This window comes from Oncorhynchus keta, chromosome 1 (assembly GCF_023373465.1).
Source record: "Oncorhynchus keta strain PuntledgeMale-10-30-2019 chromosome 1, Oket_V2, whole genome shotgun sequence".
Classification (NCBI taxonomy): domain Eukaryota; kingdom Metazoa; phylum Chordata; class Actinopteri; order Salmoniformes; family Salmonidae; genus Oncorhynchus; species Oncorhynchus keta.
The window spans coordinates 77,566,427-77,710,605 of record NC_068421.1 but is presented as its reverse complement, the minus strand read 5'-3'; the positions used below and the strand labels follow the sequence as shown (position 1 = coordinate 77,710,605).

General features: G+C 43.9%; 3 protein-coding genes across 13 annotated transcripts in view; 1 reads left to right on the top strand and 2 right to left on the bottom strand.

The window, feature by feature from the left end:
* gmds (GDP-mannose 4,6-dehydratase) overlaps positions 1–24,800 on the bottom strand; it is a 273,238-nt gene extending 248,438 nt beyond the window's left edge. Inside the window, exons 1-3 of one of the 4 annotated variants that reach the window (XM_052461433.1) lie at positions 24,582–24,800; positions 13,040–13,117; positions 1,599–1,643 (exon numbers count right to left, since the gene is read on the bottom strand). In XM_052461433.1, the coding sequence (XP_052317393.1) occupies positions 1,599–1,643; positions 13,040–13,117; positions 24,582–24,677 (219 nt within the window). In that variant the 5' untranslated portion in view covers positions 24,678–24,800. The remainder of the gene's footprint in view (positions 1–1,598; positions 1,644–13,039; positions 13,118–24,581) is intronic. The other 3 variants (XM_052461429.1, XM_052461437.1, XM_052461436.1) reach the window with 3 other exon arrangements.
* Positions 24,801–46,654: 21,854 nt separating this feature from the next.
* On the bottom strand, positions 46,655–123,145 carry LOC118384520 (myosin light chain kinase family member 4-like). 3 transcript variants are annotated; one of them, XM_052461422.1, is made up of 15 exons: positions 122,849–123,145; positions 102,052–102,235; positions 101,603–101,671; positions 74,543–74,639; positions 71,855–72,185; positions 71,483–71,706; positions 70,913–71,018; positions 67,422–67,515; positions 66,736–66,845; positions 66,443–66,584; positions 65,959–66,029; positions 65,590–65,718; positions 52,226–52,378; positions 51,509–51,587; positions 46,655–48,816 (listed from the first exon to the last, which is right to left on the bottom strand). In XM_052461422.1, exons 1-15 carry the CDS (start codon positions 122,911–122,913, stop codon positions 48,754–48,756), a joined length of 1,917 nt encoding a protein of 638 aa, XP_052317382.1. In that variant the 5' UTR covers positions 122,914–123,145; the 3' UTR covers positions 46,655–48,753. The 3 variants fall into 3 exon arrangements, with proteins under 3 accessions (XP_052317382.1, XP_052317380.1, XP_052317386.1); XM_052461420.1 differs by lacking the exon at positions 46,655–48,816 and adding an exon at positions 48,830–50,825; XM_052461426.1 differs by lacking the exons at positions 46,655–48,816; positions 101,603–101,671; positions 102,052–102,235; positions 122,849–123,145 and adding exons at positions 48,830–50,825; positions 95,116–95,777.
* Positions 123,146–138,206: 15,061 nt separating this feature from the next.
* Positions 138,207–143,549, top strand: serpinb1 (serpin peptidase inhibitor, clade B (ovalbumin), member 1). 6 transcript variants are annotated; one of them, XM_035785896.2, is made up of 8 exons: positions 138,207–138,375; positions 139,759–139,937; positions 140,622–140,759; positions 141,473–141,590; positions 141,915–142,057; positions 142,360–142,527; positions 142,642–142,680; positions 142,970–143,549. In XM_035785896.2, the coding sequence occupies exons 2-8, from the start codon at positions 139,773–139,775 to the stop codon at positions 143,375–143,377; spliced, it is 1,179 nt and encodes a 392-aa protein (XP_035641789.1). In that variant the 5' UTR covers positions 138,207–138,375; positions 139,759–139,772; the 3' UTR covers positions 143,378–143,549. The 6 variants fall into 6 exon arrangements, with proteins under 6 accessions (XP_035641789.1, XP_035641806.1, XP_035641798.1 ...); XM_035785913.2 differs by having other exon boundaries at positions 138,238–138,372; XM_035785905.1 differs by lacking the exon at positions 138,207–138,375 and adding an exon at positions 138,382–138,544.
* Positions 143,550–144,179: the final 630 nt, after the last annotated feature.

The window sequence follows — 144,179 nt, the reverse complement described above, 5'->3', positions numbered from 1 at the left end:
TTATTTTGCTGGTCAGAAAAGTGGAACGAAAAAAAAAAGAAAAAAAAAGTTCTGTTCAGAACGAAACCATTGAAAAATAATTTTGGTTCCAACCCCTGACTCTAGGAGATAGATTGGATTCATTCCAATCTCCAAACATTCTCCTTCCCCATCTCCCAATCTACATGTGAGGGAGTAGGGAGGTGGTTTTGGGGGAGTTCTGGGGATGCATAGGAAGCTCTGTTGTGAAGAGATAGTAATGTGCTCCCCAGTTCCCCAGCTAAGACGACATTGTGCCCTGACTACACTTCCTTTATTCACTCTCCACTTCCTGCCTGCCTGTCCGTCTCTCTATCATCCCCCCTCGCAACGAGTCCCCAGTCTGGAGCCTGGAGCAGAGCCACTTCCTGTGGTGCCTGAAGACACTTCCTGTCCACTCTGGGCTGGTTCCACAAGAGCAGGGCAGGTATGACTGGGAGCACATTACTGAGAAGACATCGTGCCCGGACCTCACTTCCTTTATTCACTCTCCACTTCCTGCCTGCGCCTCGATCATCCCCCGATTGTGAAGATATCGGCTATTTTGAAGAAGGCTTTACGTGCAATGATGGTGATACGTGGTTGTTTTACCGACCTTTGTTAAATGTACTAATTCAATTTCACTCTGGATAAAAGCATCTGCTAAATAAAATATGTAAAAGTGTGGGGCGGGGGGATGCTGCTCACCATCCAGGGGAAATCATTCAGCTACTGCAGAGAAAACAGATCCAGAGCTAGCACAGAGAGTGTGGGTATGTTTGTGTCTGATGTAAATTACTTTTAACAAGTCACAGAAGTCACATAGCAAGAGTTTTAGCTACGTACTCCTATTCAGTCAGCAGCCCCCTGTAAAACTGTGTGACCAAAAGGCCATGTTGACGTTGATGGAGCTATGCTCCTGAGAACAGTGTGTAACAGCAGCAGGTGAAAGTGATGAATGACCTCGCTCCTGGCCATATAATAACAGCCATTTCCTGGTTAGTGGTCTGACCCCGAGGTTAAAGGTCAGAGGTTAACAGAGCCAGTGTCACACAGAGGTTACAAAGGTTACAAGCAGGTCCAAAATGATTGGCACCCTCGATAAAGATGAGCAAAAAATACTGTATAAAATAAATCATACAAATACTGAGCTATATTATTGCATGCTCCAAAAAAATATACTAAGACAATTGCTCAGAGAAAGCAATGTTGTTTAACAAGTTAATAAAACAAAATCGAATAAAAAAATAGGTGTCACAATTACTGGCACCTCCGTTTTCAATAGTCCGGCACCCTCCCTAGTGAAGATAACGGCACTGAGCCTACTTTCACAAATGTTTTTGAGATTGGAGAGAATAGTGCTTCATTTAAATGAACACGTGTGCCTTGTTAAAAGTTCAAATTAACTTGCCTCGTTAAATAAAGGTTCAATTTAAAAAATATATATATCTGATGTGACTGAGGTGTGAGTCTGCCTGTCAGTCTTCTCTCGGCAGCTCGGATAGAGCTTATCTAGGGAATGTGTGTGTATATGAGGCACAGAAGAGAGAGGCAGGGTGTGTATCCCATTCTGGGAGCCTCTCCCTGGGAGTCTCTCTCACCTCATAGCCCTTCTCCAGCAGGAACTCAGCCAGGTAGGAGCCATCCTGAAACACAGACAAAACACACAGGTCTGTTAGAGAGCAACACATGCATGGACTGTGTGTGTTGGAGTGTTTTCACCCATTCAATAAGGTCTTGTACCCATGTAGCCTAACTTCTCTTCTCCCCCTCAGACTGCACATTCTGGAACATTCCAAACCAGTCATGGCATTCCCTCTCCCTAACCTCCATCCCAGTCTCCTCCACCTACCCACACACAACCGTACCCACACACAACCCCACCCCCCAACACTTCCTCTCCAGGTCTGGGGGTGATTTGGCCACAGACCTCTGGCCATCCAGACCAGAGGGGAACATGTGAGGAAGAAAGTTGGAAGAGAAGTAGATTTCAGTCTACCAACCAAGGCTAAGCAATGTTGGAGTAAACTGGTCCCAGATCAGTTTGTGCTGTCTTTCCAACTACTAATGACAACAACCATCACGAGGCCCCAGTCTCGGTATAGACTCCATGGGAGCTGTGAGCTAAGGATATAAACATAGCACACCAACCAAATATAATTCAAATTAATTTATCAGCCAAAATTGCCAAGGTCAGAGGTTTCAAGACCATTTTATTCATTCTATTTCTATGGTCCACCACTCAAGTCAGAGGGATGTGTAGCTCATTGTGTATCATGGTTAGGTTAGTGCAGCTAAGCACTGTCAGAAGAGATCAGTATGAAACCTCACTCATTATGGGCCGTCTACCACAGTTCAGAATAGACCAGTATCATAGGATGGAGTTCAGTGTAGTTCAGGTGGAATCAGTGGTCACCACAGTATGAAGGATCAGCTCTATTAGGCCCCTGCTTTGGCAAGGTGAGTTCACTGTGGTTCAGGTGGGTTCACTGTGGTCCAGGTGGGTTCACAGTGGTTCACTGTGGTCCAGGTGGGTTCACTGTGGTCCAGGTGGGTTCACTGTGGTCCAGGTGGGTTCACTGTGGTTCAGGTGGGTTCACTGTGGTTCAGGTGGGTTCACTGTGGTACACTGTGGTTCAGGTGGGTTCACTGTGGTACACTGTGGTTCAGGTGGGTTCAGGTGTATTCACTGTGGTTCAGGTGTATTCACTGTGGTTCAGGAGGGGGCTCTGGCTCTTTGGTTCTGGGTCTAGCTCTATGGAAGGTGGCACTGAAGCCTGACTAAGCACAGCCTGACTTGGTAGTTGGTACCCAGAGATAGGTTGGGTGCCATTTGGGCACCCTATTCCATAACCCTGCGCCATTCAATGCCCTGTCCCCCGGGTCCTATCATGTTTTCCTGACCCTGTGCCATTCAATGCCCTGTCCCCCAGGTCCTGTCATGTTTTCCTGACCCTGTGCCATTCAATGCCCTGTCCCCCGGGTCCTGTCATGTTTCACCTGACCCTGTGCCATTCAATGCCCTGTCCCCCGGGTCCTGTCATGTTTCCCTGACCCTGTGCCATTCAATGCCCTGTCCCCCGGGTCCTGTCATGTTTCCCTGACCCTGTGCCATTCAATGCCCTGTCCCCCAGGTCCTGTCATGTTTTCCTGACCCTGTGCCATTCAATGCCCTGTCCCCCGGGTCCTGTCATGTTTTCCTGACCCTGTGCCATTCAATGCCCTGTCCCCCGGGTCCTGTCATGTTTTCCTGACCCCGTGCCATTCAATGCCCTGTCATGTTTTCCTGACCCTGTGCCAGTGTCAAACATCAACGTGCCAAATGAATTACGGGAAAAAAAACATGAAGAGTTGGTTTAATGTTTGAAAACAAGAGGCTCTTTTGAGGCCGTTTTAGTCCATAAACCCTGGCCTCACCGCTCGGTTTCCTGTTATGGGGAGCCAGGGGAGGTGGGCAGATGCATGCACACACTATCTGAACAGCACACCCAGTGCTCCCAGTGAGGCCCTCTCTAGACCAAAAAAAGCCCCCCCCCCCCCGATCTCATTTTGGGCCAAAACACCATAATCAGACAGCTCTTCAGCAACTAGATCAAACACAAATTCCATTGGTCAGAGAGGTGACAGTTGGGTCAGGGGTCAAGGGATTGGAGGATCTGACTGATCTATCTGTCACTGAGTATGTTTACATGCACACTAATAATTCGATATTAAACTAATTATGGCAATAGTCATGTAAAAACAACTCTGCTTGTCTATACACGCCGATTAAAACATCTGGTTTTCTGAGCAATCTTTAGAATTATTAGGACATGTAAACAGCGTAATCTGTGTTCCAGCAGCGTCTGTGATATGGCCATGTGCCGTGCACCAGTAGCGCGAGCCTCCCTCTTATGTTATTTTGATTGGCCATTTTCTGCATTTATCTAAATCTCAACAGGTAGCCTGATTTATAATATATAATAATAATAATAATATATGCCATTTAGCAGACGCTTTTATCCAAAGCGACTTACAGTCATGTGTGCATACATTCTACGTATGGGTGGTCCCGGGGATCGAACCCACTACCCTGGCGTTACAAGCGCCATGCTCTACCAACTGAGCTACAGAAGGACCAGATGTGTCCATGTAAACAGGATTATTAGAGAAATCGTGCTTCTTGCAAAGCATGTTTTTAAACAAGCTATTATATTAAATCGGACTATCCACAATAATCGTATTATTGTGTGCAGTAACCATACTTACTGCTATCTTTCCCTCTGGATGGGAAACTAAGTGAACAACATATGCATCTGTGGGAGTCTGATTAGTGAATAACGAACGATACATTCTGTTCTCAGGGTGCAGTGTGTGAGATACACCTGAAGGGGGCGTGAGTCATGTACAGCAAACCTGTATCATAATATAATAATAATATATGCCATTTAGCAGACACTTTTATCCAAAGCGACTTACAGTCATGTGTGCATACATTCTACGTATGGGTGGTCCCGGGAATCGAACCCACTACCCTGGCGTTACAAGCGCCATGCTCTACCAACTGAGCTACAGAAGGACCGTATCAGACAGGTCCAGTGACATACTGTATACCCCAAACCAGCCAGCCAATCACAAGCCCCAGGTGTATGCCACGCCACACATAGTGACAAGGAGACAATACAAGTGAATGCTGAGCAGAGTCTAGCCCAGGGGGAGAGCAGTGCTGCCAGATGTACTTCCCACGGTCCTCTGGCAGGGTTGCGTCAGAAATGACAACCTATTCCCTACATACATACCTTTGACCAGAGCCATATGGACCCTGGTCAAAAGCAGTGCAATATATATGGACTAGGGTGTAATTTAGGAGGAATCCTCCTGTTCCAGTCCAGGACCACAGTTACATAGTACAGACCTGAACCTGATGAGGTGTTATACACTATACTGTCCAATAGTGGGATACAGAGGAAATTGAATAAGAGTTTCCCTTTACACACACACACACACACACACCAAATGTTCCTTGTTTTACTATCCTTGTGAGGACTTCTGGAAAGGATAGTGCAGTTAGACAACACACGCCCACAATCCAGATAGACTTTGTGTGTGTGTTCCAACTAAAGATTCAACACACTACCTAACTAGCCAAATGACCAATGCAGAGGCTTGCCAAACCAATCCATGTGTATGAAGTATGTTTGCTATGTTAACTCATCAGCAACACCTTTAAGTCCACCATTAGATCCAAAGCATTGACTTGGCATCGATGGTCAAAGTGAAGGCATAGTGCGTGAATTTGAATTAGTGCAGACCATTAGTGAAAGCATGGACAAAACATTCTACATTATTTTATCAAGCTTCTCTTACATTGGTAAGCAATTCCAACTCCCGTGATTCCTTCCAGTACAGTATTATCCATTGCCCACATCCCACTACCGATTACCAACAACAATGATAGCATCTCAGTCTAGTTATACAGTTGTACTATCGGAGAATGTGATGCATTAGCAAGACCCAGTGATTGTGTTTGTTATGACTATATAAACATGGCCATGCCTCAGTAGAGAAAGAGAGAGAGAGAAGAGATGGAGGGGGAGAGAGAGAGAGAGCGAGAAGAGATGGAGGGGGGAGAGAGAGAGAAAAACATGACAGAGCAGAAATAGAAAGATGGAGAGACATAAGCCAGCTCCCGATTGGCACAGCATTCTAAGGCACTGCATCTCAGTGAAAGAGGCGTCACTACAGTCCCTGGTTCAAATCCAGGCTAAAATACATCTGGCCGTGATTGGGAGTCCCATAGGGAGGCGAACAATTGGCTCAACGTCGTCTCAGTTTGCCTGGGGTAGGCCGTCATTCTAAATAAGAATTTGTTCTGAACTGACTTGCCTAGTTAAATAAAGGTTAAATGAAAAAAATAAGTGATGCTCCATAGAAAACGAGTATGGCTCCCCCTGCTGGCTTAAGATTGAAATAACAAGGCTTTATTGCAGGCTCTTTGTGACTGGACTCTTTTCCAAGTAGAGGCTATTTTACATTTATCTAAGTTATGCATGAGTGTCAAATATATTGGGGATGTAGAATAATAGATGTACAATATGTCTGTACAGAGACAGCTGTAATGAGGTTTGTTTTAGGGTTAAGGGTTAGGGAAAATAGGATTTTGAATGTGAATAAATGTTTTGGTCTCACCCTGGATAGTGTGTGTGTGTGTGTGTGTGTGTGTGTGTGTGTGTGTGTGTGTGTGTGTGTGTGTGTGTGTGTGTGTGTGTGTGTGTGTGTGTGTGTGTGTGTGTGTGTGTGTGTGTGTATATATATATTAGGCATGCGATGCGTGCGTGTGTGTACAGAGCGTGCTTATTTGTCAGTGTGTATAAATAACTCATTTTAATGTGCTTTCTTTAGACCAAAGAGAGAGACTGCCAGACACACCACTGGGCTGCAATTAGAGCTGATAGACTTACATGAACCTGCAATCACAGACCACAGGACACGTAGTGTAGAGTGCACAAGCTCACACACATAGACTAGGTCCAGGACAATACCAGTATCAGATACTCGTTAGTATCGAAAACAAAGCTGATTTAACTTGTTTAGGAAAGCAGCCCTAATGTTTGAAACATTATGTTGTCATCCAGTCACATGTATTTATTTTCCCAGCTAAGGCACACAGTATTTCACATATAGCAGGTTTTTAAAGGACCAAAGAGTTCAGTCTTCATCTGCTTTCATTTTTGCCATGGAAAACATACTGCGATACCGGTATCATCACAGCCATAACAGACACACACAAACACACTCAAACAGAGAGTAAATGAGCACGATATGCATACAGTATTCTCTTGGAGTGAACACTATCCCGATCCTTTAGCCCAAACCAGGCATTTCACTGTAACAAACGACTGACTGAGCGCGTGCAGAACTACTTGACATACTCCAATGTGTTTCTGTAATCAGTGAGGGAGCTCTGATGGCACTTCCTGTCCTCACAGGAAATCCATCACTTTATGACTTCTCAACGTGGGGCGTGACAGACATGGCCCTGCTGGCCCCACACACACACAGCTACTGTTCACACACACACCCTCTCTTATTAATACCTTGACTTCTATTTCATATTCATGGCAGCAGGATATAGAAGTGAACACCTATAAGGACATAAGCTCATACTTGGTTAGCTTAGCCCGAGACTCGCTACCATAAAAGTCTCACAAGGCAGATATATGTCTGGAAGAGACTGATGCCAGATTCACACTATAGTGATGGGTGTAATATTAGATGTTTTACATGAACCTTTAACCAGCTTGGCTTGGCTATATAGCACCAATATGATGTGAAGATTTAGACCTTAGGATCTGCTCCCACATATAACCTTTTTTTCTTTCTTTATTGAATCCTGTCAGATCCCCAGATAAATCTGATTCTGAGGCAGAATCAGCCTTGGAGGGGCGATCAGGAGCGATTACGAGCAACGGAGTAGGGATCACAGAGGAGATGTGCACGGATTCTTCGCTTTATGATTATTATTCCTGGCATTCCGACAACCTCTCAGTCCCCCTTGTGTGGCTATTACTGAACGCTGTCTTTGGAACGAGGGGGGGGGGGGCAGTGTATCAAATGCCCACAAAAAAATAAGAAGGAGAGTTTGTAGGATGTGAGTGTGTATCAAAACACGGTGTTGTTTTCCTAGACAAGTTTTTTTTTAAGCAGAGTAATACCCCAAAACAAAGAAAAGGCCCATTTTATTGCTGACCAGAGAGAGAGGGGGACGGAACCCGGCCTCTCAAGTCCTCACCTTCCTCCCCCTCCCTGTCCTGTACTCATACTAAGCCATCCAGCGGAGAACACAGCACAGAATGGACCCCTTGCTTTGGCACTGAGGTGGTCATCTATAACTCACACCCCAGAACATTCTCTGACCCCTGCAGCTCAACCAATCACAGTAGCCTGAGGTCCTAAGGCCATCACAAGACAAATAGCAAAATGTTTCGGCCCTCGGCCAGTCACAATTTATGAACAGTAGTTAGCCTGGAGATTTATGGTATCGTAGCAACCTTACGACCCCACCAGTGTTAGGGAACCCCCCTCTGAGTGTGAGATGGTATATCCAGATGGTATATTCCTGTATGGAGATTCCACATCAGGGACAAGGGCCTCAGTATTCTACTGCCCTGTTAGGGGGGATATATATCACAGAGACTGAAGGGCAGAATAAAAATGAAATAACACTGTTATTCTTTGTTTTCTGTTGGAGGGGGAAAAGTAGGAGAGGGCCAGGGAGTCTAGGGACAGAGAGCGATAGGGAGAGAGAGAAACAGAGAGAGAAAAAGAGGGAGAGAGAGCAAAAAAGGAGCAATAGAAAAAGAGTGAGAGAATTAGAGAAAGGGGAAAAAGGGAGAAAGAGGATGAAAGGAGAGAGTGCAGAGGGAGAATGCCATAGGAGCGATAGGTGGAGAGAGGAATGTGAGAGGTCGGAAATTACTTTCCAAGATCTGGGAATGGGATGGCTCAGGATTCAGGAAGGAATATCTAGGTCAAGTGACATCTCAACTATTCCTAAACTTACTACCAGCTCACTAATGCGGGCATACACTACACAATTTTGTCTTCCCAGACAAATTCTAATGATCAGGGTGAAATTGAATAAACTTGCACTAGGATCAGTACGTCGGGACTCGGGTAGTTTGAGCTGGTCAAGGACTCACCGATGATGACTGTTCCGTTCTCCAGACCTCTGTCGGATGACCCGATCATTTGGTCGTGCATCTTGTAGTATGAGCAGTGCCACGACATGATTGGGCAAGGACTTCTGCCAATAGCCAATGAGCACCAATACAATGATGCCAAAGAGGAGAGTAACAACAGAAAGCACTGTGTGGACCGAGGTGATGAAGACAGATTGGTGGAGCTGTAGAGAGAACACAGCTGCCTTGTCAATATTAAAAAGGTTTATATACAGTGCCTTGCGAAAGTATTCGGCCCCCTTGAACGTTGCGACCTTTTGCCACATTTCAGGCTTCAAACAAAGATATAAAACTGTATTTTTTGTGAAGAATCAACAACAAGTGGGACACAATCATGAAGTGGAACGACATTTATTGGATATTTCAAACTTTTTTAACAAATCAAAAACTGAAAAATTGGGCGTGCAAAATTATTCAGCCCCCTTAAGTTAATACTTTGTAGCGCCACCTTTTGCTGCGATTACAGCTGTAAGTCGCTTGGGGTATGTCTCTATCAGTTTTGCACATCGAGAGACTGAATTTTTTTCCCATTCCTCCCTGCAAAACAGCTCGAGCTCAGTGAGGTTGGATGGAGAGCATTTGTGAACAGCAGTTTTCAGTTCTTTCCACAGATTCTCGATTGGATTCAGGTCTGGACTTTGACTTGGCCATTCTAACACCTGGATATGTTTATTTTTTAACCATTCCATTGTAGATTTTGCTTTATGTTTTGGATCATTGTCTTGTTGGAAGACAAATCTCCGTCCCAGTCTCAGGTCTTTTGCAGACTCCATCAGGTTTTCTTCCAGAATGGTCCTGTATTTGGCTCCATCCATCCATCTTCCCATCAATTTTAACCATCTTCCCTGTCCCTGCTGAAGAAAAGCAGGCCCAAACCATGATGCTGCCACCACCATGTTTGACAGTGGGGATGGTGTGTTCAGGGTGATGAGCTGTGTTGCTTTTACGCCAAACATAACGTTTTGCATTGTTGCCAAAAAGTTCAATTTTGGTTTAATCTGACCAGAGCACCTTCTTCCACATGTTTGGTGTGTCTCCCAGGTGGCTTGTGGCAAACTTTAAACAACACTTTTTATGGATATCTTTAAGAAATGGCTTTCTTCTTGCCACTCTTCCATAAAGACCAGATTTGTGCAATATACGACTGATTGGTGTCCTATGGACAGTCTCCCACCTCAGCTGTAGATCTCTGCAGTTCATCCAGAGTGATCATGGGCCTCTTGGCTGCATCTCTGATCAGTCTTCTCCTTGTATGAGCTGAAAGTTTAGAGGGGCGGCCAGGTCTTGGTAGATTTGCAGTGATCTGATACTCCTTCCATTTCAATATTATCGCTTGCACAGTGCTCCTTGGGATGTTTAAAGCTTGGGAAATCTTTTTGTATCCAAATCCGGCTTTAAACTTCTTCACAACAGTATCTCGGACCTGCCTGGTGTGTTCCTTGTTCTTCATGATGGTCTCTGCGCTTTTAGCGGACCTCTGAGACTATCACAGTGCAGGTGCATTTATACGGAGACTTGATTACACACAGGTGGATTGTATTTATCATCATTAGTCATTTAGGTCAACATTTGATCCTTCAGAGATCCTCACTGAACTTCTGGAGAGAGTTTGCTGCACTGAAAGTAAAGGGGCTGAATAATTTTACACGCCCAATTTTTCAGTTTTTGATTTGTTAAAAAAGTTTGAAATATCCAATAAATGTCGTTCCACTTCATGATTGTGTCCCACTTGTTGTTGATTCTTCACAAAAAATACAGTTTTATATCTTTATGTTTGAAGCCTGAAATGTGGCAAAAGGTCGCAAAGTTCAAGGGGGCCGAATACTTTCGCAAGGCACTGTAAACCTCCAATTTCCTCTGTAGAATAGAAAGTCCATATTATCCACATCTGTCCAACCATTTGCAGGTCCACATTCCACACCAGTCTCTTCTTTTATGTTTCTGCACACAATAATGTGCACACTAATAAAGCAGCTCGCGGTTTGCATCAAACATGTTTGCCTACGGTAACCGAGAAAAGCATGGCGGGATCAACCAGGGAATCACTGTGTAATGTCCTGGGGTTGAGGATGGACGAAATGAAAGATTTGGAACAAGGAAAATCAGGAAATGTGAGCATGTTCAAGATCTTAGAAATTGTGTAGTGAATGCCCAGCATAAATGCCCACACAGACTGGATGAGTCTAGTCTTATACCACGATTTTGCTGCCCCAGACAATTTCTACTTCGTGCAGAATTTCTTAGGTTGTAAACAATTGTTGGACGTCTTGGCTCATTCAGTTTGACAAGGTCTCGGTCTGCTGATTCAGTACCATTACGTCTTGGCTCGTTCAGTGTGACAGGGTCTAGGTCTGCTGATTCAGTACCACTACGTCTTGGCTCGTTCAGTGTGACAGGGTCTAGGTCTGCTGATTCAGTACCACTACGTCTTGGCTCGTTCAGTGTGACAGGGTCTAGGTCTGCTGATTCAGTACCACTACGTCTTGGCTCGTTCAGTGTGACAGGGTCTAGGTCTGCTGATTCAGTACCACTACGTCTTGGCTCATTCAGTGTGACAGGGTCTAGGTCTGCTGATTCAGTACCACTACGTCTTGGCTCGTTCAGTGTGACAGGGTCTAGGTCTGCTGATTCAGTACCACTACGTCTTGGCTCGTTCAGCGTGACAGGGTCTAGGTCTGCTGATTCAGTACCATTACGTCTTGGCTCGTTCAGTGTGACAGGGTCTAGGTCTGCTGATTCAGTACCACGTCTTGGCTCATTCAGTGTGACAGGGTCTAGGTCTGCTGATTCAGTACCACTACGTCTTGGCTCATTCAGTGTGACAGGGTCTAGGTCTGCTGATTCAGTACCACTACGTCTTGGCTCGTTCAGTGTGACAGGGTCTAGGTCTGCTGATTCAGTACCACTACGTCTTGGCTCGTTCAGTTTGACAAGGTCTAGGTCTGCTGATTCAGTACCACTACGTCTTGGCTCGTTCAGTGTGACAGGGTCTAGGTCTGCTGATTCAGTACCACGTCTTGGCTCATTCAGTGTGACAGGGTCTAGGTCTGCTGATTCAGTACCACTACGTCTTGGCTCATTCAGTGTGACAGGGTCTAGGTCTGCTGATTCAGTACCACTACGTCTTGGCTCGTTCAGTGTGACAGGGTCTAGGTCTGCTGATTCAGTACCACTACGTCTTGGCTCGTTCAGTTTGACAAGGTCTAGGTCTGCTGATTCAGTACCACTACGTCTTGGCTCGTTCAGTGTGACAGGGTCTAGGTCTGCTGATTCAGTACCACTACGTCTTGGCTCGTTCAGTTTGACAAGGTCTAGGTCTGCTGATTCAGTACCACTACGTCTTGGCTCGTTCAGTGTGACAGGGTCTAGGTCTGCTGATTCAGTACCACTACGTCTTGGCTCGTTCAGCGTGACAGGGTCTAGGTCTGCTGATTCAGTACCATTACGTCTTGGCTCGTTCAGTGTGACAGGGTCTAGGTCTGCTGATTCAGTACCACTACGTCTTGGCTCGTTCAGTGTGACAGGGTCTAGGTCTGCTGATTCAGTACCACTACGTCTTGGCTCGTTCAGTTTGACATGGTCTAGGTCTGCTGATTCAGTACCACTACGGGCGGTCGTAGTCTGCAACAAAGATCTGCCAGTGTCAGAAGTGTAGCCTTTATCGTGAAGTATGGCTGGTGTTACAAGCCGATCCCAGTGACTAGCCAATAGGAACATGGCCAGCACTGAGTATGTCCACAATAATGTTTGTTGTGAATAGTCAGATGAATACAAGTTAGATTTAAACAGTTAGAGTATATGCTTTGCAAGAATAATTTCCTTAATAATCTTGTTTATTTGATTCTGATTTCAGAAATATAAAGTTTGAAGGCTATGTGAAAACTACTAAGATTCATACTTTCAGTTTTTCTGAACTCACTTCACTTGTGCATAAGAGATTTGCACTGGTGATGCGGGCGCAGGTCAAATACACCACAGCAGGTGACGTAGCCTACATCGGCTGACGAATCCTCGTGAGCCGATCGCAGAACCTGACGCCAAAATTGAAGCAAATCGTACAATCTGGCCAGGTTGATATCTATATTTGTATTTGGTAACATGTGATGTAATAATGGTAAAAGACTGAATCTGACATAGTGTGGGAAGGCATGAGACATAATATCTTACTATACTATATAGTCAAACACATACACACACCTGACAAACACAGCTTGAACCATATTAAACATTATAGGCATAGGCTCGCTGTACATTTCCAGTCTGGAAAAGCTGGGTAACAGGAGCTGTTCAGTTTGACTTCTACAAGGTCTGACTGGGCTTACCAAGCTGAGCTTGGTCAGGTGAGGTCTGAGCCTGTGGGTCAGGGTGGTGATAGGTAGAGTCCTGTTGTACTGTAGAACCTGTGTGGACAGGAGCAACAGAAGAGCCAGTTACAGCTCTGCTTTGTTAGCAGCCTTGTTCCCATCTGCATCACCTCACCCAGCTAAACTCCAGACCATCCCTAACACACCACCCCTTCACTCCTCTCTCTAACCCACATACATCCACCACCCCTTCACTCCTCTCTCTAACCCACATACATCCACCACCCCTTCACTCCTCTCTCTAACCCACATACATCCACCACCCCTTCACTCCTCTCTCTAACCCACATACATCCACCACCCCTTCACTCCTCTCTCTAACCCACATACATCCACCACCCCTTCACTCCTCTCTCTAACCCATATACATCCACCACCCCTTCACTCCTCTCTCTAACCCACATACATCCACCACCCCTTCACTCCTCTCTCTAACCCACATACATCCACCACCCCTTCACTCCTCTCTCTAACCCACATACATCCACCACCCCTTCACTCCTCTCTCTAACCCATATACATCCACCACCCCTTCACTCCTCTCTCTAACCCATATACATCCACCACCCCTTCACTCCTCTCTCTAACCCATATACATCCACCACCCCTTCACTCCTCTCTCTAACCCACATACATCCACCATCCCTTCACTCCTCTCTCTAAACCACATACATCCACCACCCCTTCACTCCACATCCACCACTCCACTCACTAAGCCACATCCACACCCCTTCACTCCACTCACTAAGCCACATCCACCACCCCTTCACTCCACATCCACCACTCCACTCACTAAGCCACATCCACACCCCTTCACTCCACTCACTAAGCCACATCCACCACCCCTTCACTCCACATCCACCACTCCACTCACTAAGCCACATCCACACCCCTTCACTCCACATCCACCACTCCACTCACTAAGCCACATCCACACCCCTTCACTCCACTCACCCACATCCACACCCCTTCACTCCACATCCACCACTCCACTCACTAAGCCACATCCACACCCCTTCACTCCACTCACTAAGCCACATCCACCACCCCTTCACTCCACATCCACCACTCCACTCACTAAGCCACATCCACACTCCTTCACTCCACTCACTAAGCCACCACCCCTTCACTCCACTCTCTAAGCCACATCCACCACCCCTTCACTCCACTCTCTAAGCCACATCCACCACCCCTTCACTCCACTCACTAAGCCACATCCACACTCCTTCACTCCACTCACTAAGCCACATCCACCACCCCTTCACTCCACTCTAAGCCACATCCACCACCCCTTCACTCCACTCTAAGCCACATCCACCACCCCTTCACTCCACTCTAAGCCACATCCACACTCCTTCACTCCACTCACTAAGCCACATCCACCACCCATTCACTCCACTCTCTAAGCCACATCCACCACCCCTTCACTCCACTCTAAGCCACATCCACCACCCCTTCACTCCACTCTAAGCCACATCCACCACCCCTTCACTCCACTCTAAGCCACATCCACCACTCCTTCACTCCACTCACTAAGCCACATCCACACTCCTTCACTCCACTCACTAAGCCACATCCACCACCCATTCACTCCACTCTCTAAGCCACATCCACCACCCCTTCACTCCACTCTCTAAGCCACATCCACCCCCCTTCACTCCACTCTAAGCCACATCCACCACTCCTTCACTCCACTCTAAGCCACACACAGAAGACCAGTGTGGTGTAGGGTAGAATGGCTACACTGGGCAGTGCCCCCAGTCCAACACCCTGGCACTATGGAATGGGTTGGCATCTAAGGTCTACCTTTTGAGGGAGATGGGGGAAGGAGAGATAGAGGGGAAAAGGGGAATGTTCAGGTGCATGTTCAGAAAACAAGCAGCGACTCAGTTAGCTCAAAACTGAGCCCACCTCTTCCACTCTCTACCTCACACAGGCTCCACTGTGTCCTGACTGGGCACATAAAAAACAAGTGAGAGAGAGAAAAAAAAGAGGTGATGAAAAAAATAGATGTTGACATTTTAGTAGTGAATAACAGGATGTGGGTCTAGGTCATAAATGGAACTGTTTTTTTTTCTGGAGTCCACACACACACACACACACACACACACACACACACACACACACACACACACACACACACACACACGGTTTATTCAGACATAGGCTAGTCATTCATAGGGAGGAAGAAAAAACACTTTGGACACCTCTACTAACGTCTGTCTGCAGCAAAGGTCAGTAGCAGTTGGGATTCCACTGCAAGTCAAGTGCATGCATAACTCCTCCTTAATGGTGTTCTTTCATAATTGCAGTTATGAAGTCCACACACACACACTGCAATTGGAATATTTAGGATTAATAAACAAAGTCACTGGACAGTTTATTAGATACACCACCCCGTTCACAAAAATGGATCATTCCTACGGACAGTGTGTCCGGTGGCCATGGCTTGTTATACACCGAGACTACAAAACATTAGCAACACCTTCCTAACATTGAGTTGCACCCCCCTTTTCCCCTCAGAACAGCCTCAATTCGTCAGGGCATGGACTACAAGGTGTCGAAAGCGTTCCACAGGGATGCTGACCCATGTTGATTAGAATGCTTCCCACGGTTGTGTCAAGTTGGCTGATGGACCATTCTTGATATAAAAACTGGAAAAAAAACTGTTGAGCGTGAAAAACTCAGCAGTGTTGTTGTTCTTGACACACTCAAACCGGTGCACCTGACATCACTACCATATCCTGTTCAAAGGCACTTAAATCTTTTGTCTTGCCCATTCACCCTCTGAATGGCACATACACAATACATGTCTCAATGGTCTCAAGGCATAAAATCCTTCTTTAAGCCGTCTCCTCACCTGCATCTACACTGATTTAAGTGGATTTAACAAGTGACGTCAATATGGGATCATAGCTGTCACCTGGTCAATCTGTCATGGAAAGTGTTCCTAATGTTTTACACTTAGACAGACAGGCATCCAATTACTGTTCGATTGAATGTTAGAATGGGCAAAACGAGTGACCTAAGTGACTGTGCGTGGTATGATCGTCAGTGCGATCCAGTATCTCAGCAACAGCTGCCCTTCTGGGCTTTTCACACATGACAGTGTCTAGGGTTTACTGAGAATGGTGCTACAAACAACATCCAGTCCTGTTGAAGGAAAATGGCAAGAATCGTGCAAGCTAACAGGCAGGCCACATACAGACAAATAAATGAACAGTACAACAGTGGTGTGTAGAAGGGCATTTCGGAACACACAACTCGTCAATCCTTGTCATGGATGGGCTACTGCAGCAGACGACCACACCGGGTTCCACTCCTATCAGCTAAACAACAAGTGGCTCCAGTGGGCAAGTGATCACCAACACTAGACAATTGAGGAGTGGAAAAACATCACCTGGAACATGAGTTCAATTTAGTCGAGAGGCTTGGTCAGACCCCAGACCTCAACCCTATGGAGCATCTTAAGGATGAGAAGGAACGGGCTGGTCAGTCCCCAGACCTCAACCCTATAGAGCATCTTAAGGATGAGAAGGAACGGGCTGGTCAGACCCCAGACCTCAACCCTATGGAGCATCTTAAGGATGAGAAGGAACGGGCTGGTCAGACCCCAGACCTCAACCCTATAGAGCATCTTAAGGATGAGAAGGAACGGGCTGGTCAGTCCCCAGACCTCAACCCTATAGAGCATCTTAAGGATGAGAAGGAACGGGCTGGTCAGTCCCCAGACCTCAACCCTATAGAGCATCTTAAGGATGAGAAGGAACGGGCTGGTCAGTCCCCAGACCTCAACCCTATAGAGCATCTTAAGGATGAGAAGGAACGGGCTGGTCAGTCCCCAGACCTCAACCCTATAGAGCATCTTAAGGATGAGAAGGAACGGGCTGGTCAGTCCCCAGACCTCAACCCTATAGAGCATCTTAAGGATGAGAAGGAACGGGCTGGTCAGACCCCAGACCTCAACCCTATAGAGCATCTTAAGGATGAGAAGGAACGGGCTGGTCAGTCCCCAGACCTCAACCCTATAGAGCATCTTAAGGATGAGAAGGAACGGGCTGGTCACAGCCTGAATGTACCGCCGTCCAATCTCCAGTAGCTGCGTGATGCCATCACGTCAGCATGGACCAACATCCCTGTGGAACGTTTGAACCCTTTTCGAATTCCCAGAATCCGTAATGTTCTGGAGGCAAAGGAGGGTTCAACCCGGTACTAGATGGGTGTAACTAGTAAACGGGCTTATTTATTTGACCTAGGCGTATTTGGTTGAGATTAGTAGACCTGCTCTCCCAGTCCCTTCAGACTAACCAGGTGTGGAGTATGTGTGCGGTAGGTAGGTATCCTCCCCTTGTTAAAATGGAGTGATGAGAATCCGTAGCCATACTGGATGACTCCAGCCAAAAACAACAAACACAAAGGAGTGCTGACCTAGGAGGACTGGCATAGAGCACTGTGGAGCACCACACATTACAAGACAGACTATATTGCTGTGTGCTGGCTGACAAACTACACTCTCCCTGCAGAAAGATGACTGGCGCCTGTACAATACTAATAAACTAGGGATGGGGAAGAAGAAAACAATACAGTTACACATCGGGATGGCTGAATATAAACAGTGTAGTTATTCGCTCCGCTACGCAATCAAACAAGCGAAATGGAGATACAGGGACAAGGTGGAGTCGCAATTCAATGGCTCAGACACAAGACTTGTGTGGCAGGGTCTACAGGACATCATGGACTACAAAAACGTCACAGATAGAGACGTCACGCTTCCAGACAAACGAAACACCTTCTTTGCCCTCTTTGAGGATAATACAGTGCCACTGTCGTGGATCGCTAACAAAGACTGACCCCCTCTCCTTCTTAGTGGCCGACGTGAGTAAAACATTTAAACATGTTAACCCTCGCAAGGCTGTTGGCCCAGACTGCATCCCAAGCCGCGTCCTCAGGGCATGCACAGACCAGCTGGCTGGTGTGTTTACAGACATATTTAAAATCACTCCCTATCCCAGTCTGTTGTCCCCACATGCTTCAAGATGGCTACCATTGTTCCTGTACCCAAGAAGGCAAAGATAACTGAACTAAATGACTACTGCCCCGAAGCACTCACTTCTGGCATCATGAAGTGCTTTAAGAGACTAGTCAAGGATCATATCACTGCCACCTTACCGGCCACCCTAGACCCACTTCAGTTTGCATACCGCCCCAACAGGTCCACAGAAGTCCGCAATCGCCATCACACTGCCCTAACCCATCTGGACAAAAATAATCCCTATAGAAGAATGCTGATCATTGACTACAGCTCAGCATTCAACACCATAGTACCCTCCAAGCTCATCATCAAGCTGGAGGCCCTGGGCCTCAACTAGAGGTCAACCGATTATGATTTTTCACCGCCGATACCGGTTATTGGAGGACCAAAAAAGCAGATACCGATTAATCTGACAATTTTTAAAATTTGTAATAATGACAATTACAACAATACTGAATTAACACTTATTTTAACTTAATATAATACATCAATCAAATCAATTTAGCCTCAAATAAATAATGAAACATGTTCAATTTGGTTTAAATAATGCAAAAACAAAGTGTTGGAGAAGAAAGTAATATGTGCCAATATGCAATATGTGCCATCTATGTGCCATGTAAATATGTGTGCCATGTAAAAAAGCTAACATTTAAGTTCCTTGCTTAGAATATGAGAACATATGAAAGTTGGTGGTTCCTTTCAACATGAGACTTCAATATTCCAAGGTAAGAGGTTTTTAGGTTGTAGTTAATATAGTATTTATAGGACTATTTCTCTCTATACCATTTGTATTTAATATACCTTTGACTATTGGATGTTCTTATAGGCACTATGGTATTGCCAGTGTAACAGTATAGCTTCCGTCCCCCTCCTCGCCCCTACCTGGGCTCGAACCAGGAACACATCGACAACAGCCACACTCGAAGCATCGTTACCCATCGCTCCACAAAAGCCGCGGCGGCCCTTGCAGCGCAAGGGGAATAACTACTCCAAATCTAAAAGCGAGTGACGTTTGAAACAGTATCAGCGCACACCCAGCTAACTAGCTAGCCATTTCACATTGGTTACACCAGCCATTAGGCTGATAGGCTTGAAGTCATAAACAGCTCTGTGCTTGAGAAGAGCTGCTGGCAAAACGCACGAAAGTGCTGTTTGAATGAATGATTAAAGGCCTGCTGGTGCCTACCATCGCTCAGTCAGACTGCTCTATCAAATCAGACTTAATTATAACATAATAACACACAGAAATACGAGCCTTTGGTCATTAATATGAACGAATACGGAAACTATCATTCCGAAAACAAAACGTTTATTATTTCAGTGAAATACAGAACCGTTCTGTATTTTATCTAACGGGTGGCATCCCTAAGTCTAAATATTCTTGTTACATTGCACAAACTTCAATGCATGTCATAATTACATAAAATTCTGGCAAATTAGTTCGCAATGAGCCAGGCAGCCCAAACTGTTGCATATACCCTGACTCTGCGTGCAATGAACGCAAGAGAAATGATACAATTTCACCTGGTTAATATTGCCTGCTAAACTGGATTAGTAGTTATAACTAGTGATTATGATTGATTGTTTATTATAAGATAAGTTTAATGCTAGCTAGCAATTTACCTTGGCTTCTACTGCATACGCGTTACAGGCAGGCTACTCGTGGATTGCAATGGTTAGAGCGTTGGACTAGTTAACTGTGCAGTTGCAAGATTGGAACCCCTGAGCTGACAAGGTTGTCACGAACCGGCTCAAAGCCCGTAACAAAGGGAGACAACGTGGAGACAAGGAGTAGCAAAATATATATTTATTAACTAAAGCAACTAAGTATAATATACAATGGTGTGTGTAATCAGTAATCAGTAGTGTAAGTGAGTGTTTTGCATGCATGAATGTTATAATGCAGGGTGATGAAAGGTGCCAAAGCAAACAAACAAAAGGCCACCAAGAACCACAACACAATCTATAAAGGTGTCTGCATGGAGAGAGTCTCTTCCATGAATGTGGAAGAGGTCTATTTATCCTGGGAGACACCTGGCCCAGGTGTTTACCATGTAGCTGACGACCCTCCCAACTCCGCCCACCGGCATCCTAATAAGGAAACAAGAACAAAGAGAGAATACGGCAGACAGAGTGGGAGGGTCGTCACAAGGTGAACATCTGTCGTTCTGCCCCTGAACAAGGCAGTTAACCCACAGTTCCTAGGCAGTCATTGAAAATAAGAATGTGTTCTTAACTGACTTGCCTAGTTAAATAAAAAGGTATTTAAAAAAAAAATTATAATAATTAATCATCGGAAATCGCGCCCAAAAATACCGATTTCCGATTGTTATGAAAACTTGAAATCGGCCCTAATTAATCGGCCATTCCGATTAATCGGTCGACCTCTAGTCTCAACCCCTCCCTGTGCAACTGGGCCCTGGACTTTCTGAGGGGCCGCCCCCCAGGTGGTGAAGGTAGGAGACAACATCTCCACTTCACTGACCTTAAACACTGGGGCCCCACAGTGTTGATTGGTGGAAAAGGGGGAGGCCTGCAAGCCGAAGAACACCATCCCGACCGTGAAGCAGGGGGGTGGCAGTTTCATGTTGTGGGGGTGCTTTGCTGCAGGAGGGACTGGTGCACTTGACAAAATAGATGGCATCACGAGACAGGAAAATTATGTGGATATATTGAAGCAACATCTCAAGATATCAGTCAGGAAGTTTAAGCTTGGTCGCAAATGGGTCTTCCAAATGGACAATGACCCCAAGCATACTTCCAAAGTTGTGGCAAAATGTCTTAAGGACAACAAAGTCAAGGTATTGGAGTGGCCATCACAAAGCCCTGACCTCAATCCTCTAGATGCCTCCTTGCTCGCACACGTTTTTTCAGTTCTGCCCACAAATCTTCTATAGGATTGAGGTCAGGGCATTTTATTCATCTTGATGATGACATCTATTTTGTGAAGTGCACCAGTCCCTCCTGCAGCAAAGCACCCCCACAAAATGATGCTGCCACCCCTGTGCTTCACGGTTGGGATGGTGTTCTTCGGCTTGCAAGCCTCTCCCTTTTTCCTCCAGATATAACAATGGTCATGACGATGGTCATTTACTTTTAGTACCAAAGTAAATTAATCTCTAGGAGACTGAATGCATATCCCTCCTGAGTGGTATGACGGCTGCGTGGTCCCATGGTGTTTATTCTTGCGTACTATTGTTTCTACAGATGAACATGGTACCTTCTGGCGTTTGGAAATTGCTCCCAAGGAGGTCTACACATTTTTTCTGAGGTCTTGGTTAAGTTCTTTTGATTTTCCCATGATGTCAAGCAAAGAGGCACCGAGTTTGAAATTAGGCCTTGAAATACATCCACAGGTACACCTCCAATTGACTCAAATTATGTCAATTCGCCTATCAGAAGCTTCTAAAGCCATGACATCATTTTAAGGAATGTTCCAAGCTGTTTAAAGGCACAGTCAACTTAGTGTATGTAGTCTTCTGACCCACTGGAATTGTGATACAGTGAATTATAAGTGAAATAATCTGTCTTTAAACAATTGTTGGAAAAATGACTTGTGTCGTGCACAAAGTAGATGTCCTAACCGACTTGCCAAAACTATAGTTTGTTAACAAGAAATTTGTGGAGTGGTTGAAAAACGAGTTTTAATGACTCCAACCTAAGCGTATGTAAACTTCCGACTTCAACTGTATGTATGTATGTATGTATGTATGTATGTATGTATGTATGTATGTATGTATGTATGTATGTATGTATGTATGTATGTATGTATGTATGTTTATTTATTATCCCAGCCCCAATCCCCGCAGGAGGCCTTTTGGTAGGTCGTCATTGTAAATAAGAATTTGTTCTTAACTGACTTGCCTAGTTAAATAAAGTCTAAATTAACATTTAAAAATATTATCTCATCTTTTAACTAAATGCAATATTTTAGCTTCCAAAATGTAAGCAGGTATATCTAGCTTCCCAATAAGATGATCTGACGGAATGGCTTGTCCTGCACTTTGTAAAAACCCAGAGTCCATTGAGTGAATATTGGAAAAAGATCTTGGTTTCTTTCTAAACAGAGCAATGTGAATGCTAAGAGGATTCTAACCATAAAATAGGTGAAGTGAACTGGCAAAATATTCTTCATTCAAAGGCAAGGGCAATGTGAATACAAAGACAACCGAGTTCTTTTGCTTTGTTTTTACCCCAGAGCTCCCTTTAAAGAGGACAGAGATCGGTTATTTTAAAAGAGGACTATGTGAAAACACCCTAACAGACCAGTGGTACCAGTCAAACCAGTTTGTAATAATGCACTACACTGGCCCTCCCAGCCCTTAGTTTCATTCATGTGTGAGCCACATCCAACCACCATCGCAAAGACAAAGGAGAGTAAACAAAGCAAACAGGACGTTGCGTGTCTGGTAGATATTTCTCAATCAACCAGGACTTGACTGACTGGCTTGTAATTATATAGGCCAGTGGGTCTCAAACCTCTCATTGGGGACACCCAGCCATTCCATGTATAGTATTTGATCTATTCCAGAGCTAGCACAACTGATTAAACTTGTCAATCAATCATCAAGCCCTTGACTAGGTGACTCGGGTGAGCTAGTTCAGGGCTACAACAAAATGGTGAAATGTGTGGAGGTCCCAGAGGAGAGGTTTAAGAGCCACTGGCCATGTTAAACCTAGATCAGGGGACCACAATACATTATTTGTTGTAGCCCTAAACTGGCACACCTAACTCAGTTATGGGCTTGATGATAAGCCTAGTTGACTTTTTGAATCAGGGGTGCCAGTTTAGGGTTACAACAAACAGGCTATGTGAAATGTCTGGTGTCATTGCCATAGCCTGTCATTAACCTCTAATGTCACAGCATACCAGACCTGTCAAACTGTTACCTATCCCAGGTATAGACCTTGATAAAGGAGGCACGTGCTGCTAAACAAGTACAGTCAGTTCAGCGTGAATGAACTTCAATTCATGTACAATGGTATAGGCCTACCCTGAGACGGTAATCCTCTACACAGTATGTGTACAGTATGCCGTCGAACTTTGTGGGGCAAACTGCTACCATTTATGAAGTTAGACTCGTCTTGAATCCAGCCTGGCTGGCTCCCTACAAGGGTGTGACACCACTGTTCAGTGACGTGTATAGAATTAGGCCTATAGAAGACAGGCAGGTACACCCGTCATACACATACACTCTTCTTCAGTGTACTTAGTCCTCTGATAGAAGAGAGGGTGGGGTTTTTGCTCCCCTGCTCTGGGGACACTCTGGACTTTGGACACACATCGGGCAGGGCAAGAAGGAGTGACATCAGAGGCAGCAGAGCTGATATTTCCCTATCACTCCCTCCCTCCCTCCCTCTCTTTCCTCAGAACTAACAGGATCTCGATGTGTCACTTCATCTTATCCGCTGGCTAAGTCAGGGGACACTAGATCTTTGGGTTGACACTCAGCCCAGCAGTATCCTATTTGATAGCAAACACAGACTGATTTAGTTCCTGCTGTGATGTGGCAAACAAATCAGATCCTTCACCATTTTGTAGTGGATCCTTCTCCCAGCCAGTCAACATGGTGCCTCCAGCTCATGTGAGGCGGTTATAGGCATACTGTCTAAAAAAATACAAATAAACATTCTACAACTACACTTCAGAATGACTAAAAACATGTAGCCAGTGTCTTATCAAGTCATGTGGGCTGAGCATCTGAGATGCAAGAAAAATTGATAACAAATGCATAAATTGAGTAATCATTACCTGCATCATTATCATCACCATAGATTATATTCATGAACCTTTCAGTAAATTCAAACTAACACCGGTGGTACTGGTAGCTTATATTATAACATCCTTGAAACATGCAGGGCTAAGGAGGCTGTTAGCCCTGGGCTAAGTCAAGTGCAGAGTATGAAAGCAGCTAAGTGCTAGCCTATATCACACTAGATTCTCTATTCGTAGGGCATGTGTATCAGTGTCAATTATGAAAGTAAAATTAGACCAGCAATGAACAGTCATGGATCCGGGTGAAGCGTGTCTGTCCGGGGGAATATTCTCTTTCGACTTCCTGGTTTGACGCCCTGCTTTACCTCTGTATCATGACTGTGCATAATGTATCAGGTGCACTGGCGCACCACAGCTGGTAACTAAAATAATTATATTTATTCATAAGAATACATTGTTCGTGTGGGAAACTTATGTAACCAGCTGTGGTGCGCCAGTGCACCTGACACATATGAATGTAAAGTTAGACGAGTGAGATAACTATGCTCCATCCATCGCTCTCCTCACAAAACCACTGTCTATTAGTCAAATCATACCAATGTCTATCGAACAGTACGCAGGCTACTGCAAAACAAACATAATAGCTACAGCTGGTATTTATTATTTTTTATCTAACGTTATAGGTGTTCATATAAGCACCCTGTCCCTGTCCATACATCCTCTTTCCATTCATATCCGGAGACTGCGTTTACCTGTCCGGTGATGCCCGTGATAACAGCGACCTTCCTTGGCTTTTTCAGCTCTCCGTTCGCCCCGGTGCTGGTAGACGGTTCCGTGCATTGGGCCATTTTTGCGCGTAGTGTTTCAAAGTATCAAACCTACTGACTTGCTGTTCTGATGAGCAGTTGTACGGTAGACACTACAAGCACAGGAACGTCTGTAACTACAACATGTGACGTACCAGGAAGTGCCTGCAGGACAGCCAATCGACAGATGGCAAGTAGATCCGGAGCAGAGGAATCTTCAGGCTGAAGAGAAGATATTATTCGGTCTGGGGTTTCCCGTGCTTACTTTGGACAGCGCCGACTAGCTACAGTAGTCCAACATGAACACTGACGATTGCATAAAGCAGAGATCAGTCGCGGGCCGATTTTTTTCTTGGGTAGATGGTCAGGGGCCCAGAAGATAATTACAAATAATTTGTAGACTAAAAATTTACTGAAGGGAAGCCCAAACAGATATATTTGATTAAAACATAATCATTTCAAACCTTGCTTACATTTGTTTATGATCACAGTACATGGTCTAAAGTATGTGGACACCTGCTGGTCCAACATCTCATTCCAAAATAATGGGCATTAATATGGAGTTGGTCCCCCATTGGCTGCTATAACAGCCTCCACTCTTCTTTCCACTACTAGATGTTGGAACATTGCTGCGGGGACCTGCTTCCACTTCTGATGTTGGGCGATTAGGCTGGCTCGCAGCCTGCGCTCTAATTCATCACAAATGTTTTCTATGGGGTTAAGATAAGGGATTTGTGCAGGTCAGTCAAGTTTTTCCACACCAATCTCAACAAACCATTTCTGTAGGGACCTAGCTTTGTGCATGCTGAAACAGGAAAGGGCCTTCCCCGAAATGTTGCCACAAAGTTGGAAATACAGAATTGCCTAGAATGTCATTGTATGCTGTAGTGTTACGTTTTCCCTTCACTGGAACTAAGGGGCCTAGCCCAAACCATGAAAAACAGCCCAGACCATTATTCCTCCTCCACCAAACTGTACAGTTGGCACTATGCATTGGGGCATGTAGCATTCTCCTGGCATGCACCAAACCCAGATTTGTCTGTTGGACTGCCAGATGGTGAAGCGTGATTCATCAGTCCAGAGAACTTGTTTCCACTTCTTCAGAGTCCAATGGCATTACACCACTCCAGCCAATGCTTGGAATTGCACATGGTGATTTTAGGCTTGTGTGTGGCTGCTTAGCCATGGAAAACAATTTCATGAAGCTCCCAACTAACAGTTATTGTGCTGATGTTTCTTCCAGAGGCAGTTTGGAACTCGGTAGTTCGATGCACTTATTGATGAAGCAGATAACTGAGGTGGTGTACTCCTCAATGCCATTGGATGAATCCCGGAACATATTCCAGTCTGTGCTGCAAAACAGTCCTGTAGTGTAGCGCCAGTGTCATCTGACCACTTCCGCATTGAGCGAGTCACTGGTACTTCCTTCTTGAGTGTTTGCTTTTAAGCAGGAATCAGGAGGATATAATTATGGTCAGATTTGCCAAAATGGAGGCCAAGGGAGAGCTTTGTATGTGTCTCTGTGTGTGGAGTAAAGGTGGTCTAGATTTTTTTCCCCCTCTGGTTGCACATGTGACATGCTGGTAAAAGTGAGATAAAACTGATTTAAATTTGCCTGCATTAAAGTCCCCGGCCACTAGGAGCACTGCTTCTGGATGAGCATTTTCTTGTTTGCTTATGGCCTTATAGAGTTGGTTGAGTGCGGTCTGAGTGCCAGCATTGGTCTGTGGTGGTGAATAGATAGCTACAAATAATATAGCTGAGAACTCTCTTGGTAGATAGTGTGGTCTACAACTTATCATAAGGTACTCTACCTTAAGCGAGCAATACCTCGAGACTTATTTAAAATTAGACATCGCGCACCAGCTGTTATTGACAAATAGACACACAACCCACCCCTCGTCTTACTAGACGTAGCTTCTTCTCTGTCCTGCCGATACATGGAAAATCCAGCCAGCTCAATATTATCTGTGTCGTCGGTCAGCCACAACTCAGTGAATCATAAGATATTACAGTTTTTAATGTCTCTTTGGTAGGATAATTGTAATCGTAGGTCATCAATTTTATTTTCCAATGATTGCATGTTAGCCAGTAGAACGGGTGGCAGTGGTAGTTTACTCATAAGGCAGCCCGACCTGCGCCCCCTTTTTCTCTGTCCTTTCTTCACGCAAATGACGGGGATTTGGGCCTGTTCCCAAGAAAGCATTATATCCTTCTCCTCAGACTCGTTAAAGGAAAATCCTTCTTCCAGTTTGTGGTGAGTAATCGCTGTTCTGATGTCTAGAAGTTATTTTCTGCCATAAGAGACGGTAATAAGTTACAAGATAAGTTGCAAACTACGCAAAACAAACTAGCAAAATAGCACAGTTGGTTAGGAGCATGTAAAATGTCAGCCATCCTCTTCGGCGTCATCTTACTGTACTTACTGTACTCTACTATGTTTTGTGAATTTACATGCATTACAATATGAAATTTACTGTAAATGTAATGGTAATGCATAGCGCAGACTTACCAGTTTTCTTGGTGAAATGTTCTCATGATTGAATTGACAGTTGATCTTTCTAGACTGAGGTGAACTAGTCTGGCAGCCTCTGCCATGGTACGGCCTCTGTTTACCACATGGTCAACGATGATGGCCCGAACTTCATTAGACACAACAGTTCTCTGCCATCTGCCGCCATCTCTCTAATGTCCAACTCTTTGACGGGGCCCATGCCCACCTCTTTGACGGGGCCCCTTGTCTACAAGACCTTTGATTTCTTCCTCTCCCTTGCTGCCTGTCCTGCTTCATGTTGAAAGATATTGCAAGTGTTCACACACACACACCCTTTTATATGGTGACCAATTGTGGATACTACTATGTAATATCAATTAGCAATAATGAGTAGTCATTATGTATGGTTATCATGTATAATACATCTCATTTAGGTGTTTAGTCTCTTGCTTTAAGCAAGCACACTAAATATTAAACATGATCATATACGCTGAGTGTACAAGAACTGCAACACTACTGGGGTTTTCCCGCTAAACAGTTTCCCGTGTGTATCAAGAATGGTCCACCACCCAAACGACATCAAGCCAACTTGACATAACTGTGGAAAGCATTGGCGTGAACATGGGCCAGCATTCCTGTGGAATGCTTTTGACACCTTGTAGAGTCCATGCCGCACGAATTGAGGCTGTTTTGAAGGCAAAAGGGGCAACTCAATATTATGGAGGTGTTCCTAATTTATTGTACACTCAGCGTAGTTGTAACTTTGAATGGAAAGCTCCATAGATCATGTGGAGCTGTGAACACAAGTTTTGGGTTGTCACAAGTTACCAGAGCCACAAAGTCATAAACCCTGCCTATTTCTCAAATGTCTCTTAAAATGTATTTTTTAACCTTAAAATGTAACCTTAACCACACTGCTGACCTTATGCTTAGCCCTAACCTTAAATGAAGAACAAACAGCATTTTGATGATATAGACAGTTTTTACTTTGTGGCTGTGGTAATTAGTGGAAACCCCACGGTTTGGTGCAAAATGGAGAGAAAAAAAACACACAAAAAACAAATGAATGAATCGGCGTGCCTCAAATATATATATTTTTTTTGACAAAACACATTGTAAACAAGTAATCTTGGCCTATCGTGTGGTACCAACTTTGCTGTATGTTACGACACACAATTCGTTACTTTTCCTTACTATTTGAGTGACCGATTTGGAGGGATGTTGGGTTGGAAATCAAGAATGTTCATGTTATTGGGGCTGAATGAAACCAAGTAGGCCTGGGCCAAGTTCTGGAACAATTTCATATTTTTTTTTCTCATTTTGTCTGTCATAGTTGAAGTATATCTATGATGAAAATTACAGGCCTCTCTCATATTTTTAAGTGGGAGAACTTGCACAATTGGTGGCTGACTAAATACTTGTTTGCCCAACTGTATATTGCATCATCTGAAATTATTCTAAAAGACAGATCTGAGATCTGACTTTCCCGGGATGCTTTCCCAAAAATAATGTCAGGACAGAAAGACTCTTAGTCCATCATGGAGAGAGTAGAACATTTGGACAACAATTATTGACGCTATCCCAATACCAGACACTCACCACCCCCTTCCTCTCCTCTCCTCTCCTCCCTTCCCCTCCTCTCCTACCTTCCTCTCCCCTATTTTCCCCCCTCTCCTTCCCTCCTTTCCGCCCTTCCTCCATCATCTCCCCCTGCCCTCTACACACAACTATGATCCTATCAGTTTGACAGACATGGGATTCTAGTTAGAAAAACAGTCCAAAAATAATTTAATGTATTTCAAAGCATTTAAATCCCCACCCCCGTCACAGCCAACACAGACACTGAGACAAAACCAGGAAGACTAATAAAGACCCAATCTGTGTGTGTATGCACGCTTGTATGCGTGCACGAGTGTGTGTATGTGTGTGTGGCAGAAGGATGTACACAGGATGTATACCATTACATTTCTCTGAGAGAGGGTGTGCTAGTGTGAAGGGTCATTTATGAATGAATCATTGTAGTGACAGCCGAGTATCCGGTTCACCCTGTTAGGGAATTATATGCTGGAAAACACACATGCATATGTGTAATTTATTTACAGTTTGAATACTATTTCATTGTGTATACACATAGCCAAACATGCATGCAGACATAGATAACTGTGTACACGTATAGCATACATGTACTGTACATTCAACTGCACATAAAGTTATACAGCTCTCATGCTGTGAGTAAATGTACATGTACAAGCATAGTTGAAGTTCAGTGTCACAGGGAAATTTCAATATATTTATAATTCATTGTTCCATTTTTTTTACAGCAAAGTGTGTTATTTTTCCATGAGCTGTAGACTGAAGACTAGAGAGAGAGAGGGATAGAGAGGGAAAGAAGGAGAGAGAGGGAGAGAGGGAGAGAGAGAGAGGGAAAGAAGGGAGAGAGGGAGAGAGGGGGAGAGAAGGAGAGGGGGAGAGAGAGGGAGAGAGGAAGGGAGAGGGAGAGAGGAAATGTACTGAGCAAATGTCAAATTGGCTTTTTACCAAATTACCGTACAACAGACCACGTATTCACCCTGCACACCCTAATTGACAACCAAACAAACCCAAACAAAGGCAGAGTCTTCTCATGCTTTGTTGATTTCAAAAAATCCTTCGACTCAATTTGGCATGAGGGTCTGCTATACAAATTGATGGAAAGTGATGTTGGGGGTAAAACATACAACATTATAAAATCCATGTGCACAAACAACATACATTTCTTCCCACAGGGCTGTGGGGTGAGACAGGGGTGCAGCTTAAGCCCCACCCTCTTCAACATATATATCAACGAATTGGCGCGGGCACTAGAAAAGTCTGCAGCACCCGGCCTCACCCTACTAGAATCTGAAGTCAAATGTCTACTGTTTGCTGATGATCTGGTGCTTCTGTCACCAACCAAGGAGGGCCTACAGCAGCACCTAGATATTCTGCACAGATTCTGCCAGACCTGGGCCCTGACAGTAAATCTCAGTAAGACCAAAATAATGGTGTTCCAAAAAAGGTCCAGTCGCCAGGACCACAAATACAAATTCCATCTAGACACCATTGCCCTAGAGCACACAAAAAACGATACATACCTTGGCCTAAACATCAGCGCCACAGGTAACTTCCACAAAGCTGTGAACGATCTGATAGACAAGGCAAGAAGGGCATTCTATGCCATCAAAAGGAACATAAAATTCAACATACCAATTCGGATCTGGCTAAAAATACTTGAATCAGTCATAGAGCCCATTGCCCCTTATGGTTGTGAGGTCTGGGGTCCGCTCACCAACCAAGTTTTCACAAAATGGGACATACACCAAATTGAGACTCTGCATGCAGAATTCTGCAAAAAATATCCGCCATGTACAACGTAGAACACCAGATAATGCATGCAGAGCAGAATTAGGCCGATACTCACTAATGATCAAATCCAGAAAAGAGCAGTTCACTTCTACAACCACCTAAAAGGAAGGGATTCCCAAACCTTCCATAACAAAGCCATCACCAACAGAGAGAGGAACCTGGAGAAGAGTCCCCTAAGCAAGCTGGTCCTGGGGCTCTGTTCACAAACACAAACACACCCCACAGAGCCCCAGGACAGCAGCACAATTAGACCCAATCAAATCATGAGAAAACAAACAGATAATTACTTGACACATTGGAAAGAATTAACAAAAAAAACAGAGCACACTATAATTATATTTGGCCCTAAACAGAGAGCACACAGTGGCAGAATACCTGACCACTGTGACTGACCCAAACTTAAGGAAAGCTTTGACTATGTACAGACTCAGTGAGCATAGCCTTGCTATTGAGAAAGGCCGCCATAGGCAGACATGGCTCTCAAGAGAAGACAGGCTATGTGCACACTGCCCACAAAATGAGGTGGAAACTGAGCTGCACTTCCTAACCTCCTGCCCAATGTATGACCATATTAGAGAAACACATTTCCCTCAGATTACACAGATCCACAAAGAATTAGAAAACAAACCCAATTTTGATAAACTCCCATATCTACTGGGTGAAATTCCACAGTGTGCCATCACAGCAGCAAGATTTGTGACCTGTCCCACAAGAAAAGGCCAACCAGTGAAGAACAAACACCATTGTAAATACAACCCATATTTATGCTTATTTATTTTTCCTTGTGTAACCTTAACCATTTGTACATCGTTACAACACTGTATATATATAATATGACATTTGTAATGTCTTTATTGTTTTGAAACTTCTGTATGTGTAATGTTTACTGTTAATTTGTATTGTTCATTTCACTTTTTAATATTATCTACCTCGCTTGCTTTGGCAATGTTAACACATGTTTCCCATGCCAATAAAGCCCCTTGAATTGAATTGAATTGAGAGAGGGAGAGAGAGAAGGACAGAGGGAGAGAGAGGGAGGGAGAGGGGGAGAGAGAGAGAGAGAGAGAGAGAGAGAGAGGACAGAGGGAGAGAGAGGGAGAGGGAAGAACAGAGGGAGAGAGAGGGAGAGGGAGAGAGAGAGAGAGAAGGACAAAGCGAGAGACAGAGAGAGAGAGAATGGGTTTCTCTAAGCAGAAGCAGATGTTTTAGATTGATCTCCACTGATCTCTTCTTTCAGAGGCCTGTGGTGAGAATGAAAACTGCTGGTGAACACACACACAATGTAATGGGAATATTTAAGATGAATAAAGTTAAACACAACTAACACATTGTTATACCCTCTGTGACACACAAGACTTCCAGGGCTCTGTTTGTGCACAGTTTTGTGACTGACACCAGACTGTAAGTACAAGGACACTGATGATTATTGTATTATCTGAAACACTATGTGATTCTGTAGCTGTGACAATGTCACTGAGTTTTTCTTTCATTTAACTAGGCAAGTCAGTTCAGACCAAATTCTTATTTACAATGACGGCCTACCCTGGCCAAACCCGAACAACACTGGGCTAATTGTGCACCGCCCTACAGGACTCCCAATCATGGCCTGATGTGATACAGACTGGATTTGAACCAGGGGCTGTAGTGACACCTTTTGCACTGAGATGCGGTGCCTTAGACCGCTGCGCCACTTGGGAGACTTCTGAGTATTCTGATTAGTGACAATTCTCTGAAGGACAGCCAAGTGTGTAGCTATGGCCAGTAATCTCACAGGAGATAGCAGCATGTGTGTGCAGCTAAAGTTAGCTCTCAGACACTGTGTATGGATGCAGGCCTACTCTACATGGGCCAAATAAAACCAATAGCGTATAACATTACAGCCCCCCCTTCTAAGAAGAAGAGTAATGCACTGAAAATAATGCAAGTGAGTAAACGTCTTTGTGTGCGTGTGCATTTGTGTGTGTGGTGTGTCTGGTGATAAAATCCTGTCAGTGTGTGGTACCAGATGCAGCCGCAGATTCATAAACCTCCGCAATAGGCCTAGTAAATCCGGCTGACGTACCTCTTCTCGGCAAACCCTCTGACTTACCAATCGTTCCCGGCAGCCTTGAGCATGGGCAAATGTCCCGTCAGTGACGTACACTAGCCAGTTAGGATCAGGCAAGGCAATATTGACACAGTGCTTTGTCGATCTAGATCAACACATTCATAACACATCTGAAGGACAGCAGATGACTGCGTCAACATTGCCTTAACATCGTTCAGATAAGCTTTTTTAGCCCAGTGTTTAACCTGTCAATTCTCATTCTATTCAGAAAATCCAAGGTCTTCAATTCAGGCTTCTTATCAAGCACTGTGAATGTGAAATGTACTGTTTTAAGGTACATGTATAGTCCGCTCAGGTGAAAAGTAGTAGCTTGCATTAAGTTTGTTGACAGTTCAAGACTACTGTTGTTACATTAACTCGGTTCATCGTTATCCTCCCTGTAGGGATATTTATTTTGCAGCACAGACAAATCACATGAGACCATTTCTGCCTCCAAAATGGCACCCTATTACCTATAAAGTGCACCACATTTAAGTAGTGCGCACTATATAGGGAATCGGGTGCCATTGGTTCGGTCAAAGGTACTGCACTTTACAGGGAATAGGCTACAGTAATAGGACTTTCCAGGTGAATAAAAAGGAGAGCAGTGGTTGGTTGATAAAGTCAATCAAAAATCTGTCCAGTTTATTACAAGTTGTAACAGGGAGACACCACCCAGCACAGAAGCAATGTCTAACTGGCCTCTCAGAGACAGGCCCTTTCAACCCATCAGTGGAGGCTGCTGAGGTAAGAACAGCTCATAATAATGGCCGGAACGGAGCAAATGGAATGGCATCAAATACCTGGACACCATGTGGTTGGTGTATTTGATCCCATTCCACTGATACCACTCCAGTCATTATCACGAGCCAATTCTCCCCAATTATTTATTGGATTTTTTGTGTGTAGGCTAAACCACACGATATTGTATACAGTGCATTTCAATCACAGATAAAGACATTAGGCCACTTAAGACAGAAACGATGAGAAGGAGATTGGTTGTGTAATACACACGAGAAATACTTTTTTGTTTGCCTTTATAAACACATTTCTAAAAAGTCATTTCTGTCTATTTCACAATAAGCCATGATAGTGTGTTGACCCTTAATATCCTTATCAGACAACACCAACATCTGTAAACACCAGCCCAAGAGGCTCGTAGGAAGTCAAAATAAGAAGACAGACAACTGCTGCTGAAAAACACAGTGTTCCTAGAATGTCATCAATACAATACAACAGGGAGTAATCAGTGTGTCCTCGGTCCTTTTACTTCCTGTCTGGAGTCAAACACTATCAACAGATATGAGAATAAGCCATGACATTCTGCAGGTTGATCATCAAACCGCACCTTGGCTGTTGCAAATGAAACTCTGGAAAGTATGTGTATTACAGAAACTGTAAATATGCTAAACATTGTGCTGATCACTCTTAATAGAATGTGAACTATAGTCATCTTCAATGTTCCCATACATTGCCATTTGGGAGGCAGGCATAACCATTTGGTTTGAACGTTTGGAGTGACTTAAAATACCCTTTGAGGCAATCAAATACACTGAGCAAATACCATAATGCGACCTCGCATAAAAACATCAGTTTTTATGTCTCAGTTTGTGTCTCAGTCTATGTCCCAAATGGTAACCTATTCCTTATTTAGTGCACTGCTCTGGTCAAAAGTAGTGCATTATGTAGGGAATAGGGTTCTTTTTAGGACACTCTCTCAGCCTGTCTGTAACATTATGAAAGGGCTCACTCAATGCCTGGCCTAAATGTAAACACCATCTCATTGGCCTTCCAAATAAAAACCACCTGCCTAGGGGTCCTGAGAATCACAGAGGCTGTCCGTTCACCCTGCCCAATCAAAAGAGAAAAGCTTAGAGACATCCCAATGGGCACACACTGGTTGAATCAATGTTGGTTCTACGTAATTTCAGTGAAATTACATTGAATCAACGTGGAATAGATGTTGAATTGACATCTGTGCCAAGTGGGATTCCTTTTCCTCTGGTTTGGTCTTTTCATCTGACTTCCTGCCTGTGTGTGTCTTGTTGTGTGTTTCTTGGTATGTGAGTCTCACTGTGTGTGTGTGTGTGTGTGTGTGTGTGTGTGTGTGTGTGTGTGTGTGTGTGTGTGTGTGTGTGTGTGTGTGTGTGTGTGTGTGTGTGTGTGTGTGTGTGTGTGTGTGTGTGTGTGTGTGTGTGTCTTGCTGTGTTGAAGCAGAGTAGAGAAGCCCTTCACACCGTTACGTCTGTATATGTGTGTGAGGGCCACCCACATCTTCATGTTCTCCCCCTTAACCTCCCCTTGCTGCTGTAAACACAATACCTCCGAGGCGACTCCCATCTCAAATCAGACACATGATACACAAATACACCAACCTTCAGCTCAAATCAATTCATTATAACCCAATACTACAGATCTTAATTTGAAATGCAGGGAATTTTAAACTTGTAGTATATTTGAGGTTTAAAAATGCTTCTGAAGTTTGTCATTTCCACTTTGAAATTTCAGACTTGATTTTTCCTCATGAAAAATTTACAAAAATGTCCATTAATTATAATCTACATAATAATTCACATGTTCTATTGCTGCAGGATTATGGCTCAAATGAAGATCCTACATACTGTGTGTAAGAGTAATAATACAACACCACCACACCACTGTCAATATCAGTAGTTTTACTACTAATACTGCTACACTAGAGATGGTACTACTGTTAGTAATGACATGTGACAGACGTACGGACGTCCATGTTCTGTGGTGGTCTCTGTCTCTTTACTGAGGGAATCACCTGCTCTCTGTTTGTCCAGCTGGTCTTGATTCCGCTGTCTTAGATTGCAGTGCACGCCTGCGTGTGCGAGATAGGATCAAGGTATCTGTATTTTATTCTCTGGTCTTAAATTTAGTTTCTCACCATTTTGGCGTGAGAAAAGGGGAGGAGAGGAGAGAGGAGGGAGAGGAGAGCAGAGGGGGGAGAGGAGAGAGGAGGGAGAGGAGAGAGGAGGGAGAGGAGAGCAGATGAGGGAGAGGAGAGCAGAGGAGGGAGAGGAGAGAGGGAGGAGAGGAGAGAGGGAGGAGAGGAGAGAGGAGGGAGAGGAGAGAGGAGGGAGAGGAGAGCAGAGGAGGGAGAGGAGAGAGGAGGGAGAGGGGAGAGGAGGGAGAGGAGAGAGGAGGGAGAGGAGAGCAGAGGAGGGAGAGGAGAGAGGAGGGAGAGGAGAGAGGAGGGAGAGGGGAGAGGAGGGAGAGGAGAGAGGAGGGAGAGGAGAGGAGAGCAGAGGAGGGAGAGGAGAGGAGAGAGGAGGGAGAGGAGAGAGGGGGGAGAGGAGAGCAGAGGAGGGTAGTGCTGGACGGATCAATAACTTTCAACTGCTTGGCTCAATGTGTGCATATTAAGAGTAATACAACGTATTAGCTGGATTTCATTCAAACCGTATATATGTTCCCACATGACCTCACCCTGACCTCTGGCCGTTCATACTGACACATTTCTGTCTCTCTGTCACAGGGATGTATTGACCAAAGGCAGGGCATGGAGTCGAATGAAAAAGGTCTTATTCATTAGAATTTTAAAGTGTCCGTTTTTAAATAATTTTAGAGACAATATTCTAAAAGAGGTGTTGGTACTTAAACAGCACAGAATTAAAGGTGTCAGCCCATTTCAAGCACTGACCAGAGGCTGCCAATCTTCAATCAGAAAGTCTAATGAAGACGACACAACGGTGGTAGGCCTGATCACAGACGACGACAAGAAAGCCTAATAAAATAGCCTCTCCCTCAATGTCAGCTAAATCAAGAAGGTAATTGTGGTGGTAGTGGGGGGGAGGGTGGGATGCAGTGAAGAGGGTAGAGAGCTTCAAGTTTTTTGGTGTACATATCACAGAGGATCTGACATTGACCAACCATACAGGTACAGTTGTGAAAATAGCGCATTTAGCGCCCCTTCTACCTCAGGTTGGCTGAAGAGGTTTGGCATGGTCCCTCAATTCCTCAAGAAGAGGGTGGTGCCCAGTCCATCACAAGCTGGGTGCAAGCTCCCAGCCCTGCAGAACATCTACACCGGGCGGTATCTGAGGAAGGCCTGGAAGATTGCCAAGGACTCCAGCCACCCCAGCCGTGGATTGCTCTCTCCGTTACCTTCTGGCAGGCAGTACCGGAGCATCAGGTCTCGGACCAACAGGTTCTGAGACAGCTTCTACTTCCAGACCATAAGACTGCTGAACAGCGAACCCCAAGCTGTCTACCTGCACAATTGTTTGCTTGCCAAGGATTGCAGGCTTGAAGTGGCTTCCTTGATCACGCAGGTCACCAGCCTATGTAAGATACTGGGGAAAACGCAGGGTGGAATGTTTACCTTTTCTACACCTGTGGCTGAACGGCAGTCACGCGTGTTGGATGCATCTTCATCTGATAGTGGAGTTGAAGGAGTACAGCAAGAGGAGCATGGCAATCAACGATGGTCACATGTCACGAGCCGTGGAAGTTGAAGACAGCGGCCTCCAGCAGAGCAGTCTACACTCCCAACGAGAGGCCCGGATTGGATACAAACAATTAATAGTATTGCCATCCTGAAGCCTGATCTTCCTGCACCTTCTTCGCTGGGGGTACCTGCGGATTTCCTCATCCTTCTCACCAGCAGTGATTTTGGGCAGCTCTATGGTAAGAAATGTGACCGTTCCTGGTGCAAAAACAATGTCCTATCCTGAAGCTTGAGTAAATGACATTGCTAAGCTGCTCCAGAATGTGCTACGTCAAGACATGGATATCATGGAATTGGACGCTTTAGCAGGATTCTTTCTCTTCACAACTGGATATGTGATTATTGCAGCTCAATGGGTGTAACTTTTATTGAACATTTCGAAACCTTTTGGAAACAAAACACGTTCTATAAGGAGGGTTGGATCCTTTCACAGCATTATAAGGTGTGGTTGAGACAATGACTTATTAATGATCCAAGCCCAGCTCAGTTAATCCCTGTGACGCTGAGTTGTCATAATGCTTCAGCATTATACCAGGGGCGTTGGTAGACACAATGTAAGTAACCTCATTTATGACTAGCTTCAATCAAGCTGCCCACTCAAGAAAAGTTTTGAAGTTTCAAACAGTGCTTGCAACCTGGTTCAGGTTATCAGTCAACCTACCAGGGTAGCTACAAACAGCACAGGAATGAAATCATCAACATGTATGGATCACATCTTTACAAATGCTGCAGAAATTTGCTTGGAAGCAGTTTCCAAATCCATCGGATGTAGTGATCACAATATAGTAGCCATATCAAGGACAACCAAAGTTCCAAAGGCTGCGCCAAGTATAGTGTATAAGAGGTCATACAATATGTTTTGTTGTGATTCCTATGTTGGTGATGAACAGAATATTTGTTGGTCCGTGGTGTGTAATGAGGAGCAACCAGATGCTGCACTTGACATATTTCGGAAATTGCTTATTCCAGTTACTAATAAGCATGCACCCATTAAGAAAATTACTGTAAAACTGTTAAAATGAGATGAATGAGGCAAAGGAATTATCACGTTTCAGGTAAGACCCAAATGCAGACTGTGTTGAAGTAACAATGTTTATTACAGCAACAAGGGCAGGCAAACGACAGGTCAAGACAGGCAGGGGTCGATAATCCAGAGTAGGGGCTTAAGGCACAGGATGGTAGGCAGACTCAGGGTCAGTTACAGTGGTCAGGACAGGCAAGGGTCAAGAGGACGAGAAATGTACAATGCCGACCTCTGACGTACAATGCTATTTTACAGTAAACAAATTGACAACAGACTTTCAGCATGCTTATAGGGAAGGACATTCAACAAGCACAGCACTTAAAATTTATGATAAAAATATTGTGGGCGCTGTTTTGTTAGACTTCAGCTCGGCTTTTGACATTATCGATCATAGACTGCTGCTAGAAAAATGTATGTGTTATGGCTTTATACCCCGTGCTACACGTATATTGTGGATAAAGAGTTACCTGTCTAACAGAACATAAGAGGGTGTTCTTTAATGGAAGCCTCTCCAACAGAATCCAGGTAGAATCAGGAATTCCTCCGGGCAGCTGTTTAGGCCCCCTACTTTTTTCAATCTTTACTAATGACATGCCACTGGCTTTGAGTAAAACCAGTGTGTCTATGTATGCGGATGACTCAACACTATACACGTCAGCTACTACAGTGACTGAAATGCCTGCAACACTTAACAAATAGCTGCAGTTAGTTTCAGAGCGGGTGGCAGAGAATAAGTTAGTCCTAAATATAAAAAAACTAAAAGCATTGTATTTGGGACAAATCATTGACTAAATGCTAAATCTCAACTAAATCTTGTAATAAATAATGTGGAAATTGAGCAAGTTGAGGTGACTAAACTGCTTGGAGTAACCCTGGATTGTAAACTGTCATGGTCTGTCCATAATAAAGTTCTGCTCTACCTTCTTAACAACACTATCAACAAGGCAGGTCCTGCAGGCCCTAGTTTTGTCACACCTTGACTACTGGTCAGTCGTGTGGTTAGGTGCCACAAAAAGGGACTTAGGAAAATTGCAATTGGCTCAGAACAGGGCAGCATGGCTGGACCTTGGATGTACACAGAGAGCTAGTATTAATAATATGCATGTCAATCTCTCCATGACTACATGGAACTCTATTCCACATTTAGTAACTGATGCAAGCAGTACAATTTTATTAACAAAACAGATGAAAAACAAACACCTTATGGAACAGCAGGAACTGTGAAGCAACACAAACATAGACACAGACGCATGCATACACACACACACACACATACACACACACACACACATACACACACACATAACACTATACACTATACACACATGTACACATGGATTTTGTGTTGTAGATATGTGGTAGTGGTGGAGAATTGGCCTGAAGGTACACAGTGTGTTGTGAAATCTGTGAATGTATTGTAACATTTTTAAAATTGTATAACTGCCTTCATTGGACCCCAGGAAGTGTAGCTGCTGTCTTGGCAGCAGCTAATGGGGATCCATAATAAATACAAATACAAATACACATACACACACACACACAGCACACACACACACACACACACACATACACACACAGTCACCGTTGCTGCTACAATTTAAGATGTTCAACCATGCCACTACTCACTTTTGTACATTTCATTCATTCTTACTGTCTACATATTCCAAACATGACTGATTTCTTACTTTTTGTTACTTCTTAGTTTATTCGTTTTTTAGAAATGTGAATTGCACTGTTGAGAAGAGCATTTCACTGTTCCATTTATAACGTGTATTCTGTGCACATGACCAATACACTTTGATTTGATTTGAGAAAAGGGTGTCAATAAGACCTATCATAACATATATATATATTGATATATATATTGCCCTTCACTCATCATCTGCTGAACCCTTGCATGTACATGTGTTTTACTGAAGATCCACTGCTCATAAAACCAGAGTGTCTCGTTGAGCTGGTTTGCCCAAACTCTTTTCAACATGATAGCATGCTAGCCGTTAGTTAAAGGTGTGTTATCTGTGTAATCAAATGCCAAGGCAACGATATGACAACGTTATACCTACATTCTTGGGTTGACAGTAATGCATCATTTGTAACTGCCATTTCCAGTTACCTGTCATACCAGTTTGTATAAATGTCTGTATCATCTCTCTCCCTCTGTCATCTATCTTCCTCTGACAGGACTGACTCCTACCTGGCTTACAGGACTGACTCCTACCTGACTGACAGGACTGACTCCTACCTGGCTGACAGGACTGACTCCTACCTGGCTTACAGGACTGTCTCCTACCTGGTTGACAGGACTGATTCCTACCTGGCTGACAGGACTGATTCCTACCTGACTGACAGGACTGACTCCAACCTGACTTACAGGACTGACTCCTACCTGACTGACAGGACTGACTCCTACCTGGCTGACAGGACTGACTCCTACCTGGCTTACAGGACTGTCTCCTACCTGGTTGACAGGACTGATTCCTACCTGACTGACAGGACTGACTCCAACCTGACTGACAGGACTGACCCCTACCTGACTGACAGGACTGACCCCTACCTGACTGACAGGACTGACTCCTACCTGACTGACAGGACTGACTCCTACCTGGCTGACAGGACTGACTCCTACCTGACTGACAGGACTGACCCCTACCTGACTGACAGGACTGACCCCTACCTGACTGACAGGACTGACCCCTACCTGACTGACAGGACTGACTCCTCCTGGTTGACAGGACTGACTCCTACCTGACTGACAGGACTGACTCCTACCTGACTGACAGGACTGACTCCTACCTGGCTGACAGGACTGACTCCTACCTGACTGACAGGACTGACCCCTATCTGACTGACAGGACTGACTCCTACCTGACTGACAGGACTGACTCCTACCTGACTGACAGGACTGACTCCTACCTGGCTGATAGGACTGACCCCTATCTGACTGACAGGACTGACTCCTACCTGACTTACAGGACTGACTCCTACCTGGTAGACAGGATTTACTCCAACCTGACTGACAGGACTGACTCCTACCTGACTGACAGGACTGACTCCTACCTGGCTGACAGGACTGACTCCTACCTGGCTGACAGGACTGACTCCTACCTGACTTACAGGACTGACTCCTACCTGACTGACAGGACTGACCCCTACCTGACTTACAGGACTGACTCCTACCTGACTTACAGGACTGACTCCTACCTGGTAGACAGGATTTACTCCAACCTGGCTGACAGGACTGACTCCTACCTGGCTGACAGGACTGACCCCTACCTGACTTACAGGGCTGACTCCTACCTGACTTACAGGACTGACTCCTACCTTGCTGATAGGACTGACCCCTATCTGACTGACAGGACTGACTCCTACCTGACTGACAGGACTGACTCCTACCTGGCTGACAGGACTGACTCCTACCTGGCTGATAGGACTGACCCCTATCTGACTTACAGGGCTGACTCCTACCTGACTTACAGGACTGACTCCTACCTGGTAGACAGGATTTACTCCAACCTGACTGACAGGACTGACTCCTACCTGACTGACAGGACTGACTCCTACCTGACTGACAGGACTGACTCCTACCTGGCTGACAGGACTGACTCCTACCTGGCTGACAGGACTGACTCCTACCTGGCTGACAGGACTGACTCCTACCTGACTTACAGGACTGACTCCTACCTGACTGACAGGACTGACCCCTACCTGACTTACAGGACTGACTCCTACCTGACTTACAGGACTGACTCCTACCTGGTAGACAGGATTTACTCCAACCTGGCTGACAGGACTGACCCCTACCTGACTTACAGGGCTGACTCCTACCTGACTTACAGGACTGACTCCTACCTGGTAGACAGGATTTACTCCAACCTGGCTGACGGGACTGACCCCTACCTGACTTACAGGACTGACTCCTACCTGGTAGACAGGATTTACTCCAACCTGGCTGACAGGACTGACTCCTACCTGGCTGACAGGACTGACTCCTACCTGACTTACAGGACTGACTCCTCCCTGACTTACAGGACTGACTCCTACCTGACTTACAGGACTGACTCCTACCTGACTTACAGGACTGACTCCTACCTGGCTGACAGGACTGACTCCTACCTGACTGACAGGACTGACCCCTACCTGACTGACAGGACTGACTCCTACCTGGCTGACAGGACTGACTCCTACCTGACTGACAGGACTGACCCCTACCTGACTGACAGGACTGACTCCTACCTGACTGACAGGACTGACTCCTACCTGACTTACAGGACTGACTCCTCCCTGACTTACAGGACTGACTCCTACCTGACTTACAGGACTGACTCCTACCTGACTTACAGGACTGACTCCTACCTGACTTACAGGACTGACTCCTACCTGGCTGACAGGACTGACTCCTACCTGACTGACAGGACTGACCCCTACCTGACTGACAGGACTGACTCCTACCTGACTGACAGGCCTGACCCCTACCTGACTGACAGGACTGACCCCTACCTGACTGACAGGACTGACTCCTCCTGGTTGACAGGACTGACTCCTACCTGACTGACAGGACTGACTCCTACCTGACTGACAGGACTGACTCCTACCTGGCTGACAGGACTGACTCCTACCTGGCTGATAGGACTGACCCCTATCTGACTGACAGGACTGACTCCTACCTGACTTACAGGACTGACTCCTACCTGGTAGACAGGATTTACTCCAACCTGACTGACAGGACTGACTCCTACCTGACTGACAGGACTGACTCCTACCTGACTGACAGGACTGACTCCTACCTGGCTGACAGGACTGACTCCTACCTGGCTGACAGGACTGACTCCTACCTGGCTGACAGGACTGACTCCTACCTGACTGACAGGACTGACCCCTACCTGACTTACAGGACTGACTCCTACCTGACTTACAGGACTGACTCCTACCTGGTAGACAGGATTTACTCCAACCTGGCTGACAGGACTGACTCCTACCTGGCTGACAGGACTGACCCCTACCTGACTTACAGGACTGACTCCTACCTGACTTACAGGACTGACTCCTACCTGGTAGACAGGATTTACTCCAACCTGGCTGACGGGACTGACCCCTACCTGACTTACAGGACTGACCCCTATCTGACTGACAGGACTGACTCCTACCTGACTTACAGGACTGACTCCTACCTGGTAGACAGGATTTACTCCAACCTGACTGACAGGACTGACTCCTACCTGACTGACAGGACTGACTCCTACCTGGCTGACAGGACTGACTCCTACCTGGCTGACAGGACTGACTCCTACCTGGCTGACAGGACTGACTCCTACCTGGCTGACAGGACTGACTCCTACCTGACTTACAGGACTGACTCCTACCTGACTGACAGGACTGACTCCTACCTGACTTACAGGACTGACTCCTACCTGGCTGACAGGACTGGCTCCTTCCTGGTTGACAGGACTGACTCCAACCTGGCTGACAGGACTGACTCCTACCTGACTTACAAGACTGACTCCTACCTGGTAGACAGGATTTACTCCAACCTGGCTGACAGGACTGACTCCTACCTGGCTTACAAGACTGACTCCTACCTGACTTACAAGACTGACTCCTACCTGACTTACAGGACTGACCTCACTGAAGGTAATGCACAACAGGTGAGAGGCAGTGAGAAAGAAGGAGGGAGGAAGAAAAAGAAGGAAGGAGGACAAACAAAGGAGTGGGGATCCGTCTGTCCTCTAGACACTGTAAGAGGAGTGGGGATCCTTCTGTCCTCTAGACACTGTAAGAGGAGTGGGGATCCTTCTGTCCTCTAGACACTGTAAGAGGAGTGGGGATCCTTCCGTCCTCTAGACACTGTAAGAGGAGTGGGGATCCTTCTGTCCTCTAGACACTGTAAGAGGAGTGGGGATCCTTCTGTCCTCTAGACACTGTAAGAGGAGTGGGGATGTCTTTGGTTCTGCAGTCCTCTTCTCACCCTGAAGCAGTGTGTGTGTAGATCCCCGGTAGACCAGGCTGGATTTAGCCATGGTGTGCTGACTTGTAATGTCAGTGAGCCAGATGAGTGTGTCTCAATTATTGCATATACTACAAACCTCCTACCAACTTTTTGTGAAGTCTGGCATGTGAGATGATCATCTGACCGGAAAGGACTGACAGGAGAGTGGAATCCCGCACCACACACACACACACACACACACACACACACACACACACACACACACACACACACACACACACACACACACACACACATACACACACACACACACACACACACACACACACACACACACACACACACACACACACACACACACACACACACACACACACACACACACACACACACACACACACACACACACACACACACACACACACACACACACACACACACACACACACACACACACACACACACACACACACACACACACACACACACACACACACACACACCATGCTGCCCCCCTATACTAATCCAGCCTCAGGGGTGGTGAGGTCATGTTAATTGACAGGCCCAAGGCTCATGCCATGTTCACGTGCTAGTCGGAACTAGGAAAGTCAGAAATGTTCAGTGTGCTAACTGGTTGAATGTGGCACATGTATAACTACAACCAGTTAGCAAGTCAGAAATATCCGGGTTTCCAACTTCCGACTAGCACGTCAACGCGGCATCAGACCTGTCTAGGCAGGTAGTCTAGCAGTTAGAGCATGGTAGTGTTCCACTTTTATTTGCAATTCAAATCAACAAATGCACACGCAAAAAAGCACACATATACATTGTATCCGGTGTGTATGCACACACTCTCATCCATTTGTGTGCTTACTGCTTGATATAATGATATGTGTCGATTTATTTAAACATGAACTTAGCTACCTGACCTGTGTGGGTTATGTCATCTGTGTACTGTAGGCTTACCAGAATGAGTTGATGATGGCAGGTAATAGAGAGAGATATGTTCCTATGGCATGAATCCCACACAGTCTGTTTTAGATCAATTGTGTTCTGTTCTCAATGGTGAGAACCTTTTCATAGGATTGACTATGCTCCACTTATCTCATTACTGGTAGAATAGAAAGCATGTGTCTGCCTGTCTATTTTACTGAAGCCCAGTTCAGACAGTCACTTAATAAACACATCAGATAGATTTCATTAAAATCAATTATAGGGAAGTTGTTTATGTTTAAAGGGTGATTGACTGAGTTCTGGATGTCTGTAGAAATAGATCAGATTCCTCCTCCAACCAGTCCCCCCCTTCCTATGTTGTAGGCCTATTGTATTGAGTTTGAGTTGAGAATTCGGTGAGTCAGTGTGTGTGGGGTCCAAGTTTGAGAACTCATGAAGACTTCACACATTCTGAAAAACATTCCTTCTTGGCTACACCCCCCCCCACCTCTCTCTATGGTCAAAATGCCCCCATCCCTCCATCCCTTCAAGGTTTATTTGTTCAGGTGAGCGTAGTGAAGTGAATATACTGGCTTCTCAGTTGGAGGGCCTAATTACGTCTAGAACCTGTTGCTTTGATCGTGCTCTGCGTGACGCGACGTATCCCGCCGCCGCTACGCTCAGGTCCTAGTTTTTAGGTAAATACCTGGAGGCAAGGCTCAAGGAGCACTAGCAGCACACCCATGGTGAGAAGTCAGGTCCTGTGGTCTCATCATGCAGCCCACCACAGACTTCAAACAGAGGGTAGACCTGTAGGTTTGTCATATAGGATCACGTACTGTAGGCCTGATAGAACATGCTCTCTGTTATTAAAAAAGTCAGACGGTTAACTATCTGACCAGCCAAGAAATCCCCCTCCTAGGCTACTTTATGTCTCACAATGATCGGGGTGGGTAAAAATGAAAAGGTTTAAAATAAACATTAAAGAAGTAGTGTTAACATGCTTTTGTTCGAGCCTACTTTAGAGGGTCCATTTGTTCTCTCCATGTTTAGGCAACAACTCTAACTGTAGTCTGTATCTTGTATTCCAAAGTACTTAATATAAAATACCAGAAATATGTTGATTTAGCAGGGACTATCCAAGCAACATGATATGCACTTTAAACAAATCAGACCCGGGCTTCAGTACAGTGTAGGGACTAGGGCAGGATCTTCCAAACTCGTTCCTCGGGACCCCAAGAGGAGCACATTTTGTTTTTTCGCCCTAGCGCTGCACAGCTGATTCAAATAATCATCATCAAGCTTTGAATCAGCTGTGTAGTGTTAGAGAAAAAAAAAAACGTGCACCCCTTGGGGTCCTGAGGACAGAGTTTGGGAACTCTGGACTAGGGCTTTGGCCTGCATGAATTATGAGTCTCTCGGCTGCTGGTGGTCAGTGTGAGGCTTGACTGACTGTTCTTGTCCGATACTGCTCCCTAGTGGCCATTATTAGACATAACCTGGATACAGTCTCCAAATGATATGGCCTTATCCAAATGATGATCAAATATCAACAATTGATCATCTCTGTAGAAAAGGTTATTATTCTATCCACCCTTCCTATTTTTTCTATGAATTATCTCTACTGTCAAACAAAGTATTGTGTGCATTACGTAGTAGAGTAAAACTAGGACAACATAAGTTATTTAAGTTTTTATTTCTGTCTATATTTATTTTTATACATTTCAAACTAGAATTATGTTTCATAATGACACAAAAATGACACAAAATCACAACGGTATAAGGAGAACAATTGATTCCAGGGAGGGCAAATCTGACAATCAATTATTCAATCATTCAATCAATAACTCAATATCTGACCAAGTAATAATCAACTCATTGTGCACAGTTTGAAAATAGTGAATCTATTACACAGACAAACCTTTTTTTCTTTAGATCTACAATACAATTAATCATACACTTCAAATTCAGACAATGAAACACAATTAATTAAATAAACAATTTTGAATGTGTTTTTTTCTCTCCTGGATAAAAAATAATATTATGCACCCTTCCTATGGAGGCTAAGCCTTGCATTTCAAGTAAGGAACCAAGATAATTCATGAACATAAGAACTACAGTGGGGCAAAAAAGTATTTAGTCAGCCACCAATTGTGCAAGTTCTCCCACTTAAAAAGAAGAGAGAGGCCTGTAATTTGAGTCCCTGGCGGCGTAGTGTGTTACTGATGGTAGGCTTTGTTACTTTGTTACTTTGGACTGGTTGAGGTTGTGGACAGGTGTCTTTTATACTGATAACAAGTTCAAACAGGTGCCATTAATACAGGTAACGAGTGGAGGACAGAGGAGCCTCTTAAAGAAGAAGTTACAGGTCTGTGAGAGCCAGAAATCTTGCTTGTTTGTAGGTGACCAAATACTTATTTTCCACCGTAATTTGCAAATAAGTCCATTAAAAATCCTACAATGTGATTTTCTGGATTTTTTTTCTCATTTTGTCTGTCATCGTTGAAGTGTACCTGTGATGAAAATGACAGGCCTCTCTTATCTTTTTAAGTGGGAGAACTTGCACAATTGGTGGCTGACTAAATACTTTTTTGCCCCACTGTAACTCCATAGACTGGTCTCAGATCTGTTGTAGCTCATGCGAACTCCATTGCTCATTGTCAAGCCAAACAGTCTGGCCTCCCAGCAATCAGATATCAGGATCAAATCTTCTGGATTTGACCCTAATTCAATAACCCTCACAGCTACCCTCCAATCACAACCCACTGGGCACAGACGTAAATTCAACGTCTATTCCACGTTGGGTCAACATAATTTCATTGTGTGCCCAGTCGGAAGGGTAGTACAAATATATGTCATGACAAGGAGTGACAAGGAGTTGTCATGACAACACAAACAGACTGGCACTTAGGCTACTAACTTCAGCGATAAACATGAATTATGAAATCATATAGGTAGTGTTTTGTTGATCAGTAATATGCCTTCATGGAAGGTGAGGGGGTTAATCCAAAGGGCGAAAGCAAAGAAAGGTAAAAGGTTGAGGTCAAGCCAACAGCATGCAGGCACAGAAGAGGCAGTTTTACAGTATATTCACAGCAGTGGCTCCAGGAGAAATTAAAGTCAGTAGCAACGGGCAGAGCAGCAGGGGTTAATAGTGAGGATTTATGTCTAATATCGACAAGATTATGTTGACCTGGATTGATAATGATTGATTTCTTTTCATGAATGTGATCTATTAAAAGTTTGATGGGGCAAACCAAGGAGAAAGGTGTGTAAAAATGAATTCCTAACTGTATAGAAACTAAACTTTTACAATACCAAGAAAATAAATAGCACCCAAAGCTTTATTTTAAATCAAAACCCAACAAACAAATACAATGCAATGGTATGATAAGACTTGGTAAACTAGGCCTGTGTTGAGTTATTTGAAATCTACAGTAAGCTGAAAATGTAAGAAATATGATCGTTCAAAAAAGTGGTTATGTTTGCATTTGATAGTGATACATTAAAGTGCATTTTATAGTGACCTCTTTCCTTGACAACGTACAAACCGTTTGAGCTATCTAACTCGATAGCTCTATCAGCAACATTTCAAGCTAGCTGTGGAGTGAGTTTACGGTCCATTTTTAAATCAGTTGCACAAGCTGCAGAGCTAAGCTAACAGATGCGAGGCAGAGTAGAGAGCAGTAATACAGTAGCCATAGAGGTACGGCAGTGTTGGTCCAGTGTTGAGCCCTGTCCCTGGCCTCAGTGTCATCAAAAGGCACCGACCCGTGTCATCATAAGGTGCCCACAGGGTCTGGGGAGTCATTTTGGAGGGGACACTCGTTTTGGATGGGAGACTAAACCAACACAAAAGAGGGACAATAAGACTCCAATGTTTGGCATCTACATTGTATTTGTGAATATATCCTGAACAAAAAATACAGTTGAAGTCGGAAGTTTACATACACTTAGGCTGGAGTCATCAAAACTCGTTTTCAACCACTCCACAAATTTCTTGTTAACAAACTATAGTTTTGGCAAGTCGGTTAGGACATATACTTTGTGTATGACACAAGTCATTTTCCCAACAATTGTTTACAGACAGATTATTTCACTTATAATACACTGTATCACAATTCCAGTGGGTCAGAAGACTACATACACTAAGTTGACTGTGCCTTTAAACAGCTTGGAAAATTGTAGAAAAGGATGTCATGGCTTTAGAAGCTTCTGATAAGCTAATTGACATCATTTGAGTCAATTGGAGGTGTACCTGTGGACCTGTGTACCAAGGCCTACCTTCAAACTCAGTGCCTCTTTGCCTGACAACATGGGAAAATCAAAAGAAATCAGTCAAGACTTCAGACATTTATTTGTAGACCTCCACAAGTCTGGTTCATTCTTGGGCGTAATTTCCAAATGCCTGAAGGTACCACGTTCATCTGTACAACATAAAGTACGCAAGTATAAACACCATGGGACCACGCTGCAGTCATACCACTCAGGAAGGAGATGCGTTCTGTCTCCTAGAGATGAACATACGTTGGTGCAAAAAATCAATCCCAGAACAACAGCAAAGGACCTTGTGTAGGTGGTGAAGGAAACAGGTACAAAGGTATCTATATCCACAGTAAAACAAGTCCTTTATCGACATAACCTGAAAGGCCGCTCAGCGAGGAAGAAGCCACTGCTCCAAAACCACCTTAAAAAAGCCAGACTATGGTTTGCAACTACACATGGGGACAAAGATTGTACTTTTTGAAGAATTATCCTCTGGTCTGATGAAACAAAAATAGAACTGCTTGGCCATAATGACCATTGTAATATTTGGAGGAAAAAGGGGGAGGCTTGCAAGCCCGAAGAACATCATTCCAACCGTGAAGAACAGGGGTGGCAGCATCATGTTGTGGAAGAAGAACACCACCCCAACCGTGAAGCACAGGGGTGGCAGCATCATGTTGTGGAAGAAGAACACCATCCCAACCGTGAATCACTGCGGTGGCAGCATCATACTGTGGGGGTGCTTTGCTGCAGGAGGGACTGGTGCACTTCACAAATTAGATGGCTTCATGAGGCAGGGAAATTATGTGGGTACATTGAAGCAACATCTCAAGACATCAGTCAGGAAGGTTAAGCTTGGTCCTAAATGGGTCTTCCAAATGGACAATGACCCCAAGCATACTTCCAAAGTTGTGACAAAATGGCTCATAGAAAATATGTGGGCAGAACTGATAAAGCATGTGCGAGCAAGGAGGCCTACAAACCTGACTCGGTTACACCAGCTCTGTCAGGAGGAATTGGCCAAAATTCACCCCACTTATTGTGGGAAGCTTGTGGAAGGCTACCTGAAACGTTTGACCCAAGTTAAGCAATTTAAAGGCAATGCTACCAAATACTAATTGAGTGTATGTAAACTTCTGACCCACTGTGAATGTGACGAAAGAAATAAAAGCTGAAATAAATAATTCTCTCTACTATTATTCTGACATTTCACATTCTTAAAATAAAGTGGTGATCCTAACTGACCTAATACAGGGAATTCTTACTAGGATTAAATGTCAGGAATTGTGAAAAACTGAGTTTAAATGTCTTTGGCTAAGGTGTATGTAAACTTCCAACTTCAACAGTATAAACACAACATGCACCAATTTCAAATATTTTACTGAGTTACAGTTCATATAAGTAAATCAGTCAATTTAAATAATTAGGAAACATGACTGGGCAGGGGTGCAGCCATAGGTGGGCCTGGGAGGGTACCCACTGGGGAGCAAGACCCAGGCAATCCTGCAGTTGAAGAAGCTGGATGTGAAGGTCCTGTGGTGGCGTGGTTACACATGGTCTGCGGTAGTGAGGCCGGTTGGACTAACTGCCAAATTTTCAAAAACGACGTTGGTGGCAGCTTATGGTAGAGAAATAAACATTCCATTCTCTGGCAACAGCTCTGGTGGACATTCCTGCAGTCAGCATGACAATTGCATGTTCCCTCAAAACTTGAGACATCTGTGGCATTGTGTGTGTGACAAATCTGCACATTTTAGTGGCCTTTTATTGTCTCCAGCACAAGGTGCACCTGTGTAATGCTGTTTAATCAGCTTATTGATATGCAATACCTGTCAGGTGGATGGATTATCTTGGGAAATGAGAAATGTTCAATAAAAGGGATGTAGACAAATTTGTGCTATTTTTTTTAGCAAAATACCTTTTGTTTGTATGGAAAATGTATGGGATTTTTTATTTCAGCTCATAAAAAATGGGACCAACACTTTACATGTTGGATTTATATTTTTGTTCAGTGTAGATGTACGGTATACAGTAGCTGAAGATGAATGGAATGTCTAGAAAGTTTGTGATATGGTGGGCTGGGTGGTTTTCACAGCTTCCCTGTTTTGATCTACGGGGAGGGTAAGGGTGTGTTGAGTGGCACTTATGTTTCTGTAAGAAATAGGTGTGTGTGTGTGTGTGTGTGTGTGTGTGTGTGTGTGTGTGTGTGTGTGTGTGTGTGTGTGTGTGTGTGTGTGTGTGTGTGTGTGTGTGTGTGTTTTGTTCTACCTTCTGATGCAGGCGATAGTGAAGATTGTGATCCGACAGCCAGGAATGTTTTAGTGACTGTGAGGCACTCATCCTCCAACTAGAGAACACACACAAACACACACATACATGATTAAAACACACACTCTCACAGGTATAAACACACACACACACATACATGATTAAAACACACACTCTCACAGGCATACACAAACACATACATGATTAAAACACACACTCTCACAGGTATAAACACACACACACACACATACATGATTAAAACACACACTCTCACAGGTATAAACACACACACACACACATACATGATTAAAACACACACTCTCACAGGTATAAACACACACACACACACATACATGATTAAAACACACACTCTCACAGGTATAAACACACACACACATACATGATTAAAACACACACTCTCACAGGTATAAACACACACACACACACATACATGATTAAAACACACACTCTCACAGGTATAAACACACACACACACACACATACATGATTAAAACACACACTCTCACAGGTATAAACACACACACACACACATACATGATTAAAACACACACTCTCACAGGTATAAACACACACACACACACATACATGATTAAAACACACACTCTCACAGGCATACACAGGTCCACAGCTGAATAATAATACAACTTTAGAGAACGACAACATAGTTGTCAACACACACACACAGGTACCCCTCACCTCTTGCTCTTGACCAGCAGGCGTGTGATGAAGTCTTTGGCCTCCTCAGAGATGTCTGTAAACGCCTCCTCCTCAAAGTTCCACTGACAGGCCAGGATGTTGTTCAGAGTCTCATTGTCATCATCCCCCAGGAATGGAGACAGACCTGTCAGCCTGGAGAAAAGGATGTATTGTATAGTGTGTTCATGGGTTGTGTATGTACAGACGGACTACTTCCTGCTGACTTCTTGTGAGGTCCCAATCGCAAAAGAGGTTTCTAACCTCAAGGCCAGGTACAATATGTGAGCATAAGAAGGTAATGGCTAGTGGATATCAGGACCCACAGTAATGTAACGGTTAGTGAATATCAGGACCCCCAGTAATGTAACGGTTAGTGGATATCAGGACTCACAGTGATGTAACGGTTAGTGGATATCAGGACCCACAGTGATGTAACGGTTAGTGGATATCAGGACCCCCAGTAATGTAACGGTTAGTGGATATCAGGACCCCCAGTAATGTAACGGTTAGTGGATATCAGGACCCCCAGTAATGTAACGGTTAGTGGATATCAGGACCCCCAGTAATGTAACGGTTAGTGAATATCAGGACCCCCAGTAATGTAACGGTTAGTGAATATCAGGACCCCCAGTAATGTAATGGTTAGTGGATATCAGGACCCCCAGTAATGTAATGGTTAGTGGATATCAGGACCCCAGTAATGTAACGGTTAGTGGATATCAGGACCCCCAGTAATGTAATGGTTAGTGGATATCAGAACCCCCAGTAATGTAACGGTTAGTGAATATCAGGACCCCCAGTAATGTAACGGTTAGTGGATATCAGGACCCCCAGTAATGTAACGGTTAGTGGATATCAGGACCCCCAGTAATGTAACGGTTAGTGGATATCAGGACCCCCAGTAATGTAATGGTTAGTGGATATCAGGACCCCCAGTAATGTAACGGTTAGTGAATATCAGGACCCCCAGTAATGTAACGGTTAGTGGATATCAGGACCCCCAGTAATGTAACGGTTAGTGAATATCAGGACCCCCAGTAATGTAACGGTTAGTGGATATCAGGACCCCCAGTAATGTAACGGTTAGTGGATATCAGGACCCCCAGTAATGTAACGGTTAGTGAATATCAGGACCCCCAGTAATGTAACGGTTAGTGGATATCAGGACCCCCAGTAATGTAATGGTTAGTGGATATCAGGACCCCCAGTAATGTAACGGTTAGTGGATATCAGGACCCCCAGTAATGTAACGGTTAGTGGATATCAGGACCCCAGTAATGTAACGGTTAGTGAATATCAGGACCCCCAGTAATGTAACGGTTAGTGGATATCAGGACCCCCAGTAATGTAACGGTTAGTGAATATCAGGACCCCCAGTAATGTAACGGTTAGTGGATATCAGGACCCCCAGTAATGTAACGGTTAGTGGATATCAGGACCCACAGTGATGTAACGGTTAGTGGATATCAGGACCCCCAGTAATGTAACGGTTAGTGGATATCAGGACTCCCAGTGATGTAACGGTTAGTGAATATCAGGACCCCAGTGATGTAACGGTTAGTGGATATCAGGACCCCAGTAATGTAACGGTTAGTGGATATCAGGACTCCCAGTGATGTAACGGTTAGTGAATATCAGGACCCCAGTGATGTAACGGTTAGTGAATATCAGGACCCCCAGTAATGTAACGGTTAGTGGATATCAGGACCCCAGTAATGTAATGGTTAGTGGATATCAGGACCCACAGTGATGTAACAGTTAGTGGATATCAGGACCCCCAGTGATGTAACGGTTAGTGGATATCAGGACCCCCAGTAATGTAACGGTTAGTGGATATCAGGACCCCCAGTGATGTAACGGTTAGTGGATATCAGGACCCCCAGTGATGTAACGGTTAGTGGATATCAGGACCCACAGTAATGTAACGGTTAGTGGATATCAGGACCCACAGTAATGTAACGGTTAGTGGATATCAGGACCCACAGTAATGTAACGGTTAGTGGATATCAGGACCCCCAGTAATGTAACGGTTAGTGGATATCAGGACCCCCAGTGATGTAACGGTTAGTGAATATCAGGACCCCCATTAATGTAACGGTTAGTGGATATCAGGACCCCCAGTAATGTAACGGTTAGTGGATATCAGGACCCACAGCGATGTAACAGTTAGTGGATATCAGGACCCCCAGTAATGTAACGGTTAGTAGATATCAGGACCCACAGTAATGTAACGGTTAGTGGATATCAGGACTCCCAGTGATGTAACGGTTAGTGGATATCAGGACCCACAGTAATGTAACGGTTAGTGGATATCAGGACTCCCAGCGATGTAACGGTTAGTAGATATCAGGACCCACAGTAATGTAACGGTTAGTGGATATCAGGACTCCCAGTAATGTAACGGTTAGTGGATATCAGGACCCACAGTAATGTAACGGTTAGTGGATATCAGGACCCACAGTAATGTAACGGTTAGTGGATATCAGGACCCCCAGTGATGTAACGGTTAGTGAATATCAGGACCCCAGTAATGTAACAGTCAGTGAATATCAGGACCCCCAGTAATGTAACGGTTAGTGAATATCAGGACCCCAGGACCCAGTGATGTAACGGTTAGTGGATATCAGGGCCCCCAGTAATGTAACGGTTAGTGGATATCAGGACCCCAGTAATGTAACGGTTAGTGGATATCAGGACCCCCAGTAATGTAACGGTTAGTGAATATCAGGACCCCCAGTAATGTAAAGGTTAGTGGATATCAGGACCCCCAGTAATGTAATGGTTAGTGGATATCAGGACCCCCAGTAATGTAACGGTTAGTGGATATCAGGACCCCCAGTAATGTAATGGTTAGTGGATATCAGGACCCCAGTAATGTAACGGTTAGTGGATATCAGGACCCCAGTAATGTAACGGTTAGTGGATATCAGGACCCACAGTAATGTAACGGTTAGTGGATATCAGGACTCCCAGTGATGTAACGGTTAGTAGATATCAGGACCCACAGTAATGTAACGGTTAGTGGATATCAGGACTCCCAGTAATGTAACGGTTAGTGGATATCAGGACCCACAGTAATGTAACGGTTAGTGGATATCAGGACCCACAGTAATGTAACGGTTAGTGGATATCAGGACCCCCAGTGATGTAACGGTTAGTGAATATCAGGACCCCAGTAATGTAACAGTCAGTGAATATCAGGACCCCAGTAATGTAACGGTTAGTGAATATCAGGACCCCAGGGTTGTAACGGTTATTGGATATCAGGACCCCCAGTAATGTAACGGTTAGTGGATATCAGGACCCCCAGTAATGTAACGGTTAGTGGATATCAGGACCCCAGTAATGTAACGGTTAGTGGATATCAGGACCCCAGCGATGTAACAGTTAGTGGATATCAGGACCCCCAGTAATGTAACGGTTAGTGGATATCAGGACCCCCAATGTAACGGTTAGTGGATATCAGGACTCCCAGTGATGTAACGGTTAGTGGATATCAGGACCCACAGTAATGTAACGGTTAGTGGATATCAGGACTCCCAGTGATGTAACGGTTAGTAGATATCAGGACCCACAGTAATGTAACGGTTAGTGGATATCAGGACTCCCAGTAATGTAACGGTTAGTGGATATCAGGACCCACAGTAATGTAACGGTTAGTGGATATCAGGACCCACAGTAATGTAACGGTTAGTGGATATCAGGACCCCCAGTGATGTAACGGTTAGTGAATATCAGGACCCCCAGTAATGTAACAGTCAGTGAATATCAGGACCCCCAGTAATGTAACGGTTAGTGAATATCAGGACCCCCAGTGATGTAACGGTTAGTGGATATCAGGGCCCCCAGTAATGTAACGGTTAGTGAATATCAGGACCCCCAGTAATGTAACGGTTAGTGGATATCAGGGCCCCCAGTAATGTAACGGTTAGTGAATATCAGGACCCCCAGTAATGTAACGGTTAGTGGATATCAGGGCCCCCAGTAATGTAACGGTTAGTGGATATCAGGACCCCAGTAATGTAACGGTTAGTGGATATCAGGACCCCAGTAATGTAATGGTTAGTGGATATCAGGACCCCCAGTAATGTAACGGTTAGTGGATATCAGGACCCCCAGTAATGTAAAGGTTAGTGGATATCAGGACCCACAGTAATGTAACGGTTAGTGGATATCAGGACCCACAGTGATGTAACGGTTAGTGAATATCAGGACCCCCAGTGATGTAACGGTTAGTGAATATCAGGACCCCCATTAATGTAACGGTTAGTGGATATCAGGACCCCCAGTAATGTAACGGTTAGTGGATATCAGGACCCACAGTGATGTAACGGTTAGTGGATATCAGGACCCCCAGTAATGTAACGGTTAGTGGATATCAGGACCCCCAGTAATGTAACGGTTAGTGGATATCAGGACCCACAGTAATGTAACGGTTAGTGGATATCAGACCCCAGTAATGTAACGGTTAGTGGATATCAGGACCCCCAGTAATGTAACGGTTAGTGGATATCAGGACCCACAGTGATGTAACGGTTAGTGAATATCAGGACCCCAGTGATGTAACGGTTAGTGAATATCAGGACCCCCATTAATGTAACGGTTAGTGGATATCAGGACCCCCAGTAATGTAACGGTTAGTGGATATCAGGACTCCCAGTAATGTAACGGTTAGTGGATATCAGGACCCCCAGTAATGTAACGGTTAGTGGATATCAGGACTCCCAGTGATGTAACGGTTAGTGGATATCAGGACCCACAGTAATGTAACGGTTAGTGGATATCAGGACTCCCAGTAATGTAACGGTTAGTGGATATCAGGACCCACAGTAATGTAACGGTTAGTGGATATCAGGACCCACAGTAATGTAACGGTTAGTGGATATCAGGACCCCCAGTGATGTAACGGTTAGTGAATATCAGGACCCCCAGTAATGTAACAGTCAGTGAATATCAGGACCCCCAGTAATGTAACGGTTAGTGAATATCAGGACCCCCAGGGTTGTAACGGTTATTGGATATCAGGGCCCCCAGTAATGTAACGGTTAGTGGATATCAGGACCCCCAGTAATGTAACGGTTAGTGGATATCAGGACCCCCAGTAATGTAACGGTTAGTGAATATCAGGACCCCCAGTAATGTAACGGTTAGTGGATATCAGGACCCCCAGTAATGTAATGGTTAGTGGATATCAGGACCCCCAGTAATGTAACGGTTAGTGGATATCAGGACCCCCAGTAATGTAATGGTTAGTGGATATCAGGACCCCCAGTAATGTAACGGTTAGTGGATATCAGGACCCCCAGTAATGTAAAGGTTAGTGGATATCAGGACCCACAGTAATGTAACGGTTAGTGGATATCAGGACCCCCAGTAATGTAACGGTTAGTGGATATCAGGACCCCCAGTAATGTAACGGTTAGTGGATATCAGGACCCCCAGTGATGTAACGGTTAGTGGATATCAGGACCCCCAGTGATGTAACGGTTAGTGGATATCAGGACCCCCAGTAATGTAACGGTTAGTGGATATCAGGACCCCAGTAATGTAACGGTTAGTGGATATCAGGACCCACATGTGATGTCGGTTAGTGGATATCAGGACCCCCAGTAATGTAACGGTTAGTAGATATCAGGACCCACAGTAATGTAACGGTTAGTGGATATCAGGACCCCCAGTGATGTAACGGTTAGTGAATATCAGGACCCCAGTAATGTAACAGTCAGTGAATATCAGGACCCCCAGTAATGTAACGGTTAGTGAATATCAGGACCCCCAGTAATGTAATGGTTAGTGAATATCAGGACTCCCAGTGATGTAACGGTTAGTGGATATCAGGGCCCCCAGTAATGTAACGGTTAGTGGATATCAGGACCCCCAGTGATGTAACGGTTAGTGAATATCAGGACCCCCAGTAATGTAACGGTTAGTGGATATCAGGACCCCCAGTAATGTAACGGTTAGTGGATATCAGGACCCCCAGTAATGTAACGGTTAGTGGATATCAGGACCCCCAGTAATGTAACGGTTAGTGAATATCAGGACCCCCATTAATGTAACGGTTAGTGGATATCAGGACCCCCATTAATGTAACGGTTAGTGGATATCAGGACCCACAGTGATGTAACGGTTAGTGAATATCAGGACCCTCAGTAATGTAATGGTTGTGGATATCAGGACTCACAGTAATGTAACGGTTAGTGAATATCAGGACCCCCAGTAATGTAATGGTTGTGGATATCAGGACCCCCAGTAATGTAACGGTTAGTGGATATCAGGACCCCCAGTAATGTAATGGTTAGTGGATATCAGGACCCCCAGTAATGTAACGGTTAGTGAATATCAGGACCCCCAGTAATGTAACGGTTAGTGGATATCAGGACCCCCAGTAATGTAACGGTTAGTGAATATCAGGACCCCCAGTAATGTAACGGTTAGTGGATATCAGGACCCCAGTAATGTAACGGTTAGTGAATATCAGGACCCCCAGTAATGTAACGGTTAGTGGATATCAGGACCCCCAGTAATGTAACGGTTAGTGGATATCAGGACCCCCAGTAATGTAATGGTTAGTGGATATCAGGACCCCCAGTAATGTAACGGTTAGTGAATATCAGGACCCCCAGTAATGTAACGGTTAGTGAATATCAGGACCCCCAGTAATGTAACGGTTAGTGGATATCAGGACCCCCAGTAATGTAACGGTTAGTGGATATCAGGACCCCAGTAATGTAACGGTTAGTGAATATCAGGACCCCAGTAATGTAACGGTTAGTGGATATCAGGACCCCCAGTAATGTAACGGTTAGTGGATATCAGGACCCCCAGTAATGTAACTGTTAGTGGATATCAGGACCCCCAGTAATGTAACGGTTAGTGAATATCAGGACCCCATTAATGTAACGGTTCGTGGATATCAGGACCCCCAGTAATGTAACGGTTAGTGGATATCAGGACCCCCAGTAATGTAAAGGTTAGTGGATATCAGGACCCACAGTAATGTAACGGTTAGTTGATATCAGGACCCCCAGTAATGTAACGGTTAGTGGATATCAGGACCCCCAGTAATGTAACGGTTAGTGGATATCAGGACCCCCAGTGATGTAACGGTTAGTGGATATCAGGACCCCCAGTGATGTAACGGTTAGTGGATATCAGGACCCCAGTAATGTAACGGTTAGTGGATATCAGGACCCCAGTAATGTAACGGTTAGTGGATATCAGGACCCCCACAGTGATGTAACGGTTAGTGGATATCAGGACCCCCAGTAATGTAACGGTTAGTGAATATCAGGACCCCAGTAATGTAACGGTTAGTGAATATCAGGACCCCCAGTGATGTAACGGTTAGTGAATATCAGGACCCCAGTAATGTAACAGTCAGTGAATATCAGGACCCCCAGTAATGTAACGGTTAGTGAATATCAGGACCCCCAGTAATGTAACGGTTAGTGAATATCAGGACCCCAGTGATGTAACGGTTAGTGGATATCAGGACCCCAGTAATGTAACGGTTAGTGGATATCAGGACCCCAGTGATGTAACGGTTAGTGAATATCAGGACCCCCAGTAATGTAACGGTTAGTGGATATCAGGACCCCCAGTAATGTAACGGTTAGTGGATATCAGGACCCCAGTAATGTAACGGTTAGTGAATATCAGGACCCCCAGTAATGTAACGGTTAGTGGATATCAGGACCCCCAGTAATGTAACGGTTAGTGGATATCAGGACCCCAGTAATGTAACGGTTAGTGGATATCAGGACCCCCAGTAATGTAACGGTTAGTGAATATCAGGACCCCCAGTAATGTAACGGTTAGTGGATATCAGGACCCCAGTAATGTAACGGTTAGTGAATATCAGGACCCCAGTAATGTAATGGTTGTGGATATCAGGACTCCCAGTGATGTAACGGTTAGTGGATATCAGGACCCCCAGTAATGTAATGGTTAGTGGATATCAGGACCCCCAGTAATGTAACGGTTAGTGGATATCAGGACCCCCAGTAATGTAACGGTTAGTGAATATCAGGACCCCCAGTAATGTAACGGTTAGTGAATATCAGGACCCCCAGTAATGTAACGGTTAGTGGATATCAGGACCCCCAGTAATGTAACGGTTAGTGGATATCAGGACCCCCAGTAATGTAACGGTTAGTGAATATCAGGACCCCCAGTAATGTAACGGTTAGTGGATATCAGGACCCCCAGTAATGTAACGGTTAGTGGATATCAGGACCCCCAGTAATGTAACGGTTAGTGGATATCAGGACCCCCAGTAATGTAACGGTTAGTGAATATCAGGACCCCATTAATGTAACGGTTAGTGGATATCAGGACCCCCAGTAATGTAACGGTTAGTGGATATCAGGACCCCCAGTAATGTAAAGGTTAGTGGATATCAGGACCCACAGTAATGTAACGGTTAGTGGATATCAGGACCCCCAGTAATGTAACGGTTAGTGGATATCAGGACCCCCAGTAATGTAACGGTTAGTGGATATCAGGACCCCCAGTGATGTAACGGTTAGTGGATATCAGGACCCCCAGTGATGTAACGGTTAGTGGATATCAGGACCCCCAGTAATGTAACGGTTAGTGGATATCAGGACCCCCAGTAATGTAACGGTTAGTGGATATCAGGACCCACAGTGATGTAACGGTTAGTGGATATCAGGACCCCCAGTAATGTAACGGTTAGTAGATATCAGGACCCACAGTAATGTAACGGTTAGTGGATATCAGGACCCCCAGTGATGTAACGGTTAGTGAATATCAGGACCCCCAGTAATGTAACAGTCAGTGAATATCAGGACCCCCAGTAATGTAACGGTTAGTGAATATCAGGACCCCCAGTAATGTAACGGTTAGTGAATATCAGGACCCCCAGTGATGTAACGGTTAGTGGATATCAGGGCCCCCAGTAATGTAACGGTTAGTGGATATCAGGACCCCAGTGATGTAACGGTTAGTGAATATCAGGACCCCCAGTAATGTAACGGTTAGTGGATATCAGGACCCCCAGTAATGTAACGGTTAGTGAATATCAGGACCCCCAGTGATGTAACGGTTAGTGAATATCAGGACCCCCAGTAATGTAACGGTTAGTGGATATCAGGACCCCCAGTAATGTAACGGTTAGTGGATATCAGGACCCCCAGTAATGTAACGGTTAGTGGATATCAGGACCCCCAGTAATGTAACGGTTAGTGAATATCAGGACCCCCATTAATGTAACGGTTAGTGGATATCAGGACCCACAGTGATGTAACGGTTAGTGAATATCAGGACCCCCAGTAATGTAATGGTTGTGGATATCAGGACTCACAGTAATGTAACGGTTAGTGAATATCAGGACCCCCAGTAATGTAATGGTTGTGGATATCAGGACCCCAGTAATGTAACGGTTAGTGGATATCAGGACCCCCAGTAATGTAACGGTTAGTGGATATCAGGACCCCCAGTAATGTAACGGTTAGTGAATATCAGGACCCCCAGTAATGTAACGGTTAGTGGATATCAGGACCCCAGTAATGTAACGGTTAGTGAATATCAGGACCCCCAGTAATGTAACGGTTAGTGGATATCAGGACCCCCAGTAATGTAACGGTTAGTGGATATCAGGACCCCCAGTAATGTAATGGTTAGTGGATATCAGGACCCCCAGTAATGTAACGGTTAGTGAATATCAGGACCCCAGTAATGTAACGGTTAGTGGATATCAGGACCCCCAGTAATGTAACGGTTAGTGGATATCAGGACCCCCAGTAATGTAACGGTTAGTGGATATCAGGACCCCCAGTAATGTAACGGTTAGTGAATATCAGGACCCCCAGTAATGTAACGGTTAGTGGATATCAGGACCCCCAGTAATGTAACGGTTAGTGGATATCAGGACCCCCAGTAATGTAACGGTTAGTGGATATCAGGACCCCCAGTAATGTAACGGTTAGTGAATATCAGGACCCCCAGTAATGTAACGGTTAGTGGATATCAGGACCCCCAGTAATGTAACGGTTAGTGAATATCAGGACCCCCATTAATGTAACGGTTCGTGGATATCAGGACCCCCAGTAATGTAACGGTTAGTGGATATCAGGACCCCCAGTAATGTAACGGTTAGTGGATATCAGGACCCACAGTAATGTAACGGTCAGTGGATATCAGGACCCCCAGTAATGTAACGGTCAGTGGATATCAGGACCCCCAGTAATGTAACGGTTAGTGGATATCAGGACCCCCAGTAATGTAATGGTTAGTGGATATCAGGACCCCCAGTAATGTAACGGTTAGTGGATATCAGGACCCCCAGTAATGTAACGGTTAGTGGATATCAGGACCCCCAGTAATGTAACGGTTAGTGAATATCAGGACCCCCAGTAATGTAACGGTTCGTGGATATCAGGACCCCCAGTAATGTAACGGTTGGTGAATATCAGGACCCCCAGTAATGTAACGGTTAGTGAATATCAGGACCCCCATTAATGTAACGGTTCGTGGATATCAGGACCCCCAGTAATGTAACGGTCAGTGAATATCAGGACCCCCATTAATGTAACGGTTCGTGGATATCAGGACCCCAGTAATGTAACGGTTAGTGAATATCAGGACCCCCATTAATGTAACGGTTCATGGATATCAGGACCCCCAGTAATGTAACGGTTAGTGGATATCAGGACCCCCAGTAATGTAACGGTTAGTGGATATCAGGACCCACAGTAATGTAACGGTCAGTGGATATCAGGACCCCCAGTAATGTAACGGTCAGTGGATATCAGGACCCCCAGTAATGTAACGGTTAGTGGATATCAGGACCCCCAGTAATGTAATGGTTAGTGGATATCAGGACCCCCAGTAATGTAACGGTCAGTGGATATCAGGACCCCCAGTAATGTAACGGTTAGTGGATATCAGGACCCACAGTAATGTAACGGTTAGTGGATATCAGGACCCCCAGTAATGTAACGGTTAGTGGATATCAGGACCCACAGTAATGTAACGGTTAGTGGATATCAGGACCCCCAGTGATGTAACGGTTAGTGGATATCAGGACCCCCAGTAATGTAACGGTTAGTGAATATCAGGACCCCCAGTAATGTAACGGTTAGTGAATATCAGGACCCCCAGTAATGTAACGGTTAGTGAATATCAGGACCCCCAGTAATGTAACGGTTAGTGAATATCAGGACCCCCAGTAATGTAACGGTTAGTGAATATCAGGACCCCCAGTGATGTAACGGTTAGTGGATATCAGGGCCCCCAGTAATGTAACGGTTAGTGGATATCAGGACCCCCAGTAATGTAACGGTTAGTGAATATCAGGACCCCCAGTAATGTAACGGTTAGTGGATATCAGGACCCCCAGTAATGTAACGGTTAGTGAATATCAGGACCCCCAGTAATGTAACGGTTAGTGAATATCAGGACCCCCAGTAATGTAACGGTTAGTGAATATCAGGACCCCCAGTGATGTAACGGTTAGTGGATATCAGGGCCCCCAGTAATGTAACGGTTAGTGGATATCAGGACCCCCAGTAATGTAACGGTTAGTGAATATCAGGACCCCCAGTAATGTAACGGTTAGTGGATATCAGGACCCCCAGTAATGTAACGGTTAGTGAATATCAGGACCCCCAGTAATGTAACGGTTAGTGGATATCAGGACCCCCAGTAATGTAATGGTTAGTGGATATCAGGACCCCCAGTAATGTAATGGTTAGTGGATATCAGGACCCCCAGTAATGTAACGGTTAGTGGATATCAGGACCCCCAGTAATGTAATGGTTAGTGGATATCAGGACCCCCAGTAATGTAACGGTTAGTGGATATCAGGACCCCCAGTAATGTAACGGTTAGTGGATATCAGGACCCCCAGTAATGTAACGGTTAGTGGATATCAGGACCCCCAGTAATGTAACGGTTAGTGGATATCAGGACCCCCAGTAATGTAACGGTTAGTGGATATCAGGACCCCCAGTAATGTAACGGTTAGTGGATATCAGGACCCCCAGTAATGTAACGGTTAGTGGATATCAGGACCCCAGTGATGTAACGGTTAGTGAATATCAGGACCCCAGTAATGTAACGGTTAGTGGATATCAGGACCCCCAGTAATGTAACGGTTAGTGGATATCAGGACCCCCAGTAATGTAACGGTTAGTGGATATCAGGACTCCCAGTAATGTAACGGTTAGTGGATATCAGGACCCCCAGTAATGTAACGGTTAGTGAATATCAGGACCCCCAGTAATGTAACGGTTAGTGGATATCAGGACCCCCAGTAATGTAACGGTTAGTGGATATCAGGACCCCAGTAATGTAACGGTTAGTGGATATCAGGACCCCCAGTAATGTAACGGTTAGTGGATATCAGGACCCCAGTAATGTAACGGTTAGTGAATATCAGGACCCCCATTAATGTAACGGTTAGTGGATATCAGGACCCACAGTGATGTAACGGTTAGTGGATATCAGGACCCCCAGTAATGTAACGGTTAGTGGATATCAGGACCCCCAGTAATGTAACGGTCAGTGGATATCAGGACCCCCAGTAATGTAACGGTTAGTGGATATCAGGACCCCCAGTAATGTAATGGTTAGTGGATATCAGGACCCCCAGTAATGTAACGGTCAGTGGATATCAGGACCCCCAGTAATGTAACGGTTAGTGGATATCAGGACCCACAGTAATGTAACGGTTAGTGGATATCAGGACCCCCAGTAATGTAACGGTTAGTGGATATCAGGACCCACAGTAATGTAACGGTTAGTGGATATCAGGACCCCCAGTAATGTAACGGTTAGTGGATATCAGGACCCCCAGTAATGTAACGGTTAGTGGATATCAGGACCCCCAGTAATGTAACGGTTAGTGGATATCAGGACCCACAGTAATGTAACGGTTAGTGGATATCAGGACCCACAGTAATGTAACGGTTAGTGGATATCAGGACCCCCAGTAATGTAACGGTTAGTGGATATCAGGACCCACAGTAATGTAACGGTTAGTGGATATCAGGACCCCCAGTAATGTAACGGTTAGTGGATATCAGGACCCCCAGTAATGTAACGGTTAGTGAATATCAGGACCCCCAGTAATGTAACGGTTAGTGAATATCAGGACCCCCAGTAATGTAACGGTTAGTGAATATCAGGACCCCCAGTAATGTAACGGTTAGTGAATATCAGGACCCCCAGTAATGTAACGGTTAGTGGATATCAGGACCCACAGTAATGTAACGGTTAGTGGATATCAGGACCCCCAGTAATGTAACGGTCAGTGGATATCAGGACCCCCAGTAATGTAACGGTTAGTGGATATCAGGACCCCCAGTAATGTAACGGTTGTGGATATCAGGACTCACAGCATGTAAGTGATGACCCCCAGACTCCACATATCCGTAGGGAATGAGACAAATTCATAGTTGATGACTTCCGGAGCCAGGAACTCAGGCGTTCCGAAGTTCACCCTCAGCTTTTCCCTGGGCTTATACCTGAGAAAGCCAGAAAAGAAAGTTAAGAAGTGACATTTGAGTCATTTAGCAGACACTCTGATCCAGAGCAACTTACAGGAGCAATTAGGGTTAAGTGTCTTGCTCAAGGGACCTCGAGAGATTTTTCACCTAGTCGGCTTGAAGATTGAAACCAGCGACCTCGGTTACTGGGCACGCTCTTAACCGCTAGGCTACTTGCTACCCTGTATCAAGCCAGGAACCACTGGTAATTCAACGTACCTCCTGGCGAGCCCGAAGTCAATAATTTTGATCTTGTTTGTGGCTCTGCTCACACACAGAATATTCTCGGGCTAGGAAAGGATATTAAATAACCCAAAACAGTGAGACAAAGGAAATAACAGCATGCAATTATTAGCATCATCCCTAAGCTATTGTGCTACAATGACAGGAAGATGGAGATAGATAATTGTATTGTTTATTTAACTTTATATATTATCTACCTCACTTGCTTTGGCAATGTTAACATGTTTCCCATGCCAATAAAGCCCTTGAATTGAATTGAATTGATAGAGCTATAGCTATAGAAAGGTAAAGTGTTGAAAAGTACAATGGGGAAGGTTGCAATAGAAACAGACAAAAAACAATAGGACAGTGAGAGAGTGAGGGAGAGAGAGACAGAGAAGGGGGCAGCGAGCGAGAAAGTAACAGAGTGACAGATTGTTGAGGATTTGAAAGTAGAGAGCTAGGGTGAGTCCTGTCCTACCTTGAGGTCTAGATGCAGGATGTACATCCTGTGCATGTACTGTAGTCCCTCACAGATTTGTCTGATAAACAGCACTGTGTCCAGCTCTGTCAGATTGTAGTTCTCATCTATGATCCGGTCGAACAGCTCCCCGCCATCCACACTACATAGAGAGGAGAGGAGAGACAGTCAGTCATCATAGACTACAGTAGAGAGAGAGGAATACAGTCCCACAATGGGATTTAAAGAGTAGACATATGGTGTAGTGTAGAGAGGAGAAATACACACACACACACAGGGAGGGAGTGACTTACTATTCCATGACGAGGATGATGTCATGGCGTGATTCGAAGGCGGCGTAGAGCTGAATAAGGTTAGCGTGGTTCAGCTGGTTCATCACCTGGATCTCATTCTTCACCACATCCTGGGAAACAGGACAACATTAGAACGACAGACAGAGCAACAGACACAGAAACAGACACACACAGACAGTGCCAACGGGGTTGGTTATTGAGACCTACAGTACCACACAGCAACCTGAGCCAGCTATGGCTTTGGCCGTGGCTTTGGTGGGAAAACTACTTTGTGAATATCTGACATGATAACGTACTCATCAAGCTATGCACTGCCACAGACAGCTGACGACTATCTTATCTCACGTTATACTCAGCTGACCAGAGGAAGCATAAGATGAGACTGACTCTGACACACTGCCACATGTACAGTGGATATGAGGGTGATAAAGCTACTTTAAAATGGTATTCTATTACTTATGTGCTATGATAAAATATCCATCCATCTTAATGATGGTGGGGACATTGTACACATACTGTACATCTGATATTAATGGCTTGTTCCAAACGACACCCTATTCACTATGCAATACACTACTTTTGACCAGGGCCCTGTTGCACTTAATAGGGAATAGGGTGGCATCTGGGAAGCAGCTATAATCAAGCTTCTGTTTCAGGTCTCACATTTCAATCACTATGATCCTTACCTTTTCTTTCTGGCTCCTGGCCTTGATCATCTTGGCAGCCAGAGTCAGTCCAGAAGAGTTCTCCACACATTTGTGGACTTGTCCAAAACGTCCCCTATGATCCCACCATCCAATACAGAGAAACAAGTTCAGAAACAGTGTAGTCTCTTGTGACAGCCTTAACATTAAAGTTGAGGAGCTGCTTTGGTTCTGGCGGCCGAGATGAATAACAGTGATGCTTTATAACAACCTGTCCTTTTTGCCTCAACGTACAATAAAGCTAACTTAACAATAACATTATAGAAATGTTTACTCTTCTAAATCATTCTTTAATTGGTTTGTCATGGTAGGAATGGTATGCACACTCACAGATCTCTCTCTCTCTCTCTCACTTTTTCTAAACTCTTCACACAGTGAGCACAACAGCAGTCTACATGGGCTAAACTATGGATCATTTTTCATTGCTTTGGCACAAAATGCATTCAGTGACTACATCTTTCAGATTTCATGAATTCTTTTCTCACTCAGACACAACCACCACCAAAACTCTATGTACCTACAGGCCAATTTGCACATGTTTACATACTCTTCAAAACAGTTAAACGTAAGTTCAGAACTTAACATAACACAACATTTAATAAGACAGCAATTTGCTACATTTCTACAGTAATACTGTATTGAAATATATTCCACATCTAAAACATGAAATACTATCAAAACAATGAGACCAACCACAGCTGATTCCATTGTAGCTGAACACCTACCCAGGTGTTAGTCTTTCAATTTCATTACCATCTATACAAGAGGGGACATCTTAGGAATAATGCTGTACTGTAATGTAAACATGGACCCAGCCAGAGATAGAGAAGTGGCTGACAGAGGAAGAAGAGTGGCTGGGAGAGGAAGAGGAGTACGTATGCGTGGTGGAAGAAGACTGAGAGGAAGATCAAGAGCTGTACTCAGATGAGATTAGGCCACTATAATTGATCATGTAATAAATCATGGTCTGTCAATGAGAGAGGCTGGTCTGAGAGGGAAGCCAAATCTGCAACGCTCAACAGTGGCATCAATTCTGAGAAATGTCCAGCAAAACAACAGGTAAAATGTGCATTCTGCAAGAGGCATCTGACTGAACTGCACATTAAAGAAGTAAAATGATCAAAGCTTCCAAACCCACTTGTCTGTAATTGTTATGGTATTTGTGCTTAGGACCCAACGGTTACCTCCCACAGGCGGGACAGGTGGGATTTTCACTGCTGTAGATTGTTGTATGGTCATCAGAAACAATGGCATAAAACTCACAGAGATTCAGGACAGAGTGTTGGCAGACAACATTAGATTTGGAAATATTCACAATGTAAGCATAACAACTAGTCCTGAAACAACTTTGAGTCAGGATTAAGCAGTTGTACACTGTCCCCCTTTGAGAGGAACTCTGAATGAGTAAAGCAACTCAGGAAACAATATGTCCAGGTAAGGTGACTATAAAATACAGAAGTAGTTTTGAACAAAACCAAACAGGGCAGAGGCACACTGCGGCATGTTTTTAGGTATAATGTAAACTACCGTAATACCCTGACTCTTATGTTGTCGTGTGGATTTATTTTAGAGAGTCATGGAGATTGAAGCCAGGCAAACAACCCACATATTCATCTTTGTGGATGAGGCTGGATTCAACTTGGCCGAAACATGGTGGCGAGGAAGAAATGTGATTGGGAAAAGAGCCACAGTGGACGTCCCGGGCCAGAGGGGTAACAACATCACATTGTGGGCAGCAATATCCTCTGATGAATTGCTGTTATACAACACTGAGCGTCTCATTTCATTCCTGGATGACCTCTATGGAAGGTTGTGCCAGGTGAGGAAAGGGTTACAGTGAGGCGAAATCGGCCAACGTTTGTAATTGTATGGGACAACGTGGAATTTCACCACTCCCATGCAGTCACAGAGTGGTTTGCAGCCAATACAGGATGGTGTCACTTTTCTTCCCACCTTATTCTCCATTCCTCAACCCCATAGAGGAATTATTTTCCACATGGAGGTCGAAGGTTTATGAACACCATCCACATGATCAAATGTCCCTCCTGGACGCAATGAATGCTGGATGCCTGGACATATCTGCAGAAGATTGCCAGGGATGCCAAAAGATTCTTTCCTAGGTGTATTGCCCAAGATAACATAAGATGTTATGTGGATGAGAGCCTGTAGCCAAATGCAGAAGACAGGGTTAACTAGCATTGCTACTGTATCTGTATTGGTAGATGGTGTATATACAAATTATTGTATTTTGGAATCACTCAATGCAATAAAATGACATAAAGCATATTGAAGCATATTGCATCATTACAGCTAGGGGGGAGTGTGTATGTGTGTGTGTGTGTCCTCCAGATTGCAGGCCTAACAAAAACTAGGGCATAGAATGTGCCTACTGTAGGTACTGCTCTGTTTCAGCTGTTTTGAGCAGCATAGCTGCCTAGCTGTTTGGAGAAGGAGGTGCTTTCTGTACCCTTGAGTGCCATGCATACAGGAGAAGGAGGTGCTTTCTGTACCCTTGAGTGCCATGCATACAGGAGAAGGAGGTGCTTTCTGTACCCTTGAGTGCCATGCATACAGGAGAAGGAGGTGCTTTCTGTACCCTTGAGTGCCATGCATACAGGAGAAGGAGGTGCTTTCTGTACCCTTGAGTGCCATGCATACAGGAGAAGGAGGTGCTTTCTGTACCCTTGAGTGCCATGCATACAGGAGAAGGAGGTGCTTTCTGTACCCTTGAGTGCCATGCATACAGGAGAAGGAGGTGCTTTCTGTACCCTTGAGTGCCATGCATACAGGAGAAGGAGGTGCTTTCTGTACCCTTGAGTGCCATGCATACAGGAGAAGGAGGTGTGTTCTGTACCCTTAAGTGCCATGCATACAGGAGAAGGAGCTGCTTTCTGTACCCTTGAGTGCCATGCATACAGGAGAAGGAGGTGCTTTCTGTACCCTTGAGTGCCATGCATACAGGGACCTTTGAACTATTTGGATCCTTTTTTTGTAAATGTGATTGGTGTATTCAAGTAAATTATATCAAATGTGTGTGTGTGTGTGTGTGTGTGTGTGTGTGTGTGTGTGTGTGTGTGTGTGTGTGTGTGTGTGTGTGTGTGTGTGTGTGTGTGTGTGTGTGTGTGTGTGTGTGTGTGTGTGTGTGCGTGCGTGCGTGCGTGCGTGCGTGCGTGCGTGCGTGCGTGCGTGCGTGCGTGCGTGTGTGTGTGTGTGTGAGTTTCACATACTGTGGAGTAAAAATAAACTGCCTGACTGTGGTGTTATGAGAGGTGAGGGTGGGGGTTTTAGTGTAGTGAGTGTTTGAGGGTCTAATTGAACTGTGAGTGTATTCTGAATCCCCTACCTGGGCTTGCCATTCCTTGTTGTATCTCTCCATTATTGACCATCTCTCTCTCTCTCTCTCTCTCTCTCTCTCTCTCTCTCTCTCTCTCTCTCTCTCTCTCTCTCTCTCTCTCTCTCTCCTCCTGACTCACCCTCCTAGGACCTCGTCTCTGTTAATGGCGTAGAAGGTAGCAATCTGGTGAGGTTTTGGAGTCACAATGCGGTGGTCAAAGGGGGCTGCTGGCGGAGGGGTAAAGTCTGAGATGATGAAGAAAGAGGAAGGAGGGAGTTGGGGAAAAGGAGAGGGAGAGGATAAGGGAAATAGAGTGAGGTGACAGAGTGGATAGGGCACATACAGGAGATTAGTGTCTGTTCTGTCTTGGTAACCAAACGGCTCATACGGTCTCATGCCAGCATTTCATTATCCAATTTGCCAGCTGTGACATGTTTGTAACTTTTAAACATGCAAGGTGTGGTTAAGTAATGTGGTCTGTGTGGTGAGTGACTGACTAGGAAGACAGAGTAGTCGTTAGGGTTTCTGACAGTTTTTCAGCCTGCTTGCCAACCCAGGATAATATCAAGAGACTTCATTTACAGAAGTTACGTCAACACTATATTTTATTTTAGGAATGTTGCCACAATTGCAACAGAAATCCAAATTAGCTTCCTGTTTTGTTTTCAAACTTTTGTCAGTTTGCATTTCTGTGTTTGGTGAACCTCACCAATGATGTACTCTTCTGGCTGTCCATCATCCACCTCTTCTTCCTCCTTCATCTTCTCTGCCTTTGATTGGCCAGCCTGAGGCTCTACCCCCTCAGGTACTCCTCCCTCTTTATCCTCCTCTTTCCTCTCCTCCATTCGGCTATTTTTCAGGTCATCTTTCAGTGGGTCCTCCTCTGTGACACAGTTTTTACTGCTGGCGGCCACTTCACCTAACTCTTCGGAGCTAAATAACAAACCAACATCAAACAAATATCAAATCAACTATTAATTAAGTAATTAGCAAGTAGTTATTTTGGTAAGTGTACAGTATACAGAAGTTGCAATTTACAGTCATAGTAATGTCAAAAGATGGGTTGAATTTCAAAAGGTACCTTTCTAGAGGTTCTGGTGACAATGATGACTCTTCTTCCCCTCCTCCCCTTCTCTTCTCCACCTCTTCCTCTCCAACTTGTTCCTCCCTACCCTCCTCTTCCTCAGATTCACCAAATATATCCCCCTCCTCTTCCTCCCTAGCCCTCTGCTCTTCCTCCCGTTCAGGGGTTCTCCTCTTCTCCTCCTCCTCCCCCTCTAGATCCTCCAGGTCCTCTGGTTGGACGACGGGGGCGCGGAGCATGTCCAGAACCACCCCGTTACCATGGGAAAGTTCAGCATTCTGCCTGTTGAGCTTCTCCACCTGGTCTAGAAGAAGGGTCTCTACAGAGTCTGTGGAGGGACAAACAGAGCAAAAAAAATCATGCTTTGGTGTAGATTCACCCAATCAACAACTTTTTTTGCCTTGAGTATTCATCCTTATCTTCAAAGAGCAACCCTCATTAGACATATATTACCAAAGAGCACCCATCATTAAACATCTATTACCAAAGAGCACCCCTCATTAGACATATATTACCAAAGAGCACCCATCATTTGACATCTATTACCAAAGAGCACTCCTCATTACACATCTATTACCAAAGAGCACCCCTCATTAGACATATATTACCAAAGAGCACCCCTCATTAGACATCTATTACCAAAGAACACCCCTCATTAGACATCTATTACCAAAGAGCACCCCTCATTACACATCTATTACCAAAGAGCAACCCTCATTAGACATCTATTACCAAAGAGCACCCCTCATTACACATATATAACCAAAGAGCACCCCTCATTACACATCTATTACCAAAGAGCACCCCTCATTACACATTTATTACCAAAGAGCACCCCTCATTAGACATATATTACCAAAGAGCACCCCTCATTAGACATCTATTACCAAAGAACACCCCTCATTAGACATCTATTACCAAAGAGCACAACTCATTACACATCTATTACCAAAGAGCACCCCTCATTAAACATCTATTACCAAAGAGCACCCCTCATTAGACATCTATTACCAAAGAGCACCCCTCATTACACATCTATTACCAAAGAGCACCCCTCATTACACATTTATTACCAAAGAGCACCCCTCATTAGACATCTATTACCAAAGAGCACCCCTCATTAGACATCTATTACCAAAGAGCACCCCTCATTAGACATCTATTACCAAAGAGCACCCCTCATTAGACATCTATTACCAAAGAGCACCCCTCATTAGACATCTATTACCAAAGAGCACCCCTCATTAGACATCTATTACCAAAGAGCACCCCTCATTAGACATCTATTACCAAAGAGCACCCCTCATTAGACATCTATTACCAAAGAGCACCCCTCATTAAACATATATTACCAAAGAGCACCCCTCATTAGACATCTATTACCAAAGAGCACCCCTCATTAGACATCCATTACCAAAGAGCACCCCTCATTAGACATCTATTACCAAAGAGCACCCCTCATTAGACATCTATTACCAAAGAGCACCCCTCATTAGACATCCATTACCAAAGAGCACCCCTCATTAGACATCTATTACCAAAGAGCACTCCTCATTAGACATCTATTACCAAAGAGCACCCCTCATTAGACATCTATTACCAAAGAGCACCCCTCATTAGACATCTATTACCAAAGAGCACCCCTCATTAGACATCTATTACCAAAGAGCACCCCTCATTAGACATCTATTACCAAAGAGCACCCCTCATTAGACATCCATTACCAAAGAGCACCCCTCATTAGACATCTATTACCAAAGAGCACTCCTCATTAGACATCTATTACCAAAGAGCACCCCTCATTAGACATCTATTACCAAAGAGCACCCCTCATTACATATCTATTACCAAAGAGCACCCCTCATTAGACATCCATTACCAAAGAGCACCCCTCATTAGACATCTATTACCAAAGAGCACCCCTCATTAGACATCTATTACCAAAGAGCACCCCTCATTAAACATCTATTACCAAAGAGCACCCCTCATTAGACATCTATTACCAAAGAGCACCCCTCATTAGACATCTATTACCAAAGAGCACCCCTCATTAGACATCTATTACCAAAGAGCACCCCTCATTAGACATCTATTACCAAAGAGCACCCCTCATTAGACATCTATTACCAAAGAACACCCCTCATTACACATCTATTACCAAAGAGCACCCCTCATTAAACATCTATTACCAAAGAGCACCCCTCATTACACATATATTACCAAAGAGCACCCCTCATTAAACATCTATTACCAAAGAGCACCCCTCATTAGACATCCATTACCAAAGAGCACTCCTCATTAGACATCTATTACCAAAGAGCACTCCTCATTAGACATCTATTACCAAAGAGCACCCCTCATTAGACATCCATTACCAAAGAGCACTCCTCATTACACATCTATTACCAAAGAGCACCCCTCATTAGACATCTATTACCAAAGAGCACCCCTCATTAGACATCTATTACCAAAGAGCACCCCTCATTAGACATCTATTACCAAAGAGCACCCCTCATTACACATCTATTACCAAAGAGCACCCCTCATTACACATCTATTACCAAAGAGCACCCTCATTTGAACTCTATTACCAAAGAAGCACTGCTGCTCTATTTTAGTTACATTTATTTGACTGCTTTATTATGTTACAAGTTGAGGTGAAGATGGTGTATTTATCTCCGTTACCCGATGCATGTGGAGGCTTCTTCTTCTTCTGGGCTTTCAGGCCTTTCAGGCTGAGTTTGACCTTGTCCTTTCCATCCCTCATCCCATTGTCCTTCAGCTGACAGGGAGAGAGGAGGAGACATACACTTTAAATGCTCATTGAAACCTGGGCAACAACACTCTGGCCTTACATTTGAATGATATGACAGTGAATGTAAAGAGAAGGGAGCGATGGAAAGAGAAGAGACAGGGGAAATACAGAAGTAGGATCTTCATTTGAGCCCGTTTTCTACAGCAGGAAAATAATCCTGTCGCAACAGGAAATGTTCATTATTATGTGGATTTTAATTGATGGAATTTCTGTACAGTCATGGAAAAAAGTTTTGAGAATGACACAAATATTAATTTTCACAAAGTCTGCTGCCTCAGTTTGTATGATGGCAGTTTGCATATACTCCAGAATGTTATAAAGAGTGATCAGATGAATTGCAATTAATTGCAAAGTCCCTCTGCCATACAAATGAACTGAATCCTCAAAAACCATTTCCACTGCATTTCAGCGCTGCCACAAAAGAACCAGCTGACATCATGTCAGTGACTCTCTCGTTAACACAGGTGTGAGTGTTGACGAGGACAAGGCTGGAGATCACTCTGTCATGCTGATTGAGTTCGAATAACAGACTGGAAGCTTCAAAAGGAGGGTGGTGCTTGGAATCATTGTTCTTCCTCTGTCAATCATGGTTACCTGCAAGGAAACACGTGCTGTCATCATTGCTTTGCACAAAAAGGGCTTCACAGGCAATGATATTGCTGCCAGTAAGATTGCACTTAAATCAACCATTTATCGGATCATCAAGAACTTCAAGGAAAGGCGGTTCAATTGTTGTGAAGAAGGCTTCAGGGCGCCCACGATAGTCCAGCAAGCACCAGGAACGTCTTCTAAAGTTGATTCAGCTGCGGGATCGGGACATCACCAGTACAGATCTTGCTCAGGAATGGCAGCAGTGGGGTGTGAGTGTACCTGCACGCACAGTGAGGCGAAGATTTTTGGAGGATGGCCTGGTGTCAAGAAGGGCAGCAAAGAAGCCACTTCTCTCCAGGAAAAACATCAGTCCTGTGTCATGCCAACAGTAAAGCATCCTGAGACCATCCATGTGTGGGGGGTTGCTTCTCAGCCAAGGGAGTGGGCTCACTCACAATTTTGCCCCAAAACACAGCCATGAATAAAGAATGGTACCAACACATCCTCAGAGAACAACTTCTCCCAACCATCCAGGAACAGTTTGGTGACGAACAATGTCTTTTCCAGCATGATGGAGCACCTTGCCATAAGGCAAAAGTGATAACTAAGTGGCTCGGGGAACAAAACATTGAAATTTTTGGTCCATGGCCAGGAAACTCCCCAGACCTTAATCCCATTGAGAATTTGTGGTCAATCCTCAAGAGGCGGGTGGACAAACAAAAGCCCACAAATTCTGACAAACTCCAAGCATTAATTATGCAAGAATGGGCTGCCATCAGTCAGGATGTGGCCCAGAAGTTAATTGACAGCATGCCAGGGCGGATTGCAGAGGTCTTGAAAAAGAAGGGTCAACACTGCAAATATTGACTCTTTGCATTAACTTCATGTAATTGTCAATAAAAGCCTTTGACACTTATGAAATGCTTGTAATCATACTTCAGTATTCCATAGTAACATTTGACAAAAATATCTAAAGACACTGAAGCAGCAAACTTTGTGGAAATTAATATTTGTGGCATTCTCAAAACTTGATGCCACGACTGTATTGGTCGATACATTTTTCATAATGTTTCGTCAAAATCAAGTCTGAAATTACAAAATGGAAATGACAAACCTCAGAATCCCTTTTAAACCTCAAATACACTACAAGTTTAAATGTCCTGCATTGCAGGAAAGTTCTCCTGCAACAGGGTGATCAAATTAAGATCCTAAATCTGTAGATTGGCACGTTTGTTTGCACCTTCTATGACCAACAATTTGCACGTATGGCCAGGATGCTTTAAGGATCTGTGAAAGCTATTGGTTCATATTCCATGCATGTATTATTTATTATTATTTTTATTATGTATTAGCAAAAGTGGAATTGTATGTTTCACTACACATTAACAGATGCATGTGTTTGTTGTCATGATGGTTGCCATCATGACTGAAACATGGTTGTCATGTCATGATGGACAGATCGTCTCCTAGACAATAATACAGAGAAGGGCTTAAATGTCATCTCTGGGTCCTAGGACCCCAGAGACCCCCGGGACCCAGAGACCCCGGGGACCCAGAGACCCCCCGGGACCCAGAGACCCCCGGGACCCAGAGACCCCCTGGACCCAGAGACTCCCCAGGACCCAGAGACCCCCGGGACCCAGAGACCCCCGGGACCCAGAGACCCCCCAGGACCCAGAGACCCCCGGGACCCAGAGACCCCCCAGGACCCAGAGGAGGCAGACAAGGAGGAGGAAGAGGCTGAGGACGGTGTGTGGGGTTGTTTGTCAGGTCCAGTTGGTGTTAGTTTCGTCCCGGCTGGTTTCTGACCGTGACAAGGGTTGGGGTCGTACACCTTGGCCAGAGAGTTGACCAGACTGCAGAGCGGTCAACCACAGTCACTGGCCGCTTAAAAGTAAGGCAATCTTCTGCGCAAAGTCCCCTCTGTGGTAATACTCCACCCAGAAGTCTGACCGATTGACCCTTCGACCGCTGTATCCTCTTCACAGTGGGTTAAAGTCCAACTAAAGTCAGATCAGTCCAATCACAGGCTTGTTACAAAGACCAACGAAAAGGAAAATCCTTTCACAAAGAAACAGTGAAGAGACTGTAAAGAGAGACAGAGAACAGAGAGAGGACAGGACATACAGGCTGTCTGCCAGTCAATCACCTCCTCTTCCTAGCCTGAGAGACAGTGGGAGTTTTAAGAACAGTGTGGGGCATAGGAGTGTCCTCCAAAATACAGTGGACGTCAGTGATGGGTAGTAGTTAAGGGGGGGGTGAAGGGTGTGAAGGGTGTTAAGGGGGGGGTAGGAGGGGTGTGAAGGAAATGTGGAGGGGGTGTTAAGGGGTGAGGAGGGGCTGTGGAGGGGGTGAGGAAAGGGTGTGGGGGTGTGTGGTGTAGAGGGGATGCAAGGAATTGCTGTGTGACATCCGAGACACTTCAAAAGCTTCCAGTCAGGTGTCACAATCCTGAGATTGCGAGCAGTAACAAGCCACGTCTAAAAACAAATCAGCTGCTGCAGTAAAGAGTGAGAAAAGTGAGGGACAGTTCAGTTTCGCCTGCCATATGAGTTCTGTTATACTCACAGACATCATTCAAACAGTTTTAGAAACTTCAGAGTGTTTTCTAACCAAATACTAATTATATGCATATTCTAGCTTTTATGGCTGAGTAGCAGGCAGTTTACTCTGGGCACCTTATTCATCCAAGCGACTCAATTACTGCCCCCCAGCTGAAACACACAAAACAATAAAGAATGAACGAAACGTGTAGACAATGGAGTTCTAACAGGCAACTTCACATGAAGAAGATCCCACAAACACAGGTGGGAAAAATAACTACTTATATATGATCCCCAATTAGAGACAACGATTACCAGCTGCCTCTAATTGGGAATCATACAAAACACCAACACTAGAACTAGAACACAACATAGACATAGATATACTAGATCACCCCTAGTCACGACAATTGCTCTCTATGGTCAGGGCGTGACAGTACCCCCTCCCCAAAAGGTGCGGACTCTGGCAGCAAAACCTGAAACCAAATGGGGAGGGTAGAGGGGGTGATTAGTGTCGGTGGCGGCTCCGGTGCGGGGTGAAGTACCCACTCAGCTCGCAGATCTGCCAGCATCGGTGGCGACTCTGGTGTGGGACCAAGAACCCGCTCATCCCGCGGATCTGCCAGCTTTGGTGGCGGCTCTGGTGCGGGCTGAAGAACCCGCTCATCCCGCGGATCCAGCCATGGACCCGGGCTTAACATTATGCCTGGACTGGACCTCGGTGTCAAGGAAGGCTCCTGCCATGGAGCGGGACTGGACACCAGCCCTGGCCTGGACATCGGTGCAGAGGAAGGCTCCGGCCATGGAGCTGGACTGGACGCCGTACCTGGACTGGGCACCGGTGCAGAGGAAGGCTCTGACCATGGAACAGGACTGAACACAGTGCCTGGACTGGGCACCGGTGCAGAGGAAGGCTCCTGCCATGGAGTGGGACTGAACACCGTACCCAGACTGGGCACCGGTGCAGAGGAAGGCTCTGACCATGTAACAGGACTGGACGACGTACCTGGACTGGGCACCGGTGCAGAGGAAGGCTCCGGCCATGGAGTGGGACTTGACGACGTACCTGGACTGGGCACTGGTGCAGAGGAAGGCTCTGACCATGTAACAGGACTGGACGACGTACCTGGACTGGGCACCGGTGCAGAGGAAGGCTCCGGCCATGGATTGGGACTGAACACCGTACCTGGACTGGGCACCGGTGCAGAGGAAGGCTCCTGCCATGGAGCGGGACTGGACGACGTACCTGGACTGGGCATCGGTGCAGAGGAAGGCTCCTGCCATGGAGCGGGACTGGACGACGTACCTGGACTGGGCATCGGTGCAGAGGAAGGCTCCTGCCATGGAGCGGGACTGGACGACGTACCTGGACTGGGCATCGGTGCAGATGAAGGCTCCTGCCATGGAGCGGGACTGGACGACGTACCTGGACTGGGCACCGGTGCAGAGGAAGGCTCCTGCCATGGAGTGGGACTGGACGACGTACCTGGACTGGGCATCTGTGCAGAGGAAGGCTCCTGCCATGGAGCGGGACTGGACACCAGCCCTGGCCTGGACATCGGTGCAGAGGAAGGCTCCGGCCATGGAGCTGGACTGGACGCCGTACCTGGACTGGGCACCGGTGCAGAGGAAGGCTCTGACCATGGAACAGGACTGAACACCGTGCCTGGACTGGGCACCGGTGCAGAGGAAGGCTCCTGCCATGGAGTGGGACTGAACACCGTACCCGGACTGGGCACCAGTGCAGAGGAAGGCTCTGACCATGGAACAGGACTGAACACCGTGCCTCGACTGGGCACTGGCGCAGAGGAAGGCTCCTGCCATGGAGTGGGACTGGACGACGTACCTGGACTGGGCACCGGTGCAGAGGAAGGCTCATGGCATGGAGTGGGACTGGACGACGTACCTGGACTGGGCACCGGTGCAGAGGAAGGCTCCTGCCATGGAGCGGGACTGGACGACGTACATGGACTGGGCACCGGTGCAGAATAAGGCTCTGACCATGGAACAGGACTGAACACCGTGCCTCGACTGGGCACCGGCGCAGAGGAAGGCTCCTGACATGGAGTGGGACTGGACGACATGTTCCGAACCGTCGACCGTCGCTGGAGGTTCCAGACCGTCGCTGGAGGTTCTGGACCGTGGACCGTCGTAGGAGGTTCCGGACTGTGGATCGTCGCCGGAAGCTCTGGACTGAGAACCGTCACCGGAAGCTCTGGACTGTGAATACGCACTGGAGGCCTAGTGCGTGGAGCCGGTACAGGTGGTACCGGACTGGGAAGGCGCACTTGAGGCCTAGTGTATGGACAAGATCCCACAAACACAGGTGGGAAAAAAACGACTTAAATATGATCCCCAATTAGAGGCAGCTGGTAATCGTTGTCCCTAATTGGGGATTATATTTAAGTAGTTATTTTTCTCGCCTGTATTTGTAGGATCTTGTTATGTGTAGTTGCCTGTGAGCACCTCATTGTCTTCACGTTTCGTTCATTCTTTATTGTTTTTCTGCGTTTCCGTTAATAAACATGTGGAAACCATATCACACTGCACCTTGGTCCGATAATTCTTACGACGAACGTGACAGCTATATTCAGATGGTACCTTAGCATAGTTTAGCCACTGGCTAAATGGACAAAGCATTATTCAGATGATAGCTTAGCATAATTTAGCTGTTGACTGCATAATTAGAATTCAGTTTCAGGCTTCATTTAGGAGATAGCTTAGCATAGTTTAGCCAATAGCCATTGTTGGGACATCCTTCCGGTCTATGAATGGTCTAGAACGTGAAAGTAGAGAAGGGGAGACATCAGTAAGAGCGTACAAATGATCAGACTCACAACAATCACACCCCACACACAATAGCCTATTATGTCCTGTACACTAATCCCTCTACACTCAGCCAGTCTCTACACTCTTAGAAAAAAAGGTGCTATCTAGAACAGAAAAGGGTTCTTCGGCTCTCCCCATAGGAGAACCATTTCCTTCTGGTCCTTCTGGTCCCATTTCCTTCTGGTCCTTCTGTAGCTCAGTTGGTAGAGCATGGCACTTGTAACGCCAGGGTAGTGGGTTTGATTCCCGGGACCACCCATACGTAGAATGTATGCACACATGACTGTAAGTCGCTTTGGATAAAAGCGTCTGCTAAATGGCATATATTATATATTATTTGAAGAACCCTTTTTGGTTACAGGTAGAATGCTTTTGGGTTCCATGTAGAATCCTTTTCACAGAGGGTTCTACAAAGGAACCCAAAAGAGTTCTGTGAGTTCAGTGACATCCAGACATGAGCCGTTCTCTCACTCCTTTTTGCTGAATGACCTCGGAGCCTGGTTTAGTTGAGAGATTGTTTCCATGTAGAGGTAGCTAGTGAAGTCAGCCTTGTGTGCTGCTTGCTGATTGACGGGCTACACACTAATTGGCAAAACACACACACATACACAATGACTAGTTTCAGACCCTTAGATGTGAGAAGGGCCATGCAGATGGGGGGGTGAATGTGTTACTGGTTTAATGGATTATATTATGTAACGTTGCTTACGACATCAAGACAACTGTTTGTAAAAAGCAGTGCCCACGTGCCTGGTATTCTGGGTAAACAGTGCCCTCTAACCCCATATTATGAGCAGTGGGACTGACCTCTCCTCCTAGCCCTGACACACACACACACACACACACACACACACACACACACACACTGAGAAGGCCATGGTGTTAAAAGAGTAATCACTCCAGCCTTCCTCAGTTACCACTGGTGAAATCTAAGACACTTAACACAAACCAAACACATACCAAACTCATAATATTTTATTATTTAGAAACATACTGCATATACCTTCCTTTACAAATTACTGGCAAGTAGTCATTTTAAAGGACAGTCAAATGTATCAGACAAATCTATTATTTTTCTGGGCTGTAAGTAAATATGAAATATCAATCGAACAGTAACTACTTAGCTGGATTAATCAATACCCATTGCTCATTTCCACTCCTGCTGATCGGTCCTCAGAGTGATTGTTTCTCAGAATTAGTTTAGATTCTACAGGACAAAAAATATAAACACATGTAAAGAGTTGGTCCCATGTTACATCCCTGTGAGCATTTCTCATTTGGTCCCATGTTACATCCCTGTGAGCATTTCTCATTTGGTCCCATGTTACATCCCTGTGAGCATTTCTCATTTGGTCCCATGTTACATCCCTGTGAGCATTTCTCATTTGGTCCCATGTTACATCCCTGTGAGCATTTCTCATTTGGTCCCATGTTACATCCCTGTGAGCATTTCTCCTTTGGTCCCATGTTACATCCCTGTGAGCATTTCTCCTTTGGTCCCATGTTACATCCCTGTGAGCATTTCTCATTTGGTCCCATGTTACATCCCTGTGAGCATTTCTCCTTTGGTCCTATGTTACATCCCTGTGAGCATTTCTCCTTTGGTCCTATGTTACATCCCTGTGAGCATTTCTCCTTTGGTCCCATGTTACATCCCTGTGAGCATTTCTCCTTTGGTCCCATGTTACATCCCTGTGAGCATTTCTCATTTGGTCCTATGTTACATCCCTGTGAGCATTTCTCATTTGGTCCCATGTTACATCCCTGTGAGCATTTCTCCTTTGGTCCTATGTTACATCCCTGTGAGCATTTCTCCTTTGGTCCTATGTTACATCCCTGTGAGCATTTCTCCTTTGGTCCCATGTTACATCCCTGTGAGCATTTCTCCTTTGGTCCCATGTTACATCCCTGTGAGCATTTCTCCTTTGGTCCTATGTTACATCCCTGTGAGCATTTCTCCTTTGGTCCCATGTTACATCCCTGTGAGCATTTCTCCTTTGGTCCCATGTTACATCCCTGTGAGCATTTCTCATTTGGTCCCATGTTACATCCCTGTGAGCATTTCTCATTTGGTCCCATGTTACATCCCTGTGAGCATTTCTCATTTGGTCCCATGTTACATCCCTGTGAGCATTTCTCATTTGGTCCCATGTTACATCCCTGTGAGCATTTCTCATTTGGTCCCATGTTACATCCCTGTGAGCATTTCTCATTTGGTCCTATGTTACATCCCTGTGAGCATTTCTCCTTTGGTCCCATGTTACATCCCTGTGAGCATTTCTCATTTGGTCCTATGTTACATCCCTGTGAGCATTTCTCCTTTGGTCCCATGTTACATCCCTGTGAGCATTTCTCCTTTGGTCCCATGTTACATCCCTGTGAGCATTTCTCCTTTGGTCCCATGTTACATCCCTGTGAGCATTTCTCATTTGGTCCTATGTTACATCCCTGTGAGCATTTCTCATTTGGTCCTATGTTACATCCCTGTGAGCATTTCTCATTTGGTCCTATGTTACATCCCTGTGAGCATTTCTCCTTTGGTCCCATGTTACATCCCTGTGAGCATTTCTCATTTGGTCCCATGTTACATCCCTGTGAGCATTTCTCATTTGGTCCTATGTTACATCCCTGTGAGCATTTCTCCTTTGGTCCCATGTTACATCCCTGTGAGCATTTCTCATTTGGTCCCATGTTACATCCCTGTGAGCATTTCTCCTTTGGTCCCATGTTACATCCCTGTGAGCATTTCTCCTTTGGTCCCATGTTACATCCCTGTGAGCATTTCTCATTTGGTCCCATGTTACATCCCTGTGAGCATTTCTCCTTTGGTCCCATGTTACATCCCTGTGAGCATTTCTCATTTGGTCCTATGTTACATCCCTGTGAGCATTTCTCCTTTGGTCCCATGTTACATCCCTGTGAGCATTTCTCATTTGGTCCCATGTTACATCCCTGTGAGCATTTCTCATTTGGTCCTATGTTACATCCCTGTGAGCATTTCTCCTTTGGTCCCATGTTACATCCCTGTGAGCATTTCTCCTTTGGTCCCATGTTACATCCCTGTGAGCATTTCTCATTTGGTCCCATGTTACATCCCTGTGAGCATTTCTCCTTTGGTCCCATGTTACATCCCTGTGAGCATTTCTCATTTGGTCCCATGTTACATCCCTGTGAGCATTTCTCATTTGGTCCCATGTTACATCCCTGTGAGCATTTCTCCTTTGGTCCCATGTTACATCCCTGTGAGCATTTCTCATTTGGTCCCATGTTACATCCCTGTGAGCATTTCTCCTTTGGTCCCATGTTACATCCCTGTGAGCATTTCTCATTTGGTCCCATGTTACATCCCTGTGAGCATTTCTCATTTGGTCCCATGTTACATCCCTGTGAGCATTTCTCCTTTGGTCCTATGTTACATCCCTGTGAGCATTTCTCCTTTGGTCCCATGTTACATCCCTGTGAGCATTTCTCCTTTGGTCCTATGTTACATCCCTGTGAGCATTTCTCCTTTGGTCCTATGTTACATCCCTGTGAGCATTTCTCCTTTGGTCCCATGTTACATCCCTGTGAGCATTTCTCCTTTGGTCCCATGTTACATCCCTGTGAGCATTTCTCATTTGGTCCCATGTTACATCCCTGTGAGCATTTCTCATTTGGTCCCATGTTACATCCCTGTGAGCATTTCTCATTTGGTCCCATGTTACATCCCTGTGAGCATTTCTCATTTGGTCCTATGTTACATCCCTGTGAGCATTTCTCCTTTGGTCCCATGTTACATCCCTGTGAGCATTTCTCATTTGGTCCCATGTTACATCCCTGTGAGCATTTCTCCTTTGGTCCCATGTTACATCCCTGTGAGCATTTCTCATTTGGTCCCATGTTACATCCCTGTGAGCATTTCTCCTTTGGTCCTATGTTACATCCCTGTGAGCATTTCTCATTTGGTCCCATGTTACATCCCTGTGAGCATTTCTCATTTGGTCCCATGTTACATCCCTGTGAGCATTTCTCCTTTGGTCCTATGTTACATCCCTGTGAGCATTTCTCATTTGGTCCCATGTTACATCCCTGTGAGCATTTCTCATTTCGTCCCATGTTACATCCCTGTGAGCATTTCTCATTTGGTCCCATGTTACATCCCTGTGAGCATTTCTCCTTTGGTCCCATGTTACATCCCTGTGAGCATTTCTCATTTGGTCCCATGTTACATCCCTGTGAGCATTTCTCCTTTGGTCCTATGTTACATCCCTGTGAGCATTTCTCATTTGGTCCCATGTTACATCCCTGTGAGCATTTCTCATTTGGTCCCATGTTACATCCCTGTGAGCATTTCTCCTTTGGTCCCATGTTACATCCCTGTGAGCATTTCTCATTTGGTCCCATGTTACATCCCTGTGAGCATTTCTCCTTTGGTCCTATGTTACATCCCTGTGAGCATTTCTCCTTTGGTCCTATGTTACATCCCTGTGAGCATTTCTCCTTTGGTCCCATGTTACATCCCTGTGAGCATTTCTCATTTGGTCCCATGTTACATCCCTGTGAGCATTTCTCCTTTGGTCCTATGTTACATCCCTGTGAGCATTTCTCATTTGGTCCCATGTTACATCCCTGTGAGCATTTCTCATTTGGTCCCATGTTACATCCCTGTGAGCATTTCTCATTTGGTCCCATGTTACATCCCTGTGAGCATTTCTCATTTGGTCCCATGTTACATCCCTGTGAGCATTTCTCATTTGGTCCTATGTTACATCCCTGTGAGCATTTTTCCTTTGGTCCTATGTTACATCCCTGTGAGCATTTCTCCTTTGGTCCCATGTTACATCCCTGTGAGCATTTCTCCTTTGGTCCCATGTTACATCCCTGTGAGCATTTCTCATTTGGTCCCATGTTACATCCCTGTGAGCATTTCTCATTTGGTCCCATGTTACATCCCTGTGAGCATTTCTCATTTGGTCCCATGTTACATCCCTGTGAGCATTTCTCATTTGGTCCCATGTTACATCCCTGTGAGCATTTTTCCTTTGGTCCTATGTTACATCCCTGTGAGCATTTCTCCTTTGGTCCCATGTTACATCCCTGTGAGCATTTCTCCTTTGGTCCCATGTTACATCCCTGTGAGCATTTCTCATTTGGTCCTATGTTACATCCCTGTGAGCATTTCTCATTTGGTCCCATGTTACATCCCTGTGAGCATTTCTCCTTTGGTCCCATGTTACATCCCTGTGAGCATTTCTCATTTGGTCCCATGTTACATCCCTGTGAGCATTTCTCCTTTTCCAAGGTAATCCATCCACCTGACAGGTGCAGCATATCAAGAAGCTTGTTAAACAGCATGATCATTTCACCGGTAAATCTTGTGCTGGGGACAATAAAATGTTTTGTCACACAACACAATGCCACAGATGTCTCAAGTTTTGAGGGAGCGTGCAATTCGCATGCAGGAATGTCCACCAGAGCTTTTGCCAGAGAATAAAAGTGTTAATTTCTGTACCGTAAGCCGCCTCCAACATCATTTTAGAAGATTTAGATGTATGTCCAACCTGCCTCACAACTGCAGACCACGCGTATGGCGTCATGTGGGTGAGTGGTTTGCTGATGTCAACGTTGTGAACAGCATGCCCCACGGTGGCGGTGGTGTTATGGTATGGGAAGGCATAAGCTATGGACAACGAACATAATTGCATTGTATCGGTGACAATTTGAATGCACAGAGATACCGTGACGAGATCCTGAAGCCCATTGTCGTGCCATTCATCCGCTGAAATCACCTTCAGCATGATAATACATGGCCCAATGTCGCAAGGATCTGTACATAATTCCTGGTATCTGTTCCAAAGGTATCTGTGACCAACAGATGCATATCTGTTTTCCCAGCCACGTGAAATCCATGGACCAGGATCAAATTTATTTATTTCAATTGACTGATTTCCTTATGTCGTGTCTTTACTATGGATTAAGTGATATATGACATGGTATTTTATCAAAACAATTCTCTGTAATTAATATTACCTGATTAAACTAATCATGTAAATGTAATTAACTAGGAAGTCAGGGCACCATGGAAGAATGTTTATAGAGCTGCTGTCTTCTGAATAACTCTTAAAGACCTGGTAATATTTTACATCAATAGCAGTCAATTATTAATCGTCACCTTATTCAATCTCATCTGAACGTCTTAAAATTCTTGGTTATCTTCACGAACCCTGGCTAACAAGTTGAATCAGCAATCCAACATTTGGTTTAATTATTTACTTACTAAATACCTAAATAATCACCCTATAACATATACACACGATGGATCATACATTGATTATTAATTATGTCATAAAAGAAAACGCCCCTAGCGGACGAAACCGATATGACGGCTGGTTACACAAAGAAAGGGGGTTCGGTTTGAATGAAAGAGCGGGAAAGCTGAGGAACAAAAGGATTGGGTCTCTATCGGACCTTATGAAGCTATACTATCGTAAATGCAGAATCTTAAGAATTCTAAATAACCACCCATTCGGAAAAGGAAAATGCAAGAAATATATTTACTCTGACCTGATTTACGCTTCAATAGATTGGTCGACGATGGAAGGCTGGGTTGCCCAACAGAGCTCTCCCTTGTCCTTTGAAGAATATTTCTGGGCAAATATGTTGTAGTGTGTGGTAGAACGTATACGTTGTAGTACCCTGTCGTTCTGAAGAGATTTGTCCATCCTTTCCTAGGCCACGCACGTTTACAGCTGCTGCTGATAACTCGACGTCTAGGATGTATCACTTCTTTAGTGAATAAGAGTTCAAAGTCCATACCAAGTTGCCATACTATAAGCTCATGCAATATTCTGGCTGGTGTAGTCAAATTCATCCTTCCAGCGTGGTGATCGTCACATCCACGTTGAAATTCGCCCTTCTAAACGTATGGACATCAGTCATCAGGAACACAATGTTAATTTCGTTAGGTTGTAGTCGTTCAACCATTCGCAACCAGAGCTCATGGTAAGGTTGGCTTAGTTCGCTGTGAAATTGGTCAACCAGGCTCTTATAGAAATGTAGAAAAGGGGTTGGTTCATCATTTCCAACCAATGCCTATTCACGTGGGCGTGGCCAATGATTGAGCATATTTTACTCATGAAAACATTTCTCTCATTTTAAAAACTAAAATTACATTTAATCTTTTCACAAATAGTTTAATATTTAAACATTTACATTGCACAACAATTCCATGTGAATCTGATAACATGAAGGTGTAGACTTTCCAGGATACAGTTTATGTCATCCTGTCATCAATAATAATGTCTCAGACGACAACTGACATCATATTCTTTAAGTACCAACGGACACTTCAACTGGTTGGAATACATACAGATTGTTATTTTCCCCAACCTTTTGATGTTACCATACTCTATGTTAACAAATGGCTTTCCAAGTGTTCATTCTGTAGAGTAGAGAGAGAAAAGGGGGAAAGGTATTCATGGGGGTCAAAAACCTCACTAACAGTGCAACTTCATGACACTTATATGAAATGTAACTCAGTCAAATCTTTGAAATTGTTGCATTTTGTGTTTATATTTTTGTTCAGTACATACAGTATTCATGGGGTTGCTCCTGCCCTTCCTTCCCTGACCACTGGAGGTCAGGAGAGACAAACAAACCCTTCAGGGGGCTACAGAACTGGCCTCATATCAGTCACACCAGAGAGGAAGAGGCAAATAAAGAGAGTCAACTCCTGCAAATACAGCAACAAGCAGACCAATAAGCAGACCGCCTGCCTTCCCACCTTTGAGACAATAAATTCCATTGTTAGGACGGAGACCATCCCGTCATTATATACAGTATCTCTGTCTTTCTCTCTCTCTCTTCTGTCTATCTCTTTCAAATCTAGCGGTCTACCTTAGTCTTTAAAAAACCCAAAGTGCTGACAGCCCATAAAGTGTGACCGTAGTGGAATAGCCCTTTAACTACCTGCTGTGATTGTATGTCAGTCAAAAGCTTAATTCTACCCTCTTCGCTCCTCACTCTCTCTCTGCTCTTCCACCTCTTTCCTCCTCCCACCGTCCCTCCTCTGAGTCCATTGCTACATGGGTGATGTCAGAAATAGAGACACTCTTCTGCACCTTTGAGACTAAACATTGCTCCCACCCAACCTCTTAATATCTCCCTAGCTTATATGTCTACCACAATCTCTGTCCTTCACTCTCACTCGGTACGTCCCAAGACATTTGTCCCTTCTCCCTCCCCATCTCTCTTTCAGTCTTAAGGAGACGGGGATGCAGCTTAGCTGGTCACATGAGCACCAGCACTAATGACACACACGCACACACACACACACACACACACACACACACACACACACACACACACACACACACACACACACACACACACACACACACACACACACACACACACACACACACACACACACACACACACACACACACACACACACAGGCAGGAGCTATACTAAACACACTCACTTTTACAGAAAACATGACATGCACAGTTTGTAATCATTCTACCTCAAGACTACATATACAGTAAGATATAGAGGCACCTGTTTGTCGGCGTGTGTATACGATTGCCTGTATGTGCATCTGCACAGGGTGCACCTGTTTGCATGTGCGTCTTTGCCCATATGTGCTATGCTCTGTGTTCTATGTGTCCCTAGCCGGCAAAGTGGAGAATTCTGCCCTGGACCACCTTTACTCCACACACAGATACGCATACAAAGCTCTCCCTCACCCTCCATTTGGAAAATCTGAACATAATTATATTCTCCTGATTCCCGCTTACAAGCAAAAATTGAAGCAGGAAGCACCAGTGACTCGATCAATAAAAAAGTAGTCAGATGAAGCAAATGCTAAGCTACAGGACTGTTTTGATAGCACAGACTGTTCCGGGATTCCTCCGATGGCATTGAGGAGTACACCACATCAGTTATTGGCTTCATCAATAAGTGCATCGAGGATGTCGTCCCCACAGTGGCTGTACGTACACACCCCAACCAGAATCCATGGATAACAGGCAACATCCGCACTGAGCTAAAGGCTAGATCAAGGATTGGGACTCTAACGTGGAAGTTTATCAGAAATCCCGCTATGCAATCTGACGAACCATCAAACAGGCAAAGCATCAATACAGGAATAAGATCGAATCGTACTACACCGGCTCTGACGCTCGTCGGATGTGGGAGGGCTTGGAAACCTTTACGGACTACAAAGGAAAGCACAGCCGAGAGCTGCCCAGTGACACGAGCCTACCAGATGAACTAAATTACTTCTACCGGCAAATAACACTGAAACACGCATGAGAGCACCAGCTGTTCCGGAAGACTGTGTGATCACGCTCTCCACAGCCGATGTAAGACCTTTAAACAGGTCAACATTCACAAGGCCGAGGGGCCAGGCAGATTACCAGGACGTGTACTGCAAGCATGCGCTGACCAACTGGCAAGTGTCTTCACTGTCTGAGTCTGTAATGCCAACATGTTTTAAGCAGACCACCATAGTCCCTGTGCCCAAGAACACTAAGGTCACTTGCCTAAATGACTACCGACCCATAGCAATCACGTCATGAAGTGCTTTGAAAGGCTGGTCATAGCTCAAATCAACACCATCATCCCAGAAACTCTAGACCCCACTCCAATTTGCATACCGCCCAAACAGATCCACATATGACGCAATCTCTATTACACTCCACACTGCCATTTCACACATGGACAAAAGGAACACCTATGTGAGAATGCTATTCATTGACAACAGCTCAGCGTTCAACACCATAGTGCCCTCAAAGCTCATCAATAAGCTAAGGACCCTGGGACTAAACACCTCCCTCTGCAACTGGATCCTGGACTTCCTGATGGGGCGCTCCAAGATGGAAGGGTAGTTAACAACACATCCGCCACACTGGTCCTCAACATGGTGGCCCCTCCGGGGTGCGTGCTCAGTCCCCTCCTGTTCTCCCTGTTTACTCATGACTGCACGGCCAGGCACGACTCCAACACCATCATTAAGTTTGCTGATGACACAACAGTGGTAGGCCTGATCACCGACAACGACAAGACAGCCTATAGGGAGGAGGTCAGAGACCTGGCCATGTGGTGCCAGGACAACAACCTCTCCCTCAACATGATCAAGACAAAGGAGAGGACTGTGGACTACAGGAAAAAGAGGACCGAGCATGCCCCCATTTTCATCGACAGAGCTGTAGTGGAGCAGGTTGAGAGCTTCAAGTTCCTAGGTGTCCACATCACCAACAAACTAACATGGTCCAAGCACACCAAGACAGTCATGAAGAGAGCACGACAAAACCTATTCCCCCTCGGGAGACTGAAAAGATTTGGCATTGGTCCTCAGTTCCTCAAAAGGTTTTACAGCTGCACCATCGAGAGCTTCCTGACGGGTACCGGAGCGCCAAGTCTAGGTCCAAGAGGCTTCTAAACAGCATTCTACCCCCAAGCCATACGTACCTCTGAACATCTAATCAAATGGCATCCCAGACTATTTACTTTGCCCCCCCCCCCTGTCTTTTACACCACTGCTACTCTCTGTTGTTATCATCTATGCATAGTCACTTTAATAACTCTACCTACATGTACATATTACCTCAAATAACCGGTGCCCCCGCACATTGACTCTGTACTGGTACCCCCTGTATATAGTCTTGCTATTGTTATTTTACCTTTGCTCTTTAATTACTTGTTACTTTTATTTCTTATTCTTATTCGTATTTTAAAAAATAAATAAACTGCATTGTTGGTTAAGGGCTCGTAAGTAAGCATTTCACTGTTGTATTCGGCGCATGTGACTAATAAACTTTGATTTGATTTGAAAATATATATATACAGAAATCCCTTTAATTGCGGAAAAAAGTAAATAAAATCAATGATATGAGTACACAGCGGCGTAGCAGGAACTTCACAATACCATGAACCAAGAGGTTGTGAGTTCAAATCCCAGGTGAGGACATATTGAATAATAGTTGCTGTATAAATGAACATACACAATGTAATCAAATATGTCAACAATATCTTAAATGCATTGTGTTTGACCTTGCCCACAGACAAAGAGCTATCAGTGGTTCACCTTTATTGTCTTGGCAATAGTACCTCAGCTCATTTCTCTAAACTGTATGTGTCTGCCACTGTCTTTGCCCTTTACATCCCAAATGTAACATCTCTTTCTTTCTCAATTACTCTTTTTACCTCTCAGCTCAGCCTGGTCTCATAGTTCAAGTAAATCCAGGACACTCAAATTAGTATGATATTTTACGTATGGTTACATAAGACAAAATGTTACTTAAGGCTAAAACATAAGTAGGTTTGCGTGTTTTTATATTGAACCTTTACTTAACTAGGCAAGTCGGCTAAGAACACATTTTTACTTACAATGATGGCCTACCCCGGCCAAACCTAATCTGGACGAAGCTGGGCTAATTGTGCACTGCCCTATGGGACTCCCAATCACAGTTCGTAACATATCATATGTTTAGCAAATTCATAACATATTGTATGAATTGGATGATGGACATCCTCAAATTAATTCATACTTAACATGTCATACTAATTGGAGAGTCTTTATTTTTACGATGTTACGTCTACCCCTGAGTACAGGTTGCTCAGCTCCTCTCTATAGCTTTCTGCAACTGTCTTTGCCCTCTGCAACCCAAGTTGGATACATTGTTTTACTTAGTTACTCACTGTGGGAATAATCCGAACTTTCACTTAGACTAAATTAACATTAGATTGAAGTAGACTGAATGAAAATCGGCTTAAGTAGAAGTGAGGAATCACCCATTTTTTTGTTGGTCACTCTACCTACGACTGTCTCCTTCTTCCTCCCTCTCCCTCATTCATTTCGCAGTAAGCTAAATCTGTCCAGTTATGTAGACCCTGCGACAAGGAGAGAACCCTTTGTCACATTAGACACAGGCTTCAGAGGGAACTCTCTTCCTCTTACACACATTAGCACAAGGTGGGAAAACTCTCACCCAGAGGACGAACAAATAATACTATATAATATTACTATGGTCATTTACCCAAGAAAATGTACAAAGCTGTCGACACTGATATATCCAGAAATATGTGTCCCATATGGGAATCAAACGCACACAATTCTGGTGTTGCCAACATCATGCTCTTACCCAATGAACCATTGGTACCTCAATTATACAGCAACACTGAAACTTACAGCCCTCTGCTACATTTAGTACCTCTCGTTTTCTTAATCATGAAAAGCTGTTCTGCACTACACTTCTGTCAAACTGGTTGGATCTATGCAATGATGTTGAATCAACATGGAAAACCGATTGGATTTCCAAAAAGTACTTTTTTCATCAAACTTTTAACCTAAATGCAATGACATGTTTTGTTGATTTCATGTTGAATTCAGGTTAGTTGAAAACTAGTTGCAAATCAAAACCAGATGTTGAACTGACGTCTGTGCCCAGTGGGTACCAAAAGCAAATATTAAATGCCACCAAATAGGCTACTACAGTTGTGTGGCAATATAACAATCTAGATCTACGTCAAAGCTCATCTGATCTTCTCAATCATGTCCTTCTGTGTGCGAAAAGCTTGTGACAAGCGTTAGTTGTTCCATGGGGGGGGGGGGTCCCACATTTTGGCATCAGTTCAAATCGACCCTCTTTCTGCCCCAGAACAGAGAGACTGATGAGACAGTCATGATTCTGCAGCTTTTGCAGTATTGTACTCCAATGGCACTTCATGTCTGCTTGATTTTGATTGATTGATTTGTTTATTTCAGTGTATACAAAAGGTGTATGAATATACAGTAGCAATGTGTCAGGCGTAAAACTGGGAGCCTTTAAACAGTGTGCAGGAACTTCAGTGAAGGGTATTCTGACAACTCCATTTGACGTCCATCAATGATTTACTTGAGTTGTTCACGCTTACTACCTCTGAATTGGACCCAATGTTTCTGTCATAGTTATGAGACTCACCACATCAGTAGCAGAACACAATCATTCAACCAAAACTTCTTATTGCATCATTAAAGCAGACCCTTTCTTTCCAGATCTCAGTAAGAGAAACCTGTCTGTAACTAAATGCAACCACTGCCACCCTCAGATCACATGGACATAGCTCATATGAGAGATGGCCGGGTCTTCTTTCAAAGGCCTGTGACATGATCAATCAAATATTATGGCCCTCTGCCCAGGACGTTGTCTCGCCTGACAGTTGGGGTGTAGTTGTTTTCTCTAGCCATTATGGCCTAGGATCACAGATACTGATCCTGCAAGCCAGAGATCTCACACTCAATGTAAACCAAGGACCGGGGTTGTAATGTATTTAAGCAAAAATACTTGAAAGTAATATTAAAGTCGTTGTTGGGGGGTATTTGTACTTTACTTTACTATTTATATTTTTGACAACTTTGACTTTTACTTCACTATATTCCAAAAGAAAATTATGAACTTTTTACTTCATTCATTTTCCCTGACACCCAAAATTACTCATTACATTACATTCCTGCTTAGCAGGACAGGAAAATTGTCTAATTCACACACTTATCAAGAGAACATCCCTGGTCATCCCAACTGCCTCTGATCTGGTGGACACACTAAACACATGCTTGGTTTGTAAGTGATGTCTGAGTGTCGGAGCGTGCTCCTGACCATCCGTAAATAAAAAAATAACAAGTGAATGATGTTGTCTTGTTTGCTTAAAAAAAGGATTTCTACTTTTCCTTTTACTTTTGATACTTAAGTACATTTTATCAATTGCATTTCCTTTTGAATCTTAAGTATATTTAAAACCAAATACTTTTAGACTTTTGCTCAAATAGTATTTTTCTGGGGGACTTTCACTTTTACTTGAGTCATTTTTTATTTAAGGCATCTTTATTTTTACTCAAGTATGAAAACTGGACACTTTTTCCACCACTGACTAAGGGCCAGTTTAAGCCTAGTCCTGGACTTAAAAGCATTCTCAATGGAGAATCTACAGGCTTATTTTATCTATAGGCTAATTCTGTGTCCAGGACACCGGTTCTTTAGTCTTTAGTCTAAGTCTTTATACTATAGATTAACATGTCTGTTAGGGTGATAATGTGCCAACATATTTCAAGACTTTACTTCAGCCTACTACAGGCCTACCAGTACTCTCACGTTCTCTCTCTCCTCTACCATGTTTCCATTATGACAGGATGATGAAAAACAACAAAACATCCTACGTGTAGAATTTGCTCCACGAACGAAAACGTCCTACTCTGATAGGTCAACAGGTAAACAGAACCTCACCTCCACAAGAAGATTCAACCAGCCACACCTGAGCGTGCACTAAGCCCTGCAATCATACCCTTTTTACACTATCGTACTGGCCCGAACCGTACAGTACTGACTCTTTTCACGTGGTCTTTTCCAGCATGGTGTTTAAGCAACTATGGTGGATACATAAACCAGATAGCACAGTACATTTTGGCTCAGCTCAGTAGTATGAATGAACCAATAAAGACAGAGAACAGGTCTATCTGTACCTGCATGTCTGGAAAGGGTGTGTCCCTGTCCCTCTCCCTCTTCCTCTTGTAGGTGAATAAATTCCAGATCCGTCTCCATAGGAACGAGGCCACCAGACACACACTCCCTACTATCCAAATATCCTTATCCTTCAGAAAGTTCTCCATGGTAACTACTGATGGTTCTAGATCTCAGAATCCCTACTCTTCCTTCTGCTCCTCTTCCACGTCTGAGCTCAGAGCTGGATTATTTCCATCTGCCTCTCTCTTGTCGACAGCAGCGATGGGTCTCGGGGTGATCGGCGGCAGGTTGGAGTTGTTGACATGGGCATGACAGTGGGCGCTAGGTGTTTATGGAACAACAAGGCCTCTCTTTCTGTCTCTCTCTGACCAATCTGATCTGATCGCTCAGTCACTCAGACACCCCTCCCACTCCTCTCAGTCACTCAAACACTCCTCCCACTCCTCTCAGTCACTCAGATACTCCTCTCAGTTACTCAGACACTCCTCTCACTCCTCTCAGTCACTCAGACATTCCTCCTACTCTTCTCAGTCACTCAGACACTCCTCCTAATCCGCTCAATCACTCAGACACACCTCCCACTCCTCTCAGTCACTCAGACACTCCTCCCACTCCTCTCAGTCACTCAGACACTCCTCTCACTCCTCCCAGTCACTCAGACACTCTTCCCACTCCTCTCAGTCACTCGGATGGGAACAACAAGTACATCTCTGCCCAGTCGAGCTGTCCTACACCCCCCACCTCCTCCTCGGCCCTGTTCCCTCGACCCCCGACCCCTCCACCACCCCCCAGCCAAAGGGGAGAGTACATGTGCTGTCTCAAAGACGACGAGAGGGGGACAGGTGTGTGTGTGTGTGTGTGTGTGTGTGTGTGTGTGTGTGTGTGTGTGTGTGTGTGTGTGTGTGTGTGTGTGTGTGTGTGTGTGTGTGTGTGTGTGTGTGTGTGTGTGTGTGTGTGAGAGAGAGAGAGAGAGAGAGAGAGAGAGAGAGAGAGAGAGAGAGCGAGAGAGAGAGAGAGAGAGAGTATGTGTGCGTGTGTGTGTGTGCGTGGGACAGGTGGTGTTAGGTTCAGGGTGTTGGTAGGCTAGCGTTGTCTGGGTGGTGTGTCAGCAGAACACCAGAGACCATGTGGCATCCCAAAGTGTGAAGTGCACCACGTCATGGACCACGTCATGTACTATGTAGGGAATAGGGTGCCATTTGGGATGCAGACAATGCCTGGTATCCTTTAACTTCGGTGTTAAGTATGTCTGTTGCTGTGGAGCTGCTTGCTCCTCCGCTTCATTTCTCTCTATCTCTCTCTCTCTCTCTCTCTCTCTCTCTCTCTCTCTCTCTCTCTCTCTCTCTCTCTCTCTCTCTCTCTCTCTCTCTCTCTCTCTCTCTCTCTCTCTCTCTCTCTCTCTCTCTCTCTCTCTCTCTCTCTCTCTCTCCTGTGTTCTCTCATTCTCTCTCTCTCTCTCTCTCTCTCTCTCTCTTTCTCTCTCTTTCTCTCTCTCTCTCTTTCTCTCTCTTTCTCTCTCTCTCTCTCTCTCTCTCTCTCTCTCTCTCTCTCTCTTTCTCTCTCTCTCTCTCTCTCTCTCTCTCTCTCTCTCTCTCTCTCTCTCTCTCTTTCTCTCTCTCTCTCTCTCTCTCTCTCTCTCTCTCTCTCTCTCTCTCTCTCTCTCTCTCTCTCTCATTCTCTCTCTCTCTCTCTCTCTCTCTCTCTCTCTCTCTCTCTCTCTCTCTCTCTCTCTGTGTGTCTGCAGGTGCATAATGTGTTTGTGTGCAAGTACCATATGGCTCTCAATGCCAAGGATAGTGGATGGATTCCTGCTAGGCCACCCATAGGAAAATGTATGCACACATGAATGGATAAAATCAGTGGTGGAAAAGTACCCAATTGTCATACTTGAGTAAAAGTAAAAATACCTTAATAGAAAATTAGTCAAATAAAAGTGAAAGTCACCCAGTAAAAGACTACCTGAGTAAAAGTATGAAAGTATTTGGTTTTAAATATACTTACAGTGCATAGTTTTTTCCCTCATCAATCCAAACAAAATATCCCATAATGACAATGCAAAAACAAGTTTTTAGAAATTTTTGCAAAAAAAGTATTATGGGTGTCATAAGACTAGAGAATCTTGTTTCTCATGGTCTGCGAGTCTTTAGGTGCCTTTTGGCAAACTCCAAGTGGGCTGTCATGTGCCTTTTACTGAGGAGTGGCTTCCGTCTGGCCACTCTACCATAAAGGCCTGATTGGTGGAGTGCTGCAGAGATGGTTGTCCTCCTGGAAGCTTCTCCCTTCTCTCTCTGGAGCTCTGTCAGAGTGACCATCGGGTTCTTGGTCACCACCCTGACCAAGGCCTTTCTCCTTTGGGCGGCCAGCTCTAGGAAGAGTCTTGGTAGTTCCGCACTTCTTCCATTTAAGAAAGATGGAGGCCACTGTGTTCTCGGGGACCTACAATGCTGCAGATATTTTTCAGTACCCATCCCCACACATACCGTGACACAATCCTGTCTCCGCGCTCTATGGACAATTCCTTCAACCTCATGACTTGGTTTTTGCTCTGACATGCATTGTCAACTGTGGGACCTTATGTAGACAGGTGTGTACCTTTCCAAATCTTGTCCAATCAATTATATTCACCACAGATGGATTCCAATAAAGTTGTATAAACATCTCAAGGATGATCAATGAAAACAAGATGCTCCTGAGCTCAATTTCGAGTGTCATAGCAAAGTGTCTGAATACTTGTGTAAATAAGGTATTTTTTAAATAGAATTGTAAAAATGTCTAAAAACCTGTTTTTGCTTTGTCATTATGGGGTATTAGGTGTAGATTGATGAGTAAAAAAAGATTTAATACATTTTAGAATAAGGCTGTAATGTAGTAAAATGTGAAAAAAGTCAAGGGGTCTGAATACTTTCCGAATGCACTGTAAGTATCAAAAGTAAATGCAATTGCAAAAATATACTTAAGTATCAAATGTAAAAGTAATATCTTTAATTTCAAATTACTTCTATTTGGCAGTCCAAATGCCACCTATGCACTCTGTGAACTATATCCCAGCAGTGGTCTCCTGGACCTTTAACAGGCAGCAGCAGGTGGGAGAGCAGAGAACAGGGGTGCATCCCAAATAGCACCATATTACTGATATAGAACACTATTCCCTATGGGTTCTGGTCAAAATGAAAGCAATAAATAGGGAACATGGTGCAATTTGGGACGAAAGCAGGGGTTAGAGAGCAGGACCTGTCAGAAATACATTTGAAAGGAACCTGACCTCAGTAAGGAACAGAAGAGAAGTTGCCTTGTAAACGCAGCTACTGGACAGTGTCTGTTGTGTCAAAAGACATCCTTCTCTTAGATAAACAAGACAGAAAACGAGCAAGAGAGAGATGATTGCTGGAGCAAGGTGCTGTTTAGAATCACTGATCTACAAATCAGTGTGCATTGTAAATACCTATATGTGAATACAATTTGTGAATCTGTGCAGTGCCTTGATGCCCTGGAACATGCTGAGAGAGAGAATGTAGATGCAGTTAGATTCAAATAGCCAGGGATCTTGAGTTACACATGCAGCAGAGTCTGATTGGAACATTTCCTTGGGCTCTCATTGGCTGTAGCTTGGGCAACAGTGGTACATATAGAAAGGGAAAGCAGACCACATTTCATTTGATGTTCAGCCTGAAGAAGAGAATGCTTCTGCTGTGATGGACAAACACACTCCGAATCCACCCTGGTTCACAAAATACAATCAATCATAGCAGCTATTTTTGAAGGAGGTTGTACTTGAAATTATCATAATATGATCGTGATTGTTTTTCTACTTCAGTTGTAGGCACTGACAGCAATACACCGCTGTGACAAGACCACTTCGTATTGGATATCTGACCTCTACAAGTCCACACACTCATGGGAAAAAAAGAAAAAAAAATCCACACAGATACAGTATAGCCGAAATACACTCATGGCATGTTCAATAGCAGCACATTACTGTGGCTTTCTGTTGAACTATTGTGAAATATACCAACACAACACATCTTACTCAGTCCCTAGACACCACCTTGTGGTGGTTCTTATTCAAATGCTGTCTTCAGTGCTATCATCTCAGCACAATCACTTCCACTGTAGCGTGCGTGTGAGATAGTCTCTGAATGCAGAATCACAGAGCCTTAGCCTCCTCTTGTGTTAGAAGTGAAGTGTTACACCAGTCAGTGCAGGCCAACAGGTGTGGGGGGCAGAATAGGTCCTGCCTGGACTAAAGGATCTGCTTATTTAAGGCAACTGGTGATACAAACAGAGGGCAGTAAGTAAAGCACCTGTGCCTTTACTATACCCACAGGCTATAACCACAGGCTATAACCACAGGCTATACCCACAGGCTATAACCACAGGCTATAACCACAGGCTATAACCACAGGCTATACCCACAGGCTATACCCACAGGCTTTAACCACAGGCTATACCCACAGCCTTTAACCACAGGCTATAACCACAGGCTATACCCACAGGCTTTAACCACAGGCTTTAACCACAGGCTATAACCACAGGCTATACCCACAGGCTTTAACCACAGGCTATACCCACAGCCTTTAACCACAGGCTATAACCACAGACTTTAACAACAGGCTTTAATCACAGGCTATAACCACAGGCTATAACCACAGACTTTAACAACAGGCTTTAATCACAGGCTATAACCACAGGCTATAACCACAGACTTTAACAACAGGCTATAATCACAGGCTATAACCACAGGCTATAACCACAGACTTTAACAACATGCTTTAATCACAGGCTATAATCACAGGCTATAACCACAGGCTATAACCACAGACTTTAACAACAGGCTATAATCACAGGCTATAACCACAGGCTATAACCACAGACTTTAACAACAGGCTTTAATCACAGGCTATAACCACAGGCTATAACCATAGACTTTAACAACAGGCTTTAATCACAGGCTATAATCACAGGCTATAACCACAGGCTATAATCACAGGCTATAACCACAGGCTATAACCACAGACTTTAACAACAGGCTACAATCACAGGCCATAACCACAGGCTATAACCACAGACTTTAACAACAGGCTACAATCACAGGTTATAACCACAGGCTATAACCACAGACTTTAACACCAGGCTTTAATCACAGGCTATAATCACAGGCTATAACCACAGGCTATAACCACAGGCTATAACCACAGACTTTAACAACATGCTTTAATCACAGGCTATAACCACAGGCTATAACCACAGACTTTAACAACAGGCTTTAATCACATGCTATAATCACAGGCTATAACCACAGGCTATAACCACAGACTTTAACAACAGGCTTTAATCACAGGCTATAACCACAGGCTATAACCACAGACTTTAACAACAGGCTTTAATCACAGGCTATAACCACAGGCTATAACCACAGACTTTAACAACAGGCTTTAATCACAGGCTATAACCACAGGCTATAACCACAGACTTTAACAACAGGCTTTAATCACAGGCTATAACCACAGGCTATAACCACAGACTTTAACAACAGGCTTTAATCACAGGCTACACCAACAGGATATTAAAACAAAGCTCTGAATAGGAGAGTGAACACAGGCTTAGCTTAGTGAGTCAAGTCAAGTTTATTTGTCATATGCACACAGGGCTCTAAATAAAAAATAAATAATTGATAGCACTGGTGCTCCGAATTTTAAACAGTTAGGGGCACTACATGAAATAATACAGCCAATATTGGGCCAATATAAATTATAGGTACTTTGAAGCACATGTTGTGCCCTATAAACTAATATGTAACACTGTAAATACCTGTCATTGAAATTACAAAGTAATTTGTGGAACATTAGGTTTCTACATTGTGTAAATGCTCTATTTTCCGATTGAGATGCATTACATTGAACATTGTACACTATCTCTTTAAAAACGTCAGGTTTGTGATGACTACTTGTAGATATGTCACTCATTCATTTGCCATTATCTTTTTTGATGTAACCTTTATTTTATCAGAGTCATAGTCATTGATCTCCTGAAGAAGAAGCTATCCCTTTCCCTTTTATTTCTGCGCCCCCAAATGTTTGAATATACTGGTAAAGTTAACACGTCGTTAGCTAGCTAGCCGATGGGGCAACGTGACTGAACAACATGGTTTATGAAAATAAAATGCGGTCCCGGTCAGAACTTTTGGCCTGTTTGGGCTAGAAGTAAGCCGTTTTCACTGTAGTAATTGTGCAGCCATAATGCTAACAAATCTGTACACCCTTGTTTATCTAGGGCACTTGGAAACAACGGCACAGTGAAGCCTCATCATTACAAAAAGTATTATCTGGGAGACATGGTACTCCCAAAATAAAACTCCTGGTTGCACAGCAAATGGTCGCACTTTAGAGCCCTGTATGCACAGGATACACAAGGTACACAGTACAATTAAAATCTTAATTAGGTTCACAATTGACAATGATGGTGTAAAGAGAGGGGTAATGGTCCTACCTGTTGATGGTCTCCTTTCTTCTCCACTTGCTTGAGGATGAGGGGCAATAGCTGAGGGCAGGGGCTACCCTAAATGTGAGAGGAAGAGAGGTACAGGTGAGAGGATGAAGAGGGTAAACAGTGAGGATTGGGGGTAGCTTGAAAGGTGAGATAATGAGGGGTTAAGTTAAGGGGGTTATGTTTATGTTATGAATGAGGGTTGAGGGGCAAAGATGATACATTTAGGGGGTAAGAGAATGAGGGGTATGGGTGCAGGTTTTGGGTGCAGACTCCACTGTTGGAGGGGGTGTAGGCGAGGATCGGTGGTGATAGCCCTACATGTTCGGTTAAAGGTGAGGATGGGGGTGATGATCCTACTTGTCAAGGGTTAAGGTATAAATGAGTGTACAGATAAGAGATAAGAGGATCGAGGGGAACAAATAGGTGAGTATTTGGGGTGCTGGCCCAACCTGTTGTCGTTCTCCCTCCTGCTCCACGTGTTTGAGCTCCCAGAAGCTCCTCATGGTCTCCACCTTCTCCAGGTGTCTGAAGAACGGCAATTGGGTCTGATGGACTTTGCCATTCTGCTTTCTGCTTCCTGGGGCTGACTCACTGCTACGGCCTTCACAGCATGGGGAAGGCTTCTTGTCTGACCTACAACCACAACGTACAAACAAACAAAATTAGATCAGTTTGGAATAGAATAGAAGAATATTGTATTACCCATGAGAAGAAATATGTCTCCCATATCTCCCATGTGTGTACCGATAGGACACATGGGCTGTGAGTAGCTCCGTTTGTACCGACAAAACTGGTTATATGTAGAAAACAGAAAACAAAGATGAAATTAAGCCTCTAAAATAAAAAAAATCAACATTTCCCCAAGCAAATGGGAGAGAGTGAGTGGTCAGTTATGTACAACAGTGAACCAACAGTTGGTAAAGCTGCGTGGCGACACAAATCCAACAGGCCATGGCTTCCCCCAGAGGAAAAGACAAGGAGCAACTTGGAGACCCAAACGAGAGTAATAAACAGCTAAAGTATATCCAGGAAAACAAAGCTAAAATGATCTCAATGCTCACCTCACCAAAACTAACTGCTACAATCTGTTGTTAAAGAAGTACATTCGCTATCGTGTCAGACATGCACAAACAAGGCTTGTGCATGAACGAACAAGACAACAAAATTAGTTGCAAACTTTAGAAGATGAATTGGACCAGCAAGAAAACAGAATGAGACAAAACAACATGAGAATATTGTCCTCACTGGAAGATGAGGAAAAAGGAGATCTTTCCAGCTACATGGTCAAACTGATATCAGAAGAACTTGACGTGGGTATATCACCAGAGGATCTGGAACGATGCCATATAATCGTCATGAAACAGAAGAATGCTAAATACCCTTGCATGGTAATCTTCAAACTGTGGAACTATCAGATCAAAGTCAACATTATGAAGGCACATGGGGGAAAGGAGATCCAAATCCAAGGCCAGTCCTTTTATTTCATACAGGACCTGTCTGCTAGGTTGAGAAGAGTGGTGGTCGGTGCTGTCATGATGACTACAAAAACATTACATGAGATTATCGGCAGATGTGATTTTCCTGCAAGAGCTGCACTTCAAAAAATATAAAAAGTAAGATTTGGAGAGTCATATGCTGCCACCTACTGTAGTAACAGCAGAGGTTTAGTCATCCTGATCAATTAGAATACACCCTTTCCCCTTATATCCCAGCACAGGGACCAAGAAGGATGTTTTCTAATTTTGCAAATACACATTGATTTCATTGTATATCCCCCAGAGACAAACCTGCTTTTATTTTAGATAGAACTTAAGATATATTAGATCAAACCCAGACAGAAAGTATTATTTTAGTCGGTGACCTAAATCAAGCATTCAGCAAGTTAGACAGACAGCAATTAAAAAGGGAAAATCAAGGAGTCTCCAAACATTGTTGAAAATGTTCATCTCTACAAATATTTTCCAGGACAGCTGGAGATTATTATTCCCAACTACAAAAGACTAAAGGGCCTCCCGGGTGGCGCAGTGGTCTAAGGCGATACATCGCAGTGCTAGCTGTTCCACCAGCGACTCTGGGTTCGAGCCCAGGCTCTGTCGCAGCCAGCTGTGACCAGGAGGCCCATGGGGCGGCGCACAATTGGGTTTGGCCGGTAGGGATATATTTGTCTCATTGCGCACTAGCAACTCCTGTGGCAGGCCGCTAGGTGTAACGGTGTTTCCTCCGAGCCAAACTTAAGAGGTATCAGTATTGGTAAACATGAATATAAACAAAATGTATTTGCTGACAATCTTCTGATATACCTGACTAAAATAACAAAGTCAATGCACCCCTTGTAAAAAACATTATGAATTGAATACTCTAAAATCTCAAGGGTATAAAATGAACACGGAAAAAACTGAAGAAAAAATAAATAATTTATAATCTACCAAAAAAATTGAGGATTAGCCCCTTTTTTTCAATTTTCGCCTAAAATGACACCTGTAGCTCAGGCCCTGAATCAAGGATATTCATATTCTCGTTCAAGAAATTTCGACCTGAAAGCTTTTGGACATCAGAGCAATGCTGTGGGAAAAATATACTCATAAAATAGGTAAGATATACTCCTTCTGGGCATGCTATGAAGTCCAAAAGTTATGGTCAGTTAGAAAGCTGGCTGTCAGAAGATTTACAATGTAAGTTTACTTTTATCCATCTGCATATTCAAGACATGGTATATTGAGGTGTGGTGAGATACACAATGGGTTGGACAATTCTCTTTTTGTCACGTATACGGAAGAAGCTCTTACTTAAATAATGGAAGTCAAATGAAACTCCAACATTAAGAGAATGGAAGAATCAAATGCTTTATTTACATAATGGAAAAAAATCTATGGACAGAAACAACATAACACAATTTGAAGTCATGTGGGGCATTAGAAACAACAAGCATTTAAAACAACATTGGGTGTGTGTAACGATGTGCGCTGAGAGTCAGGAAGCAAGTTCAGGGAGTGAGTGTTTCAGTAAATGAACACAACATAATACAAAATAAGAAACACGGACAACGCACAGACAAAAAACATCATCATTCATGTTTGTGGAAATGTGTGTAAATGTTAAGTTGTCTATTATTTTTTGTCTATGTATGTTTTTTTATTGTAAAGAATTCTAATAATAATGTAAAATTATATATATTACAAAACAAATAATATAAATTACACATCTACAGGTCCTAATACAGTATCATTCAATCATCAGATTCCAGCTCCATTGAAGCTGTCTATATCTGCGAATGATGGCAGTGCTTTGAAATACTGGTAGCTGTAAAGATCTTACTCTCAATCTCTCTCGCTAATCTCGCTAATCCGCCATTCCAATGGGACGGTTTTACAATCTAACTCTGTTGAGTGATGGTACAAGGCAGGCATCTATACTGATAGCCCATGCGGCGACAGCAGGCTTAGCTTTTTACCTGCTGATCCCCAAGGACAGCTAGTGACTGCTGATATATTTATCTGCATAGTGGCAATGAGGTCCCCAAGCCTAACAATTACAGAGGTCATCGCAACAAGTGTATAATATGACATGATGACAACTCCTTTTGGATGTTCCAAACAACAATTAGTGATCCTTAAATTATTTTTTAAGCAACTATATTAGTGTGAAATTTGACACTTCTGTATATCGCCACATCAGCAAGTGCTCAACAGGCTCAGGTTAGTATTGTGCTGACTCAAACCACATTATACTGCTGTGGATATTATGTTTTCACACTGTCCTTTCCAGCATATTTCTGGCAAATGTAATGGATTCGTAAGTAAACCAGGGCTTGGCTCGGCTCAGCTCATTAGTGTGAAACGGGTTTTACAGATGTCGGCAAGGGCAAGTGGTCTGCAAATTCAGGTTAGTCCCACAGACTGCTGCCTTCCTCCCATCACACTCCCCTCAAGGTCCTCTTTCTTCTTCCTCAGGATCAAAGGGACTATTTATCAGTGTTGTATTTCACCCTCAGTCAGCAGTGTTGAAACCACACAGCCTGGTCAGGCAGAAACACACCTGTTCTTCCTCTCTATTTCTGTCCTGTGCCACACACAGTTTATTTTACAACATTCAAAGCAACTTCTATGACTACATTACAGAACACAAATATTAAAACACAAAACCCTTAAGAGACTTAACCAAATCATGTTAGAAACATTGGACAATGGTTAGTGGGAACAGTTTTCCACCAAAGATGAGCACAACTCTCCCGTTGACATACATGAGGATTCAACGCAAAAGTCTCAGCTTTGAATCATTTAGGAGATGTTTAGCCTGATGGAGATAAGTCCCTATCTCTTAGTATCACCTCTTTGTCTCTATAGACGGGTTGCCTGACAACATCACGAAAATGATGTGCGTGCATCGCAGAGTGTTGTGTTGTTATGATTCTGAATGATCAGATAGTTAGCAACAAGAAGCTGCCGTGTGGGGAATCATAGGTGGCTTGTTTCAGCTAGTTTATCTTGTTCTTGAAACCATGTCTCGTTTTGAGGTGTTTTGACTGATGTCACGTCTATGCTAATATGGCTAAAATACATTAACTGGCTAACCAACTGTAACAATATATTTCAGATACAACAAGTGCTCATTGTGCAAATGTATTTATGCTTTCAATAAACATTTGGAGACTAAATATAGTTTACAACCCTGTGTCTTTTGCCCCAAAGTTGTGCACCATCGGGTTTGTTGCTAAACAACCAACCTGTCTTTCGTGAATATGTGGGAGTGTTACCAGAATAGGACACCAGAATGGGTTACTAGAATAGGTTACCAGAATGGGTTACCAGAATAGGACACCAGAATGGGTTACTAGAATAGGACACCAGAATGGGTTACTAGAATAGGTTACCAGAATGGGTTACCAGAATAGGACACCAGAATGGGTTACTAGAAAAGGTTACCAGAATGAGTTACTAGAATAGGTTACCAGAATGGGTTACCAGAATAGGACACCAGAATGGGTTACTAGAAAAGGTTACCAGAATGAGTTACTAGAATAGGTTACCAGAATGGGTTACCAGAATAGGACACCAGAATGGGTTACTAGAAAAGGTTACCAGAATGAGTTACCAGAATAGGTTCCCAGAATGAGTTACTAGAATAGGTTACCAGAATGGGTTACTAGAAAAGGTTACCAGAATGAGTTACCAGAATAGGTTCCCAGAATGAGTTACTAGAATAGGTTACCAGAATGGGTTACCAGAATAGGTTACCAGAATGGGTTACTAGAAAAGGTTACCAGAATGAGTTACCAGAATAGGTTCCCAGAATGAGTTACTATAATAGGTTACCAGAATAGGTTACCAGAATGAGTTACCAGAATAGGTTCCCAGAATGGGTTACTATAATAGGTTACCAGAATGGGTTACTAGAAAAGGTTACCAGAATGAGTTACCAGAATAGGTTCCCAGAATGGGTTACTATAATAGGTTACCAGAATGGGTTACTAGAAAAGGTTACCAGAATGGGTTACTATAATAGGTTACCAGAATGGGTTACTAGAATAGGACACCAGAATGAGTTACCAGAATGGGTTACTAGAATAGGTTACCAGAATGGGTTACTAGAATAGGTTACCAGAATGAGTTACTAGAATAGGTTACCAGAATGGGCTACTAGAATAGGACACCAGAATGGGTTACTAGAATAGGTTACCAGAAGGGGTTACTAGAATAGGTTACCAGAAGGGGTTACTAGAATAGGTTGCCAGAATGAGTTACCAGAATAGGACACCAGAATGGGTTACGAGAAGAGGTTACCAGAATGAGTTACTAGAATAGGTTACTAGAATAGGTTACCAGAATGGGTTTCTGTCAGGACCCGATTACAAACCCGGGTCTCCGGAGTGAGAAACAGTCACTTAACCAACTGAGCCACGAATAGTCGGGAGAACCCAGAAGATGAGGCAGACACAGCAGTACTTGAGACGGTGTATTTAATTAAGTAAAAAGTGAAGTTCTTCAGGAAAACATGTAATTCCACAACCTCAAAAGGAATCCTAAAAGAACAAAGGTAATCCTCCAAGACAAAAAAAGGTAAATCCACAAGGTGGAAGGTAAAGCACAAAAAGCCTAAAAAGATACTCAAAAAACAAACAAACAAGAACAAAAAACAGAATTCCACAAGAGAGTCCACCGGGAACAACAAGAGTTCTCAGAGTACTATGGCTGGGTGCTAACATACAAACACAGAGCAAAGAACAGAGGAGAACAAAGGGTTTAAATACAATCAGGGGAAACGAGGCACAGGTGCAAATAATAATGGGGATCAAGGGAAAACAAAAGGTCAAAAGGCACAATGGGGGCATCTAGTGACCAAAAACCAGAACAACCCTGGCCAAATCCTGACAGGTTTCTAGAATCGGTTACCAGAATGGGTTACTAGAATAGGTTACCAAAATGAGTAACTAGAATAGGTTACCAGAATGGGTTACTGGAATAGGTTACCAGAATGAGTTACTAGAATAGGTTACCAGAATGGGTTACTAGAATAGGTTACCAGAATTAGTTACTAGAGTAGGATTACCAGAATGGGTTACTAGAATAGGTTACCAGAATGGGTTACTGGAATAGATTACCAGAATGAGTTACTAGAATAGGTTACCAGAATGGGTTACTAGAATAGGTTACCAGAATGGGTTACTTGAATAGGACACCAGAATGGGTTACTAGAATAGGTTACCAGAATGGGTTACTAGAATAGGACACCAGCATGGGTTACTAGAATAGGACACCAGAATGGGTTACTAGAATAGGTTACCAGAATGAGTTACTAGAATAGGTTACCAGAATGAGTTACCAGAATAGGTTTCTAGAATAGGTTCCCAGAATGAGTTCCCAGAATGAGTCAGAATAGGTTACCAGAATGAGTTACTAGAATAGGGTACCAGAATGAGTTACTAGAATAGGTTACTAGAATAGGTTCCCAGAATGGGTTACTAGAATGGGTTACCAGAATGGGTTACTAGAATAGGTTACCAAAATGAGTTACTAGAATAGGTTACCAGAATGGGTTACTGGAATAGGTTACCAGAATGAGTTACTAGAATAGGTTACCAGAATGGGTTACTAGAATAGGTTACCAGAATTAGTTACTAGAGTAGGATTACCAGAATGGGTTACTAGAATAGGTTACCAGAATGGGTTACTGGAATAGATTACCAGAATGAGTTACTAGAATAGGTTACCAGAATGGGTTACTAGAATAGTACACCAGAAAGGGTTACTACAATAGGTTACCAGAATGGGTTACTAGAATAGGACACCAGAATGGGTTACTAGAATAGGACACCAGAATGGGTTACTAGAATAGGACACCAGAATGGGTTACTAGAATAGGTTACCAGAATGAGTTACTAGAATAGGTTACCAGAATGAGTTACCAGAATAGGTTTCTAGAATAGGTTCCCGGAATGAGTTCCCAGAATGAGTCAGAATAGGTTACCAGAATGAGTTACTAGAATAGGTTACCAGAATGGGTTACTAGAATAGGTTACCAGAATTAGTTACTAGAGTAGGTTACCAGAATGGGTTACTAGAATGGGTTACCAGAATGGGTTACTAGAATAGGTTACCAAAATGAGTTACTAGAATAGGTTACCAGAATGGGTTACTGGAATAGGTTACCAGAATGAGTTACTAGAATAGGTTACCAGAATGGGTTACTAGAATAGGTTACCAGAATTAGTTACTAGAGTAGGATTACCAGAATGGGTTACTAGAATAGGTTACCAGAATGGGTTACTGGACTAGATTACCAGAATGAGTTACTAGAATAGGTTACCAGAATGGGTTACTAGAATAGTACACCAGAAAGGGTTACTACAATAGGTTACCAGAATGGGTTACTAGAATAGGTTACCAGAATGGGTTACTAGAATAGGACACCAGAATGGGTTACTAGAATAGGACACCAGAATGGGTTACTAGAATAGGTTACCAGAATGAGTTACTAGAATAGGTTACCAGAATGAGTTACCAGAATAGGTTTCTAGAATAGGTTACCAGAATGAGTTACTAGAATAGGTTACCAGAATGGCTTACTAGAATAGGTTACCAGAATGGGTTACTAGAATAGGTTACCAGAATGGGTCAGAATAGGTTACCAGAATGAGTTACTAGAATAGGTTACCAGAATGAGTTACTAGAATAGGTTACTAGAATAGGTTCCCAGAATGAGTTACTAGAAGAGGTTACCAGAATGAGTTACTAGAATAGGTTACCAGAATGAGTTACTAGAATAGGTTACCAGAATGAGTTACTAGAATAGGTTACCAGAATGGGTTACTAGAAGAGGTTACCAGAATGAGTTACTAGAATAGGTTACTAGAATAGGTTCCCAGAATGGGTTACTAGAATGGGTTACCAGAATGGGTTACTAGAATGGGTTACCAGAATGAGTTACTAGAATAGGTTACCAGAATGGGTTACTGGAATAGGTTACCAGAATGGCTTACTGGAATAGGTTACCACAATGGCTTACTAGAATAGGTTACCAGAATGGGTTACTAGAAAATGTGACCTGTAGTTTCGCCTTTTGTAGCCGCCATGACTTTTTCTTACTAAAGCTAAATGAGTTTGAACTTGGAGTGGAGGTAAGATTAGGAATTGGAAACTACTTGTGCGGAGCTCTTAGTTCATGCGGCCATCTCGTTCAAGGGTCACGTGAACCCCCCCTTCTACTCCTTTTAAAGAAAACCCAAAAGCACCAGGAAGCTCTGCTAGCACACCACAAACAGTCAGTCCCTCCCTAGTAACTCGACTACGGACATTTCTAACACGACTAAACTCTTGACACGTGACCCGGCTATAACCCTGACCAGCCGCCTGTCAGTTTTTTGGGGGCTGTTTTTAATAGTATATTAACAGCAGCATTTTAATGCCTTATTGGGACATCAGAGGGGCAGAGGGGTGGGAGGTTAAAGACTATGGACAGAGGGGTTAGGGGTTAAATGCTGTAGACAGAGCGGTTAGGGGTTAAAGGCTATGGACAGAGGGGTTAGGGGTTAAAGACTACGGACAGAAGGGTTAGGGGTTAAAGGCTATGGACAGAGGGGTTAGGGGTTAAAGACTATGGACAGAGGGGTTAGGGGTTAAAGACTATGGACAGAGGGGTTAGGGGTTAAAATGCTTACTAGAATAGGATACTAGAATAGGTTCCCAGGGGGTAGACACAGGGAATGGGTTAGGGGTTAAAGGCTACAGAGGGGTTAGAATAGGTTACCAGATATGGGTTACTAGAAGGTTATGGAGAATGGGTTAGAATATGTTAAAGGCTATGGACAGAGGGGTTAGTGGTTAAAGGCTATGGACAGAATGGTTAGGGGTTAGAGGGGTTAGGGATTATGAAGGACAGAGGGGTTAGGTTAGGGGTTAAAGGCTATGGACAGAAGGGTTAAAGGTTATGGACAGAATGGGTTAGGGGTTAAAGGCTAGGACAGAGGGGGGTTAGGGTATATTAAAAAGCTATGGACAGAGGGGTTAGGGGTTAAAGGGTATGGACAGAGGGGTTAGGGGTTAAAGGCTATGGACAGAGGGGTTAGGGGTTAAAGGCTATGGACAGAAGGGTTAGGGGTTAAAGGCTATGGACAGAGGGGTTAGGGGTAAAAGGATATGGACAGAAGGGTTAGGGGTTAAAGGCTATGGACAGAGGGGTTAGGGGTTAAATGCTGTAGACACAGGGGTTAGGGGTTAAAGGCTATGGACAGAGGGGTTAGGGGTTAAAGGCTATGGACAGAAGGGTTAGGGGTTAAAGGTTATGGACAGAGGGGTTAGGGGTTAAAGGATGGACAGAGGGGTTAGGGGTTAAAGGCTACAGACAGGGTTAGGGGTTAAAGGCTATGGACAGAGGGGTTAGGGGTAAAAGGATATGGACAGAAGGGTTAGGGGTTAAAGGCTATGGACAGAAGGGTTAGGGGTTAAAGGCTATGGATAGATGGGTTAGGGGTTAAAGGCTATGGACAGAAGGGTTAGGTGTTAAAGGCTATGGACAGAGGGGTTAGGGGTAAAAGGATATGGACAGAAGGGTTAGGGGTTAAAGGCTATGGACAGAGGGGTTAGGGTTAAAGGCTATGGACAGAGGGGTTAGGGGTTAAAGGCTATGGACAGAGGGGTTATGGGTTAAAGGCTATGGACAGAGGGGTTAGGGGTAAAAGGATATGGACAGAAGGGTTAGGGTTTAAAGGCTATGGACAGAGGGGTTAGGTGTAAAGAGATATGGACAGAAGGGTTAGGGGTTAAAGGCTATGGACAGAAGGGTATAGGGGTTAAAGGCTATGGATAGATGGGTTAGTGGTTAAAGGATATGGACAGAAGGGTTGGGGGTTAAGGGATATGGACAGAAGGGTATAGGGGTTAAAGGCTATGGATAGATGGGTTAGTGGTTAAAGGATATGGACAGAAGGGTTGGGGGTTAAGGGATATGGACAGAAGGGTATAGGGGTTAAAGGCTATGGATAGAGGGGTTAGGGGTTAAAGGCTATGGATAGATGGGTTAGGGGTTAAAGGCTATGGACAGAGGGGTTAGTGGTTAAAGGCTATGGATAGAGGGGTTAGGGGTTAAAGGCTATGGACAGAGGGGTTAGGGGTTAAAGGCTATGGACAGAGGGGTTAGGGGTAAAAGGATATGGATAGAGGGGTTGGGGGTTAAATGCTATGGATAGAGGGGTTAGGGGTTAAAGGAGAATTTATTGCAGCATTTGCATGCCTTATTTACAGGGCCGACGGCTGCCCTGAACAGACATCAGAGAACATCTAGGACCTCAGTGTTCCCGGCAGGGGGTGGAGAGTCACCCCAGGGGGGTGTAGGGTCACCCGCTTTAAATGGGGTTATTTTTGGAGCATCACAGAGGCAGAGTGGTAGGAAGTCAAAAGTTATGGACAGAGGGGTTAGCTGTTAAAGGAAGGCAGGCAGGCTGTACAGTAGTCTGGTAGAGTGGTGTACAGTAGTCTGGTAGAGTGGTGTACAGTAGAGTGGTGTACAGTTGTCTGGTAGAATGGTGTACAGTAGTCTGGTAGAGTGGTGTACAGTAGTCTGGTAGAGTGGTGTACAGCAGTCTGGTAGACTGGTGTACAGTAGTCTGGTAGAGTGGTGTACAGTAGGGTGGTGTACAGTAGTCTGGTAAAGTGGTGTAAAGTAGTATGGTAGAGTGGTGTACAGTAGTCTGGTAGAGTGGTGTACAGTAGTCTGGTAGAGTGGTGTACAGTAGGGTGGTGTACAGTAGTCTGGTAAAGTGGTGTAAAGTAGTATGGTAGAGTGTTGTACAGTAGTCTGGCAGAGTGGTGTACAGTAGTCTGGTAGAGTGGTGTACAGCAGAGTGGTAGAGTGGTGTACAGTAGAGTGGTAGAGTGTTGTACAGTAGTCTGGTAGAGTGGTGTATGGTAGTCTGGAAGAGTGGTGTACAGTAGTCTGGAATAGTGGTGTACAGTAGTCTGGTAGAGTGGTGTAAAGTAGAGTGTTGTACAGTAGTCTGGTAGAGTGGTGTACAGTAGAGTGGTAGAGTGTTGTACAGCAGTCTGGTAAAGTGTTGTACAGTAGTCTGGTAGAGTGGTGTACAGTAGTCTGGAAGAGTCGTGTACAGTAGAGTGGTGTACAGTAGTCTGGTAGAGTGGTGTACAGTAGAGTGGTGTACAGTAGTCTGGTAGAGTGGTGTACAGTAGTCTGGTAGAGTGGTGTACAGTAGTCTGGTAGAGTGGTGTACAGTAGTCTGGTAGAGTGGTGTACAGTAGGGTGGTGTACAGTAGTCTGGTAAAGTGGTGTAAAGTAGTATGGTAGAGTGGTGTACAGTAGTCTGGTAGAGTGGTGTACAGTAGTCTGGTAGAGTGGTGTACAGTAGGGTGGTGTACAGTAGTCTGGTAAAGTGGTGTAAAGTAGTATGGTAGAGTGGTGTGCAGTAGTCTGGCAGAGTGGTGTACAGCAGAGTGGTAGAGTGGTGTACAGTAGAGTGGTAGAGTGTTGTACAGTAGTCTGGTAGAGTGGTGTATGGTAGTCTGGGAGAGTGGTGTACAGTAGTCTGGAATAGTGGTGTACAGTAGTCTGGTAGAGTGGTGTAAAGTAGAGTGTTGTACAGTAGTCTGGTAGAGTGTTGTACAGTAGTCTGGTAGAGTGGTGTACAGTAGAGTGGTAGAGTGTTGTACAGCAGTCTGGTAAAGTGTTGTACAGTAGTCTGGTAGAGTGGTGTACAGTAGAGTGGTGTACAGTTGTCTGGTAGAATGGTGTACAGTAGTCTGGTAGAGTGGTGTACAGTAGTCTGGTAGAGTGGGGTACAGTAGTCTGGTAGAGTGGTGTACAGTAGTCTGGTAGAGTGGGGTACAGTAGTCTGGTAGAGTGGGGTACAGTAGTCTGGTAGAGTGTTGTACAGTAGTCTGGTAGAGTGGTGTACAGTAGTCTGGTAGAGTGGGGTACAGTAGTCTGGTAGAGTGGTGTACAGTAGTCTGGTAGAGTGGGGTACAGTTGTCTGGTAGAGTGGTGTACAGTAGTCTGGTAGAGTGGGGTACAGTAGAGTGGTGTACAGTAGTCTAGTAGAGTGGTGTACAGTAGAGTGGTAGAGTGGTGTACAGTAGTCTGGTAGAGTGGGGTACAGTAGTCTGGTAGAGTGGTGTACAGTAGTCTGGTAGAGTGGGGTACAGTAGTCTGGTAGAGTGGTGTACAGTAGTCTGGTAGAGTGGGGTACAGTAGTCTGGTAGAGTGGTGTACAGTAGTCTGGTAGAGTGGGGTACAGTAGTCTGGTAGAGTGGGGTACAGTAGTCTGGTAGAGTGGGGTACAGTAGTCTGGTAGAGTGGGGTACAGTAGTCTGGTAGAGTGGTGTACAGTCATCTGGTAGAGTGGTGAACAGTAGTCTAGTAGAGTGTGGGATAGTAACAAAGTGCTAAAGATAGGATTGGTGTTTGGATAGAAATGTGTGACACAATGCTGTTGTTTGTGTTTCATGATGTGTGTGCGTGTGCTTGCATGCTATGTGTGTGGTTCAGCTATGCATCAGTTTGTGTGTGTGTTTTCCTAATCTGCCCCATACTTATCCCTGTCCATAACACAGATAGCAGGAGAGGTCCTCTCTGTCTTCCACTGTATAATCCCCTCTATGTAACTGATAGGAAGAGCTGCGTGTGCCTCATACCTCGTAAAGACACCATAAAGACAGAGACACTGGGTGTGTATTTCTGTACGTCCATGAGTATGTGCATTTAAGTGTGTGTTTCTATGTGTGTGTGAGCGTGTGTGTGTGTGCGTGCATGCGTGTGTGCATGGTGCATGCGCACCTGTGAAAGAGGGCGAGCGAGAGAGAGGGAGAAAACGAGAGAGCGCGAGATAGGGAGGTAGAGAGAGGGCGAGAGGGAGAGAATGTAAAGGAGGGAGAGAGAGAGGGAAAGAGAGAGGGAGAGGGAAAGGGGGAGAGAGAGAGAGCCAGAGAGAGAGAGAGGGAGAGAGAAAGGGGGAGAGAGAGAGAGCGAGAGAGGGAGCGACAGACAGACAGACAGATAGTGTGAAGGGTGATATGAAGCTCTGTGCATAGCTTAACCTCCGTAGCTGAACTGCAGAGTGTGCTACAGGAGTACAGTGATGAGAGCAGACATGTCCGTCAAAACATATCGCAATGCAAGCCCACGGCATCAGATTTCCCTTCCATCTTTTTATACTGGAAGAAGTCTTCGGGGGGTTTCAGGTGTGGATTGTGATACTCATAATAAATGTTGATTAGGATTATAATGCTAACAAGTGGAATTTAATGATCAGGAAATGATCATACACTACTGCACTGTATGCTGTATGTTGCCTTTGATTTCTGTCAAGAAGGCTGTTCTTGCGATGTGGAACACAAGAGTAGTTGATCTGGCCTGGAAATAGCCAAGCTTTTAATACTTAGAAGTCTTAGTCCAAAATGGCACCCTATGGGCCCTGGTCAAAACTTCTGCACTATAGGGAATAGCCGGTGTACCATTTGGGACTCAGACTTATTAAATTGCATTTGGGGACCGGGGACCAGGGACCAGGGACTAGAATGGCTGACAGGGGGTAAGACACTGACAGGGTGGGTTAAGACAAAGCGGAGGGAAACAGGTGTGGGATCCAGCATGGAGACACAGCATTTCCCCTGAGTGAACAGTCCATGACAAGGCAATCTAGGACATCAAATGGCACCAGTCGTTGAGGTTGTTTAGCTTAGTTGCAGATCTGTTTGTGCTTTAGCCAATTCCTCTGTCATGTTGGTTGTCATGCCAAACATAGCCAATTCCTCTGTCATGTTGGTTGCCTTGCCAAACATAGCCAATTCCTCTGTCATGTTGGTTGCCATGCCAAACATAGCCAATTCCTCTGTCATGTTGGTTGCCATGCCTCACATGGCCAATTCCTCTGTCATGTTGGTTGCCATGCCAAACATAGTCAATACCTCTGTCATGTTGGTTGCCATGCCTAACATAGCCAATTCCTCTGTCATGTTGGTTGCCATGCCAAACAAAGCCAATTCCTCTGGCATGTTGGTTGCCATGCTAAACATAATCAATTCCTCTGTTGTGTTGGTTGCCATGCTAAACATAATCAATTCCTCTGTTGTGTTGGTTGCCATGCTAAACATAATCAATTCCTCTGTTGTGTTGGTTGCCATGCCAAACATAATCAATTCCTCTGTTGTGTTGGTTGCCATGCTAAACATAATCAATTCCTCTGTTGTGTTGGTTGCCATGCCAAACATAATCAATTCCTCTGTCGTGTTGGTTGCCATGCCAAACATAATAATTTCCTCTGTTGTGTTGGTTGCCATGCTAAACATAATCAATTCTTCTGTTGTGTTGGTTGCCATGCTAAACATAATTAATTATTCTGTTGTGTTGGTTGCCATGCTAAACATAATCAATTCCTCTGTTGTGTTGGTTGCCATGCCAAACATAATCAATTCCTCTGTCGTGTTGGTTGCCATGCTAAACATAATCAGTTTCTCTGTTGTGTTGGTTGCCATGCCAAACATAATCAATTCCTCTGTTGTGTTGGTTGCCATTATTTAACTAGGCAAGTCAGTTAAGAACAAATTCTTATTTATAATAATATAATAATAATAATATAGCATGACTTGGGGACTTGACTGCTCCAAACAACAACTAGGGACCTTTAAATGACATTATTCTCAATCGATTGAGTCCTTGAGATGGGCAATCATACCCTTTAATCTTGTTGAAAACACCTCCCACTCTCTCTCCACCCTGTAGGAAACAAATAGGACATCATGTTCTTTGTGAGGCATCAGTGGAAAAGAAACCCAACCTCCAGGATCACAATCTCACTTAGCAAATGACATAATCTAATACATTTGATTAAATTACTTTTTTCTGATTAGTCCACACTTTGCATGTGAGTAGAACTGACTCGTTCACATTCCCTGTCTCCATGTAAATCCACAGTTATTCTCAATTACTTAACATTAAAACTTCTTCAGGACAGGGGGCAGTATTCGGAATGATGAATGAGGTGCACAAAGTAAACTGCCTGTTACTCAGGCCCAGAAGCTAGGATATGCATATAATTAGTAGTATTGGATAGAAAACACTCTAAAGTTTCCAGAATTGTTAAAATAATGAATGTGAGTATAACAAAACTGATATGGCAGGCGAAAACCGGAGGACAATCCATCCAGAATTGTTTTTTTCCCAGCTCACCACTGATTACAATGGCTGGCAATGGGAATATAAAAGGAATACCTCCCAGATTGCAGTTCCTAGGGCTTTCACTAGATGTCAACAGTCTTTAGAAGGAGTTTCAGGCTTGTTTTTTGAAAAATGAGCTAGAGTTTGTAGTTTTTGTAAGTGACTCCCATTTTGGCTGTAGTGTTTGTAGCACATTCCGGTGAGGGTGCGCACTTCGTTATTTATCTCCGGTAATGAATATACTATTCTCCATCTTAAATTGTATAGTTTATTTACATATTAGGATACCTGAGGATTGATTAGGATCATTGTATGACTTGTTTGGAAGAAGTTTAATGGTAACTTACGGGATTCATTTGTATGCATTTTGAACGAGGGAAACCGATTACTGAGTCAAGCGCGCCAACTAAACTGACTTTTTGGGATATAAAGAAGGACTTTAATCGAACAAAACGACCATTTGTGATGTAGCTGGGACCCTTTGCATTGCAAACAGAGGAAGATCTTCAAAGTTAAATTATTTATTTTATCGCTATTTCTGACTTTTGTGATGCATCTGCTTAGTTGGAAAATGTGCTCTCTCTAATTCTCTCTTTCTTTCTCTCTCTCGGAGGACCTGAGCCCTAGGACCATGCCCCAGGACTACCTGACATAATGACTCCTTGCTGTCCCCAGTCCACCTGGCCGTGCTGCTGCTCCAGTTTCAACTGTTCTGCCTTATTATTATTCGATCATGCTGGTCATTTATGAACATTTTAACATCTTGGTCATGTTCTGTTATAATCTCCACCCGGCACAGCCAGAATAGGACTGGCCACCCCACATAGCCTGGTTCCTCTCTAGGTTTCTTCCTAGGTTTTGGCCTTTCTAGGGAGTTTTTCCTAGCCACCGTGCTTCTACACCTGCATTGCTTGCTGTTTGGGGTTTTAGGCTGGGTTTCTGTACAGCACTTTGAGATATCAGCTGATGTACGAAGGGCTATATAAATAAATTTGACTTGATTTGATTTTTGGCGCGCTCTGGTGAGGGCGCGCATTTGGTTATTTATCTCTGGTAATTTACATATTAGGGTACCTGAGGATTGATTAGAAACGTTGTTTGGACCAAGTTTATTGGTAATGTTTGGGATTCATTTTGTATGCATTTTGAACGAGGGGAAACAGGTGGATTATTGAATAAAGCGCGCCAACTAAACTGACTTTTTTGGGATATAAAGAAGGATTTTCCCGAATAAAACAACCATTTGTGATGTAGCTGGGACCCTTGGGATTGCAAACAGAGAAAGATCTTCAAAGGTAAGTGATTTATTTTATCGCAATTTCTACCTTTCGTGATGCATCTGTTTGGTTGGAAAATGTTTTTAATGCTTTTGTATGTGGGGCTCTGTTCTCAGATAATCGCATGGTATGCTTTCGCTGTAAAGCCTTTTTGAAATCTGACACAACGGCTGGATTAACAAGAAGTTAAGCTTTTAACCGATGTATAACGCTTGTATTTTCATGAGTGTTTAATATTACAAATTGTGTGTTTTTGAATTTCGCACTCTGCAATTTCACCGGATGTTGTCGAGGCCGGGCGCTAGCGGTATGCCTTTCCCAAAGGTTAAGTAGCGTGGCTCTGTCAAAGGACCCCATGGTGTGTGGATCTCTATAACTGTGAGTGTGTGTGTGTGTGTGTGTGTGTGTGTGTGTGTGTGTGTGTGTGTGCTGCATGCGTGCGCTTGTTTGTTTGTTTGTGCGTGTGTGTGTTTGTGTGTGCGCATGTGTTGATCAGCAAGCACGTGAGGCTGACGTCACTAGCTACAGGGCCTTTAGAAAATATTCACACCCCTTAACTTTTTCCACATTTTGTTGTGTTACAGCCTAAAATTTAAAATGTATTACATTTAGATTTTTGGGATACTGACCTACACACAATACCCCATAATGTCAAAGTGTAATTATGTTTTCAGAAACATTTAGAAATTAATTAAATGAATGAAACGCTGAAATGTCTTTAGTCAATAAGTATTCAACCCCTTTGTTATGGCAAGTGTAAATAAATCCAGGAGAAAACATTTCCTTAACTGTTGCCACAAAGTTGGAAGCACAGAATCGTCTAGAATCTCATTGTATGCTGTACAGTTAAGATTTCCCTTCACTGGAACTAAGGGGCCTAGCCCGAACCATGAAACACAGCCCCAGACCATTATTCCTACTCCACAAAACATTACTTTACTATGCTGCATTGGGGCAGATAGCTTTCTCCTGGCATCCGCCAAACACAGATTTGTCTGTCAGACTGCTCGATTGTGAAGCGTGATTCATCACGCAGCCTCATATTATACACCTGTCAGCAATGGTGTGGCTTAAATAGCCGAATCTACTAATTTGAAGGGGTGTCCACATACTTCAGTATATATAGTGTACTTTAAAATAACTTAAACCAAATCGAAACATTATAGAAAAGATAATGGACCTGTATTCATGCAGTTTCTTGACTCGCTACTAATCACCCAAATGAAAGCCAGACAATGAGTTTGAAACCCCTGCTCTACATGGAAACAATCTCTCAACTAAACCAAGCTCTGAGGTCATTCAGAATGAAGGAGTGAGAGAATGGGTAATGTCTGGACGTCACTGACCCAGTCCAGTTGGCATGACCATGAAAGGACATACAGATACATACTAGTGGGATACAGGCAAACATAAACATAGCCGGTGACAAACACATAACTTCAGGTTAGAGAGACGGACTGGTTGTGTGTGTGTGTGTGTGTGTGTGTGTGTGTGTGTGTGTGTGTGTGTGTGTGTGTGTGTGTGTGTGTGTGTGTGTGTGTGTGTGTGTGTGTGTGTGTGTGTGTGTGTGTGTGTGTGTGTGTGTGTGTGTGTGTGTGTGTGTGTGTGTGTGTGTGTGTGTGTGTGTGTGTGTGTGTGTGTGTGTGTGTGTGTACCCTATGGGTCCTGGTCAAAAGTTGTGCACTATATAGGGAATAGGGTGCAAACTTTGACACAGTCTCAGTCTGAGTGTTGTTGTTTTTGTAGTCAAGGTTAAGTTGCATGGCAACCACCTCTCATGGTCAAGCCTAGGTTCAAATAGTATTTGAAATCTTTCAAAAACTTTAAAGGGGTTTGCCTTAGCCTGTTTTGAGTGTCAGCTGGATGGGTTTGCACTTTTAGGACTTTTATACTGGTTCCATTGCAACAGGCAAACTCAATCAACCACATATAAAGTATTTCAAATGATTTCAAATAGTATTTGAAGGCAGTTTTGGCCCAGAGAGATGTGGAGATCTGACTGAAAGCTCCAAGGCTTTTAGCCAGAGATCAACACGTAGATCTCCAACTACCCTGGTACTAATTGACCACACTCTCCAAACACCAACAAGTTTGCCAGAAAGATACCCAATGAGGTCAAGTAGATGGTGTTTGTTCCCTCTCTTTAATTACTATAGGTCCTCTAAGAGGAGATGTGTGATTGTGTGACACTCTCTCTCTAACTGACACTATGACAGATTATTAACAAATTATTGTTAAATTAATTGTAATTAAAGAGAATATAGTATATGAGCCATCAGCAGGATTATTTTCTCCATCCAAGCCAACAACATTCCATACACACACACACACACACACACACACACACACACACACACACACACACACACACACACACACACACACACACACACACACACACACACACACACACACACACACGTCGCTGCTTTGATCGTGTCTAAAGCCGAATTCGCCATGGTCAAAGTATCACAGTGTCATCGCCATTACTCTTACTGAAGGTCTGGACTGGGGGTGTATACGATTACAACAACCAAGTCCTCCAGAACCCAATCCCAGCTCTGTAGGCTTACTGTGTGTGTGTGTGTGTGTGTGTGTGTGTGTGTGTGTGTGTGTGTGTGTGTGTGTGTGTGTGTGTGTGTGTGTGTGTGTGTGTGTGTGTGTGTGTGTGTGTGTGTGTGTGTGTGTGTGTGTGTGTGTGTGTGTGTGTGTGTGGCTGTGACTGTGTGCAATTATTTTTTATGAATATTTTATGTAGGCCATGAATCTATCCTTCTTAGCAGCCTGTCTCTCTCTCTCACACACATACACACACACATACACACACACACACACACACACACACACACACACACACACACACACACACACACACACACACACACACACACACACACACACACACACACACACACACACACACACACACACACAAACAAACTCTTGCCCCATCCTTCACACCGGCGACAGCCAAGCAACCTTGCAGAAGAGTGTAACTGTACCCCTCTCCTCGTCCCACCCAATGTACTTTTCCGTTCAACAGCAGAAAACAAAGCAGACAGTCCTTCTTTTAGTACGCCCATTTCAGCATTACCAAAAATAATCACGGTGGAAAGTCACATCTCACATCTCCCTGGTGTAAACCTCTGCACATGTATCTCTCTGTGTGGACATGTAAACTGTAGCAGCTGTAAGTGTTGTTGTTATTGATGTTGTACAGTCTGCATTGTAAGTGTTGCTGTTGTTGATGTTGTACAGTCTGCATTGTAAGTGTTGTTGTTGATGTTGTACAGTCTGCATTGTAAGTGTTGTTGTTGATGTTGTACAGTCTGCGTTGTAAGTGTTGTTATTCCACTCATTTGCTCATGCATTATTTGCAGTAAAGGAATTACATTGATAAAGTGAACAAGTGAGGTTGAGAAGTATTATTGAATATGAAAGGGTTCATTCAATAACGATTCAATACTGTCAGATAAATCATTCTGATTTGCATCAAATATATATTCATTTCTTTTTGATTTTCACATCATCTTGAATGTGAATTTCCTAACGTGTATATACTAATACCCAATATATACTAATACCCAATATATAGTCTTTGATATAGATAACAAGGGATGGGTCAAATAATACATTCCTTGTGATAGAGAAAAATGTACCACCCTAAGTTCTGAAGTTTGCCTCCTGTCAGAGTGGCTTGCTGGCTACCTTCAGTGTACACAGTATAACAAAAAGAAGAGCCTTGATGATTTTCTGGCGGTTCTCATTTTCGAGTTGAAATGTTAACAATATAATGACTTCACATGCAAGCAAATAATGTTTTTGGGGTCATAGCAAGGTTAACCTTCACTAAGGGCTATCCTGTATGCCAATAGTTAAAAATATATCTGTAAAATGTTTCATGGGGCACCATTAAATGTATGATAGCTAAACTGTGAGTGTTCTTGTGCAGTGTTTCTTGTTAGCTATCACCTTGCATGGGATGCAACCAACACCAAAGGGAAAGAGGTGCTAACATTCACAGCATGGTTATTGTGCACGCATGAGATTGCACGGAACCTCTGTAGAATAACAGAGAGAGATATACAGAAAAGGCTAGCTAACAAGAGGTTAAAACTACTGTAATTTGCTCTGATCTAATTTCATACCAGAATGCAAATGTATCAAAAGGTCTGATTGTTTTCATTATTGTTTTGCATTATCAAAATTCTTCTTTTCCCACTTTTTCACAGCTGTACATTTCAAGACAATGAAATCTCCACGTCTCATTTGAGTCCATTTGTTAAAGCAAATTGGATATAGTGACACTCACCCCTGGTATTTTGGCACATTGGTAATGCCTACAGTCTTCTTCTCCTTCCCACCCATATCTCTCATCGATTCGGTCCCTTTTTTCCTCCAGCTGTCTGTTTACCTGTCCCTCTCTCCTTTCGTGAGTGGTAGTCGTGGTGATGTCTAAGTAAGAGTCACACTATAGTGTATACCTCTGTGTTCAGGTGAGCTCTGGGGGGACAGACCAGGTTATAGATGTCCACTTCTCTCCTCTCTGTGTGTACAGTGAGATAGCTCAGTGTACAGGGCTGGAGTAAGAGTCACTCTGCTCTGTAGTGGGGCCCTGAAGGACATCAGTCTATAGTATGGCGGGGGTGAGGAGGAGGAGGACAAGGAGGAGGGGTATAACTGGATAAGAGGCTTGGAGGTAGGAAGAGGAGGAGGGGTAATATAATGGGAGGATGGGTTAGGAGGGAGGAGGAGAGGGGCAGGTGTTGGTATAGAGAAGGAAGGGAGGGGAAAGTAGGAGGAGGGGTACAAAGAAGGGAGTGGGCATGAAGGGCAGGTCCTAGGAGGGGGATATTGGGGGTAGAGGGGGTACAGAATCAGGATGTGGGGAAAGGGAGGGAGGGGGCATGAGGGGCAGGGGAGATATAAAGAAGGGAAGGGGTCGAAGGGATTGATGGGACTGGAGAGGCAAGAGGGGTATGAACTAGATAAGAAGAGGCTCTATCTCTCTGCTCCTCCATTCACTCCGGGGACAACAGGGACAGATGGGAGTGAGGAAGTCTTCCAGGGAATGTGGCTTGTTAAAATGGAATGCCTGGAATGCTGAAGCGCCATGAGTCTCCGAATGGGGGAGAGGGGGTGGGGAGTAGGGGGAGGGGAGAGGGGGTGGGGAGTAGGGCGAGGGGAGAGGGGAGAGGGGGACAGCAAGAGAGGTGTAAGGGAGATGAGGTTAAGAGAGGGCTGACAACTGGAGAGTGGTTGAAATAAGGAAGAGAGATGATGGGGGTTTAAAGGCCTGACCACAGGGGAGGATCAACATTTAAAAATGTATATAAGAATATAGATCCTGTAGCGTGTATTCAAATTATGTATCTTTCGTCTGTGTTTCATAATTTTCTTTCAAATCGCAAAAGGCTGAATGTATCTCTCCTGAGAAAGCATCCGAGCGAGCGAAACAGCACCTCTCTGTATGTGTAGCCCATCTTGACCTATCTGATGCTGTCTGGTCAAAAAGAGTATGACATTGTTGCCACCCATAGCATTAAATGCAAGGGAAGCCAGTGAAAACAAATATAAAATAATAGCCAATCAGCGTTGAGCTAAACTGAGTGAGCTCAACTGTGAATGGTCCTGGTGCACCCAAAAAAAGTATTAAGTGAAGTCATTTTGGATATTCACCAATTCCATCACATCGAGAGCACGCACACACACGCACACGCACACCCACACACACACACACACACACACACACACACACACACACACACACACACACACACACACACACACACACACACACACACACACACACACACACACACACACACACACACACACACACAGAGAAATCATATTTAGCTTACTTTGATTGGACTACATCGTTTTCGGTATCTTTTAGTTGTCACTGTATTAGACAAACAGATGATTTTATGAAGTTGAAATGTTGAAGTTGATACGATGCTGGAATTGTGGAGGCAGCTCCTGTTTTCTTGCAGAAACTCTCTGTGGTTCTAAATCAATAGTTGTTTAGTAGTCCACAAATCTTAGAAACATTAACTTGCTTGACCATGCTGTAGGTCATGTAACTGTTTGTTACAAGCAATATGCTTTGTGGACTTCACCAGACAGATGTTACTCTCCAGTTTTGCAATGAAACGAAGGTGCGGTTGAATTTATTCTGCCACTGTGTCTTCTTATTGTCTCATCCTTAGGCCTATATATCACAGCTGCAAGGCATATGAACTAACAGGTTATAGAGCAAACAACGCAATTATCAAAACACACACTGTGCTTCCTCCTTTAAAGTTGTGTCATACTGCGGCACACCTTGAGGGCAGCTGCAGCATTCTGTGGTACGTTATCTATTTGTCAGCCATTTTTTCTGTTAATGCAAGTCATTGTTAGTTTGACCACCAGAGGGCATCTTTAAGAAGCGTTTGATAGTCTCCGTATTGGCCTTACCAGAGAATATAAAACCTTTTTTGTAATAACATAGTATATGGAATTGATTTTAAGAAATGTGGCTTAATTAATTTGATACATTTTATGCTGTTTCTATACAGAGAAAAACGAAAAACAAAACCATCAGGGTTTCCATTAGGATGGGAATGGAAAATATGGCGCTGTACAACGGGAGGAAGTAGCCCTGACAGTAGCCCTGTTTCTTTGTGTTCTTGAACATATCCCTGTCTTTCATTTTTGTTAATTGATTTCACCTGTGTTAGTTACTCACCTGGTCTCATCAGCTACTTATTTAGTTCAGTTCATTCTGTTTCTGCCTTTGTGAGGTAATGTTTGTTTTGACTCTATGAAGCCTTTTCCTAGCTCATTTGTGAAAAACAGTTATAGCCTTCAGTCCTAGTTTTGATTCACCTGCCTGTTTGCCTACCTGTGTATGAACATTGCCAGCCTGTGACCACAATTCCTGCCTTCTATGAAGGTGAAATCAACACCTGCCACGCTCTGCGCATCAATCTACACTTTCTCCATGAGTATTCATTACAAGAGCAGCGCAGAACGGCGCTAAAATAGTTGTAGGCTTTTGCTTCTAACTTCAATATGCTCTTTAAATAAGACTTACACCATTTTTAACAGTATATCTAAAAATATATTTTTAGAATGTGACTCTCCAACAATCATTTACATTTAGAGAATTGGAGGACTCTATATTAATATCTAAGGGGCATTTTACATTATGATCTCTGAATATCCTAGGGACTTTTATATAATTCTAAATTAGTAATAATTGCTTTGTTTAAAAAGTAATGATATTTTGGAGATTTGTTTTCATTTAACCAAAGCCAGTTTGTTATTTAAAACTTTATTTCTGGAGAAACCCAACTTGATTATTTAGCAGACATCACTTGCTTATATTCAGTCAACACATATCTTAAGAATATCATGGAATATTTGAACATTTTTGTTTCTCCATGCTTGTCTCAGAGCAGCGCCTAATGGTTCTGAAATAGACATCCACAGTGGGAAGGCTATGTATTCTGTGTCCACTCATGAGATCTCTTTCGGTTACACATCCTTGGAATAGCAGAACAGCATACCGGTCCGGGCGGCCCTTGCTGTGACTGGTGAGCAGTTGGTCAAGTTCTGTTGTCAGAAGAGGAATGGAAATGTCAGGGTGAACTGAAAACCTGACGAACCCGCCCACATACTGTACTGTATGTTGACTCTGCCTGTCAGAGGTGGAGTTCCAGAGCTCACAGGTGTGCCTGGCATGGATTGTGACTCCATCTCATTCCTCGCCCTTTTCAACGTGTGAGTCAATGACTATTCAAGCCATTGACTCACTGATGAATGAAGATGATGGGCGATCGGAAAATGCAGTCTGGAATCTGCTGGCATCATCAACATCGCTCTTATCACAGAAGACAGTTGAAGAAACTTGAGTGGACTTATGGAAAGGCTCGGTAATATATGTTATATATATATATATATATATATATATATTAATTGTCAGAACATTAACCATGTGTGTTCGCTTGTTTTGTACTATTCTGTAGATTCGACCCAATGATTAGTCTGACAAAGAACTTTGCGTTCAATGTCCAGGCATTGATCAAAGCTGGTGAGACATTCAATAACGTCATTTAAACAGACGGATCAACCATGGCCCTTGAGCAATTGCATCAAAATGGCTACAGAACAAAAGGAAGAAGATCAAGAAGATTAACTAAAACATAAATATGTTGATAAAGAAATGCTGCTTTGAGTTAGAAATGTAACACTTTAAAGTACTTAAGCATCGAATGCATTGCAAGATGAGGGATTTTCACAACAGTAGTCAGGCTATAAAAAGTCTATTGTCTTGCTAATAGGAAACATTTGCATGATGGGATACATTCTTTATTGTAACCACAATGTCATACATACATTGAGACTGGTGTTTTGCGGTACTATTTAATGAAGCTGCCAGTTGAGGACTTGTGAGGCATATGTTTCTCAAACTAGACACTCTAATGTACATGTCCTCTTGCTCAGTTGTGCACCAGGGCCTCCCACTCCTCTTTCTATTCTGGGTAGAGCCAGTTTGCGCTGTTTTGTGAAGGGAGAGGTACATAGCGTTGTACCAGTTCTTCAGTTCCTTGGCAATTTGTCGCATGGAATAGCCTTCGTTTCTCATATCAAGAATAGATTGACGAGTTTCAGAAGAAAGGTCTTTGTTTCTGCCCATTTTGAGCCTGTAATCGAACTCACAAATGCTGACGCTCCACATACTCAACTAGTCTAAAGAAGGCCAATTTTATTGCTTCATTTAAACAACCGTTTTCAGCTGTGACATAATTGCAAATGGGTTTTCTAATGACCTATTAGCCTTTTAAAGTGATAAACTTGGATCAGCTAAGTCAACGTGCCATTGGAACACAGGAGTGATGGTTGCTGATAATGGGCCTCTACACATATGTGGATATTCCATAAAAAACGTGCTGTTTCCAGCTACAATAGTAATTTACAACATTAACTATGTCTACACTGTATTTCTGATCAATTTTATGTTATTTTAATGGACAAAAAAATGTGCTTTTCTTTCAAAAACTGGAACATTTCTAAGTGACCCCAAACTTTTGAACTGTAGTATATGTAATATGGCTTTTTATTCTGGCTTGGCTTTCCCCATTGATTTTACCCATGCACTACTTCTCTATAGGTCATGGTTTATGTGTAATGGGTGCAGGATAGTTGGCCATAAGGATACCCATAAGGTTTACCCATACGGTTAATGGTTGCTCATAAAGCTATGAGTGGAAAGGCCCCCTCCACCTGGCCTCGGTATATTCAGTACTTTTATGGTCCAGCTGGACAACCTCTCACCCCAAGGGTCACTGGCACTCACTGCTCTAACCTCCCATGTCTGTTAATCTATATATTCTCCCTTCACCTCTATATCTCCTCATTCTCTCTAGCTCTCATTCTCACACATGCACACACCTGTCTCTCTTTCTAAATATCTCTACTTTCTCTGTCTCTTTCTCTCGCACACCTCTTTCTCTGTCTCTTTCTTTCTCTCTGCGCCCTCCCCCTCCCTCTTCATGTCCTCTATTACTCTCTCTCTATCTCTCGCTGTTTTCGTAACACTAGCCTTTATCAACTCTGTTTCTCTCTGACAGACAGATCTGTTGTCTGTTCCAACCCAACAGTGTTTAGCAGTGCTGTTCTCCAGGCCCCTGCGTTTGGCACTGAGACAAATGTTTGCCTTTGTGGTCGGACTAAAGATAGCCCAATGTTAATTAGTGCCCGTTATAGTGGCATCCTGTAGTATTACATGAGGCTCTGTGTATAGTAGTCCTGTAAGGTGTCATGCTTATCATATGCTACGCTGCTTGGATTTGTCCTGAATGATACACCTACAGTATGATATTCATGACAAGTCTAATGTTTCTACTGAATGATAAGTCTAATGTTTCTACTGAATGACAAGTCTAATGTTTCTACTGAACGACAAGTCTAATGTTTCTACTGAACGACAAGTCTAATGTTTCTACTGAACGACAAGTCTAATGTTTCTACTGAACGACAAGTCTAATGTTTCTACTGAACGACAAGTCTAATGTTTCTACTGAACGACAAGTCTGTTTCTACTGAACGACAAGTCTAATGTTTCTACTGAACGACAAGTCTAATGTTTCTACTGAACGACAAGTCTAATGTTTCTACTGAACGACAAGTCTAATGTTTCTACTGAACGACAAGAACGACAAGTCTAATGTTTCTACTGAACGACAAGTCTAATGTTTCTACTGAACGACAAGTCTAATGTTTCTACTGAACGACAAGTCTAATGTTTCTACTGAACGACAAGTCTAATGTTTCTACTGAACGTCTAATGTTTCTACTGAACGACAAGTCTAAGTCTAAACGACAAGTCTAATGTTTCTACTGAACGACAAGTCTAATGTTTCTACTGAACGACAAGTCTAATGTTTCTACTGAACGACAAGTCTAATGTTTCTACTGAACGACAAGTCTAATGTTTCTACTGAACGACAAGTCTAATGTTTCTACTGAACGACAAGTCTAATGTTTCTACTGAACGACAAGTCTAATGTTTCTACTGAACGACAAGTCTAATGTTTCTACTGAACGACAAGTCTAATGTTTCTACTGAACGACAAGTCTAATGTTTCTACTGAACGACAAGTCTAATGTTTCTACTGAACGACAAGTCTAATGTTTCTACTGAACGACAAGTCTAATGTTTCTACTGAACGACAAGTCTAATGTTTCTACTGAACGACAAGTCGAATGTTTCTACTGAATGTGATATCTTGTATTTTTATGTCTTCTAAATTCTTTAAAAGTTTAGTCTTCAAGGGCTACAATGTCAGATGGGTTTAATATCTCTACAGCACTTTAAATGATACAGGTCATTAGAGAACACTCATTGGAGAGAGTCTTATAACCTTGTTGCCCAGTTCTGAGAGAGCAATTAGGTTTTTTTTAAAGGCATTGAGTTGTCCCACTTCTTGTATTTTCTATTTATTCAATAGGATAGACAGAGAGGAAGGATAGCGGGGAGTTGTGCTGAAATAGTAGGGTGCCAGAATCAAATCAGCAGCTTAGACCGCTTAACAACCCTAGGCTACAGCAATTCAGTTTATAAGTCAAGACAAGAAGCACCAGCAGCAGGCGCCACTGAGCCCCTCAAGGGGCAGGTCTGGCTGGGGCTGTGTAGCCTACAGTTACTTCAAGGAATTTATAGATCTCTGTATTAACTGTATGGTATTCTGGATGCATGTGGAACCTGGGATGGTGTGTTAACTGTCTGCACTGCTGCACTATATAAATCACTGAATTTGAACGTAAATGTGTGGGTGTGTGTGTGTGTGCGGGGGGGCATGGGAGCATGTGTGTGTTTGTCTGTGTGTTGACAGATGAAAGACAGTATAACCTGACACAGTTTGCTAGTGGTTGTACTTAATCTTGCCTGGAATCTCCATCAGAAGCAGGACAGATTCCTTTGGGATCTATCAGAAGGTCACAGCTCTGTGTGTGTGTTCTATTTTGAATTTTATTGAACCTTTATTTAACTAGGCAAGTCAGTTAAGAACAAATTCTTATTTACAATGACTGCCTACAACGGCCAAACCCTAATCTGGACGACGCTGGGCCAATTGTGCGCTGCCCTATGGGACTCCCAATCGCGGCCGGCTGTGATACAGCCTGGAATCGAACCAGGGTCTGTAGTGATGCCTCTAGCACTAAGATGCAGTGTGTGTTGGATACACTGAGCTGAGTCTGAGCATGAAAGCTGTCTGACCATCATGGGCAATGTTTTGTGCATGCATGCATGGACTAAGGTTTATATCTTCCACAAATACCAAAATGCAGGGTTTTGATACCGTCTGTCTGTGGTTAAAGATGCACTCCACGATCATGAGAACAACAAATTCGTAACATATAGTACAAATTGGATTTGTAACATATCATATGAAATGGATGATGTAGTACACAAAAAACAGGGATTGCTTTTGGCTGGTGAGCACCACCTTCAAAACTACTGGCTGAAATTATACAAAAGTTTGATGGGGCATCTTTAAAGACGTCCTCCTGTGATTTCTGAACTTTTCCTGTTGAAGTGATATCCCAAGGCGGCAGGTAGCTTAGCGGTTAAGTGCGTTCGGCCAGTAACCAAAAGGTCACTGGTTTGAATCCTCAAGCTGGCAAGGTGGGAAATCTGCTGTTCTGGCCTTGAGCAGTGCAGTTCACCCCCAACAATTGGTCCCTGGGTGTTGATAATGTCGATAAAAGCAGACCACCTGTCTCTCTGATTAAGAGGGGTTAAATACGGAAGACACATTTCAGTTGAATGCATTCAGTTGTGCAACTAGGTATCCCCTTTCTCTAAATATAGTAAATTACACACTTTAAAGGGAAGAAAAATATTGCAAACTTCAAGGAGTACGGCATTCAGTGAGTTGGTTTGATGGGAAGTCATGTCATCGGCCTCCCCCTTGCTTGAGGAACATTAGAGGAGCAATAGAGAACAAAAGTGGAAAGGCCCCCACCCCACTGGTGCTATATCATGTCTTACCTGGACCACCTATTGAGATGTGCCTTTGCGAAGTCAGGTGTTAAATGAGGTGAAAAGGAGACTGGCGTGACACTTTAAGTGAGGTGTTGATATGCCACAGCTATTTGATGCTGGTGGTTGAGATCACCACTATTGGTTAGGAAATGCCTACTAGTGTGCACTGACATCATCGGATATGAACTTCAAATTTAGCCTTTGTGATTCTGTGGTGAAAGAGTGTGTATCGTTTCCACTGAATCCGTTGACTGAGGTTAGACTAAGCGTTTTGATGCATGGGCACAGAATTCTGAGTGACACTCCACGGCGGTGGTGCACTAGGTGACAGAAAAACACGGCGGTCACTTTGCCAATGCAGGATGAGGTCTCGGGCACCACAGGCACCTGTCTCTGGCTACGTCCCAAATGGCACCCTATTCTCTATATAGTTCACTACTTTTGACCAGGGCCCAATGGCACCCTATTTCCTTTATAACCGGTGAAAAGTAGTGTATTGCATAGGGAAAAGGATGCAATTTGGTACACAACTCACTCCTGTCACCAGAGAGATTTCAACAGTTGTATCAAACATGCAGCACCTGATTCAGTTTCTTGTAAAGAGGACATTCACTTCTAGGGAGATTAATTCCATAAACATTTGGTAAGCTGTAGTGTCCAGTGACCCATCCTGAACTATTCACCTCAAGCACTATTCAGTAACACACAAATAAGCTAGTACGTGGGCACAAACACACACGCACACTTGGTGCAGATAACTTAAACCAGCTCTAATAACCTACCTGTGGTCTGTTTATAGATGGGCTAGCCTGTCCTTACAGACTGATGTTCAGAACAGGTAAGCTGTCCTAGAGCTCTAATAACCTTCCTGTGGTCAATTATAGAGATGGCTAGCCTGTCCTTACAGACTGATGATCAGAACAGGTAAGCTGTCCTAGAGCTCTAATAACCTTCCTGTGGTCAATTATAGAGATGGCTAGCCTGTCCTTACAGACTGATGATCAGAACAGGTAAGCTGTCCTAGAGCTCTAATAACCTTCCTGTGGTCTAATATAGACGGCTAGCCTCTCCTTACAGACTGATGTTCAGAACAGGTAAGCTGTCCTAGAGCTCTAATAACCTACCTGTGGTTTAATATAGACGGCTAGCCTCTCCTTACAGACTGATGTTCAGAACAGACAAGCTGACCTGGTAGCTTGGCTTTATCTTAACTCTTTCACTGTTATTCTGGAACAAACTGATCATCATGTACTTGTTTATTCTCTTTCAAGGAAACATTATGTTGGTTGTTTGTTGGTGTGTTTTCTTCCACTACCTAGCCTACTACCTGATTTAGTATTTTATTCCCTCGCTGTGTATCTCAAATGGCACCCTCTTCCCTACATAGTGCACTACTTTTGACCAGAGTCCTATGGTCCCTGGTCATACGTAATACCCTATGTATGGAAGGGGGTGCCATTTGAGACACAACCAGTGTCTCGTGGTGTGTCACAGCATTGTGTCAACTCTACAGCAGCCTGATTGCCAGGCTTTAGACTAATCTGTAGGCCTTCATTTGTTTAGTCATTTGTGATGGGAGCTTATAAGCGTGTGTGTGAGACACAGATCAGGGTGTCCCTAAACGTCCCCTGTTAGAGCACGTTGGGAATTAAATAACTAAAACCAGGAAGAATCCCAGGTGCTGTCCACATGACCTTATGATAGGTGTGAACTGTATGCATCACAGCAGGGTCATGCATCAGCTATAATAACAATGAGGACTGTTTCTAAACGTCAGACACTCTTTGAGAATGGACATGGGATCGTGTTTATATCCTGATAAATCTTCAGTAGTTTCCTCACCACCATACTAGACTGATCCCAGATCTGTCTGTCATTTCATCTCCTTGTCACTCATTGTCATGCGTTCAGACATCACTAACAGATCTGGAATCAGGCTATCAACATACACCTATCTGAAGTTGATTTTATCCCCCATTGTGAGTATTGTTCCTCTCAATATAACATCCCCAAAATTCATTCAAAGTTTTAAACTTTTGACGGCCATTTTTGCAGTGGTAGTGTAGCTGTTGTTCTTTTCAAAGGACCCTGCCCGAGCTATGTGATGTCTGTAGCACTTATCTTGCTTTTACTCACAGGGTAGTTTGCCAACTTTACTCCAAAATCTTCCAAATGTCTGAGTTTGACAGGTGTTGCTCGCGGTTTGAGCAAGAAAACAATAATTGATTCGATAAATTGAGCGAAGTGCTGCGCATAGACTATATGTATAGGACCTACATGTATCGACTTTGCCAATTAATTGAAAATCGCAACATGTATCTTGAAAAGATATTGCGCCTCTGGAATAACGGACATTCTGGGGTAATTAATACATAACCAACGTTCTCTATTAATACTAGTCCAGTACAAATAGGGATGTAGCCTTAATAATAACTCCTGCAGAATTAATCATTTATTTCAGTAAAATTAAACACCAAATGTAGGCAAAATGTGTACTTGGGAACAGGAGTGGAGAAATAGGTTTTCTTTATTTCTGCATCTTGAGAGAATGAAATGCTCAGTTAGATACCATCTGTAAAGGTGCTGTCTTCATCATATACGTACAATAAAAGCTGATAGTATTTCAAACACATGATATGCATCGAAGCCGAACTGAAATATTATCAGAAACACATTGGGTCGTTTTCACAGCTTTATTTTTCCTTACAACCGGTCAAACGTCATTTGGACATTTTGCACAGAAACCCTTTCCCGTTTTTTTGTTCCTTTATTGCATTTTCTCCCCAGTTCCTAAACATCTTTGCTCCACGAAAGATGACAGAGAACTTGACTGTCAACTAGATTGAATTATTCATTCAATCGATCTATTACATTGAGCAAGGGTTTATTTAGTCTTCTGGTGCAACATATAATAACAAAAGAAGCTTCGTGTATCTAATTCTAGACAAGATGACAGACAAATAACCTACCAAATTATTTGCTGGTTAGGGTTGGGTGCGGGCGTCATATATTCACTTTATCACGTGTAGTAGGACGGTCGCAGGTGGGTTATTAGCAATTGCGGGCGGGGTGCGGGTGAACAAACAGTTGATCCGCGAACCAGTAATGTGGATATGCTGTGCTTTAGTCAGAGGGTTTTGTTAATGTACGCTGTCTGCACAAAGGAACGCACCTCCTGCCCCCCTAACTGATAAAGGGTAAGGGGCTCATGTACAATATTCTGACCAGCGTCTTTGAAAGGTATAATGGACGAACCAGGCCATCTTGACCCAGTAGAATGACATGCATCATGTCCAACAAGGTGTACCAATACATATCACACTCTGTACAGGACTCCCTCTAGTGGACATGTCCGTGTATACACATCTTGAAATGACACTATAGGGGGTTGTCGTCACACATATCAAGGAAAGAGATACATTTTAAAGTTAAACACATCTGTCTCTCTATACTGTGTGTGGTATGTGTTTAATAGTCAGAGTAAGAATACGGAACGTGGAATATATCATAAATTACTGCCAGGTTTGGAACCTCTTCAGTTCAGCTTGATCACTCTAGCAAACTACAACTGACATTTTCATGGGTTATGATTGATTTTGTTTGGCCTCCCTTGTCTCTCACTCGTCTCTCTCTCTACCTCCCTCTCTCTCCTCTCCTCCCCTTCGTCTCCATCTCTCTCTCTCTTGCTCTCTCTCTCTCTACCTCCCTCTCTCTCTCTTGCGCTCTCTCTCTCTCTCTACCTCCCTCCTAACTCTCCCCTCCTCTCTCCCTCCTCTCCCCCTTCTCTACTGCGTGTCTGTGTTGAGTCCTAATTCCTGAAGAGGCCTGACAGTCTAAAACCTTTTTGGTATATTTTCCTTCGGGTCTGCAGTGAGTCTATTGGAGAGCTCTGGTACTGTGGGAGAGCAAGAGTGACCTCAGCTGAGAGAGAGGCAGGAGAGTGGGAGAGATGTGGGTGGAAAGGGACGGTGGGGCGAGGCATTGATAGAGAGAATCAGCCATGTTTGTTCTCCATTGGTTGCCGTAGGTTACCTCCTTTGGAGAGACTGGTAAGAAAGAAAAGGGTGGAGACCGAAACAGAGACAGAAACTCACATGCCGCCTATGTGTGGGTGTACAAGGAGGCAGGAATGTACTAGAGGGGACAAAAGTCACCTGGCTGCACAGTAATGGTGGGTTCTGTCAAGGTGTGGCTGGCAATGACTTCAGTCTATTCTGACTGCTATGAAGTTGTGCATGTGTTAATCATTTAAAAGTCAAGACCCACACTACAAAACGTAGAAGCCCACCGTTTCACATATACTGATGTTGAGGTGGTCCTGGAGATGATGAATATAAGGTTGAACATTTTGGAATGTCCCTATAAAAAACTCAAGCTGGGTGTCAATTGTTCCCTGGGCCATATTCAGGAAAGAGGCTCCTGTTTGGATAATCTGTATCAGAGACTGAAGAGGAAATGACACGTCACTCACTCCTTATTTCTGCTTCAGTTAACTAAGCAGACAAGACCCAGATGCTAATCCAAGACAGGTCATCTGTGATACAAGTCAGTATTTGACGTTCATCCACGTCTCAGGATGTCGGGAGATGACATGGAAACCGTCCACTGGGGCGACAGTGAGCGCTGTTACCTTCAAGTTGGCTTTGGCTTTGTTAAGGTAATGTGGGCAGGGATGACTTTTGGGTGTAAGCATCTGCCTCCGGTTACAAAGGTTGCATGTTCTAATCCAGCGATAGAGAGTTGTTTTAGATTACCTCAACCATACAGAGTTAACTCCAAATTCTTAAGATTAGACATTAACACCTAAATTTAACATTGGAAGGATAAAGAGAAGTAACGTAACACTTAGGTTACTTAACAAAATTTGACGTTTGGAACACCTTCGAAATCTGACGTTTGAGAAACATGGATGAAAGTCTAAATCTGATGTGAGAATGTGAGAGGATGTTGGCTAATGCATTGGAGCCAATGATTTATGTATAAACTGGATGACAGAAGCTGTGTTTTCAAGCCCTCGCGCCTCCATCTTGGCACTCCCCCACTATTTGAAAGGGCTGAGGCTACAAATACAGCATTTGGCCCCATCCCACACTTCTGGAAACGTCTTACTTAGATTAGAGTATCTGAATCATGTTCTGTGCATGTAATCTATATAGTTATGCTGCCATAAAGCCAGCTGGCTGCCCCCTGTTTAGCCAATGTTTGCAATGATGATGAAAAAGTAACCTTAAATCAATATTAACTGCCTGTCTGTGTTTTGCTTGTTTGATATGCTGTGCATGCTACATATGTAAGATGTATAAGCTACCGTACACTACATGGCCAAAAGTATGTGGACACCTGCTAGTCGAACATCTCATTCCAAAACCATGGGCATTAGTATGGAGTTGGCTCCCCCTTTGCTGCTATTAAAGCCTCCACTCTTCTGGGAAGGCTTTCCACCAGATGCCGGCCAGTCAAGTTCTTTGACACTGATCTCGACAGACCATTTCTGTATGGACCTTGCTTTGTGCACAGGGGCATTGTCATGCTGAAACAGGAAAGGGCCTCCCCTAAACTGTTGCCACAAAGTTGGAAGCACAGAATTGTCTAAATGTAATTATTCCTCCTCCACCATTATTCCTCCTCCACCAAACCTTACAGTTGGTACTATGCATTTGGGCAGGTAGCGTTCTCCTGGCATCCACCAAACCTTACAGTTGGTACTATGCATTTGGGCAGGTAGCGTTCTCCTGGCATCCACCAAACCTTACAGTTGGTACTATGCATTTGGGCAGGTAGCGTTCTCCTGGCATCCACCAAACCCATGTTTGTCTGTCTGACTGCTAGATAGAGAAGCGTGATTCATCACTCCAGAGAATGCAATTCCACTGCTCCGGAGTCCAATAACGACGAGATTTACACCATTCCAGCCGACGTTTGGCATTGCGCATGGTGATCTTAGGCTTGTGTGCCGCTGCTCGGCCATGGAAACCCATTTAAGGAAGCTCCCGCCTAACAGTTGTTGTGCTGACGCTGCTTCTAGAGGCAGTTTGGAACTCGGTAGTGAGTGATGCAACCGAGGACAGATTATTTTTACGCTCGACCGCTCATTATTCTTAGTGGTGATGGCCTACTTTTTGGACACTTATTGCATGTTTTTTGGGGGGGGTTCTATACTATGCCCTATGTACAATTATAGAAATGATGCAGTCCCTGAAAGTCCTTGAATTTGGCAAGCCAATGTCTTTATGAACCCTGCATAAAGATGTCTAGTCCAAGGCCTATGTTGTATAGGTGGAGTTGGTGGAGTTACGGGCCAATTTGCATATATTCACTTTTATTCCTCTAAGTACATCTAGAAATGTATGGAAATCCTTTTCATTTTTGTTTCAAACCATTATGAAATGTTGATCCCAATGTCACACATTGGCCCCATTATTTATAGATGTATATAGATCTATCATTGATTGGTGCCAATGGCAGAGCCACCCGGACCGCAACCTATCCATTTTACGGTTTGAGTGGGACATCTGATTCCACAAATAGCAGTGAACTGTAACCTTTTATGCCTGCGTGTGCTCAAGACAAGGGGTGGGCGTTGCAGAGATTGCACAGGGAGAAATGTTTGGAGAACGGGAGCGATTGGAGAAAAGGAAATAAGGAAGAATGTGGAGCATATTATGAATAAACATGGAGTGGGGGATTACACAGGTCTTCTAAGAGATCTGGTGAACGAGAAGATAATGGACAAGACAAAAAGGAGAACAGCAGAAATGGTTGAGAAAATATGGAACCAGGGGTTTCACAGAACTTTTGGAAGAACTTGAAGAAATGGAGAGGGACGAGAGTGAAGATGAATTAGATGTGGCGGCAGGTGCAGTGTAGCAGTGTGGAAAGGAAGGTTGGCGTCAACTGCAAAGAGGGATACGTATTCCAGTAGCTCAGTTTGGAACCTGACGAGAGTGAGGATGAAGTTCCTGCAATGAGGACCACCTCGGTCCGAGGATGTAAAGCATGATTCTAGCCCAGTTTTTATTTATTTATTTTATTTAACCTTTATTTAACTAGGTAAGTCCGTTTTCCTTTTCTCCAATTTTATTGCACCGTTTCACGAAGAATTTAATGTCGGTAGGCCATGAATGGCCTCACATTCCAGTACAGTAGGTGGCGGTGTATGCACCTTAAATGAGACGCGATCCGCCAACAAATTCCCAAAGAAGAAGAAGAAGAAGAAAAGTGGAACATCTTCATTTATCCATCATCTTTGGCCTATATCTCTGTAGGGTTGATTTTCCAGAGGAACACACGTCCAGCAGGTAGTAAGTAGTAGGCTGGTGAGAAATAATGTCATTTATCAATAGGCGAACTGACTTCCGCAAAGGTAGCATGTAATTCAGGACAAGCCTGTCCAGTCCCCACCTCGAGAACCCATGTGGGAAGTGGGCTGAAGGCCAAGTCCCCACCCGGTTTTATTGCCCAAGTAGAGCAGTGAGTATGATATATAAAATACGCGCTAAATGATTTGGGATAATGCGGCATATTTAGAGCGCTTTTTTTGTAGTTATCTCAGGAGGAAGGCATAGTTTCGGTCTTTACTTCTGTTTTTGTTTCCTTCACTGGAGCTGCGCGTTTTCAATCTTTTCACACAGAGAGAAGCAGAAGGGTTGGTGTATATACTTTTTTCTAATCCAAAAAACAACACACATTTGTGAGATTTTAAGGCTTAAGTTTTGCTTTCAGCAGTTTATCTTTTTAGTTACATTATCCTCTGCTTCCTGGTTACTCCCGACTAGAATAATATAGGTATTTTATGGATATTTTGCTTGCCGATTGTATATTTTCTATAGCAATTGATATGCGATCACATAGTGCCGAATTAAAATTGATGATTTACATTCTAACATCGCCATTTCACTATTGCCAATGTCATTGAGTAGGATATACAGTGCAAACTAAAGAGAATATGATTAGGAGCAAAACTTTTATTTCCTGTATGAGATGTGATGACAGACCCCAAAATATCTTTGTCACTAAATATGCCGCAAAAATTATTATTGTCACATTCAAATCAGTTTCCGACTAGTCTGCATATGTCCAGTGGTGGAACAAGTACCCAACTGTGATACTTGAGTAAAAGTAAAGATATCTTAATAGAACATGACTCAAGTAAAATACTCTTGAGTAAAAGTCTAAAAGTATTTGGTTTAAAATATGCCTAAGTATCAAATGTAATTGCTAAAATATACCAAAGTATCAAAAGTAGAACTATAAATACTTTTGATTCCTTATATTAAGCAAACCAAAAGGCACCATTTACTTGTTTTTTAAAATGTATTTACTGATAGCCATGGGCACACTCCAACATTCAGACATAATTTATAAACAAATCATGTCTTAAGTGAGTCCGTCAGAACAGAGGCAGTAGGGATGGCCAGGGATGTTTGGTTGATAAGTGTGTGAATTAGATTATTTCCCTGTCCTGCTAAGCATTCAAAATGTAATGAGTACTTTTGGGTGCCAGGGAAAATGTATGGAGTAAAAAAGTACCCTATTTTCTTAAGGAATGTAAAAGTAGTCAAAAATGTAAATAGTGAAGTACAGATACTTCTTATGTAGTTTTTTTGGGTATTTTTAAGTATTTTTACCTAAGTACTTTACACCACTGCATATGTCAAATATTGCTTTCGTCCGTTCTCCGGCAGACCAGTCATCAGCCATGGCATCTCTCAGCAGCTCTAACACAGCCTTTGCCTTGGAGCTGTACCACACTCTGGGTCAGACCAACACAGGCAACATCTTCATCTCCCCATTCAGTATCAGCTCAGCTCTGGCCATGGTCTACCTGGGGGCTAAAAGAGACACAGCTGCTCAGATGGCAAAGGTAATACACAGAGAAAAACACACTTTTTATATATATATATATTACACACACACACACCCTTATAGTAGGTAAGATGAAGCTTTGTACTCATTAGGCCTATTCTCCAGACATCTGATAACATGACAGGGTGTGTGTCTATATGTAGAAGACAAACTGATTAGAGCTGTTCAGCTTGTACTTTAGACTGTAGGACAGCAGCTTATACCTCTGGGAACACACAGCAACATAGTAACCATGGAGGGCTATAAACCCACAGGTGACTCCCTTCTGCGCCCCAAATCGCACCCTATTCCTTATGTAGTGCACTACTTTTGACCATAGGGCTTTGGGCCCGGTTTCCCAAAGGCATCTTAAGGCTAAGTTCATCATTATAACCATTCTAACAATGAACTTAGCCTTAAGCGGCTTTTGGGAAACTGCCCCTGGTCAAAATAAGTGCACAATGGAGGAAATAGGTTGCCATTTGGGAAGCACACCCTCAGTCAGTCAGAATCCAAGCAAAGCTGTAAATCCACAGTAGCGTACATGGCATCATGACTGTCTGTATTTGAAAGGTACTCTGCACTCTTTTACCTTTTATGTACACAGTCCAAGCTTTATTCATTATCATCGCTATAATCATCATCACTATTATCATCAATGTCATCATTATAATCATCTTTCTTCTCTCTGAATCTTCCCTAGGCTCTGTCATTCAACTTCACCAAAGACATTCACACAGATTTCCAGACACTCAATGCAGATATCAACTCTCCCTCTGCAACTTACATCCTGAAACTGGCCAACCGTCTGTATGGAGAGAAGACCTGCAACTTCCTGACCGTGAGTTTCACTATAAACTATACTATTTATGCAAGTAACAGTCCCTTTACATGTGTTCTCTTTCATTTTGCTTCAGTATAGCATTGGACAAAATACCTGCAAATCAGACATTTGCTATTATATTATCAATCAATTAATACGTTTTTACTATTGATTTTAAACTGGATGGTTCGGGCCCTGTTTGCTGATTGTCTGACAGCTGTGGTATTTCAGACCAGTTATGACAAAACATGTATTTTTACTGCTCTAATTACATTGGTAACCAGTTTATAATAGTAATAAGGCACCTCAGGGGTTTGTGGTATATGGCCAATATACCATGGCAAGGGAGGTATCCAGGCACTTAGCGTTGTGTTGTGCATAAGAACAGCCCTTAGCCGTGATATATTGGCCATATAACCCCCCTCGTATAGTTAAGCATTAAAACCCATCTGCATACATGAGGCTAGTTAATCTTATGTAACTGTTTCACTCTGCCATAGGAGTTCTTAGAATCCACCCAGACATTCTACTAATCTATACAATCTTATTACATTTACAGGCACACAGGGGTAATAATGACATGCCCAACGTTCTCTAGTAATACTAGTCCTGTGCGAAAATGGTTTTATTGAGACAGACTGTGCTATTACTGTCTGCTGTGTCTGAGAATCCACCCAGATGTTATACTGTACTTCTCTTTACTTTTATTGAACTGTTTCACTCTGATGTAGGAGTTCTTAGAATCCACCCAGAAGTTCTACCGTGCAGATATGAAGGCAGTAGACTTCCTCAGAGCAGCAGAGGAGACCAGAGGACAAATCAACAGCTGGGTGGAGCAGCAGACGGAAAGTATCATCATTTACTATATCAATCAATTAACCAATCACATGTATTATCCCAGCTGGGAAATGTGTAGTGCAATACATTGGGGGGACACCAAAAATGCAACAACATACACTTAACACACACATTAGATTAAAAAACAGCAACTATCAGATCTGTAACCAGGATCAGCTAACATGGAACTGAACATGTGATGAATAAATCTGTCTATGCCTACCGACAGCATTAAAGCCAGATGGGACCTCTGGTTTCAGAGCTGCTTTGGGTTTAGTTTGTTTAAGTGTGTGTGTGTGTGTGTGTGTGTGTGCGTGAATGTGTGTGCGTTTACAGATAAAATCAAAGATCTGCTGAAGCAAGGGACAGTCAGTGGTTTGACAAGGCTGGCTCTAGTCAATGCCATCTACTTCAAAGGAAACTGGTTGAACAGATTTGACCAGAAAGACACCAAAGAGATGACCTTCAAAATAAACCGGGTGGATATTGGCAGTAATATTTAGATAGATATTTATGCTCAGTAATGGAATTATAATATAATGATTTACTATATAATAGGATTATATACTAAACTGCTAGAAGATATGGTGCTATTTAAAACCAAAGGGTTCAATGGTTCGCTTCACAGGGGACTTTTTTTAGCAGTGGTACAGGCACAAGTTTGACACATTTATGCGTCATCCAAGAGGCCAAACTTTCAAGTTATACTGTATAGGCCTATTGGGAGTTATATGGTTCAGATGAACTCATTCTCCTTGTCTATAATAATCTGTTTTTTCAGAGTGAGAGCAAGCCAGTTCAAATGATGCACCAGATAAAGAAGTTCCCCTTTAACTATGTCCCAGACTATAACCTCCAGGTCGTGGAGCTTCCCTATGTGGATGAGGAGCTCAGTATGTTTGTCCTGCTGCCTGAGGAGGCCACTGACGGATCTGATCATCTCGTGAAGGTATACTGTACACAGCCTCCTATAACTGCATAGTTGATTGATGCATGGGGTGTTTGCCTTTCACATCAGCGACCATGTTTCCCTTCCCTGTCCCTCTGTTCGCTACACTACAAGACACTGGTTTCCTTACCCTGTAAGCAGCCGATTGACAAGGTATGACAGCAATCCATGCTTTGGTTTTGTATCCAAATGCTAACGCTTTAGAATATGTGGCCCAAAACCAATGCAAGTCAGCATTTTTTGCGCATCATTTGCCAATAGGTGGTGTACTTGGGTTAGGCCCAGGTAGGCTGCTGAAAACACGACTACAGTATCATTTATCATCTGATGTATGGAGTGTTGTCAATGCTACTTATTCTATATACTGACTGTGTTTTAACTGTGTTTCAACGCTACTCTTTTTTACTATACTGACTGTGCTTTAACTCTGTGTACCATTTAGCTGGAGAGCGAGCTGACCATGGAGAAACTGAACGAGTGGACCACCAGGTCCAACATGGACACGGGCACGGACATCATAGTTTATCTGCCCAAGTTCAAACTGGAGGAGGACTACGAGCTGAATGATCCCCTGGTCCAGATGGGCATGAAGGATGTGTTCGTCGGGGGCATGGCCGACCTGTCTGGGATGAATGGGAAGGGGGGGCTCTTCCTGTCTACGGTGGCCCATAAGGCCTTTGTGGAGGTGAACGAGGAGGGGACGGAGGCTGCAGCCGCCACTGCTGGGATGGTAGCGCTCTGTATGTTCCGAGAGGAACACTTCACGGCTGATCACCCCTTCCTCTTCTTCATCAGGCACAATAAGACCAAAAGCATCCTCTTCCTTGGGAGGTTCTCCTCTCCTCAGTAGAATAGTTAAAACTAGTAGAGAGGATTTAACATAATTTACAACAATTATTTGACAGGGGCATTTAACATCAATTAACATTTCTGTAAATGTGCCATATTTATCCAGGTAGCTAGTTCCATTAGCACTTGATTTAATCCACTATAAAACCAAATAAAGGAGAATGTCTAAATGACTTGTCTGTTTGGACAGTATCATTGTGTGACCTTAGTTCCCTTAAACATTGTTATGGTTCTGAGATTCAACTAACTAAGTGGTCACCACCCTACTTTTTTTCTTTTGGCAGGGGGGTTTAAACAGCTGATAATGGGGGCTGGAGAAATGTAGTAAAGTAAGTAGCCTTTCACAAGCCTTGACTTGTGCGAGCTGGAATGGCTAATAGGATCATGAACCTATCTCCTGTTTCTGTAGCATGAGGCAGCTTGATGTACAAGTACACCCCCTGGATCAAACCAATGATCTGTATAAAGCCTGGATTGCCGATGCTGTGTATTGGCCAATGAGAGGCTTTGAAGCCACCGATTGGCCGTATTGACACTCCTCAGAAGAAGCAGTCCTCCATAGGAATTAATGAAATTCTACAGTATTTAATTTAAATGTTTCAAAGACAAGATTTAATATAAGTGTTTTGTTGTTGTGGGGACAGTAACAGAACTTTATAAAATTATATGAAAATGTTTGAATTTTTTATTTTTTATGTTTGTTTAGCTCACATAAACCAGATGCATGAAGGTGTCAGTAATATAATAAACATGTCAAAAACAGATGTAGACATTCATAAATTAATTGTATAGCTTCCAAAATA

What these genes read in the sequence shown, in the direction of transcription:
- serpinb1 (XM_035785896.2), top strand. Translation starts at nt 139,773, where the DNA reads ATGGCATCTCTCAGCAGCTCTAACACAGCCTTTGCCTTGGAGCTGTAC. An exon ending in GGTGGAGCAGCAGACGGAAA is followed by an intron (nt 141,591 to 141,914) that starts GTATCATCATTT and finishes GTGCGTTTACAG; the next exon opens with ATAAAATCAAAGATCTGCTG. An exon ending in GTAAGCAGCCGATTGACAAG is followed by an intron (nt 142,681 to 142,969) that starts GTATGACAGCAA and finishes TGTACCATTTAG; the next exon opens with CTGGAGAGCGAGCTGACCAT.
- LOC118384520 (XM_052461420.1), bottom strand. Translation starts at nt 122,913, where the DNA reads ATGAGAGATATGGGTGGGAAGGAGAAGAAGACTGTAGGCATTACCAAT. An exon ending in AGAAAGGAGACCATCAACAG is followed by an intron (nt 74,640 to 101,602) that starts GTAGGACCATTA and finishes TCTCCCTGTCAG; the next exon opens with CTGAAGGACAATGGGATGAG. An exon ending in TCCTGCATCTAGACCTCAAG is followed by an intron (nt 66,030 to 66,442) that starts GTAGGACAGGAC and finishes ATCCTTTCCTAG; the next exon opens with CCCGAGAATATTCTGTGTGT.